Raw genomic sequence first — 138,970 nt, forward strand, 5'->3', positions numbered from 1 at the left:
GGAAAGGGCCATTCCCAAACAATGAAACAAGGTTCCTCTGAGTCATCGTCTGAATTCCTAGATCGACTGAGGGCTGTGATGCGCTGCCATACACTGCTGGATCTTGGGTCAGAGGTAGGAATGCAACAGCTAGTTTCTTTGGTTCTGGGCCAGTCTAAAAGAAGAACAGTGAAGGAAGACTGACGGGGAGCTGGGGAATCCAGGGGAAGAGGAAAAGAAGGTAGAATTTTTAGTTGATACAGGGGCAACATAAACAGTTTTGAACCAAGCTTTGATGCCCCTAGGAAATGACTATGTCATGGTAAAAGAGGCAGCTGGCCAAAGTGAAAACGCGTATTTTTGTGAACCTCTAAGTTATAAACTGGGAAAATAATGGGGCATCCACAGATTCTTGTATATGCCCAACTCCCCGAACGCATTTTTGTGGAGAGACTTATTAGGACATTTGGGTGCAATAATTAAATTTGAAAAGGGAGAGATTACTCTGGAGGTAAATGACCAGCAGTGTATACAAATAATGAGTTTATCCCTAGCCAGGGTTCCCACAGAAAGAAAAAATCGGTGAAGAAATCACAAACCGGGTATACCCTGAGGTATGGGTCACCGATGTGCCTGGCACTTATGGGCTTTAAATAAAATAACTGAAGACCTCTACCCGGTGGTGGCAAATTCATATATCCTGTTGACTCTATTAATACCTGAACTAACCTGGTTTGCTGTTTTAGACCTGAAGGATGCCTGCTTTTGCCTCCCTCTCCATGAAGCCAGCCAGAAAATATTTGCATTTGAATGGGAAAACCCTAAAAGCGAGCACAGAACTCGACTCACCTGGGTATTTGGTAATTGACTTGCAAAGGATCTTGAGTCCTGGGAAGCCCCACCTGAGGAAGGGAGACTGTTGCAGTACGTAGGTAATATCCTGATTTCCACCAAGACAACGCTTGCATGACCTGGACGGTGGGTCTGTTAAACTTTTTGGGGCTCCAGGGATACCGGGTATCTAAACAGAATGCCCAGATAATGCAATGCGAGGTGATCTATCTGGGCTATGAAATCAGCGCTGGACAAAGAACTTTGGAGCAGACCCAAGAAGAGGCAATATGACAAACTCCGAGACCGCAAACAGTGAAGGGGTTGCGAACTTTCTTGGGGATGACTGGGTGGTGTCGGCTATGGATCTGTAACGATGGGCTGCTTGTTAAAGCTCTGTATGCACTAACCACTGCCAAAAAGAAATACATTCAATGGAGCAAAGAGGCTGTACAAGACTTGGAACAGCTGAAGAAAGCCCTGATGTGGGCCCTGGCCTTAGGACTCCCAGATGTGAGTAAGCCATTTTTCCTTTTCTCTGATGAGAAGCAAGAGATTGCCCGAGGGCCTGGTTGTTTAGGAGCGGTTGCAACCATAGTGCTAAACATCCAGGAGATGTGAAGATTGACCTTGGGCCAGAAAATGACTGTGTTAGTGTCCCATACAGCATCTGCAGTACTGGAAGTGAAAGGTGGGCACTGGCTTTCTCCACAAAGGTTCCTTACATACCAAGCTATACTGGTGGAACGTGATGATGTGGGAATTGTGGTCACTAACATCATCAAGCCAGCTTCTTTCCTCAGTGGAAATAGAGGAGAACCAGTGCACCGTGACTGCTTAAAGACCATCGCGGCCACATGCTCGAGCCGTTCAGACCTGAAAGACAGTCCCATGGAAGAGGCGGAGAGCTGGTTCACGGATGGGAGCAGCTATGTCTTAAGTGGAAAAAAGACATGCCGGGGCAAAAGCATCAAGCATGCAGAGGGATTCTGAGAGTGCCAGAAACAGTCCAGCTACCTGAGAAAGCAACAATCATGCCCATCCAGGTGCACCAGAAAATGAATTTGGAATTGGAAAGAGGAAATGAGCTGATGGACAGAGAGGCAAAACCGGCAGCCAAAGGTGAGGTAAAAACCGAAGGGGCTTTGGTCCCTGACGGGCGAATCTCCCTAGAAGGTAAGCCAGAATATACCAGGGAAGATCAGAAGCTTCTCACAGACCTGGAAGGGTCGTATTATAAAGAGGGGTGGGCCCCCCACCCCACAGGGGAAACTAATCATTCCCTCTTATTTAACATGGTCTTTGATAAGGGAGGAACACAGGAAGAGGCATTGGGGGGCAAAAGTCCTATATAAACTCCGAATTAAAGAGATTGCAGCTAGAAATTTATGCACCACTGTGAGACAAGTGACTGAGCAGTGTGACCTTTGTCTCCAGACTAATCCCAAAATTACCGCAAACCAGAAATGGGCCAAATTGGAAGAGTCAATGGGCCTGGGAACTGTGGCAGATTGATTTTTCGGAACTCCCAAGAAAAGGGGGGTATAGATACTTATTGGTAGTAACTGATATCTTCTCAGGTTGGCCGGAGGCATTCCCTACTAGAACAGCCAAGGCTCGAGAGGTAACCAGAACATTAATCCAGGAGACAATAGCACGCTTTGGGGTTCCAGCAACCATGTCTCCTGATAGGGGACCACATTTTATCTCAAAAGTAGTACAACAAATCAGTCACTATTTGGGTATGGATTGGCAGCTTCATACCCCATATTGCCCTCAGTTGAGTGGCTGAGTAGAGGAGATGAATCACTTGATTAAGCAGCAAATTGTGAAATTGGGACAGGAAACCAACCTGGCTTGGCTTCAGTCTCTTCCCCTGAGTCTCTTGCGCATATGAATCAGACCAAGGGTAAAAGAAGGACTGAGCCCTTTTGAAATCTTGTAAGGACGACCCTATGGAATAGAGAAAGGGATGTCCACACAAGCTGGGGATGAAATCATGACCTTCTACATGGTGGCATTGGGCAAACAACTTAGAAAAATTGGAAAACCTGGTTGGGACGCAAGGTAGGAGTTGGGATGGACCTGTGCATAGCATACGGCCCGGAAATTATGTATATGAAAAGTCTCTTGCAGAGAGGACTGTGGAACCACAGTGAGTTGACATCCCAAATTACTATCTCAACTACTCCTACAGATAAGAACACACAGACCTGTATTTCAAATGAATTAGACTGTTGGCATAATTTTACATTAGTACAGACCGTTAGGGTGGTTTGGGCCTACGCTACTAGTGGGCTCTCATTCAAATTTAAAATAGATGCCATAGCTGAGCCTGTTGCAACCTATGCCAGCACTCAAGCCCCAAACCAGATCACACAACCTACACCAGCACTCAAACCCAGAATTTATGAGATCGGTCCGTATATAATAAGGAACACGGGCCAACAGCAAATGCTGTTTAACCCGGAGGGGCCTCTTAAACAGGTTGAGTTGCTGATGCAAAACAGTGCCTCAGAAATTCAACCAGCGTGTTGAATTTAACGAACCTCTTACGAGGGATGGACCACCTGGCTATGTAAAAGGGCAACTTTTCAGAGACAACGAAGAGATCTGACAGGTGTTGTGGGAACAGGATTGGGGGTTCTGAATAGCATTGACTCAGAGGTACTAGGGAACAAATTGGCTATCACCACTACCAATTTGTCAATATTACAACAGCCTTTACGATCTTCTCTATTGGCTTTAGGAACTAATCAGTGGCTGTTACCAAAAGTGTTACCAGAGTAGGAAAAGGGGAGGAACAGAACAATGAATTGATAGTAAATGCACTCGGTGTGATCCAAGATAATGTTTCTTTGTCTCTCAGTTGTATACAAGGACAATTATGGATGCAGTCAGTGGCCGCCTTAACTATAAGAGAAGGTAGCGAAGGCACTTTCCCCACCGAAATTCAGAAAATTGTTTGGGACAGTGCCACTGACTTAGAAAGCAAGCTCCAATCTTGGTGGATTCTGGTAAATTTTACCTAGGAGCCAATCACTAATGTGGCCACAACCTTTGTGTTGACCATACATAACGCTTCAATATATGTCATCCACCCCATCGTTGCGTTAGGATTAAATCATGAAAGAATGGTGCTCTGTCCTTCCAAACATAGGGCAGGGGCACAAATGGTGAACGAGAGTTGGCAAACTGTAAATTTGCAGTCTTGTATTACACGAGAACAACAAGGGTTTCTTTGCGAAAGTAATCCTATCGATGCCCAAGACATCTGCCTTGACCCTGAACAAGGCATTTGTCACTTTGAAATCCATCCAGACACTAATCAAAAGACCATACTTCTATATATTGGTCAGGGTTGTGTGTGTTTGAGAACTGCCTGTACCTCTGTAACAATAGACAAGATGATTACAGATAGCAAGAATCAGTCTAATTCCTGTGTTTGTAATTTTGTTAAGATTGTCGGGTGTGACTTTTCTTACTTAGCACCAGTTGTATCCCACCAGTTGATAGAATCCAGTTATACGCTGTTTTACACATTATCACCTGTACCTACTGGGATGAATCTTACATTGGGAAAACAATTACTGAAACATGAGGATTGGATCAAAATTTTGAAGGAGGCCCAAGGAAATGGGAGAAAAACCCTGATAACAATCCATCAAGACACAGGGGAAATAAATAGGGTCCTGAAAAGGGTGAAAGAAGATGCAAGCCAAGACTTGGTGGGATGTACTTTTTGGATGGTCACCTGCTGCGACTGACATTCTAAATAAGTTGAGTCACACCATTGTCATTCTTTTAATACTAGTTTTAGTCAGCCTTGCTTTGTCTGTTATACTGTTTGTTTGGAATGGGAAAATGTTACAGCGAGTGACAGTTCTAACTTGTATGTCTACTGCGCTTAAGAATGCATTGAGGGGAAAATTTCAAGCAAAGTATTATCCCATTCCCTTCGAGAAACAGATCATGTATAACGCAAACAACTTTGCCTAGCATTAAAGACAGGGCGGAATTGATAGGCAAACATATAAGATATAGGGAAAGAAACTTCGAAGCATCTTAGTTTATTGTAAACCGCACCATATAAGGGAAAAGCTTAGTTCATTGCAATTCACACTGCCTGTTAGTAGGGTCCTTGAAAGCTCTCACCTCAGCTTCTCCAGATTGTTATCTATGACACTTGTCTGTCCCTGAAAATGGAAAAACACTGTGTTTGAGCATCCCCTGCCAGAGCCACTGGGGCTTCCCAGGAGAGGCTCCCCTAGGAAGAGCCGGCAAAAGCTGCTGCTTTGGGCCACCCTGCGTGGCAGCTCAAGAGCCTCAGCTGGACCCAGCCCCCGGCAGCAGCGCTCCCTCGCAGGACGTGCCGGCCCCACCACAGTCCCCCACCTCTGTCTTTCTCTGTGTTCCTGATGTGCACCAGGTCCAGCCAAAAACAATAGCTGCAGCAGAACCAAGAGGCATTGATTGGAGCGGGGTGGCCAGCGATCCCGGCAGGTGCAGTCTCCTGGCCGTTCCAGGGGTGGAGGGGACCAGGCTGGGTCCCAGGCGTGCTCGGTGCCCCGCAGCCCTGCCCCGTTCCCCCTCAGTGCTTCAGGGAGCACCCAGACCAGGCTCCACGGGCTGGGAGGCACCTCTCCATCGCTCCCCCTGCACGGCTCTCCCCTCCGGCAATCCCCAGTTGAGGCTTGGGAATAGCTGCGCTCATCTCCCGCCGACGGAGCGAGCCACTTGCTCCCATGGCTGGAGTATCACCTCGGCCAGGACGCTGCTGGTCTGACTGGGAGGCCAAAAGCCAGTGCCGGGCATGGCTGTGCTCAGGAAGCGCTTGGGCCACGTCCTGGCCCCAAAGGAAAGCTGGAAGCTGGCATGCAGCACAGCTGGGCTGTCGCCTTCCCAGGTTTGCTCAGGAAAACTCACTGAGAAATAACACAAATGCCACAAGCAGGATTTTCGAGAGCTGCTCTCGCTGCAGCACTGTCTCTTTTCTGGAAAAGAGGGAGTCCGGTGGCTGTCAAGGGCCCAAGTCTCGGGTAAAGCCTTTCCAGGTGCATTTCCCTCCCGGGGCTGAAAAACTGCTGCTGGCAGTGAGGTGACAGAGCAGCATCCAGGAGGAACGGGATTTCTCTCCACGCCGTTCAACACTGCCAGTAGCTCTTCCCCAAAGGAAGGGCTTCAGGAGCACTGTCCAAAAGGAAAGGAAAACAATCCGGGGAAGTGAAGAGGTGGAGAAAATGAAGCTTGCTTTGCCACAGCCTCTCCGGTGTGGCCCTTTCTCTCTCTTTGTCTGGGAAGCAGGTCTGTTCTCCCTTGATGTCACACAGATCTTGTGTGGCAGTGCGTCTGCTGAGGGGCTTTTGCTCTTCGCTCTGCCTGGAAGCAGCCCCAGCACGAGCCGTGCCCGAGCTTCGGCACCAGAGTGGGAGCCCTTTGGCTGCTAGGTGGAGAGCACCCTCTGCTCTCCCCTGGGCTTGCATTAACCCTCAGACATCCCCATTCTCACCAGCCCACAGCAGGAATGGGTCATGCATACACGGCAAAGAAGCTGTTCCTCAGGCGGCTCATGAGGGAGGTGAGGGCACGGGCCACTTGGTCCTCGATGCTGCAGGCTGGCCCTGGGCAAGGAAACCAGAGCAAAGTGAGTCCCATCTCCAGCGAGCCCGGCTGGCAGCACAGCCCCAGCCCCTCCCAAGGGGGACTTGGCCACCCCAGGCCTTTGCTCCACAACCCCGCCGGACGCTTCTGCGATGCTCCGCATCCCACAGAGCGGCTTCGGCCACAGCCCTGCTCCCAAACCAAGCCCACACCCCGGGCAGGAGCTCCCTGCTTCCTACCCATTGCGGTTCCTGCTCCGCAGGGCATAAGGGCATTGCCCCTGGGACCTGCTCTGAGGAGCCTTTCTCCTTGCCATTGTGTCAAGGTTGGGCTCCCTGAACACACAGTGTGGCTCTGGGAAGGCACAGTCGGATAGAAAAGCCAGCGAGATCCAGTGCACGCTGCACGTCTGCCCTGGGCAACAGTGCCACGGCAGTGTGAGGGCTGCTGCCCCGCGCATCCAAAGGTGATGGGCGGCCAGCTGGGACATTGCAGTGGTGATTGTAACATCACATGGGAAGAGCCTATTTGCTCCCCCGGGGGAGCAGAGCTGCACTGGGAGCCCCTGCCCGTGGGACCCTTGAACCCAGCCCCGCTCCCGTTCCGGCTCTGCCTGTGTTGAGAGCTTCTAAAGACAGACTTTGCGGCACGAAATCCCCATTTCACATGACCAGAATCAAAGCCTTCCATTCATATACTCTGAGTGATGGGTGATAGGAGACGAGGGGAACAGCCTCAAGCTGTGCCAGGGCAAGCTCAGATTGGACATTAGCAACAAATTTTTCACCGGCAGGGTCACCAGGAACCGGCAGAGGCTGCCCAGGGAGATGGTGGAGTCCCCATCCCTGGAGGGGTTGAACACATGGGTGGATGAAGTGCTCAGGGATCTGGGTAAGAAGTGGACAGGTACGCTTGGAGTTGATGATCTCCAAGGTCTTTTCCAACCTAATGATTCTATGATTTCTTCCTCTGACCCTGGACATTCCCCCCATATTATTACAATAGAGGAAGACAGGAAAGTCAGCTCCCAATTTCCATATTAACTCCCTCCCTGCAGGTCCCTGCAAGGAGAGGAAACAGATGTACAGCAACTCCATTTGCTTGTGGCCTTCCTGGGAGCAGGCAAAGTTCTGGCAGGTCCAGCAGGCAGCTTGCTAGGCTTGTGCGGAGCTTCGTCAACCTTTGGATTTGGGATAAAGCTCCAGCAAGTCAACGCTTATTGCCAGGGAACGGCAAGCAGGATCCCAGCCGATTGGTGACCCTGTGTTTGTCCTGGACTTTACAAACTTGGACCCTCCTGAGGACTTTACAGCCAGCAGCAGGGCTGAGCTTACCTTTGTTGCCCTCAGTGGGGTTTTCCTGCTCTGATGGTGTTTGGAGATTTTCCAAGTGTGAGATCCATTTCCAAGGGAAGTTCTCTGGGGGAGGAAGCCCCGTAGCTTCGTCCCCACCAGTCCTTCCCATCCTGTCCCTTTGGCTTCCTTGGGATGGACCAGGAACCCTGCTGACTGTGCCGGAGAACACTCTCGGCACCCTGGGATGCCTGCTCTCAGCCCCATCTCTCAGGAGCTCTGAGGGAATGCTCCTGTGTCCCGGTTTATCCCCACCGTCCCGGTCATGTCAGCGGCAAAACCTGGGCAGCTTTTAGTCCCAAACACCCCCACCCCAGGAAAAGGGAAAGGAGAGAAAGGGAGCCTTGCAGGTTGGAAGCAACGTTAAGCCTGTTTTAGTGGGACGGAAAGGAAGCAAGCAGAATCACAAAAAGCTTTAGGTACAAGGTAAACCTAGCGATTCTATGGGCTGGGAGAGTGGTTCGTAGGGGTTCTATGATCCTATATTATATATTACGTTATTAAATATTATTCAAATAGCATAATTACACACTATACTTGTTAATATAATTATTAATAGTCTATAATTTATTATCGTAATTAATATAATTATTACTATACCATAACATTGAGGCCCGGGCCCTCACCTGCCCCGTCGCTGCGCTCGCACCGGAAGCGGCTCTGCCCCACCGCCCCTTCCGGCCCCGCCCCTCCCGGAGCACCTCCTTCCCCCGCCCGAAGTGCCCGGCCGGAAGCGGCCGCGGGGCGGATGCGAAGCAGTGGAGTGGTGCGCGCCGCCGCCCCGCTATGTCCCAATGTTGGAAAACTCTGGTTTGTCATACTAAAATATAGTCGAATAACTAATGGTTCTAACAATTCTATTAAATATAGGTAAAAAACTAACTACTCTGTTGAAATTTCGCTTGCTCCAGGGTATAGTCTCGAGGTATCCTTATTTGGGAAGGGATGCTGAAAACTCTTGCTGAGCTAGAAGAAATCTTATCCATGTTAACAGGACATAGAGTTAGTATCTTTATCTAATACAAGCAGTAAACTTGCAAAAAGCTAACAGTTTGCATAAAAATGTAAAGAATGCTGAAATCCAACCAGTCCTTCGGGAGGTTGATGATCTGCCAGAAGCCCAAAGGTGAAAAGGACAGTATGAGGAAGGTGAGTTACTTCATCCGAGGAAGAGTATTTTCTTCATCCCCACGACCACCGAAAGAGGGTGCGCCAGCGCAGTAAGGGTTAATGTTGCAAGACTGGCTGGAGCAATCTTGAAATGAATATGTAACAAGTTAGGCGGAGACCTTTTGAATATGTAACAGATTGAGCAACACTTTAAGGATAAATGGCGAACGCGATGTGACGGTCTTTGGAACCAGATTTGGGTGCGTACCCCTGGTTCCCGGGGCCTCGAAATAAAGCACCACATATAACCTTCTTCGTATGGTTATGTGTTTGTCTCTACGCTAACACCATGAAGAGGTTTGCTTTGACAGTTTTGCAGGCACCTCTCTGGGAAGGTGGAAAAACTGCAGGGGATTTGGAAAGAGTATTTTCCCCTCCAAGACCCAATGTGGGATCCAAACAGATCCAAATATATAGAAACATTACAGGCATATTGGGGTGGATTTCAAAGAGAATGGAAAGGGCCATTCCCAAACAATGAAACAAGGTTCCTCTGAGTCATCATCTGAATTCCTAGATCGACTGAGGGCTGTGATGCGCTGCCATACACTGCTGGATCCTGGGTCAGAGGTAGGAATGCAACAGCTAGTTTCTTTGGTTCTGGGCCAGTCTAAAAGAAGAACAGTGAAGGAAGACTGACGGGGAGCTGGGGAATCCAGGGGAAGAGGAAAAGAAGGTAGAATTTTTAGTTGATACAGGGGCAACATAAACAGTTTTGAACCAAGCTTTGATGCCCCTAGGAAATGACTATGTCATGGTAAAAGAGGCAGCTGGCCAAAGTGAAAACGCGTATTTTTGTGAACCTCTAAGTTATAAACTGGGAAAATAATGGGGCATCCACAGATTCTTGTATATGCCCAACTCCCCGAACGCATTTTTGGGGAGAGACTTATTAGGACATTTGGGTGCAATAATTAAATTTGAAAAGGGAGAGATTACTCTGGAGGTAAATGACCAGCAGTGTATACAAATAATGAGTTTATCCCTAGCCAGGGTTCCCACAGAAAGAAAAAATCAGTGAAGAAATCACAAACCGGGTATACCCTGAGGTATGGGCCACCGATGTGCCTGGCACTTATGGGCTTTAAATAAAATAACTGAAGACCTCTACCCGGTGGTGGCAAATTCATATATCCTGTTGACTCTATTAATACCTGAACTAACCTGGTTTGCTGTTTTAGACCTGAAGGATGCCTGCTTTTGCCTCCCTCTCCATGAAGCCAGCCAGAAAATATTTGCATTTGAATGGGAAAACCCTAAAAGTGAGCACAGAACTCGACTCACCTGGGTATTTGGTAATTGACTTGCAAAGGATCTTGAGTCCTGGGAAGCCCCACCTGAGGAAGGGAGACTGTTGCAGTACGTAGGTAATATCCTGATTTCCACCAAGACAACACTTGCATGACCTGGACGGTGGGTCTGTTAAACTTTTTGGGGCTCCAGGGATACCGGGTATCTAAACAGAATGCCCAGATAATGCAATGCGAGGTGATCTATCTGGGCTATGAAATCAGCGCTGGACAAAGAACTTTGGAGCAGACCCAAGAAGAGGCAATATGACAAACTCCGAGACCGCAAACAGTGAGGGAGTTGCGAACTTTCTTGGGGATGACTGGGTGGTGTCGGCTATGGATCTGTAACGATGGGCTGCTTGTTAAAGCTCTGTATGCACTAACCACTGCCAAAAAGAAATACCTTCAATGGAGCAAAGAGGCTGTACAAGACTTGGAACAGCTGAAGAAAGCCCTGATGTGGGCCCTGGCCTTAGGACTCCCAGATGTGAGTAAGCCATTTTTCCTTTTCTCTGATGAGAAGCAAGAGATTGCCCGAGGGCCTGGTTGTTTAGGAGCGGTTGCGGCCGTAGTGCTAAACATCCAGGAGATGTGAAGATTGACCTTGGGCCAGAAAATGACTGTGTTAGTGTCCCATACAGCATCTGCAGTACTGGAAGCGAAAGGTGGGCACTGGCTTTCTCCACAAAGGTTCCTTAAATACCAAGCTATACTGGTGGAACGTGATGATGTGGGAATTGTGGTCACTAACATCATCAAGCCAGCTTCTTTCCTCAGTGGAAATAGAGGAGAACCAGTGCACCGTGACTGCTTAAAGACCATTGCGGCCACATGCTCGAGCCGTTCAGACCTGAAAGACAGTCCCATGGAAGAGGCGGAGAGCTGGTTCACGGATGGGAGCAGCTATGTCTTAAGTGGAAAAAAGACATGCCGGGGCAAAAGCATCAAGCATGCAGAGGGATTCTGAGAGTGCCAGAAACAGTCCAGCTACCTGAGAAAGCATAATTTTACATTAGTACAGACCGTTAGGGTGGTTTGGGCCTACGCTACTAGTGGGCTCTCATTCAAATTTAAAATAGATGCCATAGCTGAGCCTGTTGCAACCTATGCCAGCACTCAAGCCCCAAACCAGATCACACAACCTACACCAGCACTCAAACCCAGAATTTATGAGATCGGTCCGTATATAATAAGGAACACGGGCCAACAGCAAATGCTGTTTAACCCGGAGGGGCCTCTTAAACAGGTTGAGTTGCTGATGCAAAACAGTGCCTCAGAAATTCAACCAGCGTGTTGAATTTAACGAACCTCTTACGAGGGATGGACCACCTGGCTATGTAAAAGGGCAACTTTTCAGAGACAACGAAGAGATCTGACAGGTGTTGTGGGAACAGGATTGGGGGTTCTGAATAGCATTGACTCAGAGGTACTAGGGAACAAATTGGCTATCACCACTACCAATTTGTCAATATTACAACAGCCTTTACGATCTTCTCTATTGGCTTTAGGAACTAATCAGTGGCTGTTACCAAAAGTGTTACCAGAGTAGGAAAAGGGGAGGAACAGAACAATGAATTGATAGTAAATGCACTCGGTGTGATCCAAGATAATGTTTCTTTGTCTCTCAGTTGTATACAAGGACAATTATGGATGCAGTCAGTGGCCGCCTTAACTATAAGAGAAGGTAGCGAAGGCACTTTCCCCACTGAAATTCAGAAAATTGTTTGGGACAGTGCCACTGTCTTAGAAAGCAAGCTCCAATCTTGGTGGATTCTGGTAAATTTTACCTAGGAGCCAATCACTAATGTGGCCACAACCTTTGTGTTGACCATACATAACGCTTCAATATATGTCATCCACCCCATCGTTGCGTTAGGATTAAATCATGAAAGAATGGTGCTCTGTCCTTCCAAACATAGGGCAGGGGCACAAATGGTGAACGAGAGTTGGCAAACTGTAAATTTGCAGTCTTGTATTACACGAGAACAACAAGGGTTTATTTACGAAAGTAATCCTATCGATGCCCAAGATATCTGCCTTGACTCTGAACAAGGCATTTGTCACTTTGAAATCCATCCAGACGCTAATCAAAAGACCATACTTCTATATATTGGTCAGGGTAGTGTGTGTTTGAGAACTGCCTGTACCTCTGTAACAATAGACAAGATAATTACAGATAGCAAGAATCAGTCTAATTCCTGTGTTTGTAATTTTGTTAAGATTGTCGGGTGTGACTTTTCTTACTTAGCACCAGTCGTATCCCACCAGTTGATAGAATCCAGTTATACGCTGTTTTACACATTATCACCTGTACCTACTGGGATGAATCTTACATTGGGAAAACAATTACTGAAACATGAGGATTGGATCAAAATTTTGAAGGAGGCCCAAGGAAATGGGAGAAAAACCCTGATAAGAATCCATCAAGACACAGAGGAAATAAATAGGGTCCTGAAAAGGGTGAAAGAAGATGCAAGCCAAGACTTGGTGGGATGTACTTCTTGGATGGTCACCTGCTGCGACTGACATTCTAAATAAGTTGAGTCACACCATTGTCATTCTTTTAATACTAGTTTTAGTCAGCCTTGCTTTGTCTGTTATACTGTTTGTTTGGAATGGGAAAATGTTACAGCGAGTGACAGTTCTAACTTGTATGTCTACTGCGCTTAAGAATGCATTGAGGGGAAAATTTCAAGCAAAGTATTATCCCATTCCCTTCGAGAAACAGATCATGTATAACGCAAACGACTTTGCCTAGCATTAAAGACAGGGCGGAATTGATAGGCAAACATATAAGATATAGGGAAAGAAACTTCGAAGCATCTTAGTTTATTGTAAACCGCACCATATAAGGGAAAAGCTTAGTTCATTGCAATTCACACTGCCTGTTAGTAGGGTCCTTGAAAGCTCTCACCTCAGCTTCTCCAGATTGTTATCTAAGACACTTGTCTGTCCCTGAAAATGGAAAAACACTGTGTTTGAGCATCCCCTGCCAGAGCCACTGGGGCTTCCCAGGAGAGGCTCCCCTAGGAAGAGCCGGCAAAAGCTGCTGCTTTGGGCCACCCTGCGTGGCAGCTCAAGAGCCTCAGCTGGACCCAGCCCCCGGCAGCAGCGCTCTCTCGCAGGACGTGCCGGCCCCACCACAGTCCCCCACCTCTGTCTTTCTCTGTGTTCCTGATGTGCACCAGGTCCAGCCAAAAACAATAGCTGCAGCAGAACCAAGAGGCATTGATTGGAGCGGGGTGGCCAGCGATCCCGGCAGGTGCAGTCTCCTGGCCGTTCCAGGGATGGAGGGGACCAGGCTGGGTCCCAGGCGTGCTCGGTGCCCCGCAGCCCTGCCCTGTTCCCCCTCAGTGCTTCAGGGAGCACCCAGACCAGGCTCCACGGGCTGGGAGGCACCTCTCCATCACTCCCCCTGCACGGCTCTCCCCTCCGGCAATCCCCAGTTGAGGCTTGGGAATAGCTGCGCTCATCTCCCGCCGACGGAGCGAGCCACTTGCTCCCATGGCTGGAGTATCACCTCGGCCAGGACGCTGCTGGTCTGACTGGGAGGCCAAAAGCCAGTGCCGGGCATGGCCGTGCTCAGGAAGCGCTTGGGCCACATCCTGGCCCCAAAGGAAAGCTGGAAGCTGGCATGCAGCACAGCTGGGCTGTCGCCTTCCCAGGTTTGCTCAGGAAAACTCACTGAGAAATAACACAAATGCCACAAGCAGGATTTTCAAGAGCTGCTCTCGCTGCAGCACTGTCTCTTTTCTGGAAAAGAGGGAGTCCGGTGGCTGTCAAGGGCCCAAGTCTCAGGTAAAGCCTTTCCAGGTGCATTTCCCTCCCGGGGCTGAAAAACTGCTGCTGGCAGTGAGGTGACAGAGCAGCATCCAGGAGGAACGGGATTCCTCTCCATGCCGTTCAACACTGCCAGCAGCTCTTCCCCAAAGGAAGGGCTTCAGGAGCACTGTCCAAAAGGAAAGGAAAACAATCCGGGGAAGTGAAGAGGTGGAGAAAATGAAGCTTGCTTTGCCACAGCCTCTCCGGTGTGGCCCTTTCTCTCTCTTTGGCTGGGAAGCAGGTCTGTTCTCCTTTGATGTCACACAGATCTTGTGTGGCAGTGCGTCTGCTGAGGGGCTTTTGCTCTTCGCTCTGCTGGGAAGCAGCCCCAGCATGAGCCGTGCCCGAGCTTCGGCACCAGAGTGGGAGCCCTTTGGCTGCTAGGTGGAGAGCACCCTCTGCTCTGCCCTGGGCTTGCATTAGCCCTCAGACATCCCCATTCTCACCAGCCCACAGCAGGAATGGGTCATGCATACACGGCAAAGAAGCTGTTCCTCAGGCGGCTCATGAGGGAGGTGAGGGCACGGGCCACTTGGTCCTCGATGCTGCAGGCTGGCCCTGGGCAAGGAAACCAGAGCAAAGTGAGTCCCATCTCCAGCGAGCCCGGCTGGCAGCACAGCCCCAGCCCCTCCCAAGGGGGACTTGGCCACCCCAGGCCTTTGCTCCACAACCCCGCCGGACGCTTCTGCGATGCTCCGCATCCCACAGAGCGGCTTCGGCCACAGCCCTGCTCCCAAACCAAGCCCACACCCCGGGCACGAGCTCCCTGCTTCCTACCCATTGCGGTTCCTGCTCCGCAGGGCATAAGGGCATTGCCCCTGGGCCCTGCTCTGAGGAGCCTTTCTCCTTGCCATTGTGTCAAGGTTGGGCTCCCTGAACACACAGTGTGGCTCTGGGAAGGCACAGTCGGATAGAAAAGCCAGCGAGATCCAGTGCACGCTGCACGTCTGCCCTGGGCAACAGTGCCACGGCAGTGTCAGGGTGGCTGCCCCGCGCATCCAAAGGTGATGGGCGGCCAGCTGGGACATCGCAGTGGTGATTGTAACATCACATGGGAAGAGCCTATTTGCTCCCCGGGGGGAGCAGAGCTGCACTGGGAGCCCCTGCCCGTGGGACCCTTGAACCCAGCCCCGCTCCCGTTCTGGCTCTGCCTGTGTTGCACCAGCAAGGGAAACCCAGAGAGCTTCTAAAGACAGACTTTGCGGCACGAAATCCCCATTTCACATGACCAGAATCAAAGCCTTCCATTCATATACTCTGAGTGACGGGTGATAGGAGACGAGGGGAACAGCCTCAAGCTGTGCCAGGGCAGGCTCAGATTGGACATTAGCAACAAATTTTTCACCGGCAGGGTCACCAGGAACCGGCAGAGGCTGCCCAGGGAGGTGGTGGAGTCCCCATCCCTGGAGGGGTTGAACACATGGATGGATGAAGTGCTCAGGGATCTGGGTAAGAAGTGGACAGGACCGGTTGGAGTTGATGATCTCCAAGGTCTTTTCCAACTTAATGATCCTATGATTCTATATGAAAAAGTCAATCTTCTGTGATTTCTTGGCTTAATAAAAGAGAAGTTGGAAGGAGTGTGATCTGTCTCCTCCTGAAACTGTGCCTAGGTATTAATTACTTTAAGCAGTTGAATAGGAATGAATTTTCATCAAGTTCACCGTGTAGAAGGCTCTTCACAGAGGAGCTGATTGTTTCCCTGACTTTTACCCTGATCTGAGTCCCAGAAACCCTTCAGCACAGCGCGTGGGCTCACCTCGGGACAGATGTTGAAAAACAGGGGAATGAAGCAAGCCCCGAGCCTGGGAAGAGTGGGAAGCTTTTCCCAGCAAGCTCCAACCTGAAGCCTGCAAGGACAGCGAGAAGCACATCAGCGGGAAGCAGATGTCAACACCATTCCTTACAGGAGGTGGAGGTGCTCGTTTCCCAAGGATGCCCGGCAGCTGCGGGGAAGCAAACAGGCCTGTAAGGGTCCATCAAAGGATCAATTTCTGTCTCAACATTTCCCATCAGGTGCTGAACCACAGGTGCAGGCCTCACAGTAACGGCCGAAGCTAGTATGACTTGTACCTGTCTAAGTTGGTACAGGATGAATGCTTTGTACCTGTCTCTAAATCTCTACTATTGTGAAAGATCCACGATGCACGGCAACACTACAGACCCAAAGGCTCCCTGATAATCATTATCGTGAGAGGTCTGTGAAGTGAAGCAGGAAAATTAACGCTGGGACTTAGCACAGACACATACCCCAACACAGCGTGTGCAAGGACAAGTTCATCCAAAGTGCAAGGTGATGATGACTACTAGCCTTCATCAGGGACCCCAAATCGACCACTGCCGCCAGGGGGATCTCGTGAGCAAGGGGAGAAGACCTGCCTCCTAAGCCGACCACGCCTCAGACACTCCTCTCCTGGCATGTGTGACCTGTCAGGTGGAGTTTGGCATATCTCCACAGGACTGAGGCGGAACAATGGCGGGTTGCAAGGAGGAACCAGGTGTATGGACTAGAATAAAAGACAGCTCTGGAGCAGCTGAGTTTTGAAGATCTTCCCCTCCGTGAGATCACATCAATTGAAGACAGAAGCAGAGGAATGCCTTCTGGACCAGGACCCCAGAGACGTCTGCAGACCCGTGGTGACAGCTATAAACCCCTTTTTCCTTCCCTTTTCTCCCCATCCTTTTCCTTACTCTCTCTCTCTTTCTATCGCAAGCCGCTTTACACGCACAATTAATAAAGTTCCTGTTGGGATTGAAATTTAACTCCCCTGACTTGTTGAATTATTGCCTTGCTTTCTACTGCAGTCCAAGATCATAGCTGAAAAGAACCATCACGCGCCCGCTTATGAGTGGACCGTGACAAGGCCTGAGCAGCTTCCTGTGCTGTCAGTCCCCAGCCGACATCATTGGCTCCGAAACCAGCCCGGGGGAAACGGGACAAGTTTCCAAGATTACTTAAGTATTACAAGGAGCATCCGAGGGACCTGGGCTTGTTTAGCCTGGAGAAGAGGAGGCTGAGGGAAGGCCTCGTTGCTGTCCTAAAGTAGGTTGTGGAGAGGTGGGCGTTGGTCTCTTCTCCCAAGTGACAGGCGACAGGAGAGAGGCAATGGCCTCGGGCTGCACCAGGGCAGGTTCAGATTGGACATCAGGAAAAATGTCTTCACCAAAATGGTTCTCCAGGAACCGGCAGAGGCTGCCCAGGGAGATGGTGGAGTTCCCATCCCTGGAGGGGTTGAACACATGGGTGGATGAAGTGCTCAGGGATCTGGGTAAGAAGTGGACAGGTACGCTTGGAGTTGATGATCTCCAAGGTCTTTTCCAACCTAATGATTCTATGATTTCTTCCTCTGACCCTGGCCATTCCCCCCATATTATTACAATAGCGGAAGACTGGAAAGTCAGCTCCCAATTTCCATATTAACTCCCTCCCTGCAGGTCCCTGCAAGGAGAGGAAACAGATATGCAGCAACTCCATTTGCCTGTGGCCTTCCTGGGAGCAGGCAAAGTTCTGGCAGGTCCAGCAGGCAGCTTGCTAGGCTTGTGCGGAGCTTCGTCAACCTTTGGATTTGGGATAAAGCTCCAGCAAGTCAACGCTTATTGCCAGGGAACGGCAAGCAGGATCCCAGCCGATTGGTGACCCTGTGTTTGTCCTGGACTCTATGAACTTGGACCCTCCTGAGGACTTTACAGCCAGCAGCAGGGCTGAGCTTCCTTTTGTTGCCCTCAGTGGGGTTTTCCTGCTCTGATGGTGTTTGGAGATTTTCCAAGTGTGAGATCCATTTCCAAGGGAAGTTTTCTGGGGGAGGAAGCCCCGTAGCTTCGTCCCCACTAGTCCTTCCCATCCTGTCCCTTTAGCTTCTTTGGGATGGACCAGGAACCCTGCTGACTGTGCCGGAGAACACTCTCGGCACCCTGGGATGCCTGCTCTCAGCCCCATCTCTCAGGAGCTCTGAGGGAATGCTCCTGTGTCCCGGTTTATCCCCACCGTCCCGGTCATGTCAGCGGCAAAACCTGGGCAGCTTTTAGTCCCAAACACCCCCACCCCAGGAAAAGGGAAAGGAGAGAAAGGGAGGCTTGCAGGTTGGAAGCAACGTTAAGCCTGTTTTAGTGGGACGGAAAGGAAGCAAGCAGAATCACAAAAAGCTTTAGGTACAAGGTAAACCTAGCGATTCTATGGGCTGGGAGAGTGGTTCGTAGGGGTTCGATGATCCTATATTACATATTACGTTATTAAATATTATTCAAATAGCATAATTACACACTATACTTGTTACTATAATTATTAATAGTCTATAATTTATTATCGTAATTAATATAATTATTACTATACCATAACATTGAGGCCCGGGCCCTCACCTGCCCCGTCGCTGCGCTCGCACCGGAAGCGGCTCTGCCCCACCGCCCCTTCCGGCCCCGCCCCTCCCGGAGCACCTCCTTCCCCCGCCGGAAGTGCCCGGCCGGAAGCGGCCGCGGGGCGGATGCGAAGCAGTGGAGTGGTGCGCGGCGGCCGCCCCCGGGCACCTCGCGCGCCGCCGCCCCGCTATGTCCCGCCGCGCCCCGCGGAGCCGAGAGGAGCGGCCGCGCCGCGCCGCGCAGTTGTGAGTAGGGGCCGGGGCGGAGCGCGCCCCCTCCCGGCGGCGGGACCGGCCGGGGCTCGGGGCCGCCGCCCCGTGGCCGCCCCTCGCCCGGACGGCCCGGCGGCGCCCGGCGCGGCCGCGCAGGGACGGACCCGCAGGTACGGTCCCGCAGCGCCTCGGGCTCGGCGGGAGCGGCGCTGACTCGCCGTCAACCCCGTCCCCGCTGTCGCCATCCCCGTCCCCGCTGTCACCTCCGACCCCGCCGCCGCCTCCATCCTTAGCACCGCCGTTGCCTCCAGAACCACCATCACTCCTCTCCCCGGCGCCGCGGTCGCTCCGGGAACCACCGTCGTCCCCTTCTCCGTTACCACCGTCGCCTTCATCCCTGGTCCTGGCGTCAACCCCAGTCCCGCCGTTGTCGCGATCCCCGGTCCCACTGTCGCCCCAGTCCGTGGCCCCACTGCCCCCCCCCTCTCTGCGCCGCCATTACCCCCTTCCCACTGTCGCCCCCAGAACTGCCATCACCCCCATCTCTGGTCCTGCCCGTGCTCCTGGCCCCACCATCTTCCCTGCCTTTGCCCCGACGGCCACCGTCGTCCCTGGCCCGGCCGTTGTCCCCATCCCTGGCCGTGCCATCACCCCCCTCTCCCAGGGTGCGGTGCTCTGGACTGGGGAGGCATCGCCCTGAATTGCTGGGCCCTGAGAGCGGCGGGGAATGGAGTTCAATGCAGTTGGAGGCCGGGCACAAGCAGTGTCCCCAGGGTTCAGAGCTGGGGACAGTTTTGTTCAATATCTCTACGCGTGATCTGGATGAGGGGATCGAGTGTTCGCTCAGTCAGTTTGTGGGTGACACTAAGCTGGGCAGGAGTGTTGGTCTGCTGAAGGGTAGAGAGGCTCTACGAAAGGATCTGGATGGGCTGGATTGGTGGGCTGAGACCTAATGGGATGAGGTTCAACAAGGCCAAGTGCCGAGTCCTGCACTTGAGACACAACAACCCCATGCAGCTTCAGGTTTGGGTTCAGTTTTGGATCCTTCACTCCAAGAAGGACATTGAGGGGCTGCAGCACATCCGGAGAAGGGGAACAGAGCTGGTGAACACACCTTATGAGAGGCGGCTGAGGGACCTGTTTAGCCTGGAGAAAAGGAGGCTGAGGGGAGACCTCGTTGCTGTCTACATCTGCCAAAAAGGAGGTTGTGGAGAGGTGGGCATTGGTCTCTTCTCCCAAGTGACAGGCGACAGGAGAGAGGGAATGGCCTCAAGTTGTGCCGGGCAGGTTCAGATTGGAAATCAGGAAAAGTTTCTTCACTGAAATGGTTCTCAGGCACTGGCAGAGGCTGTCCAGGGAGGTGGTGGAGTCCCTATCCCTGGAGGGGTTTAAAAGACGTGTGCATGAGGTGCTCAGGGATCTGATTTAGTAGTGAACAGGTATGGATGGAATCGATGACCTCAAAGGTTTTTTTCAACCAAGTGATTCAATGATTCCCACCTGGAGTGGGACAGGAATGGGCAGGGAAGGGGCCAAACACGCAGCCCAGCTACTCCTCCCGCTATGCCCCTGCCCCTTAATGCCAACGTCTGGCCCGTGGTGTACGCTCCCTGCGTGGTGGTACCCACTCCTTTGCCATCAGGGGTTTGTGTTTGCTGGAGGTGAGAGAGGTCTCGGTGCTGTTAGAGCTGTGCTGGGGCTACCAGAAATCTGGGAAGAGGAAGAGGGATGTGAGATACAGGGATCTGACCTTTTACAGGAGTAGAACAGCTTTGTACCAGGCTGTAAATCAACTACAATGTGAACATGTAGCCATAGACCCAGTGTAAGCTGGAGGGTTGGAGCTGGATGATCTTTAAGATCCTTTCCAACATATTCCATGATTCTATGATTTTTTAGGCTGTCTAAGGCTCTGGTTTTACATTCTTGCTTCAAACTAGAAGGACCTTAGCGGTTGTATTTTGGCTCCTGCAGTGTTTTGGAATTCTTCGGTTGACGTTTCTGTTTGATGAGGGGTTTTGGGTGAGCTCATTCGAGCTACGGGGCTGTGGTGGCTGTAAGAGGCAGCTTTGACACTGCTGGTGTTCTCTGCGATTCTGCCAAAGGTTTTAGAGCTAAAGGAGATCCTGGCCATTGATCAGTAGAGCTGATAATGCACAGGGACTGTTTCCCAGGAAGTAGCACATCCTAGAACAATTATCTGAGTGTCAAGGAATATTCCCCAATGGGTGAAAGTGTTTCCATGCAAAATCAATGTCAAACAGAAAGTGTTTCTTCTGCTGTTGCTGAAAGCTCCTGGATTATGATAAACCCCAAGCCATTAGGCATTGGAACCTGAATTCCAGGCAGGATTCCCAGTTTTGTGTGCAAACTCAACATAGTTTTCCAGATTTCCTTCAGGTAACAATCATAGACTTGTAGAATAGTTTGGGTTGGAAGGGACCTTAAAGATCATCTAGTGCCAACCACCCTGCTGTGAGCAGGGACACCTCCCACTGGCTCAGGCTGCCCAAAGCCCATCCAACCTGGCCTTGAACACCTCCAGGGATGGGGCAGCCACAACTTCCCTGGGCAACCTGGGCCAGTGTCTCACCACTCTCAGAGTGAAGAAATTCCTCCTTATGTCTGGTCTAAATATGCCTCTCTCCGGTTTGTACCCGTTCCCCCTCATCCTGTCACCACAAGCCTTTGTGAACAGCCCCTCTCCAGCTTTCTTATAGCTCCTTTCAGGTACTGGAAGGTCACTATAAGGTCTCCTCAGAGCCGTCTCTTCTCCAGGCTGAACAAACCCAACTCTCCCAGCCTGTCCTCAGGAGAGGTGCTCCAGCCCTCCGATGATCTTTGTAGCCCTCCTCTCGACCCATTCCAACAGTTCTATCTCTTTCTTATGTTGAGGATTCCAGAACTGGATAGAAAACTCCAGATGAGGTCTCACAAGAGAGGGATAGAGGGGCAGAATCACTTCCCTCGACCTGCTGGCCACGCTGCTTTTGATGCAGCCCAGGACACGGTTGGTGTTCTGGGCTGCGAGCGCACATTGCCGGCTCACGTTGAGTTTCTCATCAACCAGCACCCCAGATCTCCACAATGCTGCTCTCAATCACATCATCCCCGTTCCTGTACTGAAAATGGGGATTGTCTTGACCCAGGTGTAGGACTTTGCACTTGGCCTTGTTGAACCTCATGAGGTTCTCACAGCCCCACTTCTCCAGCCTGTCTAGGTCCCTCTGGATGACATCCTGTCCTTACACTGTGGCAGGATGTAACACCACTCAGCTTGGTGTTATCTGCAAACTTGCTGAGAGTGTACTCAATCTCACTGTCAATATAATTGATGAAGATATTGAACAGCACTGATCCCAATACGGACCCTGAGGGACACCACCACTTGTCACACACCTCCATCTGGACTTTGAGCCATTGACCACTACGCTTTGAATACAACCATCCAACAGCTTCTTATCCACCATATCGTCCACCCATCAAATCTATATCTCTCCAAATTAGAGAGGAGGATGTTGTAGGGGACCATGTCAAAGGCTTTATAGAAGTCCAGATAGATCACATCCGCTGGTTTTCCCGTCCACTGCTGTTGTTACCCCATCATAGAAAGCCACCAAGTTGGTCATACAGGATTTGCCCCTGGTGAAGCCGTGCTGGCTGCCACTAATCACCTCCCTGTCCTCTGTGTGCTTTAGCATAGCTTCTAGGAGGATCTGCTCCGTGATCTTCCCAGGCACAGAGGTGAGGCTGACAGGTTGGTAGTTCCCAGGGTCGTCTTTTCTACCCTTTTTAAAAATGGGCACAATGTTCCCCTTCTTCCAGTCACCAGGGACTTCTCCTGACTGCCAGGACTTTTCAAATATCATGGAGAGCGGCTTGGCAACCACATCTGCCAATTGCCTCAGGACTCTGGGATGCATCTCATCAGGTCCCATAGACTTAGATATGTTCACGTTCCTCAGGTGGTCACAAACCTGATCCTCCTCTGCTGTGGGAGGAGGTTTACCCTGCTGGTCACCATCTTACTCTCCCATGACCAGGAGAGGTGAGGAGAGTGGTTATCAGTGAAGGCAAAAAAAGTTGTTAAGTACCTCAACCAAATAACAATGACAAAAAATGTTTTATTACACTATTCAGTGACTACACAGATGAGATGTGACTATGTAAAATAGACTACAATCAGCTAGTTTTGCTTTGTCCTTCGGTGTGTGCTTCCAAATTGTAATAAATGTTATTTGCCTCCTCCTGGATTCAAATTAACCCATTAAAATAGTGAAATTGGTTCTCTGGGGTTTGTAGTGTTGCGTAGTCCCAGGTTTTTGTGTTCGTATGCATGAAAGATGAAGGTTGTCTCTAAAGTGATAGCTGGGAGTAAGGGCTGACTAAAAAGCTGCTCGCTTCTACTTGAGAGGGAATGCTCTGGTGACGGCTTTGAGGTGTAGCTGATGTTTAAGAAAGTCTTTCCGGCTTTTGTGTCACTACTGATGCGTTTTTTTTGGATGGCATGACCATGATTTCTGTTGCAGTAGCGTGTTGGGTTGTACTGTATCTGGCAGATGGGTTTATTGATGGAAAATACTGTAAGTGTGATTGTGTTAATTCAAAAATTGCGGAGGGAAAGTAGGTTTTACAATATTTGGTATTTGATTATCTGAGCTTGGTGCTTCGTAAGAGTGGTAAACAACACGGGATGAGAATTTTTTACAATGAAATTGATGTAAGGAAAGAGAAGGGGAATTCTGTTTCAGCTGAGGGAAATGTAGGCGAATCTTTTAATTTTTCTAGCCTGATAGAAGTAATAATCAATAAGTCTTGCCGTTCCTTTCTGTTACCTGTGCTGCCACAACTTACTCAATACCATTCCCATTGTTTACTAGGAAGTTTTCAGTATTGCCCTGCAGACTGCTCACCTGAAGAAATAATGACCTTTTTTTGGTCAACAAAAATGTCCTCTGATTTGCGGTTCCCTCTGTGAATGCCACAGGTTTATTTGTTTATTTGGTTTAAAGAAAGCCAACTGCCTGAATGTGACAGTTTCTGTGGTGACATTAGATCAGGTTTCTACCACTCCGCTGCTTTTTTTTGTCTTCCATGAGCTTCCTGTCCTCAGATCCTGTGCAAGGATCTGTCTCGTGTTCAGATGCTAAAGGATCATAACAACAGGAGTATTTCTAAGTATTAATAATATAAAATTTTATAGTTGTGGGGTAGGGAAGTGAAGGAGGATGAAGACAAGAAAGAAAACTCTACTGCAGTAATTATAGGAAAAGCCCCAAGTACAGCTTGGCACAGGGCTGGAACTGGATGAGCTTTAAAGTCCCTTCCAACCCAAACCCTTCTATGATTCTATGATGTATAGAATTTTTGTTAGTAGTGTTAGGAAAAGAAATTGGCCTATTTCTTCAACTAAATTAATCTGATGGTCTTAAAGGGGGACACGGATGGAAAGATTTTTTTTTTCACTTTGCTTAAGGAGTTCTTAAAATATATTTTTCAAAGAAACAGTGACTGCAGGGTGAAGTCAAATGGCTTCCAGCTCTCCTCTTCAGCACCCCGTAATGTGTGAAAGCTGAAATGTTTCATTTATTTTGGTAAGGAGAAATGCCAGTGCTGGTTATTTCTTTGTGTCACTTGGAAAAGTCTTCAGAGATTTGAGATGGGTACTTGAAGTGTCAGGGCCTGATCAACTGGCCTAAAACAACATAGGTGACCTGTGGGTGATTCGTATTGCGTTGCTGTGTGCACTGTTTAACCTGTAACAACACATTGCTGTGTTCAGTAGAATCAGATTGTGCTGTTTTTAATACATAGAATGTGAGAAGATGCATCATAATTGCATTATCAGTAGTGTTGGGCTTTGCTACATTAATTATAGCTTCTCCAGTACAGGAGGTGAAAAAGAGCTACAATCCCTGGGCCATCAACACCCTGGCTGATCAATAAACGCGGTGTGAAAGGAGAAGAGCTGTGCAGGAATGTTGCACCTCAACAACCCCGTTAGTTCAAAGATAAGAGAGATCTGGCTGTCTCCTTATCTCCTTTCTTAAGCTTTGGCCAAAGCTCCAAGAATGGGGGCAGTGGGACTGCTGAGACCAGGGATTACACGTTTTTAGATTACACGTTTTTAAGTTGTTTATTTAACGATATAAAAGCTGGATGCTTTTGTAGCAACTTTGGAGACCTCACCTATGCACTGCATCCTCACAATTGTCCGGGAAGGCAAATCCTCGCTGCAGTAGGGGCTCCCCAGCAACTGTGGATCCGGATGATGATAACAGGGCCATTGGTGCTGGAACTTTCTTAATTTCTATACTTATTCTCCTGTAGTAATGATTAAACGCATTACCTTTGAAGGTTTTACTGTTAATTTGTTAATCACTACTAATCATTTGTTACTTTACTTGTTTTAATAAGTTAAGTAAAATTTGATCTCGTATCGTATTTGTGAGTTTGGGCTTTTTATGGTGATCACGCTCCGTGCTTTGCGCTCTGTGGTAAAACAACATGGCAAAGTGTTTTCAGCTTCTCTCTGAAATAGCAAATGTGTCTACAAGCTGTGACAGTGAAGTCTCCTTCCTCTTGCAGAGATATCTGAGTAAATCTGTCTGATTTACTCTTCTCAGTATCTCATTTCATTCCCTTTCTGTCTTTCTCACCTAACATTTTGCTTTTGGTGATTCTGCAATCCTCTAAACATCTGCTCTTTGTTTCAAGCAAGAGAAAGTAATTTTCTAGGAAATGGTAATTTTTTTGAATGGTAATTTTTTTAATGGTAACTTTGCTGCTCTTTGCATGGAGCATGGAGATAAAAAGCCGTCGATTGGGTGGTCATGAAAAAAGCAGAACGATCTGGAGTTGAGATTCACTGGGTTTTGTAGAGGAGGTTCCTTCCTCAGCTCACTTAACAGATCCCATCTGGTTCAAAACCTGCGTTGTAATCCCATGGAAAGGGCAGTGAACAGTGACCCCAGGCAGGAATGAGAGGAATGGTGGTAGCACGGAGAACTGGCATTGCTGCTGGAGAATATGTTCACGCAAATGCACCTTCTCTCTCTGTTTTGCTTGCTTCCTCCCTCTCAGATCCACTCCCTCTTCTCTTCCCCAGCAGTTAGAGGTGTCCCTTTGTTTGACAGGAAGAAGAGCATCCCTCTTCAGAGATCTTCTCTGCCCTCTGACGCCCGTTTGCAGAGCTGGTTAGTTGGAGTCCAGGTAACTGTCTGTTTGCTTTCTAAAAGCTGTTTGATGCAGCAGTTCCACTCTGTGGAACTTGCTGAAAATTCCCTTCTGAATTTGCCTTCAGAATGTTAATTTTTATAGATGGAAGAGAATTCAAGGCTGTAGATGATGCTATTATTGAAGAAGCGGTGAGAGATTTGAAGCGTACAACAGATAGAGATGCAAAAAGCTGTCTGGGAGCTTAGTGCTCACTGTCTTCGTTCTCCATTATCAGTAGTGCTGTGAAGTGACTCCAAAAATGAGTCTTTTCTGCTTTAATTAAGTTCAAACAAATATTTCTAGTCGCTCTTTGCTTAAGCAAAACTATTTCTGTAAGATCATTCCCCTTCAGTGCTAGTCCTTCTCAGCTGTCATTTCTGATTCCAAAACTTCCATCTCCTTTTACTACTCAGCACTTTGGTGGCGGCTTCTACCAGGAACCATGTGGATCATTGTCCATTTTTTTTTCATTTGCAGTTTGTTATTTTTAAAACAGAAGTATTGTGGAATTTTCTGCCCACTGTGCTGACGAATCACGTAAATGTCTGCTTTTCCACCCAGTATGCCTAAAAATGTGGCATTGCACCAAAACACTGGATGTAGGAGTTAATTCTAAGGTTACAGCGAGGGGAGATCTACATGTCTAAAGCCTTTATGGCTTAGACGAACAATAGTGTGGTTATTTATGTCGACCACGGAGGGGAACATCGCCCTCCTGCTGTATCACAAACTGTCCAGCTCTGGAAGTGAAGAGCATCTGTGTGACTTCTCACTGGATGGGAAAAGGCAATATCTTGACCGGCTTCTTGAGCAGATGCAACGGTGGGACACACGAATGGTATCTCCTGGTCACTCTGTTCCAGGCTGAGTTGGAAGCCCAAACTATAACGCTTCACTGCCAGAAAAAATGCTGGTGTTTCCAAACTACTTGAGAGCAAACAGAACACAATACTGCTGTCATCTGGACTGGGAATAATCTCACGTCCATGTTCCCAATGCATTATTGATGTAGAAAGTCAATGGGACAGAGCTGGAATAATCATGGAGTCTGAAAGTGGAGTTGGGGAGCTTTGCCTTGTGATCATTCTGGAGCTGACGTCAAGACCACGAAACCTACTTCTAATTCATTTGGTCTTCTCTGTACTGGTGAAGGAAACTCTGATTTGATCACGCATGTCTCAGCATGCCCTGCTGCTTCTGCAGTGCTTTGGGCATTAAATTGATCTTCTGAGAGTCCAAGAGTTCCTTGGGGAAGATGCCTGCATGCAGGCGAACTCAGTTGAAGTGGGAAAGATTCTCTGTCTTGCAGTGGACTGGAAAAGTCTTGATGTTTGAAGCAGTCACAGCTTCCTTCTGGTTTGATGAGGCTCTGTCTGTCTGCTGTTTGGAGTTCCTGTCTTCAAGGGCAAATCATCTGCATTTATTCTTCCGATTACACTGGTGCTGTTTTCATGTGCTCCTCCTCATTCTGAAACCAATCCTTCTTTGACTTAGATTTCTGTCCTCATTGATGTTTGTACCTTGAGAGCATTTGAGGGGTTTTTTCCATCTCTTTAAAGATGATCACCTTTGTAGTCTGTACCCACCTAGAGAATGAGCGGGCAGGAGAGATGTAGGACACGTGTTGGTCATCAAGATCCTGTTCCACAAAATAAATGTAATCTGCATCTTAATTCTTTTCGTGTATGTATCTGTCTGAAGAAATTCCCTCTTCCATCTTGCTGTGTGACTAATCTGCCTGTGTTTTCCTGAAACTTTCCTGAAATCCATACTTCATAGCATTGAGTAGGGATATTAATAGTAACAGGGAGATGGGAACGCGAAAAGTCTGGCTTCTCTGTGGAAATCTGGAGATAACATTTTTCTTTTTCAGAATGATGGGCCCTGTATATAGAGGAGGAGGATAATATAAGGTGTTTTTTAGGTCTTTTAACTTATTTTTTTGCTCAAAAAGGATGCCATATCTTGCTGTGGTGTAAAGGTTGGGCATTGTTTTCAGGCAGTTTGTGGTTTTCTGAAATGCTAAGAAAGTGGATCGGGATGATTTTTGCCACTGAGGTTCCTGAAGATGAGATCTGGCATTTTTCAGTTGTTAATCTGTTCCAAGATGTAGCAGCATTGGATATGCAGTTCAGCGATGCACATTATTTGAAATATCTGTGCCATTTTCACTTGTGCTCTCTTTCATTGTTCTTTTTCTTCTCTCTTTTCTTTGTTTTGTTAAGCATTGCAGGCTGTATGTACCGAGTAGTTCAGACGACGGGACCAGACGGAAAAAACCTTCTGAAATTAATTCCAATTTCTAAACCTACTGGAAGTTTTGTGCCAATAGTTCAGTCTTCAGCCACACCAAACAATTCTAAAGCGAATATTTCTAGTCCGGTCCATCTTACAGTTGAGACGCAGCTTGCCAATACTACTGCGCCTTCGTCTGTTAAGATACCCATTTTTCCATCTCCTAATTCTGGAAAGATCATTCTTACAAAGACATTAGACACACAGGAAAGTGTTAGGGCAGGTTCTGAAAAGGAAAGCTTGGTTCCAAAGTCAGCTGCTGACAGCCAGAGTAGCTGTGTGTCCATGGATAGACTGTCTGTGCAGAGCATGGCTGTAACAAGTTCCTCCGACCAGCATCGCACTGCGTACATGTTGGTGAACTCAAAAAGCCTTCCCATTCCTGCGAAGTCTCCGGTGCTGCCCTCTGGCCACCACCTCCAGATACCGGCTGAAGCAGAGGTAAAATCTGTCCCAGCTTCTTTGTTACCGCCTGCAATACAGCAAAAAATACTCTCAGCTCCTGCAACAGATGTGTCTGGAGAAGCTGACAGTACAAAACCACCAACTGTTATTTATGTGTCGCCAGTGAACACAGTGAAAACAGTGTTTCCCAAGCGTTTTAAAGCCATTCGCCCCAAACCTGCCACGGAAACTTCAAACCCAGTAATGACAGCTACGCAAAGGGGGAATGGTTCTCCTGAGGCAGCAACCTCTGATGGTCAGCAGTGCCCGCAAACTGCGATGACATGGGTTGTGCAAGAAAACACACAGCCATCAGCATCTTGCCTGATTCCTGTGAAGTCATCGAATAATATGGTTTCCAAGATCCTGAAAACACTGTCAGACACGAAGAATGTAGAAGTTAACTCGACAAATATTTTGCCGCTCAGTTCTAGTGGTTCTGGTGGAAGCCAAACAAAAATCACACCTATTAAAGACAACGCTCTCGTCATGTACAACGGGAAAGTCTATTTGCTGACCAAAAGAGGCTTGGATGTTCCAACAACCCAGGCTGACAAACAAGCACATTCCTTTTCTGATACTTCACTTAAGAAGGGGTCATCCAAGCTCATTGATTCTGCTGCAGTCAATAAAATAGCCAATAAAGTAGTGAATCTGGTACTGTCAAGAAACGAAGGAGCGATGGTGTCTCAGAAAGATCCAAACCCAGGTACAAACTCTAACAGTTCTTCCCAAGCTGGCTTAAGAAATGAATTAAAATCTGCACCTGCGACTCTGGTAACCCCAAGTGCTAATCAGCAGGATTCAGGTGTGAACCAGGAAAGGAGTTTGCCCTTCACCAAGAGCATTTCAAGTGGAGTGACCCATGCAGTAGGGACACAGGAAAACGGGTGCCAAAATGGCGAGGAAAAGATCCGTTCCCCCAGAGCAGCAAGGGCTCTTTTACCTCAGCTTGAGCAAGAGTGTGCTTCCAGTGAAGACAGGCAAAAGGTAACTGTCCAATAACCATGCCCATCACAGTCTCTGCTGAATCATTATAGGATCTTGGTTCTATTTGAGTGAAATGACTGCTGCTGAGCTCCTAGATTTTTGTAGTCGGGTATCCTGTCGCTGGAAATGGTGGTCTGAACTGGGATTCTGATCAGTCAATGATCTTTCTTTTTCAATGAAGTTGCACTGTGCAAGTGAGAAAATACAGAAAGAACAGAAAGGGGAAGGGAAAAGATGGCTTTTTATTTCCACAGATGGCTTTTTATTTCCATCATTAGTAACAACTGAAATTGTAGGAAAGTTGTTTGTTAACCTCTGAGAGTTCTTTACTTCCTTGTGTTGTTGATGCCACATTCTCAGAGCATGGCCATTGGCTGTGTTGTGGGTGGGACGTAAGGTAGAGAAGTTTGCAGCTACACAAGAGAAAAACAGGGTGGAAGAGCAGGGTTTGTTATCCAGAGAGAAACTGAGTCGCGCTATGTCGGCTCCAGCCTCTGCTAGCTCAGGCAGCCAAAGGCGCGAGCTGACATTCCTTCCTTTTGTGCTGTCATTGGGAGGGATCCACTTATGATTTCATGGCAGGCAGAAGAAACTGGAGATCTTTAACATCTTTCCCCCTTCAGCCTTGGCCTACCTATTCTTTTAAGATCTTAACGGCAAATTTGTAAAACGTCTATAGTCTCAAATCCCATGAGCTCTACCTGTGAGGGATTGTAGGTCAATATTTCAGTTGCTCAAGAGGGCAGAACAAATTTGCCTGCCATTAAACTGGTTTCAGACTGAATTTTTTATACTTCCTTGTGGTGACCAGACTGAAGAGAAATGTCAGCTAGGTGTATTTGTGCAAGTTTTAGACATTTAATAATTGCAGCAACTGTGGGGCCTAAGTTTTGATTGTTCCTCACCTGAAAAATGCTTAAAATAGCCTTTTTGTTGTTGTTGTTTCAGTGCTGTGTGATGCCAAGCATTAGCCTTCTTGTTTGCTTTAACCTCCGTTGGAGTAGCGTATTGAATGTTTGCTGCTTTTAGGCTGTGGGTTTGCAAGTCCACGGATTGCCAGACGTACTGATGTGAGATTGAACCTGGAGATCAGAAAGAGCTCAGGTTATGATGAGGCTGGATACAAGAGACGGCTGATGGCGCTTGGTTGTTGTCTGCAGCGCAAACGTGGAATGCATTCAGCAGTCTGGAAGTTGTGCTGCGAAGACACTGTTTCATCTTCCCCTGTTACTTTGAAGTGTTAGAACAGGCAATTCCCCTGTTGCTTTTTACTTCTGTGGTTTACGAGTTGGACTGTGCATTTTTGGGACGTTCCACAGTGTCTTTGGGGGTTTAGATAACTACAAGAGTGTCAGACCTGTGATAATATATCTATAATTGGTTTATGCATGTTAAATATATGTGAGAATGGCAGGCAACACAATCGTTTACCTGTCTTTCTGGAAAAGAGTTTTTAGTTTGTGTGTGTGGGGAGACAAAGAGAGAGAGACTGTGACTGATGGTGCTGTCACTCTCTGTATTTCAGATCCAATGTGACAAGATGGATTCACCAGTAAAGGTTATTCAAATTGAACACCAGGAGAAGCCGCATTGGAAACAATACTTGGAACTAAGGAAAAAATTTGGTCTCTCTAAGGAGGAGAGAGTGTACCTTAAGAGAATACCTTTGAGGACCTCCTGTAAGAAACCAGAAGAAAGGGTTGGTTCCAGTAACAGCTTGGAAAGGAGAAATGATTCTTGCAGTTCATCATTATTAGATGTGGAAATAAAACAGCATCGGGAATGTGTTAATGAGGAAAAGGTATCGTGACATTTTTCATTGCTAAAATGTGTACTGTAGAATGGAGTGTTAGGAATGGTTGGACTCGATGATCCAGTGGGTCCTTTCCAACCTGGTGATTCTATGATTCTATGTGCAGGAAGCAGCATGTGTAGTCAGTACAGAGCCACATGTTTGTTTGGATGCTCCCACCTCTGGGCTCATCAGGGCAAGTCAGGAATTGTTACGGTCTAGAACTTTCTAGAACTTCTTTGTGTACCACAACAGAGCCGAGTTAGTTCACTACAACTTGAGAACCATCTAAGAATTTTTATCCTCTTCTCTGGGTACCTCTAGAGGAAAATTGAAGAACAAATGCTTTGAGGAAGACTGGATGCTCTAGTGGTGGCAGAACAGTCAAAGGGAGAATCTTTATTGGAATAGAAACCATACCCCTGCTCTGGTGTATACTATAGGCCTCTCTCAAGGAGAGACAACCGATGAAGTCTTCTTCCTCCAGCTACAGAAGGCTTCGCACTCGCAAGCTCTTATCCTGCTTGGGGACTTCAACCACCCCGATGTATGCTGGAAAAGTAGCACTGCAGCTGTAGGCAATCCAGGAGACTCCTGGAGTGATTGGGGATAATTTCTTAGTCCAACTGATAGAGACCCCCACCCGAGGAGATGCAATACTGGACTTTATGGTCACCAATACAAGCGAACTCACTAATGACATTAGGATTGGAGGCAGCCTGGGCTGCAGTGATCATGCACTGGTGGAGTTCAAGGTCCAGAGGGATATGGGACAGGTGAGGACACTAGTAGTCAGGACACTGAATTTCAGGAAAGCAGACTTCCTGCTCTTCAAGGAATTACTCAGTAGGACCCCCTGGGACGTGGTTCTCTGAGACAGGGGAGCAGAACAGAGCTGGAAGGTGTTTAAGGAAGCTTTCCAGAGAGCGCAAGAGTGCAGTCCCCGTATGCAGAAAATCAGGCAGGAAAGGGAAGAGAGCAGCATTGCTGAGTCGAAACCTGCTGCTTAAACTGAAGAAGAAGGAACCGCACAGGCAGTGCAAGCAGAGACAGGGAACCTGGGACATGTATAGAGACGCTGCCCAGTTGTGCAGGGATGAGGTCAGGAAGGCCAAGGCACAGCTGGAGCTGAACTTGGCAAGGGGAGTAAAGACTAACAAGAAGGGCTTTTACAGGTGCGTCAGTCAAAAGATGAAGGTCAAAGAGAATATCCCCCCACTGATGGTTGGAAATGGGGATCATGTATCAACAGATGAGGAGAAGGCTGAGGTATTTAACTCTTTTGCCTCAGTCTTCACCAATAACCGCTCTCCTTGCCCCTCCTGGGACATGGGACAGCAAGATGGTGACCAGGGGAGTCGACCCCCTCCCTCTATAGAGGAGGATCAATTTGGTGACCACCTGAGGAACGTGAACATATCTAAGTCTATGGGACCTGATGAGATGCATCCCAGAGTCCTGAGGCAATTGGCAGATGTGGTTGCCAAGCCGCTCTCCATGATATTTGAAAATTCATGGCAATCAGGAGAAGTCCCTGGTGACTGGAAGAAGGCGAACATTGTGCCCATTTTTAAAAAGGGTAGAGACGACCTTGGGAGATACCGACCTGTCAGCCTCACCTCTGTGCCTGGGAAGATCATGGAACAGATCCTCCTAGAAGCTATGCTAAAGCACACAGAGGACAAGGGAGGTGATTAGTGGCAGCCAGCATCGCTTCACCAGGGGCAAATCCTGTATGACCAACTTAGTGGCTTTCTATGATGGGATGACAACAGCAGTGGACATGAGTAAACCTATGGATGTGATCTATCTGGACTTCTGTAAAGCCTTTGACATGGTCCCCTACAACATCCTCCTCTCTAAATTGGAGAGATATAGATTTGATGGGTGGACGATATGGTGGATAAGAAGCTGTTGGATGGTCGTATTCAAAGCGTAGTGGTCAATGGCTCAAAGTCCAGATGGAGGTATGTGACAAGTGGTGGTGTTTCTCAGGGTCCATGCTGGGACCAGTGCTGTTCAATATCTTTATCAGTGATATTGACATGAGATTGAGTGCACCCTCAGCGAGTTTGTGGATAACACCAAGCTGAGTGGTGTTACATCCTGCCACAGTGTAAGGACGGGATGTCATCCAGAGGGACCTGGACAGACTAGAGAAGTGAGGCTGTGAGAACGTCATGAGGTTCAACAAGGCCAAGTGCAAGGTCCTACACCTGGGTTGGGGCAATCCCTGATTTCAATACAGGATCGGGGATGATGTGATTGAGAGCAGCATTGTGGAGATCTGGAGTGCTGGTTGATGAGAAACTCAACGTGAGCTGGCAATGTGTGCTCACAGCCCAAAAGGCCGTGTCCTGGGCTGCATCAAAAGCAGCGTGGCCAGCAGGTCGAGGGAAGTGACTCTGCCGCTCTATCCCTCTCTTGTGAGACCTCATCTGGAGTATTGTATCCAGTTCTGGAATCCTCAACATAAGAAGGAGATAGAACTGTTGGAATGGGTTGAGAGGAGGGCAACAAAGATGATCAGAGGGCTGGAGCACCTCTCCTGAGGACAGGCTGAGAGAATTGGTTTTGTTCAGCCTGGAGAAGAGAAGGCTCCGAGGAGACCTTATAGTGACCTTCCAGTACCTGAAAGGAGCTATAAGAAAGCTGGAGAGGGGCTGTTCACAAAGGCTTGTGGTGATAGGACGAGGGGGAACGGGTGCAAACTGGAGAGGGGCAGATTTAGACTGAACATTAGGAAGAATTTCTTCACTGTGAGAGTGGTGAGGCCCTGGCCCAGGTTGCCCAGGGAAGTTGTGGCTGCCCCATGCTTGGGGGATGCCGCAAGGGTAGTTTAGATGGTTTAGGGAGTGTTAGGAATGGTTGGACTCGATGATCCAGTGGGTCCTTTCCAACCTGGTGATTCTGTGTGATTCTGTGATCTAATGGGACGTGTCTCTGCCCATCGCAGCAACGTTGGAACTACATGATCTTTAAGGTCCCTTCCAACCCAAACTATTCTATGATTCAATGATCCTGATACATAGTTAGAATCATAGAATCATGGAATAGTTTGAGTTGGAAGGGACCTTAAAGAGCATCTAATTCCAGCCCACCTATCATGGGCAGGGACGCTTCCCACTGGATCAGGTTGCTCCAAGCCCCATCTAACCTGACCCATCACTTCTAGGGATGGGGCATCCACAACTTCTTTGGGCAACCTGGGTCAGGGCCTCCCGACCCCCACTGTGAAGAATTTCTTCCTTATGTCTAGTCTAACTCTTCCCCTCTCCTATTTAAGGCCATTTTCCCATGTCCTATCACTACAAGCCTTTGTAAAACTTCCCTCCCCAGCTTTCCTGTAGGTCCCCTTCAGGCACCGGAAGGTCGCTCTAAGATCTCCTTGGAGCCTTCTCCAGGCTGAACAACCCCCACTCTCTCAGCCTGTCCTCGTATGGGAGGTGCTCCAGCCTTCCGTGAGCAATTGTGTTTATGTGGTAGTGCGATGGATAGAAGCAGAACAATAGAAGAATAGTTTCTTGTGATGCTTTGCCCTTGAGTTTGGAATCAGTCAAGTCCTGTCATTTCAAGGCACTTCAGTGGCTCAGATGAGTAGGTGTGGCTGGTTGCAGAGGAAGGCATCTACTTAGTAGTGTGGGGGTTTGTGGGAAGAAGTGTATCCATGTCTAATCTTTGGTGTTATTAGTTTCTTTATAAACTTAGTCCTTGTCATTGGCTAGGAACTCCCTTGGGTCCTTCTGGAAGAGTTCCCTTGGTGCAAGGACTCCCATCTGAATGTAACGGAATGATTTTATCCATCCAGAGTAGTTCTGTTCAGCCATAGGGCTTTGAATTTCCTTTTGTGTGATTCTATGCCACCCAGTCAAAAGCTTTCTCAGGTTTTAACAGTTCTGTGTTGAGAGCCCTGGTTTGAGCAGATCTGTGGGTGAAACACGTTAACATTTTAATACCAGACCAGCTGGCAGCAATGCAGTCTGATAATGGATGTTGCACTGGGTGCGCTTTTTGGAAACGTAGGCCTAGGAATTCTACATTTTGAATTTTCTCATCAAGTTAGATAGAAAGCTTTTGTCTTACGCTGAGGTTAAGGAATGCAAGGAGCCACAGGAGCTGGTAGGTGCACATAGGGAAGGCAGAAATGCACTGGGAATTGTTAACTGGGAATCTTTGCTAAAAAAAACTATTTGCATAGGTTTTAAAGAAGAAAACTGCCAAGTTTTGATTGCGTTTTGTTTCATGTAGTTTCACATCAAGTCTGCTTTATTATTACTTGGAGGCTGCAGGAATGTTCCCTGGCATATTACTTCCTATTGTAATTTAATTCTCATGGTGCTTAGAGCACTTTACACATTTATATGCAGCATATCATACATAATCATTAAAATTGCCTTTTATCTTTTATTAACATTTATATTTGCTACAAACACTGGAAAGTAACTAAAAAATGAAAAGTAACAAGTCTTTTAAAAGGCAGAGTTGTAGTTGACAGGTTAGACTTAAAATTGGCATTTTTAATGCAACTGTGTTCTGTTCCAGTACGATGACTACTTAGACTAACGCTGCAATCTTTATTTGTTTGGTCATTGAATTTTATTAGTGTACTCAGTAGTACTAAGATCTGAGCTAAACTGTTCTGTATTTATTACACCAACATGGTTTTGGAAATGTTTCTGATGTTTTTCTAGTGCTTTCACTGCACTGAAGTGTAGTGTATAAAAGCAATGAACAAGATACTCGCTGAAATAATTACAGGAGTCTCCAACAATGCTGTCAGAAAATCAAAGCAAGAGTCTTATTTGAGTTTGTGTCCCCCTTATTGGTAAATGGGCAAAGGGCAAAGCAAAAAAGCAGAGAGGCTGATTTAGACTAGACATAAGGAGGAATTTCTTCGCAGTGAGGGTGGGGAGGCGCTGGAAGGGATTGCCAAGGGAAATACAGAAGTATGTTTGCTGAAATTGTTGAAAGAGACGTCTCCCATGTAGTAATTCTGAGATGCTTCTAACTTGTAATGTGTGCTTAGGGAATTGTGATATTGCCACGGAGATGCTCAGTTCAATAGTACATTTTGTGTGTTCCTTGATTCTACAGATAATTGTGGATCTGGAAGACAATTTGACTAAGAAAAGAAAATTAAAATCCTCACCACTGTCAAACAGCGGAAAGAGAAGGAAAGCTTCTGTCACATCAACCACAAATCTGAATTCAGAAGGCACCAGCTCCGATTCTGTTGTAGTTACCAGCACTGCTTCATGTACCTCGGTCTCGTCACAGCAGGTTGTGCCCACAGACTTTGTGTTATCATCTCCAGGGAGTGACTCTGAGCAAAGCCCGTATGCTCAATACAGCGATGTTACAGACTCAAGTGTTCCAGTCATAGTGTCTTGTGAAGGTAGTACTTCGGTTCTGGAAGGTTCTTTCAGAGATGATGCTTTCCTTTTGACTCCCCCAGACCTGGATGAAACGATACGGGATGAAAGAATAAACCGGCTGAAACAGCTGTTAAAAGAAAGGGAAGCAGCGCTTGAGGAGATGCGTAGAAAAATGCAGCAAAGCTGAGATGCTGAAGCTGGTGATCTGGAACATGTTCGTCTTCATTTTTAGGACTTCAAGAAGAAATTCCATGTTTAAATTAACATGAATATTTCTCGTAGATGGAAGATCATAGTGAGATTTACAGTGTGTGTGTATTTAGAAAAGTATAGGTGTCTTGTTGAACACCAGAAAGAAAAGATTTGGACCGTCAAATTCTGCTTCTGAGACATTCTGTGTATCAAAGAATGCAGAAGACAGGCATTTTAATTAGTGTATTCTCTATATTTTGAATTGAGGAATTTCTGTATTAGTCTTAGCAAATGAATTTTCCCACTTAAGAATTCCATGGCCTCCCTTGGAAACGGAATGTAAATTGCAAACCCCACTTATGCAAAAGTTTTTGTTTTCCTACTGTTTTCTAGTGCATGACAACTTTTGTGAACTGTCAGTTGTCGTAAAAGGTCAATGGTCGGTGTTTAATAAGATCTATTTAAGTGATTTGGGAATTAGACTTTGGGTAGTGATGATGCAGATATTTATAGGAACCCTTATGGATGTGAATCCGAAGCAGTAGGAGCCCCAATGACAGTGACCTGGATCCTTGTAAGCCTTTGCGAGGCCTCTGCCAGCAGTGCTGTGTGGGAGCTGCTTTGTGGGTTAATTTTGGGGGAAAGAGTATTTTTTCTAAACGGAAATCTGTTGAAAAATAACTTATTGAAGCAAAAAAAAGGCATATTTCTATATCCGGGGGCGGCAGCTTTAGTAATTCTTGAGTATCTTTTCAATTGATTTGTTCAGTTGTTGTTTGAACGCGTCTCTTGTTGCCTTCACCTGGTGTTACTGTAGTTTTTCGTTGCAGGAGAGAACGTGCACTCAAACTGTCTCTGCTGTTGGTGTTTTCTAGATCTTGGTAGTGCATTCCCTTACCACATTCCGTCATGTCTTGTATGGACACCTTTAACTCCTCTCTGTTGTACATGTCATTGAATCTTAAACAGCCATAAAGAATTGTTTTGCCGACAGAATTCGCCGCTGGTTTTTTTTATGCCCATTTGTGGTTGGATGCGGCATCACTGATCCCTGCAGATTTCCATTGCTGATTTCTGTGCATGGGAGACTGTTGCTACTCTTCTTGTTTTCTGTATTTTAATCAAATTTTCATTCACAAGGTTTTTCTTGGTTATCATATGTGTATGCAGGGCTTAGGCAAAGGATGCTGCTTTGGAGATCTCTCTTTGGAGAACCTCATGGGCCGTATCAGTTCTGTGTTCCCCTAGTAGTAATACACACCTCGGCAGCGTGACAACCTCAAGTGGATTAGGGAGACACAACAGTCTTAACAAGGGAAGAAAAGATGGTCCGTGCTTTGAAGAGTTTGAGCTAGAGCCAGCGTAGGAGAAGATGATCTCCAAACGTACCGTGGTGGGTGAAGAAGGAAGGTATGGAATGGAACTGCACTCCAATGAGAGAGATTGCTGTATGAAGCAGCTGCCTGTGACGGAGCCAGCAGGGATGACATCCTCATGGGCGCCCGTGGGTTCACTCTGCGTGGGGTGAGTGCCTGGGGTAGAAGTCCCATCATTTAGCATAGTGAAGGAGAAGGCAATGAGGGACTGGTGCACAGCTGGGAGCGTGGGCAAGACAGCCGAGTGCCTGGTTAGAGCTGCGCCGTGCAGCCTGGCAGCGAGGCCGAGCCGCTTCTGGAGCGGCTGTGCATGGATGTTGTGTCCCCCTTATTGGTAAATGGGCAAAGGGCAAAGCAAAAAAGCAGAGAGGCTGATTTAGACTAGACATAAGGAGGAATTTCTTCACAATGAGGGTGAGGAGGCGCTGGAACGGATTGCCAAGGGAAGTTGTGACTGCCCCATCCCTGCAGGTGTTCAAGGCCAGGTTGGATGGGGCTTGGACAGCCTGATCTAATGGGAGGTATCCCTGCCCATCGGGGGGGGGTTGCAATTGGATGATCTTTAAGGCCCCTTCCACCTCAAACCATTCTGTGGTTCTGTGATAGGAGATGACTTTTTTGAGAAGCTGATGGTTCCGGCGAGAAGGGTGTCTGTGCAGTCTCATCTGTGCTTATTCCAGAAAGTGTGGAAGAAGCATAAGTTTGGACAAGCCTCCTTGTCAAATATAAGCAATGATGAGGAGGGAACGGTTTTGTGTGAGCAGCGGGAATACTCCCTGTGTGTACGTGAGTGTGATGAGCTGACCTTGGCCAACTGCTATGCACCCACCCAGTTGCTTGCTTGCTCCCCACTCCTGCAGAATGGGGACAAAATAGGAGGCAGACAAGCCCTGAGAACTGAGATGAAGACGATTTAACAGGTGAGTAAAAGCTGGATGCAGGCAAAGCAAAATAAAGAACTTAATTACCATGTTCTATCAGCAGGCAGAGGTTGAGTCATTTCCTGGGTCACGGCATGCATAATGCCTGCATGAAGACAAATCCTCTAACCACAAATGTCTCTGCATCCTCCTGTGATTAAGGTTTTGTTTGCAGAGTGTGACATCATAGAATCATAGAACCATAGAGTGGTTTGGGGTGAAAGGGACTTTAACGTGGTATGGAATATCCCTTTGATCAGTCTGGGGCAATAGTCCTGGCTGTGTCTGTTCCCATATTCTTGTCCACCCTCAGCTTACTTGCTGGAAGGGATGCAGAGTGAGAAAGGGAAAAGCCTTGATGTCATCAAGCGCTGTTTAGCAGTGGCCAAACTCCAAAGTGTTATCAACACCATCTCTCTCGCAAATCCAAACCACAGCAGTGGATGGGCTTCTATGAAGACAATGAACTCCATCCCATCCAGACCCAGTGTGATGGGACGGCAATCGTAATGGAGATAGAAGCATCTCCATGTCTCGTATCTGATGCTGCATAACCTGCTGCGGTGCTCATTAACAGACTTTGCTTACCCACCATAACTGTCTTCTCATAAAATTCTTTTCTCTGTTTTTCCAACCATCTCCAAAGAAATCGGTGAAGCTGGGTTCACTCTTTTCCTTGGGAAGATTACAGGTTTGACATTCCATGACATACCACCTTCTTTCTTCCAGAACCTCCTTACCCTGGCAAAGTGGTGCATTAGCCTCAGTTGTCTCTAGAGACAATGATAAGATATCGAAAGTCTGGCAAATAATACTCACTGCAAGGTTCTGAAGAACTGTGATCAGTAGGATTTGGTGGAAGAAAGTGATTAGGCCATTTCCTGGTGATCTGGTCATGGAAAACCCTTGGTGCAGGTCTGAAAGGCAAAGCCAAGCCATCTATGGAAGAGCTGGGCAGAAGTGTGGAGGGTAGAGAAGGCTCTAGAGCAGGATCTGGATGGGCTGGATCCATGGGCTGAGACCCGGTGGGATGAGGTTCAACAAGGCCGAGTGCCAAGTCCTGCACTTGGGACACAACAACCTCATGCAGCTCCAGGCTGAACATGAGCCAGCAGTGACTCATGTGGCCATGAAGGCCAGCATCATCCTGGCTTGGATCAACCATGGGGTGGCCAGCAGGAGCAGGGCAGGGAGCGTCCCCGTGGTCTTGGAATTGGTGAGGTTGCACCTCGAATCCTGGGTTCAGTTTTGGGTCCTTCGCTCCAAGAAGGACATTGAGGGGCTGGAGTGCGTCCAGAGGTGAACAACAGAGCTGACGAAGGAGCTGGAGGATAAGTGTTATGAGAACTGGCTGAGTTGCCAAAGTCAGAACAGTCCAGGAGATGTGAGGAGGATCTGGAAGCTGGTGTCATCCTCCATGTCACAGCAAGCAACACTGGATAAGCCACCTGGATAATAGGGTATCTTGGCACTGAGCTACTGGCCAGACCATGTAGACATCTACTTTGATACCTGCCCGTGATCCAGGGCTTGGGAGAGGGGTTGAATCTAAGTAAAATCACCTTCTCCAATAAGATCTCCCATTGACTGCATTGTTCTGCAATGTCAGTGTTCTACACAGTCTGGCATGGCTGTTCCAGTATTCTATCATAATTTCTACCTATTTTATTGGGATGGACAGGAAAGTGAGACTCTTATGGCTCCCCAGAGAGCTCTGGGAAGGCTTCAGAAAGCTGGGGTTGTGTTTGCCCCTCTCCTGCCCTCCAGCACCAAAGCAGTGTCTAATGAAAACTTGTTTCAGCTGTTTCATTCAGCTGGTTTTATCCTATAGGGTTCTTGTTTGAGCCTGAGGATTTAACCCTGATCATTTGTAAACTCACTGCTGTTCATTAGTTTGTTTGGAAACTTCTCACCCACAGCTCAGCCAGATCCATCAGTTCTCTGGGATGAAAGGATGGGAACATTTCTGGGCTCTTCTGTCGTGATTACGGATGCCAACGTCAAGAGTGTAGATGTAATTCATGCCAGAAAGCGCAGAGTAATGCCCGTTGGTGCACAACCTGCAAAATAGCGTTACAGAAGATAGGGAAAAAGGCCTGCTGGAATGATTTGGAGCCTGAGTAAGGGTCAGGACCTCCTAGGGAGGCATATACAATATGAACAATAGCAGGAGACTTTGCGGATTAACTTGATAACGACCTGAAAGACACTGTTGTGCAGGAAACTGAGCTCAAAATGCAGAAGTGATGATAAGGAAGAAGAAAAGGAAAGAAAATCGCCTTAAAAGGAGCTAACAAACCTGAAAACGGCTTAAACAGATGAGAACTGAGAAGGATTCAAGGCTCTGTGGTTGAACTGTGCAACTGTAAATGAGCAAGAAACCCAATGAGGGGTGCTGGGCAGGCGAGGAGCGGAAGGGTGGTTGTGAGGCTGAGGGGTTTAACTGGAAGCTTGGGAATGTGCTGTTTAAGGTAGAACTTGGAGTCTCCCCAGAGTTCAGGCTCCCGGTTGCTCGTGGTTGGTCTCTCTTGGCTGAGTTGTAGAGAGCTGCTGCGACAGAGCAATCCAGGGCTGTCTGGATCAGGAATTAGCACGGGACAGGCTGGCTATGCCTGGGCTCGGGATGAGCTCTCTGTGCCTGATGGGGATCTATGGGAGGGAGGTGAAGGGAAGGTGGTGCCAGGCACCCAGGGGAGGGAGAGGAGAGCCCTGTGAGGCAGCCGGGTCCTTCCTGAGAAGCTATGGGAGGGAGGGAGGGAATGACTGAGGGTTGTTTCTCTCCCTCCCTTATGGGGCAAAGGGCTCTCTTCCTCCTTCCCAGCAGGGATCCAGGCTCTGCGGACCCAAGGCAGTATCTCCTGGGTAAATAATTTTCCTTAAATGAGGCAATGATTTCTGCTGGCTGACAGCCCGTGTTTTTTTTGCATCGTAGCGGTTCACCAGGAACAGGGTTGACACTTTGCCCCTTCAGAAAGGGCGCAGCCAAGTGCACAACACTCCAGGAGGCTTTGACCCCCAGGGATTTGTCAGCAGCTAAAATGTAATCGCTGGGGAGAACTTCCCTGAGCTGCAGAGCCCTTGGGGTCTTTATGGCTCCACATTAATTAAATCCACTTCTTCTCCTCTGCTGGCTGCAGTAGTTTGGCAGAATTTTTGGCTCCAGGGTTTGTTTTCACCCCATGAACTGTCAGAGCTCTGGGCTGACCCAAGCTGCAAGAGCGAGTAAAGCCCAACCATGATGGAGAGATCCCAGTTTAATCTGGGAGAAAGAAGTTGCCTAGGGCAGCTGCTGGGATTTCCAGGAGGCCTCCAGCTTAAATCCCTCTCCTGATCCTTTATCTGCCCCTCCACGGGAGGGAAACTGCCAGCATGAAGCTTAAGAAGCTGTAGGGCTGAGCAATGATTTAAGGAGGAGGCCAAACTGTTCCTGGTGAACAGGACTTCGAGGCAGCTGTTGGTAATGTGCTCTGTAGGTCTGTGTGCAAAGATCAAATGGCTCAGCTCTGCTTTGATAGAACTGGAGCAGATGTGGATTTGGAAGGCTTTTGGCTCTGTCTGGACATGACTGCTGTGTGTGGGATGTGGTCCCTGTGGGGATAAACACCATGGGATAACCACCATGGCACACAGCTGGAGCATCTGGCCCTGAGAGCCTCGTGGATCTCAGCCTCTGAGCATCTTGGGCAGCACGATCCAGTGGGAGGTGTCCCTGCCCATAGAAGGAGGTTGGAACTGGATGGTCTTTTAACCCAAACCATTCTATGACTCTCTGAAGCACCCTGAGGGGCTGCAGGATCAGGTCAGGGCTGGCAGCACCATGGGACAGCTTTGGGAAGCAGCCATGTGGATGAGCAGCTGGCCCTGGGGCTGGAGATTGTCTTGGGGAGCACTGGGACATCGAGGCTACAGGGACGTGTTTCAGTTAGTGCTTCCCCTCAAGTGAGTACGATATGGGCTGTGTACACTGGCTCCTCTGGGACTTGTGCAGCAGCGACACTGCACGAGGGCTTTTAGATCAGTCTTGCTCGAACAACTGCCAGGAAGAGGGTGGGAAAGAAGAAATTCAGAGTAAAGCGATCTGGCCTTGCAGCAGCCTGCACCGATTCTTGCTGCTGCTCCTTGTGACTCCTCTCCAGCAGCAAATGCACGGCTCCCACAAGAGGGGCTGCCCAAGCCCTCAGCTGTCTCCTGTCCTCTGGAGGAAGCTCGGGTGGAAAGAGGGATTTCCTTGTGGGTTGCTCAAAGGATGAGGGGGCTTTGGGGTCCTTCCACCCTGGCACAGTGTGCAGGGCTGCCCACCGAGAGAGCTGCAGGCGTGGAAGGATGAGGCTGGAGCCCAGCTTGAGCCTGGGGGCTCTGTGTATCCAAAAGGACTTGGCCTGAGGAATGCTGGAAAGAGGAGGTCAGGGGGCTGAGGGAGGTAACTGGGTGGGGTGGAAGTGATGAGGAGACACAACCCTTCAACAACCTTCATTTAATTCATCTGTGACATTGGCACGTGCAGAAATGTTCCAGACCTGTTTACAATACTGATAGCACTTGCATTGCTGTGGGGTTAATAGCAAAGCCCTCTCTGTCAAGTTTGATACAATCACTTCATAGTCTTTATATATAAAATAAATGCTTAGAAATATAAATGTATTGCTATTAAATTCCTGAGTTATGCTAAGAATGTATTCTCTTTCCCTTCATTAGATGCTCCCTGCTATCAGCAGTGCCTGCTCCTCACTCCCCCCGCTCTGCGGCGTGTTGTACAGGGTTCGTCCGTGCAAGCTGACAACTGCACGCAGCGAGATTTTCTATAGAGGGAAAAGGAAAGAAAAGCTAAGTTAGCAGGTGTGTCACTGCCGCAGCACAGGCAGCTTGAAGAGGCAGATTAAACGTCAAAACGCAGATTGGCTCCAGATCTGTAAGCCTGGCTCCCAAGCTGTTCACCTGGACTGACTCCTGTGTTTGCAATCCTAGAGCAAACATCCCCTGCGCTCTGGACAATCTCACGAGGCAGAGGGCTGTGTTAACACGGCAGGGTCAGTCCTGCCAGGTTGTGCTGTTCATGCTTCACACCTTCAGCCTCAATGACTGATGAGGTACAGCAGCCACTCCGGCTCATTAGGGCTGAGCGAAGCAGAGCACTGACTCTTAACTTCATTTTACCTGGAAGTCACGGATATAGGTGAAGAAAAAGCTGAGGAAGGAGAACGCCAGTGACCACTCTGAGATGGTGCTGATGATGTGAGCTGTGTAGCCCTGTGAGAGGGGAAAAAAAAACTGTGAGAAACTCCTTTTGAATCTCCAGTGGCACAAAGCAAGCTTGCACATACAGCACCTCCCACCCAAAACCATTCCCTTTCATAGAATCATAGAATCACCAGGTCGGAAAGGACCCACTGGATCATCGAGTCCAACCATTCCTAACACTCCTTAAACCATGTCCCTCAGCACTTCATCCACCCGTTCCTTAAACACCTCCAGGGAAGGCGACTCGACCACCTCCCTGGGCAGCTGTTCCAGTGCCCGATGACTCTTACTGTGAAGAATTTTTTCCTGATATCCAACCTGAACTTCCCCTGGCGGAGCTTCAGGCCATTCCCTCTTGTCCTGTCCCCTGTCACTTGGGAGAAGAGCCCAGCTCCCTCCTCTCCACAACCTCCTTTCAGGTAGTTGTAGAGAGCAATGTGGTCTCCCCTCAGCCTCCTCTTCTCAAGGCTCTCTCAGCCGCTCCTCGTCAGTCTTGTTCTCCAGCCCCTCACCAGCTTCGTTGCTCTTCTCTGGACACGCTCTAGAGCCTCAACATCCTTCTTGTGGTGAGGGGCCCAGAACTGAACACAGGATTTGAGGTGTGGTCTCATCAGTGCCGAGTACAGAGGGAGAATAACCTCCCTGGACCTGCTGGTCACACCAGTTGCTCTTTGGAGAGCAACATTTCTTAGCATATCTGGAGTCTCTAAAAATGAAGTATTGAAGAGGGAGAATGACTAGGAAAATGCCTGCTGCATACAGCTGGGGTGACCCCACTGGGAATTTAATGCCTACCTGCAAAACCTGGGGCTCAGTGAAGAGCTTGGCACAACTAACAGCAAAGCCTCCTTACAAAAGTAAGGTTTGAGGCCCCCCTCTGGATGTAAGCAGACTTCCGAGAGCCTCCTTATGCTTTAAATAAAGGGAGGAGTAGGAAAAGCCCTCAAACTCAGCCTGGATAATGTCTCCTCTAGTAAGTGCCCACACCCCAGCAGAGCCTGGAGAGGATGGGGAGGGCCAGGGAGGCAGGCAGAGCTGTAAGACTTACACACCCTTTCTCTATGACATTTGGGATCCTTCAATGTCCATTGTCTCCCTGACAGCATTACTGGCTGGATCCTTTGGTGCTGTTTTCCTCCCGAATCACTCAACACTCATCCGGCAGCAGCCAGGAACTTGGCTTTGTTGGAACCAGCTGGCACCTGAGCTGCATCACCAAGAGTGGCCACGTAAAGGTGAGAGGGAAGCACCGACCACACAGACTGGACGGGCTGCCAGCCCGACACTTGGTTGAGGCACTGCAATTACTGCCCATGAGCGATTAGTTTAAAATAACACTTTAAACAACTGTTTGAGCAGCAAGTGGCTGCACACTGGCTCAACTGGTAATCACAGAATCACACAGAATCACAGAATCACAAGGTTGGAAAGGACCCATTGGATCATCGAGTCCAACCATTCCTAACACTCCCTAAACCATGTCCCTAAGCACTTCATCCACCCGTTCCTTAAACACCTCCAGGGAAGGCGACTCGACCACCTCCCTGGGCAGCTGTTCCAGTGCCCAATGACTCTTACTGTGAAGAATTTTTTTCTGATATCCAACCTGAACTTCCCCTGGCGGAGCTTCAGGCTGTTCCCTCTTGTCCTGTCCCCTGTCACTGGGGAGAAGAGCCCAGCTCCCTCCTCTCCACAACCTCCTTTCAGGTAGTTGTAGAGAGCAATGTGGTCTCCCCTCAGCCTCCTCTTCTCAAGGCTCTCTCAGCCGCTCCTCGTCAGTCTTGTTCTCCAGCCCCTCACCAGCTTTGTTGCTCTTCTCTGGACACGCTCCAGAGCCTCAACATCCTTCTTGTGGTGAGGGGCCCAGAACTGAACACAGTATTCAAGGTGCGGTCTCACCAGTGCTGAGTACAGAGGGAGAATCCCCTCCCTGGACCTGCTGGTGACCCCATTTCTGATACAAGCCAAGATGCCATTGGCCTTCTTGGCCACCTGGGCCACCGCTGGCTCATGTTCAGTCGGCTGTCAACCATAATAGTTGACATAATAATAGAGGAGCATAATAGTCACTTATGCTCCTCCATCCCAAGTGTGTGCACATGACTGACACTTGGTGGCACTCGGGGACATGGTTTAGCAGGCATGGTGGTGTTGGGGTGGCACTTGGACTGGATGAGCTTGGAAGTCTTTTCAAACCTTAATGATTCCACAATTCTGTGGCTGCTGTCAGATGCATTTGTCACTGTGCACGTCGCTGGGGTTTGATCTGTGTTCTCTGTTCAAGCACTTACCTTTTCCTGTGGGTTCCAGTGCAACTTCTGCACCAGATTCATTCCGTACAAGCCGCTGTATAAGACAACTGAGGAAACAAACACTGTAAAGTAATACGTTAAGGAAGATTCAAGATCAAGAATGAGCAACTTGGAAATTTCACACTCGGCTCTGTATTGCATTGAGTTGAGGCTGTAAGGAGATCCTTGTGGGTTTGCCACAAGTTCTCCCCAGCAGAATGAACAGCGATGGTGACATAGATTGCATCACACGCAGGTTGTTCCAGTTGACCAGTTACTGTCACATGAAAAGGTTCGTTCTAATCTGAGTGGATTCTCTTCATTCTCTGTATGCTGCATCTTGTACCTCTGCCACCAAAGAGAGCATTCCGGGTGAAAAAAGCATTTGGACTGTGATCGAATGTGAACACTCAACAGCTTGAATTTTGTTTCAGTGGTATTTTTTGGGCTCACAGTGCCTGGACCTCTTTCTCTGATTGCTTTTCAACATCCCAGCCACCTTGACCTCTTGCTGTGTGGGTTCCAGGCTGGAACACTGCATCATTTGCAGCGCACAGGGCTATTGGCTGTTTTGTTCCCCTCTTGGCTCCCTCAGGGATTGATAACTGCTTTGGTGCAGCAGCTGAGGAAAAACCCCTCGTGGCAATGACTCCTCCTTTGATTAGAGACCATGGCTCTTCCTGGAGTGATTGAGATATTGCTTTTTCAACATCCTGCAGAAGGAACATCCACTTCATCAGTGCTACTGCCCTTATAAATGAAACCGGGAGCTTTAAGTTATAAAAGACCTGATTTTCCCAGGATTAAAATATTAACTTCTTTAATCATAAATAAGATTAAACATCAAGAGCCTCCTGATGCGAAAGGTTAATTTTGGTGGTGAACAAGGCTGAACTTACTGGCACAAATATGTTTGTGAAAATCCAGACTTCCAAAAGGATGTGAGTGCTCCAAGCACCAAAAGTAACTGATCTGAGTGGGAGATACCCAGTTCTCTGCTAATTAAGTGTACAGTGTTAGTAGCTGTTACTTAACCTGACCGAGTTACTACTGCAATGGAAAGAATTTAATCATCATGGTACAAAAATAACTGGCTGCCATCCTCCCCTCATTACAGAATGGGTAATTAAACGCTTTGCTCTTTCTGTATTGGCAATTCTGTTTCACTCCAGTGGAGGATCAACAGCCACTCTGGTTTCTTTCTGTCCTTCAGTACCAGTTAACAACCATTTCACCCATGGCCACGGACCTCGGCCTTTCCCTTATTGCATTACGAGATGTTAATAATTAAGAAAATGCCCTGACATTTCCCTTTCCCTCCCCTTCCACACAGATGTGTGTGTGTATGTGTCAGTATTTCTGCAGCTGTCTTTATTTCTCTCCGAATCGTGTTAGACCACGCTGGCTTAATCTCTCTACATTTGGGTTTTATGGGGTTTTGGCATCTGTAAAAGGTTCCTAACAGGCAGCAGATTTTGTTGTTCCATTTTAGTTTTCCCCAATTCCATTTGGCTCCTAGCTGTCCTAAGCTGACAATCTGGTTCTTTGCTAGCATCAACATTTCTGACAGGGCTGGGAATTCTCTCCATCTCAGATGAACTCTGTGTTCCGTCTCGAGCCTCTGCAGCAGGGAAGGGTCCTTCTCGCTGCTTTATAGACAACCAGGCTGTGCCACAGCTATCGCTTCTTGTCTGACTGGTATGGACCGCATCAATGCAGCAGCAGGAGCGGGAGCTCAGCAAGATGCTCTATCATTGGAAATAGGGCGTATGGTTTAGTGTTGGTTTTGGCTGCCAGCCTGGAAATAAGTGGATTTAGTGGGGATTAAATTGGTGGCCTTGATTCAGCTGCAGAAGGGACTTAAGCAATGATTTTTGCACTTGCCCTTGAAATGTAAATTCGAAAGCTTTAGTGTTGCAGTCCTGTTTGACACAAAACTGAGTTAAGTTTTCAAATTACAAAGTCCAGGTTGATTAGGGTGAGCAGAGGAACAGCTGGAGTTCCTTTTCTCGATGACTAAATGACTCTGGGCAGGAAAAAGGCCCCTCTTTCTGGAAGGGTTTGCCCATATCTCTGTAAAACCCATGGCTGCTCCCAGCACTTGGAATCCAAAGTTAAGGGAGATGACGGATTCCAGAGCTGAGAGGTGGCTGTAGGGAATTCTGGTCGGAATGGCTTGCCTTTTGAACTGTAGGAGGGGCAGGGGAGGAGAGCAGAAGGCAAATGTCTCTTCTGACGCAGCCTTGGCATTACGCCCTGGCAAACACCAGCACTTCAGAGCAGCTCCAGGAGCAGCTGGCACAGCGCAGCCCCGATTCAGTGATGTTTTCTCTTGTGCTGTGTCTGTACTTCTCTTTCAGTTGTATCCTAACTATAAAACTTGCTGCACCATTCCTATCAGCGAGGAACAGACGCTTCTATCTCTTATCTGCCCATCTCTTAAGTGCACTTCCCTTTCTCCCTGTCCTTCACAATCTACAATCAGAGTCTCTGCGCCCTCATATTTTGTTGTGTCCAGTCTCTGGTGTGCAGAAAGAAAGGAGAAAGGGGGGCAACCATTCCTCTTACCTTTCTTTTTCTAATTAGCCAGTGAGTCACTACTGGTTCCCATTTTCCTAAAGCTCCCAGGTTGCAACATGGAGTAAGAATGGATAGCCCGACACAAGCTCTACATGTGAGGATGACAGGTCTTCTGTGGCACAGCCCTTCACGCTGGTGAGTTAAATTAATGTAAATGCAAATGCTGTCACTCCTGACAGCTGTTTGGATTTGTGGTGACTCTGCACAGCAAAAGGATACTGCTTACAATGCTGGAACAACACCAGAGGAACACGGTCAGGCGGATCCAGAAGATGTCTTTGCTGTGAAGTTCTGGCTGCATCAGGTAGGACAGGACAGTCTGAACCAGCAGATAAATGGCCCCGACTCCGAACGTCAGGCAGGCTCCAACCACGTGTATGTAGTACAGAATGCATTTCTAGAGAAAGAAAGCAATGCTCTTACAGAACTTGGTTTCATTTTAAACTCTGAGAACAACTTTCTCCTGTACACCTTTGGCACTCTACTCAACTACTTTCCCGCATCCCAGGCTAAGCAGTTCTGGAACATGCCAGCACTTCAGAGGTTTGTCTTGGAAGACCCATATGGATGTAGCTGGAAGCCAGCACCTGGCAGCCCTCTGTACTGCTGCTTTTGTGAAGTTCTTGTGGCTGTTACAGGTCACAGCTCTCTCTTAATTACGGAATTTGTAAGACTTGTTCTCATCAGCCGCAATGGACAGCAACATAGAAACGGGATGAAGGGATCCCTGCAGCCGGGCAGGTATTGAGAGTGACATCAGGCTATTTACTGAGCACTGCTATCCCTGGAATTGGTACTCCTATGACAGAGAATGCAATACAGGATAAACATAACACAGCTCTAGTCCCTAAACTGGGACTAAAAATAAGGTGTAGTGCTTCTCTGAATTACTCTAGTCTGAATAAGCCTCATTTGTCAAATCACTATCTTTGAATACTCAGAGGGACTGAGGTTGAACAAAGCAGTAATACTTCTTATCTTAATAAACACTATAGGAGAATCAACTATCAAATAATAAAAATCATCAAAACTATCAATAATTCCAAGAAAAACAACCCAACTTAAATTCATAGCCTGAAAAATCATGTTGCGTTCAGTCCATTTGTCTCATCCCTGGTAAAGCACAGAACCCAATGAACAGAAACTAAGAATTGTTTAAAAATAAATCCCCATTTTAAAAGTAAATCCCCATTTTATCAGATGTCTCCGTAACCAAACAAACACAACTGGGCAGCTTCAGGGCATCATGAGCAAAGCACAAACCTGGAAATTTGCAATAATGCAGAGTCCAAAGCAGCTCATCAATCCGAGCGTAAGGGCAATCTTATTCAGCTTGATGATCTTGGGTTTTTCTGGATTCAAAGCATAAACTTGTTTATAGCGGACATACATGGTAGCCATACCTGTTAACAAAGAACCCATTTGCAATCAGATTTTCAGCTGACGAGTAGTCTGTCCTTCTGTAATCAGGAAGATGTCGAGTGATAGGGGCCACTATTTAAAATACCAGAACTGTCTGATCGGACACTGGCATGGAAGTCAAACTGAAATAACAGCGTAAACAAGTGAACTTACTAGATCTTTCTGATCTCTTTCACCCAAAAGACATAGTGGGCTGTTTTTCCCTTCTGTAATCGCAGCACAAGTAAAGTGACTGCCTTGAATTCACATTCCTGTTTCTCTTACTCGCCTGGTGGGGCTTTTTTAAACACATTTTTGGCCTTCTGAGATCTGCAACAGTCGTGCTGGCTTTGTGGATAAAACTGCCATGCACTTTTCTCTGAAAAGGAGGTTGTAGAAAGGTGGGTGCTGGGCTCTTCTCCCAAGTGACAGGCGACAGGACAAGGGGGAACAGCCTCAACTTGCACCAGGGCAGGTTCAGATTGGACATCAGGAAAAAGGTCTTCCCCAAAAGGGTTCTCGGGCACTGGCAGAGGCTGCGCAGGGAGGTGGTGGAGTCCCCATCCCTGGAGGGATTTAAAATACGGGTGGATGAGGTGCTCAGGGATCTGGTTTAATAGTAGACAGCTACAGTTGGACTTGGTGATCTCAAAGGTCTTTTCCAACCAAGTGATTCTTTGATTCTATGAATTGCTTAAGATAATTAAGATTGATTGCTTAGAATTTGGTTGTTTACTGAGAATTATGGGCTGTCTAATGATCTGAAAAAGGAAATAAAGTTCTTTAAAACTGCACACTCCAGAATCGCCTGAGGTTCGCCAAGGACAGCTTTCTATACTCACCCAAGAAGGCTGAAATATTTAACATGATCCCAAATAAGCATCTTTCAGGAGGTATTGTCCCTGTATCACTGGAAGAGATAAACAGGGTGATATGTATTTAGCTATACTAAAAATACTTGCAACACAACTTTACTTATTTCAGTATACAAAGGAACCATAAGAAACAGATTTGTACAACCCCCACCAATGTGTTTCACCGCATTTCTTGTTACTGTGTTGGGTTTAGAGCTGTAAAAATAAGCCTGATAAAACCATGCTATCCTTAGAACAAGGAATGACGTACTTGGTAGAACTATTCCTTTTTTATTGATCTTGGTTCCACAAAAGGTAAACAGAGTAATAAAGCTGCGGAAGTGAAGAACCTGGAAAACTGAAAGATCAAACTAAGGTCATAGGTACAGCCTTGGTGCAATGCAGGTGAGAGAACAGGTCGCAGAACAGATTTACTGGTGCAACCACACCCCGTAAGAGCAAGACACTTTACTTTGAACAGAGGTGTAGAGATGCACTTCCAGTTTTCCTGTTCATCATCACTTTAGCGATACGATCACACAGCCAGAGCTTAAAGGTTAGACTTTTGCATAAAACCAGACAGCTTTAGAGTCACACACAAATAACCAGCTGGGAACTTTGGAGCTGGTAAGGAAGAACTGTTGCTTGGAGTTTGGAGTTGGGGAACAGTTCACAGGAGCAAGAGGCCAATTCCATACCATGGTACGGTTCGCGGGGCAGCTGTGTGAACGCTACTGACCTGATGTACGGCACCAAGGGGTCGACGTGGTGTAGGACGATTGCAGTGATGTAGGAAAACACAAAAGATGCCGCTGACCAAACCACCAAAGCCGCAGGCAAGAAAGAGAGGCCTTGCTGAAACCACCACATTTCAGTGCTGACTTCTAACTCCAAACACTGTGAGGAACCAAATACAAAGGTTTGCTAAGATTTTTCAAAGGTTTTGCTTTTCCTGAGGCAATTGCCTCAGATGTAGCAATTTGATATTGCTCTCAGCCATCCTGCAAACCCATTTTACTTCACGGCACAGAAGCAATCACACATCAGCAGAAACAACATCTGGAAATGGCAATGCTGAAATTCTTAGAAGATAGTGAGAAAAGAGACCAATAGTGTCTCTTACTACGTGTCTCAGCATTTGTTGCTGCCAGAATTAGGTCAGGTGGGTCACTGTGAATAATAGACTCTATTTTCTTCTTACCTTTGTGTCATAACACCAGGTCAGAATTAGTGCAGCTGACTGAAAGCGTGTCCCAGCAGTGACAGCTTAACTGACAGTGGCTGTTGTGGAGCTTCCAACTTCAATTAACAATCAACTGGGTGACATGGAGGAGATGACAACGAATTACTTTACTATCTGCACTCATTTACTACCTGTCATGCTGTGTGACTCAACATCTGTTACAAACATCCCTTAAATATGCTCACAGGTACCTCTGAGCAATAGCTGACTCCTACGAGCCACAGCCGTCAAACTCAAGGGCTCCTCTTGCCTGGTGGCAGTAAGCAGCTACCACGTTTTAACAGGTGGGAGGAATAGGCTCACTCTGTGCTCAGCTCCCCACGTGCCTGACAGCAAATCCTCGCCTCTACCTCAGCTCTCTAAGAGCAATTATGTGCAGCTCTGTCACCCTGGTGAGCTCCCGCAGAAAGAACCGTGACTCCTCTCCACTCTTGATGCCAGAGAAGTAGTTTTCTACTGGCTTCAAATAAAAAGCTGAGCAGTGCTGATTTCAGAATCTCAGGATGGCTGAGGTGGAAAGGAACCTTAGGAAGTCCTCTTGTCCAGCCTCCTGCTAGAGCAGGACCACTCAGAGCCAGGTGTGCTGTGTGGCTTTTGGATACAACTAAAGATGGAGATCTACAGCCTCTCTGGGCAGCCCACACCAGTGCTCCGTCAGCCTCACACTGAAAGGATGCTTCCTGATGTTCAGAGGGAACCTCCCATGTTTTGGTTTACACCCAGTGCCCCTTGTACTGGCACTGGCTTCATCCTCTTTGCAGCCTCCCTGCAGGTATCAGCACACTGCTGGGATCCCCCCTGAGCTATGGCATTTTGTGCCATTTTACGGATGCCACCCCCTTACACTGGTGAGAAGAGCACAGAAAGTGTCTGAGCACAGATGAAACTGGAGACTGTAAACGGAATATGAGCCAGGAAAATAGTGAAGAGGAAATAATAAAGAACACAGATTCAAGGGCATCCAGGCAAAGATCGAACAGCACGTGAGAAAATCAAAATAACGCTGAGGCAAAATAGAGAGGAGTGCAGTGCTGAGAGGCTTCAGGAGGTGGGCACCACCTAGAGTGTGAGATAGAAAGAAAGGAAAAAGAGAAAAGGAGGAAAGAGATAGGAAGCACCAAGACTAGAGAGGAGGAAAAAAGATGTTGAACCAAAAGCGGGTGAATCCTGCAAGAGCCCAGAGCTGACCAGCTCCCCTGTGTCTCCCTTAGGAGGCCTCAGCACTTCGCTGATGTGCGTTTACTGCAGCCAACAGGCATTTGATCCAGACAGACCTTTGTCACTCCACGGTACAGCTTTCTGCTAACCCTCGCCAGCAGCATGCGTGTCAAGGAGCACTTGTGGAAAGCCAGGTCGATAGATTCACCACATGATGCGTAATGAGAACCACTCACTTACCAGAAACCAGCCACTGCCCTGTGTCTGTGCTGCCTTCCAGCCTAGAACATTATCGGCTCAAGTAAGAACAAAGGAGCTCTGGTGTGCTTCTGGGAGGTAACCAAAGCCAACTCTGACTGACAACCCTTGAAAAGAATGTGCAATCAGATCCCTGTACAATTACAGGTTCAGCTGCTCCTAAGGAAGACGCTGGGTAGCAGGCAGAGCTGTCTAATAGAAGATGGAGTGAGTAAGAACAGAACGATAGAATTAACGTTGCTCCCTTACCCTTAAGCTTTCATTTTTAAGCTAAGTATAACACTTGCCCTCTAATGTTGACTTTCATTTTAAGACTGTAATGCAGTAAAAATAGTAGTGAACATGCCTCCACAGTCCCGTCTCTTGTATGGGTAAACTAGGAATTTGTTTGAGAGAGGAACGCACATTTCACATTGTGTTCTCTGTTCGAGATATATTACCTGCCTGGGCCTGTAATTCAAAACTTCCAGCAGTCAGTCTGGCACTTAGATTGTATTTTGCCTTTAGCATTCAAATGTTAACAGCGCTCTAGCTTAATTTCTAAGCTCTGGATGAAAACAAACGAACCAACCAATATGCCACATACCTGAGGACATGGGGCGTCAAAAGGAGCATTGCCTCATGGGGAATCCAAAGGCATCTTCCTGGTGAAGCTCCACATCCACCTCATTTTCTTTCTAAACCTTTGAGATACAAAGGAAAATAATCAAGATGTGAGGTACTTCTATAGCTCTTACTCTACAGAATTTACTCTCCTATTAGTCATTGCTGCTGACTGGACCTTGGATCTGCTGGCCCGACGCAACGTGTTTTTCCTGTGTTCCAAGTGGTTTGAGTGAAGGATGTGCATGGCAGGATGGTAGAAAGGCAGAAAAACAGGTGCTTTGAGACTTTTTGATGTACAGGAGTTGTCTACACAAAGATTTGACTTGAAATGAGATGTTTTCAAGAACAAAAATAGAATGCAACTGTTTTGGATTGGCATCCCAACATGATACTGGTGCTACGCTAAATATGTGGTAGGATAGGTGCTGAAGTAGCCTGAATATGAACAGACACTCTACAAAGCCTGTCTTCTCTTTTGTATCAGCACCTGCCATTTCCATTTCTCCTGCCATGCTGGAGAACCTGTCAGAAAGAAGACATTGTGCTGCCTCACCACCAGCTCTGCAATGTTTGGGTGTGGTGAGAGGAAGTGCTGGGGTCCTGCTGCCACATGGGTGCAGGCAAGGTCGGTAAAACAGAACAGCTTTATTCCCCTACTGGACATTGCTCTTGTCCCATAATAAATGTGTGCATGCAGGCAGCTCAGCAGCACCACCAGCAGAAGAGCCCTCAACCCATCCAAGACTGGGCATCTTTGCTACCTGTGCCGTTGCTTCACCTGGAGCAAAGGCATGGGCACACATTGTGCTCGTTTCCATGCGGTCAGGCATTAAGAACAGTGTGGAAGCTTCAGTCGCAACCTGAGAGCTCTGGTAGGCACAACTTCTTCCTTGACAATAGCTGCGGGCTGGTACATCCCAACAGCATGGGGATGAGAGCTCTGCCAGACAACTGCGCCTCTGGCCCTCTGACTTCCACAGACATAAACCCTGGCAAAATCCTGTTACACTCACAACGGTTTTGTAATGTTTTCCCCACTAATCCTCTTCTTTAGCTCTGTCAAGATCTTCTCTGACTTCATAGAATCATGGAATGGTTTGGGTTGGAAGGGACCTCAAAGCCCATCCAATTCCAGCCCCTGCCATGGGCAGGGACACCTCCCACTGGATCAGGGGCTCCAAGCCCCATCCAACCTGGCCTGGAACCCCTCCAGGGATGGGGCAGCCACCACTGCTCTGGGCACCCTGGGCCAGGGCCTCCCCACCCTCGTTGTGAAGAATTTATTCGTAATCTCTAATCTAAATCTTCCCCCCTCCAATAAAAAGACATTCCCCCTCATCCCATCACTCCATGCCCTTGTTCCAAATCCAGCCCCAACTTTCCTGGAGCTCCTTTCAGTACTGGAAGCTGCTCTAAGGTCTCCCCGGAGCCTTCTCTTCTCCAGGCTGAACAACCCCACTCTTCCAGCCTGTCCTCCTAGCAGAGGACAATTCTTAGCACCTGCCTTCATCTTCCTTCCTGTTTAAAGCTTTCCTGCTGTTCCACAGGCAAACTACACACATCAAACACAGGTTTGTCCCCTGCAAAGCATTCTGTGTGTTTATGACCCCTCTACTTGTGCTCGTCCCAACTCCAGGCTGCTGCAGATTCCCCAAGTCACAGCCCGCTCCCGCGGCTCACACAGCGTCTGGGCAAGCACAGGCGTGTAACGAGGCATCGCAGATCCCTTTGAGGCAGGAAGGAATTGCCTCACAATTTGCCAGCTGGAAGTTCCCGAAATAAATTAACACGTCATCCTGTCTTACTGTTTGCAACAGTGCTCAACCTCATTTTTTCGTAAGGCCCTTTGCCAACCGATGATCTAATGGCCATGTCCAGCCTCGCTTTCCAACAGCACCACGATTTTCTTAAGCATTTATCCTGATCTCTAGGCACTTCCCTCTCCTAAGGGTTTTTTAAGCTGCAGATTGAGAAGCTAGATCTTTTCTGCGATAGCCCTTATCAAATCAACATCAAGACCAAGTCCAGGAAGCATTTCAAAAGCAAAGAGGACTTTAACCACCCCTGAGGGCTTTCCATAAAGGCAGGAAGTACATATTCTGTACCCGTTGAGCGTGGGGAATTGAAACCGCAAGTGAAAATGAAAGGTGGCCAAGACCACTAATGGCAGAAAGTTAACATTATCTAGAATGGCAACGCTGAAAAGATAACTCAAAAGGATGTGTGGAAAAGGGAAATGTCTAAATTAATGCTGATACCCTGAGTATCAACCTGCCTTTTGCCTGCCCTTCCAGCAAGACATGCAGAGACAAAGCTGTGCTGAGCAATCCTCCTTTTTCCTTCCAAAACACTCCAGCAGATACTGTACTGAAGAAAGAAAGACAAAGCAATTGTCCACGTGCACTCCTAAGTGAACACAAAGGTTGGATAGAGGTGAGTCAGGAAGGGATTGACCGACCACTTGTGCTTCTAAGAGAATGTGAAGGGTGAGTCAGGAAGGGATTGACCGTGTTCATCTGCACAACTCCCTGATAACAAGGGTTAGAGGTTGCCAATCCTCAAAGGACTGGAAGTAAGAAAGAAGGAGATGTGTCACCTTTGCTGTTGTCCCTGCAGGATAATGACAGATGACTCTTTTTGAGTGTTTTCACGATGTGTTTTTGAGTGTTTTGGAGAACAAGTCTTATGAGGAGGGGCTGAGAGAGCTGGGGTTCTTGGCATCTTGGCTTGTATCAGAAATGGGGTCACCAGCAGGTCCAGGGAGGTTATTCTCCCTCTGTACTCAGCACTGGTGAGACCGCACCTCGAATACTGTGTTCAGTTCTGGACCCCTCACCACAAGAAGGATGTTGAGGCTCTGGAGTGTGTCCAGAGAAGAGCAACAAAGCTGGTGAGGGGCTGGAGAACGTCTGACGAGGAGCGGCTGAGAGAGCCTTGAGAAGAGGAGGCTGAGGGGAGACCTTATTACTCTCTACAACTACCTGAAAGGAGGTTGTGGAGAGGAGGGAGCTGGGCTCTTCTCCCCAGTGACAGGGGACAGGACAAGGGGGAATGGTCTGAAGCTCTGCCAGGGGAGGTTCAGGTTGGATATCAGAAAAAAAATCTTCACGGAAAGAGTCAATGGGCACTGGAACAGCTGCCCAGGGAGGGGGTGGAGTCGCCTTCCCTGGAGGTGTTTAAGGAACGGGTGGATGAAGTGCTGAGGGACATGGTTTAAGGAGTGTTAGGAATGGTTGGACTCGATGATCCAGTGGGTCCTTTCCAACCTGGTGATTCTATGATTCTATATGATATAGGCATCAAAAAGTTGCTATTATATCATTTCGATATGGGGGTCAGCTTCTCAAGGGTTGAGGTGAGGATCTTTATGCCCTTGCTAACCCAGCTGGGGAAAGAGCAGGACGGCACAGTGCCATACTAAACAGAGCGAGGCAGAGGATACCGCCACAGGAGGATGTTCCAACACCTGTTTTACAAACCCCAGTACCCACCTGTCGCCCCAGCTGACTGTGGAGCTCCATGTCCGGGGTGAATGGATGCTACCTGTCAGCCTGACCTATCTAACCAGAGAAAAGCAGCTAAAAGTATGTGAGTAGTCAAAGCAGAGCACGGAGACGGGTTCCTACCTTCCAACTGGGGAACTGAAGCCACAGCAAGGTCACCAAGAGGGACTGGAGGTGCCCAGGGAACCTCTGGGAGAGAGGGAAAAGGGCCCAGGATGGAGGGAAAGTTTAGGAGAGCAGCTGGGCAGGAAGGATGAGGAGATGGAGTGTGGAAAGGGGGGCCTGAGGGCAGAGGGGAGAAAGCATAGAAAGGCTTGATGGGGTCCCAGGGCCGCAGGGACACTGGGAGTACCGGGGCCCACAGGGAACAGTGGTTGGGAGCAGTGTGGCAGCAGGGAGAGGGCTGGGGTGGCGAGGGCTGAGGGGGGGATACAAGGGGTGACAGGAGGTCTGTTAGGGGCAGGACTGGGTCACCCAAGGTGATGGGTGTCTGTTAGGGGTGGGAGGAGGGACACCCGAGGTAACGGGGGTCTCTCAGGGTGCTGGGGCTCCCAGGGTGGCCACTGCGTCAGTAGGAGCCGTCGGTCAGGGCTGACAGGGGGTCACGAAGGGAGAGACAGAGATGACAGAGGGGTGTCCTGAGGGGGGGGAGAGTATGGGACAGAGGGTAACAGGGAGCTCAGAGGGCACTCAGAGGGGGACGGGGGTGACACAAGGGGACAAGAGGGACAACAGTGGATGACAGGGAGTCCAGAGGTCACTGAGGGAGTGATGGGGGGGTGACACAAGGTGACGGGGGGGGGGGGGGTGTGTGTGACAGGAGGCAGACAGAGGATGACAGGGAGTCCAGAGGGCACTTAGGGGGTGATGGGGGATGACAGGAGGTGACACAAGTTGATGAGAGGGATGACAGGGGATGACGGGGAGACCAGAGGTGACTGAGGGGGTGATGGGGGGGTGACACAAGGTGACGGGGGGTGACAAGAAGAGGACAGGGGATGACAGGGAGTCCAGAGGGCACTTAGGTGGTGATGGGGGGGTGACACAAGCTGACGGCGAGGGGGACAAGGGGTGACAGGGTGGAACACGGGGTGACACGGGGTGACAGGGGGAGGAAATAGGGCGTGGCAAGGAGGCTGGAAGGCACTGAGGGGGGTGACACGGGGTGATGGGGGTGAGGGGGAGTCCGTAGGGCACAGAGGGGGCGATGGGGAGATGACACGGGAAGATACAGGCGGAGGGGGGCAGTGAGGGGCGAGCAGCCCGTGCTAGTGGGAACCCCCGACCTCCCCCTTTACCTCTGCCGCTCCCGCGCCGTCCCCGCTCCCTCCGCCCTCCCTTAGCCCCGCCCACACCGAGTCCAAGGTCGTTAGCCCCGCCCCTCCGTGCCCCGCCCCACCATAAGCCCCGCATAACACCCCCCAGCCCCGCCCTGCTGCCACCTCCTCCCCGCCCCGCCCTGCTGCCACCTCCTCCTCGCCCCGCCCCCGCAGCACTCTCCCCGCCCCGCCCCCGCAGCACTCTCCTCGCCCCCAGCTCCACCCCCGCCCTCCCTCCTCCACACTCCCGCCCGCCCCGCCCCTCCTCACTCGCCCCTCGGCCACCGCCCTCTTTGCCCAATCGCCCACTTCGCCCCGCCCCTTAGCTCCGCCCCAAAGCCCTCCTCCTCCCGCCCTCTCCCGCCTCCTTTGCGGCCGTCGCAAAAGGGGCGTAAAGCGTTGCCCGGTGTGGGGAGGTTGAGGTAAATGCCGGGCGGGAGGCGAGGGTCGGGGCGGTTTCTTGGCTCCGCAGGGGTGGGACGGGGCCCTGGGGCCTCGGGCTCCGGCCGGGGGCCTCGTGGCTTGTGGGGGGCCCTCTCTGCCCTGCCCGGTGCCGGGCCCGGTGAAGGCCCGCGGGAGCCGGGCGGGCGGGGTTGTTTGTTCTGGAGCCACCTCTGCTGTGAGGCCAAGCTGAGAGAGATTGTGTTGTTCAGCCTGGAGAAGAGAAGACTCTGTGAGCAGCTTCCAGAGACTAAGCTGTGAGACTTAGAGCAGCTTCCAGAACTGAGAAGGACTCCAGGAAAGCTGGGGAGGGGCTTTTTACAAGGGCATGGAGTGACAGGAACAAGAGGGAATGGCTTTAAATTGGAGGAGGGAAGATTTAGATTAGACGTTAGGAAGAAATTCTTCACGCTGAGGGTGGGAAGGCCCTGGCCCAGGTTGCCCAAAGACGTGGTGGCTGCCCCATCCCTGGAGGTGTTCAAGGCCAGGTTGGGTGGGGCTTGGAGCAGCCGTATCCAGTGGGAGGTGTCCCTGCCCATGGCAGGGGCTGGAACTGGATGGGCTTTGATGCCCTTTCCAACCCAGTTTGTGATTCTGTGAGGTGGTCTCTGGTTGTTTTCTGTCCTTGCAGCAGCAGCCCAGTGTAGGAGAGGAAATGTGTATTGCTTTCTGTTTTGGAACTGGTTTTCTGGTCATCCAGGACAACGCCCACAGGGACCTTCTAGGTGACTCAGTCTGATCTGATACATGAGCAGGTGTGAGTCTGCCTGTCCTGGACTTATCAAGGCCCTGTTTGCTTACGTTCTCCTCGCCTCCCATTGACAGGACTCTTTGAGGCTGGCCTTTCTCTGTCAGGAGTTGCCTTAATTCAGCTGTGAAGAGTGGAAATGAGAGCGCTTGCTGTTGTGCCAGTAGTGACCTTTGATTTGTGTAATTTGTCTCCATGGCTGGTCTGTGCGTTGCTGATGGCTTTGGAAAGAGCTGTCATGTCCCCTTCTCAGGCTTCAATGCTGGACTTTACAGCCAGCAATTTTTCTCTTTTACCTGTCTCTTTTAGATAAATACTAAACTTTTCTCTTTGGTCCTCTTTCTCTACTGTTTTCTCCCATTGTTTGTATGGAGAGCTGCGTGTTCCTGGTCACCTGCCTTCCTGGGACGTCATGAGGGTCCCTGTTTGCACAGGAAATGCTGTTCCTGAAGTTTTCTTTTTTTGACTGCCTCATGCTGGTCTCTGTAGGCTGTCTCTGACCAGCTATAGTTCTCTGGTTCCTATGTGTTTCTTGCTTATCTTAAAAGTTGAATAGGCAGTGAGCTTTCACCTGAAATTTGGAGAAGAAAAAAGCCATGGTGAAACTAAAATAAGGAACAACGATCTGAAAAAACAGTGCTTATAACTGCCTTTATATAGTTGTTCAGCCTCACCAAAGAGCAAAGCTGCTGCAAACCATTTCAACTAAAACTGCTACAAGTACAGAGAAACCATTGCTGTTGTCAGTTGACAGCTGAAGTGGTGTGGTGTGTTGAGAACAGCCGACTCTCTTACAGGAGAGATGTGAGGGCCCTGACTGTGCCTCAGTCTGTGACATCAGCCAGCGGCATAGTGTCAGATTCTGCTGCTGCTGAGGTTCAGGCTGGTGACTGCAGGCAGGATCTTTGCTTCATTCGGCAGCAAAGAAAGTAAACAAGTGCAACCTAGCAGTTTCTAACTGCATTGGGGACAGTCTTTCCCTCAACAATTCTTCAAGTATAGAATCTTGGAATGGTTTGAGTTAGAAAGGACCTCAAAGCCCATCCAGTTCCATCCCCTACCACAGGCAGGGACACCTCCCACTGGATCAGGGTGCTCAAAGCCCCATCCAACTTGGCCTTGAACACCTCCAGGGATGGGGCAGCTACGACTTCCCTGGGCAACCTGTTCTTTCCTAAGGGAGGCCTTGGGCAGCCTGATCTAATGGAATGTCCCTGCCCATGGCAGGGGGTTGGAATTAAATGATCTTTAAGGTACCTTCCGACCCAAACTCTTCTATGATTCTATGAAATCTTATAAAATCTTCTTGGTTTGCTGATGGCAAATGAAATGCTCATGAGAGCAGTTCCTAGAAACTTATTAAATTCTCAGTTGTCTTTGCACCTTCATTGTGTCTCATCCCTTTATGTTGCAGGATCTTATGGTTCTCCATTAACAGCTGCTACCTGCCACGCAAATCCTGAGGCAGCCCAATCCATGAGTGGGCATCGGAACATAAAGAGGCGATGTGGGGAGTCGTACTTGGAATCCCCCGTGGGCTGCGGCCACGGTCCTGCTGCTGGATGCATGTTAAGCAAACTGGTTCAGTTGCCTACACCACCCTTATCAAAGCACCAGCTGAAACGGTTAGAAGAACACAAATACCAGAGTGCTGGACGGTCCCTGCTTGAACCCATGATGCAAGGTTACTGGGAATGGTTAGTTGGAAGAGTTCCTGCCTGGATTGCTCCAAATCTGATCACCATAATTGGACTATTAATAAATATATTTACAACTCTACTGTTAGTTTATTACTGCCCCACAGCTACAGAACAGGTAAGTTATGAACTCTGACAATCTTTGTTTGTGTTTACTGTCTCCTGATAGCAGCAGGCACCATTTTCTGGTGGGTTCTTGTCTTGGGAGAACAGTTTCTTATTGGTCAGTTTTCGTACATTTAAGCTGACCTCTATGAATATTTGTAATGTGGTATCTCTGTGTGAGCATCTGCATGCGAAAAAGGGCACGTGTGGATGCTGGGGGTCAGCATGCTGCTTGCTGAGTGAAACGGCAGTTCCTCTGACCAGTGTGCACTGTATGAAATGGGGTCCAGTGCCAAAATAACTGTTCGGTTGCAGCTGCGAAGGACCTGCTGCATGAAAGCTGCAGCCCTGTGAGGCTTGGGTGCATGTGCAGACAGTTAAACGGATTCACAGCTGCCATGCGTGGCACATGGAGTTTTGCCTGTTTACTTTCTTTGCTGGTACCTGGGTTAGTCACCTTCAGCTTTCTGATCGAGTTGCCACATGACAAGAGGTACAAGGTGACTCGCTTGGCAGCGAGCTGGCTCTGCCCACGAGCCCAGCTAGGGTTGCAACACAGTGAGGAACTCTAGCTCAGACCAGGGGCTGAGCTCCAAAGTGGTGTGGCCTGAGAGATCCGGCCGGCCACTTCCTCTGTGGTTGTGTGACTAAACCCAGCTTACTGTGATAAAGGAACACCTTCCTTCATCTGCCACGGGCCCTGGCAGCTCCGATCAGGCCCTCCATACAGTCTATGATGAGCTGTGGGAACACAAAGATGTGCTCCTGAGCAACTCTGCTGTGCGAAGGCTGGATCAAAGTCAGTGGTTTTATTTTTTGTTCTGAATGCACTAAAAGCTCCTGACCTGTCCTCTGGAGAACTGTCTTAACTGCCTGTAATTTGTGGTTTCAGGGAATGAAAGACTTTACAAGGCATTTCAAGTTACCAGTTTCAAAGACTCCTCTCTCACTGCAGTTGCCTCGTAAGGCACTTGCAAGACTTTCATTTTAGTGCACTAGAAAAGTTTTGTCACTTCAATGTTGAATCCTAAAAGCTGTTCATATCTGTGTGCACTTAGAAACGGAATAATTTGGTGCACAGAATGTGTTACATGCCAAACAGCTGGATAGTCTTTTGTAAGTCCTTGCTTTTAATGTATCTGAGCTCCTTCATAACCAAGTCTGCCAGCTGATGGTAGAATGCTTCATAGTCAAGTGGCCTCTCTTTGTTTTTACCCAGACTAAAAAATCCCGGTGGGATGGTACATTCCATGCTCTGCGTCCATGTCTACATCAGACATAACAAAGGGATGTTTGCCTCCTGTAGAGTTCTGTTAGAATAGATGATTTCCCAATAACTGGTAGAGTTCGACAGGTATAAGATGAAAAGTGAGAATTAGCAGTGAAGACTCGGAGCAGCTCCTTCCTTTTTCAGGTGGTGGCATTGTTGTGTGGCTTGGTTTTCACTTGCTCCCCTAGTAGCTTTACATGGAGACCAGGACTGAGAAATCCAATTTGATAGAGAGACTTCAACCCATCTCTGTTTTGGCAACTTAGTAGCTGGTGTAGGCCACTGAACCAGAGCATAATTTAACATTTAGAGTACGGTTGTGCTTTGGTGGGTCATTAAACTTCTGAAGAACATGCTAAGATAGACTTGGGGTGTCAGAAAGCTGTGCTGTTCATTGTCCTTTGCTGTGTTCAAATGCTGTTTCATGTTTAACGATGTGAGAGTTACTTTGTGCTAGGGAATGAGGTTGCTGTACAGTTCAGCTGAAGAATAGCTTTCTGCTGCTGTAGCTTTCAGCCTGCTCTGATTTACCATGTGGCACCGCAGCCCCGTGTGCTGGCATGGCAGGAAGAGTGGTGTCTCCCGCGTGGTGGAGCTGTGAGCTTGTGCTACTTGAGTATCGGGCAGCTGTCTGGGAAGAAAATGGGGCTTTGAAATTCCAGAAACAGAAGTTTTTCTGAAAGCACCATTCCTTTCAGATGTAAATTGTCTCTTCTGTGTAGCTCAGTCTTAGTTCCACTTTTTCCAAAAGCAACTTGTCTCTCCCTGCTGAGGAAAGGTGTAGCCAGGGGAACACAGCTACCACTTGCAAGCTTCAGGGGCAGCCAAAAGAACATGACATACAAATGATCCTGCTGCTGGCCCAGTTGTGGGAACCCAAGCTGGCAAAGCACTGGGCAATGGAAGGGTACCCGGCTATTTGTGGTTTTAAAGAAGGGAAGAAGATTTGGATAAGAGAAGGAGCTGTGAAATCTTATGAAGATACAAATAACATGTGAACATTTTTCTACAGGCAAGGTGCGGAGGGGCTCTTTGCCAGGGACTGCAGGGACAGGACAAAGGGGAAGGATTTTCAACTGGAAGAGGGGAGCTAGAGATGAGATCTTAGGAAGACATGTTTTCCTGAGGCACTGGCTCAGGTTGCCCAGAGCTGTGGTGGCTGCCCCATCCCTGGAGGTGTTCAAGGCCAGGTTGGATGGCGCTTTGAGCCCCTGATCCAGTGGGAGATGAGTGTCCCTGCCTGTGGGAGGAGTTGGAACTGGACGGGCTTTGAGGTCTCTTCCTGCCCAAACCATTCCATGGTTCTATGTTTAAATGGAAACCCTGCACTGGTGGTGAAAAGAGCATTTCAGAAGGAAGAGCTAGCAGCCTGGTTGGTTGGTTTGTTTGTTTTTAAAGTTTACATGGAATAATTGCATGGCCCTAAAGTGAACTTAAACATTGCATATAAATCTATAATGAGAAATAGAAATTCAATTGTGGCATCCAAGCCTTGTGGAAGCCATTTAGATGTGGCACCATGCTGTTAGGTGACTAATTTCCCCCTTGCCTCTCTTCTCCTGCTGGTTGGTACAGACACGATGCTAAAAGCAGAGCATGATGCCAGCTCTTGGGGCAGAAGGAACTGATTTAGTCAAATGCAGTTGAAAGAACAATGCAAGCTGTAGAAGGAAATCTATTTAATACATAGTTGATGGACAACAAATGAGTCATGGCTGTGTAGACCAAAAGGTGCTTGGAGGGGCCAGTCGGCTTGATTGAGCTACTGAGCTGTACTGGGCCTTTATTGGCATGGTCTGTAAAACAGTGCTGCTTGTAAATGCTTGCTTTATAGTGTGTTGAATACAAAGCTTGCAAAATACCCAATAATACCTGTTTTATGGTTGTGTAAACTGTGACAGTAATGGGAACCCCCTGGCTTTTGTGGTCACAGTGGGTTTATGTTTCAAATACTGAAAAAAGCTTGAATTGCAGTCTTTGGTCTAGCAGGGACTCGGTATTGTTTGTGTTTCTGTAGAAATAAAATTGCTATGCAGGACATGAATATGAAGGGTTATTAACAGAGATTTGGCAAAGCTGCTGTTACTCAGTAACAGAAAAACTGGTTGGTGGTGGAGCTTTCCAGGTCTTGGAAAACGTAATAACCAAATGTGCACTGTGGAAGCGTGGGCACTTTGGGGTGTGACAGTTCCCCAGTGCTGCTGTAGGCCAGCAGTGCCCTGTGCTCAGCAGGGATTCAGTACGTGCCGCCTCACTGGGGGCTGTGCAGACGAGCTCAGGGTTTGTGACACAGTGGCACAGTTTGGGGACTAAAAATTTTCTGGTTTCTTAATTGCTTGGACAACTTACACATGCCCCTCCAGAAGAGAGAAGCAAGAGAGGAGGTTGATCGCGTAGCGCTGAGAGAGTACTGAGGCGATACTGAATCTTTTTCAGAGGTGCAGTGGAGCTTCCTGCTGTACAAGCTGTGCTGTACCTGTCAATCTGGACTGGTAGTTCTGTCGCTGCTTTAGTTAAACTTAATGTTGGTGACCCCCAATGGCTGTCCCTGCAGGACCAGCAACTGGGCTACTACAGGGTCTGTGCATGTGGTGAGGAATGTGCACAAATGAAAAAACACTGTGATATAGTGTAAGGGTTCAACTGAAGGCTTTTTGTTTTCAAGTTTAAAGAAATCTTTTACTGTCATTGCCTGTTTCTCTCTCAGGCACCTCCCTGGGCGTACATTGCTTGTGCATGTGGCCTTTTCATCTACCAATCTCTGGATGCCATAGATGGAAAACAAGCAAGAAGGACAAATAGCAGTACGCCATTAGGAGAGCTTTTTGATCACGGCTGTGATTCACTTTCCACAGGTATTGTCATTTTTAATTGAAGTATGAGGGTTAAATGACTCTATTTCAGGGATCAAGTCTGGAACACAAGAAAGTGTTTCTGTGCTGAAGAAGATGACAACTGATATTGCTGAATGTGTAGCTTTTCAGTCAGCTTTCTTTCCATAGACAGTACCCTTGATCAACTGTGTGTCTTCTCCTGTATTACGCTGACAAAAAATTAAACATTTGGCTAATTTGATCTGACCCAGCAAGGTCTGTCTGCTTTATCAGTCATGGGTCTAAAAAATGATCTGTAAGAAATCGTCAGGAGATGCTTCTGTATTATCTTAGATTGAATCTCTACAGAACAATCGCAAGACAGATAGGAAGCCTAAACACTAGGACAGCAGAAGTCCAAGTTCCTAGGTAGATCAAGATCACTGAAGCAGCCTGAAGTTTAATCCTGTTGCAAAGGAGTGATCAGGTGCTTTTGGTTACTTAAATTCTAAAGCTCTCATGTTTTTAAGTTTTTAGGAATGTTTTGATAAAGTCACGTATTTAAAGGTGAAGGAAGCAGAAATCTTGAATGACAGACCTTGGATTTTCTTAACAGCATAATAAAAATTCAGAAAATGGGGAAAAATGATGTCTGGTTAAACTTGTATACATGAGGACCCTGGACCTCCCGCTATGGGCTGCAACTGCATAAATCACTCCACTCTTTTGCTGTCTGGTACCATTAAGTACAATAAAAATGTAGGAGACTAAGAAGCCCTCAATACTGGGGACTTCTGATAATGGATATGAATTTAAATATTCATTTTCCAGTCTGTACTTTTTAAGATGGATTGTTAATCTCTTATGTCTGTGAAATAAAACACATCAGGATGCCTTCTCAATATCTCTTCTTCTCTGGATCCCTTTTAGATGTTTTGGGTAAGGATTGTCACACATACACACTTCATCTTTTTACTATGTGACTGATTTTCTTCTGCAGTCTTTGTGGTTTTGGGAACTTGTGTTGCTGTGCAGCTGGGAACGAACCCTGACTGGATGTTCTTTTGTTGTTTTGCTGGAACGTTCATGTTTTACTGCGCGCATTGGCAGACTTACGTCTCTGGAACGTTGCGATTTGGCATGTAAGTACCTTGGCTGAAATAAAATTGAAAGTTAGGCTGCTTTCCTGTCTAGTTGCACATTACGTGATTTTAGTTCAGAACCTTAGAGCAGTATGAAATTGTTTGTACTCGTATGTTTGTACTTAGCGCTTGTGGCAGCCGTTACCTGTGGGATCTGCAATTAATATTGAAACTTTATTTTAGCTTGTTTTAGGAGGGGTAAAATATCCTTTTGTCATATTAATAAATTAGGAATTTATGATATGATTTGAACCTAAATAAGTAAGAGGAAGTACCTGGTATTCCATTGCCAGGAACAGATGCTGTTGTCAGATGGTGGCAGTCTGGCTTCAGCATTCAGTTAACTCTTTATCTGGCTTGCCTTGTGATGGTGGGTAGCTGATCTTTGCTATTCACTGTAACACTTAAAATATAGTGTAATAATTGATGTTATGCCTACAATTTAAAGTTCTGAGTCCCTTTTAGTTAATATAGGCCCTGATTCTGTCAATACTAGGATTAAAATCACAATGCCAAGAACGTTGACACCTAAAGTCCTGTTTGCTGCTTGGTGAGGGCAGGTGGGGATCGGAGCACGAGGACCGGTGAGCTGTGGGATTCAGCAGCCTTTGTGTGGAAATGAGTATTTGTTCTGTTTGTCCATACATAGATCTTGCGGTCTTGCATTCTAACAAATCTATTTCAAGTAAATATACTACGGAATGGTTTTCTGGAAACCTCTGAAATTTATCCTTAGTTTATGGGATTTTGAATATACTGTTTATTAACAGTCTGTTATTGTTGTGTAGATATTCAGGTACTGCTAAAACAGTGCAATTCTGGACCTCTTGTCTGTAACAGCTTTTATTGACAGAATACTAATGCAAATTCTCTTGAGAAACTGCTGTTTCTGCTCAAATACGTAAGACAACAAAGCGGTTTTCAATGTCTTTTGGAGGAAGAAAACTAGTCTCCTATTCTAATCCTGACCACACCAAAGCAGATGGAATTGTTTGTCCATTCTCATGAGACTTAGATCTTTACAATAATGGGTCTGTCTCAAATCTTATACTGTTTTAGGCTTCTTGCTTTTGTGCTGTACTGCAAATCTCAATACTGAATGTTTTTAGCTCCCTTTGAACTTTACAGGGCCCTGATAATTAACGTTTTCCTGTTATCAATTGGGGAACGCACCCCGCCTCCCCTGACTTTGGCATGTGCTTGACTTTACAGATGCAAGGATCAAACCAACCCAACTTGCCTTTGTGCTCCAGGCAAACTTGTGCTTCACCTTTGGTATTAACTGTGACTTTAACTTCTTGCTGTTGTGAGGAGTCTTTTGGAGACAGCATTTTGTGCCAGATGCTGTTGTTCTGCAAGGCCTTATGTTATGAGGATTTGATGATCCATCAATATGTAGCTAAATTAGAGAAGGCAATAAGCACACAAATGCATGTGTCTCTTAGATAAGAGAGCACAGTTGTAGTGCACACAATTGTGTCTTTATTTGCCCTGTGTCATAAGGTTTATAGATTGCCATAAGCTGATGTTCATTTCTCTGGCAAAAACTCAGATTATTTTTCCAGTTAACTGATTCTCCCTCTTTGATACTAGGGTTTTTTTCTGAAGCTTTCATTTCACCAATCATAAAACTGAAAAGAAGTCTGTATTTCATCTACCCTTTCAGAGTTAGTGGAGTGCACAGGCTTAGGTACTTTTACTCCTGAATAACTGGAATTTGAGACGGCTGGTAAAAGGAGCCAGGAAGGTCTCAGTGCACTGAAGCTTTTTCTTGTCTGTGTATCCTACAGTCACTCTGTTAAAAATACACTGAGGAGGCTGGGAAGAGTAGTGATGTTTTAGGAAAAAGGGCAGCATTTTTAACTTGCCTTCCATTCCAAAGAATCAGGAAAGAGCACATAGTTGGTTATCGCTTACTGTATTTCTGAGATGAGATTATGCCCAAGAAATTTCATTAGAGATCAACTCAATAAGCAAATTGGAAATGGCTCAGAAGAGCAGTAGACTGTCACAGGGCGAGATTAATAGTGTACTCCTTACACACAGCTCAGACTTGAACAATTAAATGCACAATCAACTTTGCTTGCTGAAAAAATCCATTGTCTTCATAAAACCAAGATAAATTAGTGTGTCAAATTGAGTGTCAGCTTGCAGAACAGAATGTCTGATGCGTGTATTGTCTCTGTCCCAGCTCTGAGAATCCACTGGGGCTGTGTCAGACTTGATCTGGAGAGCAGGAGTGTTCACCCTGAGGGAGAAGGAAATGGGATCGCTCCTGCTAAATTCCTACAGACCATTGCAGGTGGAGTAGGAGAACTATTAGTTTAATTGTTCCCTCATTACTGAATACATCACCTGTGCTGGTTCTTCTTCCCACTGACAACTGGGGAGCTGCCACACTGCTCTGGGACTGCAGGATGATCAGATGAGACAGTAGGGGTCTGGGATCTGTCTCCATCATTAAATGATCGTGAAATTTTATTAGATCTTGGCTTGGCAGCTGATGCAGAATTTTCAAAAAGCAACTCAGGTTGGTTAAACACCTCAAAAAAGATAGCTAGAGGTCAGTGTTGCTTAAGAATTCCTCATGAGGAAGCAGGAAGTGTCTCAAGGGGAGCTGGGTTGGCTACAGTGAAAGTCACTGTGAATAACATCAGAAGTGCAAAGGCAGCAGGGGCTGGCATGGGTAGGGTTGTTTTGTTTAAAAACAAACACCTAATCTGGGAGTGGGCTTATGACAGAGCAGGACACTTGAAGAAACAAAGGTGATTCTGAACTGCAGAACAACATTCAATGCTAAAGCAGTCCTGTACTTTGTTCTCCTGCTCTTGTTTCCAGCACAGTAACTGGTTTATCAAGACTGTGATATTGTGGTGCTGCAGTACAGAATGAGCTTTGTTTCTGGCTTCATCTTTATGGGTACAGCTGTGCCATAGCTGGGTTTCTTGTTTGAAACTCTGGGTTTTCCTCTGCATATCCTAAAAATCGGACCTGCAAGCTCCACTGGACCTCCACATGTCCATGTGGAAGCAGAGTTGGTATTTTAGGAACACTGTGCAGAAACTGGAGTCATTAGGGGATACGGTGCACAGACCCCGAAGGGAATTTGCCTCCCATTAGCTGGAGCCCAGAGGTAATTCCTAGATCTGGTTCTGCTGGATCCAAATTTATTCAACTTGGATTCAGTACTGCACTTGCTCACTGTTCTGGCTTCATGAAGGATCTTAAGAGATGTCTGTTCATGCAAGTTCGGGGCTGGATCCAACCTCTCAAGGTCAGTGCACAGCCAGTCTGGCTCTGCAGGAGCTGTCTCAAATCGGGGATAGCTCAAATGGAGCTGGAGCTGTCAGTCTGTGTCAAATCTGAGCTGGGTTCTGCATAGCAACTTGAGTGCAGTCTGCAGAATGCAGCACTGTGCGGGTGAAGACCTTGTGTGCTGGGCCGTGCAGCACTGGGGAGTACTAAGTCATACTTCAGAAACCCAGTGGAATCCCAGTTGGAGACATGAGGGTGCTGGTGCACTGCAGTCTGCAGCGTTTCTCCTATGAGTTACTGCATTGTCTGGTTTATTCCTCTGCTGTGAGGACAGGCTGAGAGAGTTGGGGTTGTTCAGCCTGGAGAAGAGAAGACTCTGTGAGACCTTAGAGCAGCTTCCAGAACTGAGAAGGACTCCAGGAAAGCTGGGGAGGGGCTTTTTACAAGGGTATGGAGTGACAGGAACAAGAGGGAATGGCTTTAAATTGGAGGAGGGAAGATTTAGATTGGACATTAGGAAGAAATTCTTCATGCTGAGGGTGGGGAGGCCCTGGCCCAGGTTGCCCAGAGCAGTGGTGGCTGCCCCATCCCTGGAGGGGTTCAAGGCAAGTTGGATGGGGCTTTGAGCCTCCTGATCCAGTGAGAGGTGTCCCTGCCCATGGCAGGGGGCTGGAACTGGATGGGCTTTAAGGTCCCTTCCAATCTGAACCATTCCATGATTCTATGATTCCTACCTTTCTGAATTGAAATATGGAAAGCTGGCATTAGTAGAAATTATAAAGGATGTGTATGTATATGTATGTATAGATCTGGATACCCACAGCATGGCAGAACTCAGTTTCTAAGGATGCTTCATGAAGGCCTGTCGGCAAACAGGGAGAGGAAGGATCAGTCCTTACCAGCTTTTATTGGAACTGAATAATTACAGATGTTCCTTCACTGCTTGAGTATTAGTCCCTAGAGAAAGCAAAAGCATTCGGGCTGTCTCACAAAACAGAGTTAGTGAGGAATGTTGTAGAATTTGGGTAAGCATTCTTGTTCAGTGACTTGTAGCAGTTGCACATAAGCTAGAGCCCACTTGGTAAAGGGCTGGTTTAGGAGGGAAGAGGGTAATTTGGTTAATCTAAGCCCTCTGGCCAGTACAGCCACTGAGGTATAAGGGAAAGGTTAGGAAATAAAGCTTTGTTTCAGAAAGCAGCTAAAATGGAGCCTTTCTCTGTAGCAGCTGGCAGAAGAGGAGTCCGTGTGGTGTCTTGGATAGACAATTCACAACAAATATCAGAACACAGAGATGGAAGCCTTCCAAGTCAAAGTTTAGCACAGCGAGTTCTTGCTCTTGGGAACAGCTCTGGGATCTCGTGACTGTGGTAGGAGATAAGGCAGTAATCTCTCTGATTAGACGGCTTAAATCTTCCCATTTTATGAGTTTTTCCAACACTTCTTGAAGCACTCTGACACCCTGGGTATTTGCAGAGGCAACTTTGAGGCTCAGTGGAGTCTCTTGGATGTCAGAGGGGGCTGAGTTTCTCTCTGCTTGCAGGAAGTGTATGTTGAAGCATTGGTGTGATGGGTGTTACATTTGCTGCCTGCAACCTGCTGCCTTCTGGGTTCTTTGGTTGCTCGTTGTCACCTGCCAGTATTTCTGTGATGCGTGCTGTGTGTCACATTGATATGTGTAAGTGCTTTACTACAGTGTAATACACACAGCTGACATTGCTGAGGGCTGAGGTGAGTGATGAGGGGTTTTTCCACATCTTCCTTATCTACCTTTCTATATCACAAGTTCCTTAGCAGTGTTTTAAACCAGGAACCAAGGAACCCTGTGCAGATATGCTGTTGCTGCTTTTTCTGCCTTTATCGTTGAAAGACCTTCTTGCTGCTCTGTGAAACTGAGCTTCAACATCATGGCCATGCGCTTCACCTCCTTATCTCCCTTGTGCGACCTTTAAACAATATTAGTGAGCAGCAAAAGATGGAATGTCTGTGTCATCTAAAGTGTGTTAACACAGGGAAAGGAGAAACACTTCTGGCTCATTTTTAATACTGTCTTTACTTCAACATGAATTTCCTGTAGTTGGAAATAGTTTTAATTAATATACTAATTTCTTTCTTCTGTACAGTTTGCTTTATTTATGCTGTTTGTGTTTCATTATGTCTGAGTGAAAATGCTGAGTTGGAATGAGTTAAGATTAAACTCCATAATAACTTTTAAAACTGAGCATTTGGACTTCCAGCATGTGATTCTTTTTCTTTCATGTTGTGATGATGAACATTCTCTTCTTGCTGCAGTGGCTCCCTTAAGAAAACAATCTTTTGTCTCATGCTTAGAGTTGTAGTTTTTTACCCAGCCTGAGTAATCCCACTTGTACGCTTGGTAGATACGACTGAGACAGATGGAGAAATCATCATTTCTCGGAGCAGAGCACTGCTGTGTGGAATATTAAATGGCAGATACAGCCCCTTGAGCCTCCCGGCCTTGCAACTTCTGTTTTCTGATGAGGCAAGAGCGTTTTTCTTGTCCGTTGTGTTTTGCCATGTGGAATCATTGCAATGAATTGTGTGCTGGGAGGGAGGAGCAGGAGGGTTGGTAAATGCCCCCACCTTTAGTTTCACACAATCTTAAAAAGAAGCTGTGCTAGATCAGCTTAATTGGCAGTGATGGATTTAGTTCAGAGCAATCTTCAGCGTAAGTGTCTGTTTCCTGTTGTTCTTGTTGACTTTCCCAGGAAATTTCTCCACTTTTTGAATACTTCGGTTCAACCGCTCTGGACCAGAGAAGAGTTGGCTGCAGCTCTTTGCGCTGACGCTTGGTTCCGTGGTGGCCCTTGTAAAGTGTAATGCCTTGTTTAATCCAGTGGTGCCTTTTAAAAATCACTCATGGAATATGCTTAATGAATTGGTACTGACAGGGGTGTATTCTGGGTGCATGACTAATGAATTGCCTGTGAATTGGCTCAAGATTCCTGCCAGCTTGACAAGAGAACTCAGCAGCAGGTAGCACACAAAATAAGGCTTGTCCCTGCCAGCATCCAAGTAGAGTTAAGCACATGCCGAGGTCGATAGCTCCTCATAAGCTTTCCTGGATAATGTTTGAAGTATGAATCCATGCCTGAATAATAAATATTGCTTACAGTGACAATGGAAAACAAGGAGAAACTGTAGCTGTCCAGAAGTGCCAAATTAGCAGTGGTATTTGGCCATGTGACTTCCTCTTCCTGTATTCCCTAAAATACCAAATGCCACCTTTCCCAGCTATATGCTGTGTTGTGTGCTATGCTAATTACACTGGAAAAGCTTATCTGATTGGACCTGAGTGCACGCTGTCAGCAGGTGTGGGGCTGCGCATCCGTACTGCACTTCTTAAGCTCTGTGAGTGCGAGCCTGATTGAAAAGGTTCATCAAGGAACCAACATTCATCGCCTGCCCTGTTACCGTGTGGCAGCCTGCACGCTTGTTCCAAGTGTACTTTGCTAAGTGCTGCAGTAAATGGGGTCTCTCTTATGGCTGAGTTTTACTACTCAATTATTTTTTTTAGATTAGATGTTTTGATGTAATTTTAATTTGGTCACACTTCAAAATATTTTGTTATCAAATGCTATAAATCTGTTTCACCGTAGCAGTAGTTATGACTCCATCACAAACTGTCACAAAATATACTACAGTGTATTTTTCTTCCCTTTCTGTCAGGGGTGAAAAAATGATGTATGCAGAATGGAGTTTGGTGTCCCCCGAGTAGGGATCCAGAGCTCACTCAGCATCTTCTGGCATTATTTGCCAAGGAGCTGGGTGCAGGGAGCTGTAACTTGGGTTTTCCCCTTGGAGGTGGCAAACTGAAGATGCAATCTGTGCTTCTGCTCGGCAGAAAATGGGCAGTAGCATCTTCAGATGAAGGATTATGAATTCAGTGCCATTTGGAGATTCGAGCATGGGACAGGGAGACAAGAGGTCCTGAATTGGGTTTGATGATGAATGTTATTTGCTGTGACTTAAAGTAAAGAATTTCACTTTGTTTCCTTGTGGACACACCAATGACTGTGTTTGTATGTGTGTTGGAGTGGTAAAACTGCACATTGGAGAAGCTCTGTATGGAGTTTGAATGTGTAAAATGTTATCTGGGTTACAATATAATACTCTCTTTTTGTGGTCATTAATTCCTTTCCTTTGACCTTTGAATTCTCTCACTGCTGTACAATAGCTCTCTGGATTTTGTTCTTTATGCCGTAACTGAAGCTCCATATAATGGTTCCCTGCAACTGAAGCGCTCGGGACAATGTTTTGAAATGTTTCTTTCCCTCGCGCGTAGATTTGATGTTACGGAGTCCATGCTCTGTACCATAGCGATCCAGCTCCTCACAGGAACTCTAGGGCCCTGGATCTGGAACTGCACGGTAAAACGAGTGTGAATTCTGTCTGTGAGCAATGGCATGGACTAAGCAGAGACAGCGCCTTTGTCATGCACAGAGTTAGTGGGACATCAGAAGCATCTTTCCAAGGGTGATTCACAGGTGTTTTAATCTGTGGGAAAAACTGTTTGTGAAATATGAATGAGCAGTAAAAATCTGACCCAACTGGAAACACTTTTACTTGAAAACAAAGCAAAAACCTGCGTGTTAAACCGAGGAGTTTGCTTCAAACGTTTACTTTTGGTCTTGTCACAGTTCTGGCTTCCCCTAAAGGAGACCCAGGGCTGTGGGAGCCGCGCTGTGCCGGGGCTGCAGTGATTCTGTTGGAACTGCTTTATACAGTTGCAGAAATTTTTTTGGTTGCTGCTGTTTAAATACCTTTTGACCAGAAAGAAAGAATTGCTTGGCTGTTTCAGGGATCCATACACTGTGCAAAAGACGAAAACATCACCAGTGAGGGGTTAGAAGTGCCTGTTTGGGGTACACCACTTACCTATATGGATTGATCACTTAGCTGGGCTTCTCGCTTCATTATTCTGTAACTTCATTTCCTGTTTGTCTTCATCTTCAAAATGCTTTTTCTTCTTTCTATGTTACATATACCCTTCTCCCCTCTGCTTGACTGCTCTTGAGAAAGGACTTTCTCATCCTTGATTCAGCTTTTACACATTGGTTATAGGTAGAGTTCCCTCCCAATAAAATTGGGAGGTATTAACAGTGAGTCGGTTGGGTTCCTTGCTGTTTCTCATAGTTGCCAAGAGTTTTTCTTCGATTGTTGAGGGTGTAAGGATAGTTTTTTGATAGCTGCCTTAGAACCGCATCAGTTGTAAATAGAACTGACGTGTATTTTTCTGGTGGCTTGGTTGTGCACTGTTCATTAAACTTGCATTGATGCAAATTATGCCTTTTTTTTTTTTTCATGTAATGGGTTCGGCGATTTCTGCTTTCACGATGCTGTTAGTCTTTAGTTACCAGTGCTCCTATTGATCTGACAATATCAGCACTTTGGTAAATCACTGTGTGTGTCATCCACTGCCTCCATCTGGCACCGTGAGCCAAGTGCCAGCTTGGTGTACTCGTAACTTCTAAATACTCAGAGAGGCTGGAAGTGCTCCATGTCAGGAAATGGTTGTGTAACAAGCAGTGACTTGAGGGAAGGAAGCGTTCCATCAAGGTTTTTGCCTGGTGTGATCTGTCCAAAGAGAGTAAGGGCAGGAAATACCTACCTTTAGTGTAGGAAAATAAAAACAAATCCCATAGTACCAAACACTTAAAGACTGCCACAGCCACCCAGGGGTATGAAGGTGATGTCAGAGGAAGCAACTCGAGTTCTATAATGGAAGCGAGCTGTTTAGACTGGACAAGGACAAATTGCCGTCTTGTGAAGGAGAGAGGGAAGAGTTTGGATCCTCTACGCAAGTGAGTGGGAGCTGATGGAGTTGTTGGTGTGTGGAGCCCACCAATGCTCTCGGCTCGTGGAAAGGATGGTGATACAGCTGCCAGGTGAGAAGGAATTTGTTTTGCTAATGAATGCAGTAGGATTGGGGGGGGTGTGGGTTGAGCCAGACAGAGTGCTTTGGCACTTCTGCTGCTATACCAGAACACTGAGGATTTGCCTGGGACAAGTCACCTCGTGCATGCTAATCTTAACCAGTTCTCATGAGACCCCACCTGGAGTATTGTGTACAATTCTGGAATTCCCAACATAAGGAGGACATAGAACTGTTTTAACGAGTCCAGAAGAGGCTACAAAGATGAGCTCAGGGCTGAAGCACATCCCGTATGAGGACAGGATGAGGGAGTTGGGATTGTGGTCAGCCTGGAGAGGAGAAGGCTCAAGGGAGACCTTAGAGCAGCCTGTAGTACCTAAAGGGGCTCCAGGAAAGCTGCGGAGGGACTTTTTAACGAGGGCCTGGGGTGGTGGGTCAAGGGGGAACATCTTTAAATTGGAAGGGGGAAGATTTAGTTTAGACATTAGGAGGAAATCCTTCACTGTGAGAGTGGGGAGGCTCTGGCCCAGGTTGCCCAGAGCAGTGGTGGCTGCCCCATCCCTGGAGGTGTTCAAGGTGAGTTGGATGGGGCTTTGAGCCCCCTGATCCAGTGGGAGGTGTCCCTGCCTATGGCAGGGGCTGGAACTGGATGGGTTTTAAGGTCCGTTCCAAACCAGTTCCATGATGCTATGATACTAAATTACAGAACAGACTTAATTACCTTCTTAAATTCTTCCATATGTTTCAGATGTCTTCTAGTATCTTTATTTCTAGTCGTAACTAATAAATACGGGTGCTGCTGCTGCTGAGTCCTTTACTCGGAACACCCAGCATCACGTGTACTTTACTCTATTTGGAGTCAGGAGTTGTAGGGCTTGATTTCAGTGCTGCACCATCTGATAACTGTTTCACACCACAAACACTTGCAGTGAGAAAGTATAATGGTACACCCCTGTCTGGGAAATACTGCATGACTTGGTCAAACATGGAGTGCCTCCATTGCAGGGCTTGAAGCACCAAAACTCTGCCCTGTGCTGGACAGTGAGGCTGCTCAGTTACTGAGGAGGAGAGAAAGCCTTGAATGGCTGGAGAAAGCTGGAGTTTGCTTATACCTTCCTGTGGAGGAATTATTTAAAACCATGAGAGCTGGAAACAATGGAAAACAAAAATATGTTGGGAATTAGGTTAGGATAAAATTTTACTCTAAATTGCAGAATCCTACAGGGCTTCGGCCCTGCCTCTCTTCCCGCTGCGCTGCAATGTCAGCTTGCAGTGCTTGTGCTGTTGGAATGGGACCTTGCCTGGTCATGCTGTCAGCTCATGCTTTGGGGGTTTGTCAAAAACTGGGCAGTTTGAGCACGGTTCAGCCACCCACACAGGAATTGCAAATGAAAGTGTTGAAGGGTCTGTAAAATAGTCAGACTTCTATAAGAAACAAAATGTTAAAATAATACTGCTCCTAATTATCTATGTCCAGAAATAGAAGTTTGAGAACTAGAAGGTAATCTGCATTCATTCATCTGCAGGCACGACGAGGGTGGAGAGATGAGGAGTAAAAGGTGGGTGCAGTCGAACACCTTGCGGTCTCGCAGACTGGGAGGAGGCCTTGCAGCTCTGTGTGTGTTCTACTGTCCTGTGCTTTTAGATAGACAGGGAGTGAGGGGCAAAACGTGCATTTAAAACCTCATATCTCATATGCTTTATCTGAATTAAAATGCTCAGATATCCTTGCTTACAGCCTTTAATTCACCAAGGCGGCTGTTGCAGTGGTGGTGACATTATCTTTTCTAGTCCCGCCTTGCCACCTTCAGCTCTGCAGAGTTGCTGTTACTCCTCCCTAACATTAGTTTGCTGCAGGCAGTTTGTTTCAGGGTCATTTTGGTGTTCTTCTCAGCCTCACAACAAGATATTTTGTCTTGGCTTTTTTGGTTTGTTAAACTATTGAGTCAAGGTTCTTCGTTGCTTTGTCTTCAGTGTTTGATCTTTGTTTCCTGGTTCTTTGCTTGGCTGTTCCTCGTGACCTTAAAAACTTGATTCAGGGTCTTCTGTTTATTTTCTAAAAGATGAAAAAGCCCCTGTTTTTTTTGAAGAAGTGGTCGTTGGAACTCGGCTGCTGTGTGTCTTTTGAGGAACTGTGATGATAACTTTACACCTATCTATTGTAGCAGGGATGCGTCTTGGGGGAAGCAATTTGTTTCATTTTCTTCATTTCATAGGAATAGTGGATCCATCATGCGTTGTGCCCTGTGTTTCTGCATCATCCTAGCAACACAAATGGTTTGGGCAATGCTGACATGACTCAATTTGTCAGGAAGCATCAGGCAGAAAAACTGTCAGGTCAGGGGAAGTGTGGCGCTAGCGATTGCTGAAAATATTACAGCTGAGAGGCTTTAAGAAACTCTGGAGTTGAGCTGCAGAATTCATGCTGCTTACTCTTTCTACTTTTTTTTTTTTCTTAGGATGTGCACTGTAGCATTTAAATGCATAAATAAATACAAACACTAGGAGGAAATAGAACCAACCAGACTTAGAACTGGCAGATTCCCTTCTTGCTTGGAAATGTTTGTACTTTTGTACCAGGCTCCTGGCTGTGTGCGGTAATTAAAGAGGGAGTCCTGCAGCATCAAAGGCCTTTCCCGCTTTTGATTTCTCAATGCTGTGAAGTTTTCTTCCTCGAGGAACACGTGTTTGTGCATTGAAGCTAAAAATGCTTCTCTGTCAGTTGATAACCGATCCACTACTCCAGTTTTTCTGCTTTCCTTATCATAGGAAGAGGCGCTCCAATGTGCAGTGGAACACCCATAGTGCTCTTAATGTACTGTTTAAGCAGGAATGTTATCACCCTGCTTTGCAAATCATTTCCGTAGCCACTAAAGTGAGCTATCTGTATTTTCCCTCAAGAGGCCAGCAGAGGTAGTACAGAGGCTTTAGTTGGTCTCCATCCGCACTGAGCATCCGCTTTCCCTGCAGCCCCTCTTTTCTCCTAGTTCTAACAGAGTTCAGAAACTCTGTGGTGAGAGGCAGTTTATGGGTCTCTGTTAGTGGCCCATTTTATCTTGGAACAATTCATAACCATGAGTTAATCATTACAGCATAGAAAGGAATGTCCTCTAGGCTGCCTGATGTGTTGGCATTTTCCAGGTAGTGCCATATATTACCTTTGCTCAGTACTTTTCTTGATAAAACCATTGCTGCTTTGCTTTCTCATTGCAATCTTTCACTTCCACTGTGTTCTGTTTTAAGGGCTGTTCAGGGCTTATGAATGCTGGGAGTGGTTCACTTGTGTCGCAGTAGGAAGCTTGAACTTGCTCCCATTTATTCCTCCTTTTACTCCTCTGTCATCTAGGTCTGTAGCTGCACCGTCACTTTGACTCAGCACTGTTCAGGTGCCAAGAAAGGCAGTGCTGACCTTCCTCTGCTCTCTCCTTTGCGCTTGCATCTTCACGAGGCCATGTAACATGGAGAAGGAAAGCTGTTATGCTGGAAATTGGGACAGGAACTTTTATTTTTGCTTCTTCTTAGATAAGGCTGTTTTAGCTAAGCTGATTTTTCAATCAAGTTGACAGTGTGAGGCTCTAGTGCTGGCATAAGGGAGAGAGTGGGCTTTGGGGGAGAATGTGGTTGGGCTTTAGAGAAGCCAGGACGACTGCTCCTTTTAGCAGCAGCATGGCTTTATTCCAGCTCATGCTGTAGTTGCACGGTCATCTTGAATTCAAGTTAAATGAATAGAGGAAGAGCATGCCTCCTTTCCCTTTCACCCAGCTTCTGTTTCCAAATGCTGTTCCCTTTTGTGGTCTAGCCTCTAGGAGCTGCTCTCTGGACCCTGTATTCCTAGATTTCTGAGTTTTGGCCATTTGACACTGCAGAAAAAAAAAATGCACTGGGTAATTCCAGCACCAGGCATGTGCTCTGCTGGTGTCGAGCATGTCATCCAGCTGTGATTTTAATAAACAATAGGATGTTCCCAATCCTTCTTCATCCTTGGCCTTAGGAACTTATACTTAACTTTAGGTGCTAGTTTAGGCGTTTAGTTTCTCCTCAATTCATTTTGTCTTTGTCTTCTCTCTCAAGAGCCCTTTAGTGTTAAAATCTTCTCTTTGTGTAGATTCAAAGTTAGGACTCATATTTGCTCTGCAATAAGAGATTCTTCTAACAAGTTAGGGAGGAGTTTTTAACCAAATACACTTGCAGTTCATTGCTGAACCCTTTCCAGCTGCCTGATGCTGTTTTTAGTTGAGATGGGGAGTGCGAAACTACAAGCTGTGGAGCAAAGATTGTACCTTGGCAGAAGGAAGCTCATGCCTTCTCCCTAACCTGAATCCAGGCACGGCATCCATGGGTTTGGTTTGGCTCCTGGTTTTGTGTAGGGTTTATCTTTCAGAATACCTTGTCTTTAATGAGCTGAAACTTTTTTGAAGTATGACCTTCCTCCATTTTGCATTAAGATTGCTGCTGCCTGAGGAAACCTGTTTAACTGCCCAATGAGAGCTGTGAACTTGAGTTATCCCATTAGTTCTTAGTCAACGTTTCCATGAGCTTTCTCAGTTGTTTTATGCTCTTTGAGGTCACTGACAGCAGTGGTGAAATAGGCTGAATTCATTCCTGTTTAACCTGTGTGGATTCACCAAACTCTTTCAGCCTTTTCTCAGTTGGACACACTGAGAATACATTTCCGTGCTGACTCCAAAGTGAGGAGGAAACAATTTGCATTTAATCAGATATTTTCTATAGCTCTTCTCTTGCAACTGCTCTTTCTGAGCAGTTTTACTTTTTCTTGCAGAGTGGCTCAATGGCTTAATTTGTGTGAGGGCTGAAAATGTGGATTTTTAGAACATGCTTTCCTCCTTGCGGAAATTAATTTTTCCCCTAGCTGGTTCTGATTGCCTTACAGGGTTATTGAACAGATCAAATATAGGAGAACCCCTGAGGATATTTCACATGTGTCTTGTATCTCTGTGCTTGCTGTGGTGAAAAGAAAATTTACAAAGCAAAGACATCTAGAGGAAACTGTCTTTTATTGGAACCTTCTCTAGATTTCCCCCAACAGCTTTGGCTGAACTTCCCCATTGTATGCTGAGAGTTGGGTTTAGTTCCTGACTATCCCTGCTTTCCCATCTGCTTTATCCTCTGTGCTCCCCTCTGCTGCTGTTGCTTGTTTGTGTGTGACTTTGGGAGTGAGCAGTGGTGGTTTCCATCGGTGATAGCCAGGGGCTGAGTCCCTCATACGCTGCTTGTCTGCTGTCAGCAGTGCCACCACATGCAGATTCTACTGTTCCATAGGATGGTTTGGCTTGGAAGGGACCTTGGAGATCATCCAGTTCTAACCCCGATGCCATGGGCAGCTCCATGGGTGTTCTACTCTTGGAGTTGTTCAGAAAGTCTCCTGGCTGATGGAATGGTGATGTACATGCAGTTGGAGATGGATGCAGTGTTTTTACAGCAGCCACCACTTGGTGAATGCATATTAGGATAAGAGACTGCATGGAATACCACATACTGGTGCCCTTCTGCTTTCTTATGCTTTGGGGAATCTTCCCTGGGAGCTGAGTGCAGCCTCATGAGGATCCCTCGTGCATATGGACCTGCTGCCTAAACACAACTGTGTTTTGTTCAGACTGGAGATGCTCTGATGAGAGGATCCACTCCAAAACTGGAACAAAGGCTGTGGAAGAAAACTTGGTGGCAGACTGATCAGATACTAAACTTCATTAAACCCTACCCTTACACTCACCTAAGGCACACAGGCGAAATAACCTCCTGGAACCGTTATTCCCTGAAGCCTGTGCAGGTGCTATCCACAATGTTTTTGTAAGAGCAGAGCTTGTGTTTTCAATAAGTGATTTAAGTCTTTTTAGGTAGAACTGTGCTATTAGAGATTAGGAATATGCCATAAATGTTTCAAACTGTCTCACAGAGCCTCCACAGAACACAGTGGTGTGGTAAGACCGGAGGTGGCCTGTCTGCGTGCTGGAGACTGAACTGTGTCAGCTTCAGCGCTGCAGCTGCCTGCACCACTTACATTTACATAAACTTCAGGGATTCATGCTTTTTTTAAAGTTTGATGCTATTCGTAGGGAGCATGAAAAAATAGGGTAGCGGATATAATGGGAAATAAAACCAGCTTTCCTGCATTTTTTTCATTTGAAATAAATTCTTACTTTGGTGAGCAAGGTTAAAACTGAATATCTATTTCTGCAGCTGGTGGCCAATGAAGAGTTCCAACTGTTTCTTCTGGCAAAATGGGTTTTTATGGCACTGTGAAATAAAACATAGAGCACGACACGGCTCTTAATTGTAGCAATAAAACTAAAATATATTTTTGCTTTCCAAATTACTTAGAAATTTTGCCTGATTTTGACACTGTGCATGACAGAGGAGAGCTGCCGAGCTTGCAAATAACGGACTGGGAATTGCTTTCAATAACTGTGCTTTTCTTTGGCTTTTTGTACCTAATCAGAATTGATGTGACTGAAGTACAAATCTTCATAATACTCATGCACTTACTGGCAGTGATCGGAGGACCTCCTTTTTGGCAATCTCTGGTAACTTTGTTCATGTTCTTTTTTTACCCTTTTTGATGCTCTCATACACAGGAAGAGCTGCCTGCATGCAGCAGCACGGCTGAATTTGTGCGGGGAAGGGCTCGTTCCTCCTCATGAATGGAAATACCCTTCCTAAGCACTGGTCCCATGGCAGTGACTGCGTTCTGGTTCTACCAGAATTCTTGAACAAGCAGTTACTGTCTCCTGTGTTTACAGGTAGAACGTTATCAAACACTGCACAAACTGACTTGTGCCTTCCCTGCAGACCATCCTCCTTGGAGAGAGCTGGCCCAAATGGGAACAAATTCCATGCACGAGCCAGACCAGCAGCAGGAGTCCTGAACTGGTCTGGGGATACCAGGCAGATGCTTGGAGAGCAGTTGGTAACCATCAAGAGATAATTTGGCCTGAATGTGGCTGACAGCTCTTAGTTGTGTGAGGAGGGGGGAAAAAAATCGTGTGTTTTTATTCTGGTTTAGTTTAGTTTTTTTCCCCCTTTTTTATTTTTTTTTATAGTGGTAAGCATCCTAATTGGGAAAGTTGGCTGTCCCAGGCTGGTGCGTGAGGATCCTGGATGTGTTACGTAGGCTCACCAAGCCCTGTCGGCTGGCAGCTTATAGGCTCTGTTTGCATTCCTGAAGCCACGCTGGGCTGTCGAAATAGCATTGCCCAGAGAAAAGCATATCTGTGCATATGGAAATAGAGCAAATTCCTGTAAATGCCATCTACAGCGTGGATTTCCTGGAGGCTTCTCTTTCCTGAGCATTGATCTTGTCTGTGGACTTGATAAATCCTCCTCTTGAGGAGGATAAAGAAATCTTGATTTGCACTGAAACCAAGAGATGGTCAAAAATTACTGAAATGTCCGCCCAAATTGATGAATTTCTAATCTGCTTCCTGTAACTGGAGAAATGAACCCGCTAACACCGATGAGAACATCTGGAAAAAGGCACTAACCTTGGCTACCCCAGTTTTGCTATGTGTGCTCTCAGGCTTAAAAACCTAGCTCCCCCCAGTGAATTGTGTAAACTCTGCAGAAATATGAGTGCAGAGAGAACACGTTCTAAAAAAGAGGCTACAAGGCAGCATTTTGGAGCCACACTCTTGCAGAGGTTTGTGTGGTCAACACCTCTGTGCAGTCATTGCTCTGCATAACAAATCAGGTTTTTCTCAACCCATGACATTAGTTTCCTTTTTCCCTTTATGAAAAAAAGAGGGGGAAATGCTGCCAGGCAGCCTTTGGCACAGTTCAGCGCAAGGGGATGTTGATGGGAGCTTAGAAATTGTTCTCTTGTGTATTTAATAACTTAAATAACCCTGTAAAATAAGCTATTAAATCACCCTTTTCAGCAAAATCTTGAACGCTCGCAGAGGTTCTGGGCTGCTGCAGTGTTTGGCCAAGTCAGCTCCCAGAGGATTGAACTATTTGAACCCCGGTGTTGGATGGATCAAGACATTTCTCCAGAGAACAATCTTGATTGGGTTTCTCATGCAAATCGGGAATTTGTCATTCAACTTTTGGGATTTTGGGTCTGTTTTGAGATAATTGTTATTTACTACTGTCAGAGCCAAGTAGCTCACACAACCCTTCTTTACCCTGCTAATCCTTTCATGATTTATATGATGGCAAAATTGGTGGTTTGGCATTTTCAGTTTGTTTCTGTTTGAGTGGAAGAAATAACAGAATACAATGTGGTTGTGTGCTCAAACATTCCACTTTCTGACGCTAATGTGTGAGAAGCAAAACAATCTGAAAGGGCTAAATGCAGAATTGCGTATTTTGTCAATTATTGCTTTTATTAGCTGTCTTTCTTTCCACAAAACGGTGTGTACCTGTGCTGGCTTCCTCCTCTCTGTTGGTGTGGAGTCTCTTTAGAGAATGTTAAATGCTGTTCTGGGAGCTTGGTAGGTTCTGGTGAATGGGGAACACGACTGCAGCTGGCAACCGCATTTGGAAAGTTTGAGTAAAGTGAGGAAGCTGAGGTACAGCTTTTTTGATACATCGATTGTAAGACAGGCGTTTTTCTCTTTGAGGTGAGAAAAGTTTTGCAAGTGCCAGAGTTTTGTTCCACAACATAATCTCTAAAAGCATAAACGCTTCATAACTATGAAGCAGCTTTGGTTTTGTCCTGCTATGAGTTGTTATTCCTCTTGCACACGTGACTAACATGTGCGTGTGTACAGCTCTGAACTGAGGGGAAACCTTACCACTGTCTACAACTGCCTGAAAGGAGACTGTAGACAGATGGGTGTTGGTCTCTTCTGCTAAGTGACAGATGACAGGATGAGAGAGAATGGCCTCAAGTTGCACCAGGGCAGGTTCAAATTGGACATCAGGAAAAATTTCTTCATGGGAAGGATTCTCGGGCACTGGCAGAGGCTGCCGGGGGAGGTGGTGGAGTCCCCATCCCTGGAGGGGTTTAAAAGATGAGTGGATGAGGTGCTCAGGTATACGATTTAGTAGTGGACAGGTACTGTTGGGCTTGATGATCTCAAAGGTCTTTTCCAACCTAGTGATTCTATGAACTACAGCTGGAGCTGCCTTGTGAGGAGGGCTAAAGAACGCAGAGTCTTGGAATTTGTGGCTAGGAGCTGGCCCAGGAGCGGCTCTGGAGGGAGTGCCTCTGCCTAATTGAGTAATGGGACAGCGGGAAGTGTACTCAGATCTCTTCCTACAAAATGGCATCACAGCCAGGGTCGTGTTGTCTCATACAACCTTCACTGCTGCTTCCCTTAGCCCTTAACTGTGTGCTTTTCCTGACTGTTTCCTAATTAAATGTTTTTTTTCCATCCTAATTCTTGCTGCTCAAAGCTCTGATGGCATCCAGTCTGGAGGCTTGATGTTCATTTTCTTGTAAATGATTGTAGACTTGCTTTAACTTCAGCTCTGGCCAGCGCTTGTTAATCCATTCTGTGCCTGCTGCCACTTGTTTTTAGTAATATAGAATCAAAGAATGATTTGGATTGGAAGGCAGCTCAAAGCCCATCCAATTCCATCCCCTGCCCTGGGCAGGGGCATCTCCCACTGGCTCAGGGGCTCCGAGCCCCATCCAGCCTGGCCTTGAACACCTCCAGGGATGGGACAGCTACCGCTTCTCTCATCAGTATGCATGTTCTTTCCCAGAAAAAAATTGGAATGCACCCTTTACCAGGATCTATCCATAGTCAGAAGCTTTCTGCACAGTGCAGCCTTTCTTTTATAATCACCTTCAAAGGGTTGAACAGAACAGAATTTACCTGCTAGAGATCTGGCCTGTGGTACTTCTCTGCAGTATTGCCGTGGTCTTGTGAAGCTCTGTGTACATCTGAGTGCTGGTGGGACCCATGCGATTGCCGGCAAGGTCAGAACAATTGCATGGGCTGTAGTGATATGTGGAATGCCGCACAAAATCTGTGACTTGCCTTGTAGCATCCTCATATTTATAAAATCAGGGCTGCAGTGTAGGAAGATGTTGGAGTACAGCTCCCTCTCTCCCTTTGCTCAGATGTTTTTCCTTTTCTCTCAGTGCTATTTGCTTGCCTTTGCTACATCCAACTTTTGGCCTTGCTGCTTTCATTTTCTATGCAAAGCAATTTAGCAGGTGCTGTACTTTTATACCTCTTCTTTGGCTTTTCTCTAACAACTTCTTCATGTAGCTTTGTTTCCCAATAATTATTTCTGCCAGATAAGTGCGATTTGATACCTGTTACTGAAACAGCTGTCATTGGGAGCAAAAAAGAGCGTCTTAAAGCATAAATGTAGCCAAACTGGATGTTACTACAGTGCGGTCTCATCCTTCTGCCTCTCCTGAGCATTGGTCTCAGCTGTGTTGGTGGTAGCTTGGAGTTCAGGGTGGATTTTCCTAGCAAACTCCCCTTAGCTTTGGGAAATGTTAAGCTTAACGTTTTTTGACTTCTTTTTGAAGCTTGCCAGTGTTTTCTTCTTTCTATAGAAGAGCAAATTCACCCCGTTCTTTCAGTACCAAAGTGTTGTTCGTGAAGCAGAGGGCAGCACAGGTACCTTTGTTTTTGACACTGAGGAGAGACTGTCAGAAGTCCTGTGCCTCGTAACAGTAATGAGTGGTTACTCTTGAGAAAGTTGAGAGTGGTTGAGAGTGGTTACTGAAGAGTTGGCTCTCCAGTCTGTGGCAATATCTGCCTTTGGTTCACTTGCCATTGTTCTTTCTTTACTATCTTTCATACAGTGTTTTTTGACGTAGCAGTGCAGCCTCAGCAATGGAGAGATCTGTTTCAGTGTTGTGGAACTGTGGCAGCTGACCAGAAGCCTGCAGGGCAGTGATATGGAGCGGTGGAGGGCTTCCTAAGAGCAGCGCACTAAGAGTTAATGCTGTCTCTGCCTGTTACTTGCACCCTGAGAAGATCAATAGGTTGTGTTATTGAATGTGATAGAAAATAATCATCTTTACCTGTTGAAAGCTACGCTGAGAGTGTAACTGAAGTAAGATAGAAACTGCTTGACCTCATTTGAGCCTCTGTTTGGAGCTGGACTCCATGCTGTTGGAGAGCCAAGTGTGTTTGTGCAGCTGAGCGCTTTGACTGCGATTCCAGAATTAAGAGCCCATCACGTGGATATGTTGTATGGATAAAGTTGGAAGGCCTAGGCAGTTCTCCCTAGATCCTTGCTTCCACAACGCATTTGTTGTGGTTTATTTAGAACTTTCTTCACTTCTAGTTTCTCCTGTTCTGCTTGAAACACTGCTGTTAGAGAGCAGAGCTGCCTGTGCTCATTTGTCGCTTCTTTAGCACCTGCCACACTGACTCTGAGATGACTTGTCTGGTCTCAGTTTGCTTCCTGTGTCTTGCCCATAAGGTAGCGTCCAGCCCCTTCAAGGGCTTTGTTTCACCATCTCCAGTGGCTCTTGCTTTGCCCAGTTTGATCTCAGGCTACAGCTGTGAGTTTCACAACCAGTGCAGAAAAGGGAACTGGCACCTTTTGCTTCCATGTGATAGCTGGGTGACTTAGCTTGCGAGTTCTTGGTTTCTGTCCACTTCTCTGCTTTTGATGGCTTTTTTTCAGGTAACTGGAGATAACGTCTGGCTTTGTGGAAAGCTTGATGGAAGGATTATTGGAAAAATACATGCTATTCTCTGCCTCATAGAAATTTAATACTCTGTATAGCAGAGAAAGAAGAGGAAACGTTGGAAAGTGGAGTGTTTGAGTGTACCACAAGTATTAAGCCCGATTATCATTTGCTTGTGCATATTTTAACTTCTTGTCTCTCTTTCGTTAAGATTCCAATACTGAATATTCAGGTGAAAATACTCCCGGCTCTCTGTACTGTCGCGGGAACCATATTCTCCTGTACAAACTACTTTGGTGTGATCTTCACAGGTGGAGTTGGCAAAAATGGATCCACTATAGCAGTGAGTACTCTGTTCTGCTGGTTCCTCTCCAGCAATCTGTGGCTTTTCAGCCGTGCCTTTAGTTTTTGTTTAACATAATGCTTCCTGCATGTGAAATCTTTTCCTTCCAGTTTCTTGCTGTCTTGGGATAAGTAAGTAATATTGTCTGTGTAAGAACAGTAGCTTTAGGAGTCAGGGGTTTTAACATTTTTGAATGATGAAAGGTGTTTATAGTTTGACATCTGCTTTTGAATTAATCATATAAAACAGGTTATACAAATATGCACTTCCCACCACCCCCGAAGTTCACAGAAAAGCCCAGTGCAAAAATCCATTCAGAAGGAAAGCTGTCAAGAAGATTGGTTACGCTTTTTAGGCTTTTGGGCCTTTTAAAAGCTCTCCATTGTTCATATTGCCAGGGAAAAGTGCAGGTGGGGGCATCTGCACAAGTGCCTTCTGTTTCTGTGAAGATGAGGATTGATTCTGTAGCCCCGGAAGCTTTCCAAAAAGCAATTCTATACCGACCTAATAATTATTTGTAGTGTAGAAGGCTGCTTTAGTTACTTTCTAGCTGAGAAAAAGCGATACAAGTATTGTCTCCTGTCCCTTGCTAACAGGGTAGCCACTGCCGGTGTGACGAGTGTCAGAGCTGTGCACTTCCTGCTGCCTAAAACCTCAGCATGAGAGAGGTTCAACCATGTTCTCAGCTAGTGTTCGCTCAGGTTTCACCACACCGTGTTCCTGTCAGTGCCAATGTTCAGAAAGGCAGGTTTTTAGTGTGATTCTAATTAGAAACCACCCATCGCAAACCATGCGAGTGTTTGGCTTATTGGGATTTCTTTGCAATGTGCACATTTTGTTAACCTAATGCTTTAACTTTAATCTCACTGCAGGGAACGAGTGTTCTTTCACCTTTTCTTCATATTGGGTCAGTGATCGCATTGGCTGCAATGATCTACAAGAAATCTGCTGTTCAGCTCTTTGAAAGGCACCCCTGCTTATATATACTGACTTTTGGGTTTGTGTCTGCCAAGATAACAAATAAACTAGTGGTAAGTGTGCCAGGACCTTTGAGTTTCTTGTTACAGCAGTAAAACTTTTTGCAGGTTTTAAAGTTCTCTGGTGGTTCCAATGACTGACCTGTGTGTTTGTACTGAAGTGGTACACGTGCTTTAGTTATTTTCGGTATCCTGGAGGTGGAGCAAAGCCTTTCTCCTGTCTGAAAAGGGAGTAGTAGACCTTATGCTAATGCTGCGGTTACATAGTCAGCACCAGCACAGCTCATGGTTGCCAGAGTTCTGTTTCTCCTCCTTTCTTAGTGGTTTCTTTACACTTTTGCAGTGTATTTGCACGTGTGTTATAAGCTGGGTTGGAACAGAGCAGTCAGAAGCCCTCAAGTGCAGGTGAGGAAAGTTTATGAGAAGGTGATAAAGGTGTAAGATCTGGAGCAGTTGCTCAGGGCTTGGCTTAAACGATGGGGGAAAGAGAGTAATTAAAATTACAAACAGGTTTGTACTTGTGAATGCTGTCGGGAGACGAGTTCCTGTGGAACAGAGTGAACAGGGGGGTTAAACAGCCACTGCCCCACACCATCTCAGTTCTGCAGGCACGACCAGAGTTGCACATAACTCACCATGGAAAGCAAGTTTATTCCTTACCAAGACCAGTTTACAACACAGTCAGATCCAGTTGTGGTGGATATAGTGTAGGACAACTTCTGTGTAGGTGTGGAGGCTGAGAAGGCCACACTTGGACACAAAAAGGCCAGATCATCCAGCTGTGACCAGGGAGAGGTCACAGGAATAAATAGGTGGATGGAGTGAGAAACATGAAGTGTCTCTGGCTTTTAAAGTTCTGGCAGCTGTGAGTTCTTGTTTCCAAGCTCAACTAGACTTTAAAATTCACCAGTATACTTCCATTTTACTGTTTCATTTCTGGTAGGAGGAAGAGTTTGTGGGCTGGAAAGCGTTAGGTTTTTTTCCTGTAGCTGCTTTCTTTGTTCTGAAAAGATACTTCCCTGCAAAGCTCATATCTCATATACCTGTAGGCTCTCAAGGTTAAAACCATATTGCTGCTGTGCCTTAATGACTCCGTATATCTTACAGTAACGTGGCTTGGCTGTAACTTCTGTCTGTGTGTGTTCTGAGATCACTCTGCTTTGGCTGGTGGACGGTTATTTCTGAAACTTCTTTTTTTTTTTAAATGCAGGTTGCACACATGACCAAAAGCGAAATGCACCTGCACGACACAGCATTCATAGGCCCAGCGCTATTGTTTCTGGACCAGTATTTTAACAGCTTTATTGATGAGTATATTGTACTCTGGATTGCCCTGGTAAGTGTGGGCTCCCTTCGCTTGTCTGTAGTTATTGCAGGCAGCGTGCTCGCTCATAAATACCATTTGCGTTGGCTGAGCCTTGCTGACTCACCCAGAGGCTGGTGGGACTGGGAACCTGCCTTAACGAGTTGATTTTAAATAGAGCTTGTGCAAACAGAAGTAAACGTGGTTCGCTTGGTGTATGGTTTGAACAGTTTTAAAGCAATGTAGCAAATATTCAAAGCTGAGAATAGACTGTTTTGAAGATTTGTGTTGGTGCCTTGTTAGCAAGGGGATGTATTATTAACAGTGCACGTGTGGTATGACTGTGCCTTAAGCTCTTGAAAGCATGGCTGTTACTGCCAGAGCACCCAGGAGGAAAAATATCTGAAGTTAAATTCTTAGGTGCTTATCGAGCACTGAAGTGTTATCTACCAAAATGCTGTGTTAACCTTTTAATAAAATTGATTTTTTTTTTTCCTGTCCATTCCTATCACCATTTCAGAGTTAATGGGGCATTTCATGTAGAGCTGCTGTAACTGTGTTCCCCTCTCTGACTCTGGAATTAAGAGTCTATTCTCACAAAGCTGGAAGAAAGCCCAGCAGCCTAGAAACCTTCTTCACTGAGTGATTATTTCTGCAGAGCTGGAGATTTCGTTTGTGAGAAGGCCCTAGTCTTCCAGGTCTAGGGATCGAGGGGAAGGTGTCCCTGCCCATGGCAGGAGGGTGGAACTGGATGGGCTTTAAGATCCTTCCCAACCCAAACCATTTTGTGATTCAATGACCCCAGTGCTTTTCTTCTGAAGTGTGAAGGGTGTGCTGTACTGCTGTGTTACCCTGTATGGAAACGTAGTTCTGAATGTGTGTGATGTTTTTCTCTTGGCAGATCTTTTCTCTCTTTGATTTGCTCCGATACTGTGTCAGTGTGTGCAATCAAATCGCTGCCCATCTGCACATCCACGTATTCCGAATCAACTCCTCAACGCATTCGAATCATCATTAGTAAATGGGGAGTCGCCATAAGGAGAAATTAGAGTTCATTTTCTATATGAACGGATGTGAAGATATGTAGGAGACTGAGGCAAAAAGCAGATAAGAACAAAGTAATTTATAATAATGAATGTTGTATAACTTTTATTCTTTGTTATCGGTAACACTCCTTAACTAGTCTCCTGCCTGAGAGAGTGAATTCCAAGTCCACCCTAGTCAACTCTACATGTAGTCAACTCTGTGGGTTCAAAGCCTGGGAAAGCATGCAGGGAGTAATGCTCTGTCTTTGTAATTACCTTGATTACAAAATAATCTATATATGGTGAATGGATCCCCAACAACTGAAGTTTCTAATGTAGTATAATTACAGCTGCAATACGACTTGCTTTTAAATTTAATATTTCATCATCTTAGTGAAATACTTGTTTAGTGTCCACTCAAAATTTATTTACTAAAGACCTGAGCTGGTAAGAACAAAGATATCGCGCTGGCTTGTGTAGCTGAAGCAGCTGTTGAGGTTTGAGTTCAGACTGATGTGGTTCTTTTGCTTATGCGTTGCTAATAAAGCGGTTTCTTGTTAAAGAACAATGCGTTGAGCAGGGTTCTGCAAGCAGAAGGGGTGACCGGCACGTGTGGTATCTTTTTCAATTAATTTTATTTTTTTAAATAAACATTATCTAAAGAGACAACTTATTTCTCAATTTTCTTCAGCGGAAAGATTATAAAAAGAAAATTTTAATGTTTACATTTTTATGTCTAAAACTTAAGCAGAATTTCCTTTCTTCTCTTAATAAATAAGAATTCTGAGAGCAGCAGTTGTCGTCAGGTGTGTCTGTTGCTCTGGCCGTACAACACTGCCCACGATTCAGAAAGCAGTTTTCTGACACTTCATGCAGATAGTGGTGTCGTTCCAGGATCTGAAAGAACTTTCTCTGCTGCATGGTTTTCACAATTTAGCCCTGGCCGAGCCAATTTTAGCAGCTGAAACTGAGCAGTTGGACTCCCAATTCCCTCCCCTCCAGCCCTCAGGGAAAGGAGAAAGGGAAATGAGAGGAAAAGACTTGCAGGTTGGAATCTAAAACTACAGTTTTATTGAAATAATAATAATAACAATGGTGATGAGAATAATTAGAAAGGATTCAAATATATAAAAATCTATGAGATTACCCCCCACCCCTCGATGACTGCATCCCCACAGACGCTGCAGAGCAGACACAAGGGAAAGGGTCCAAGGCTGAGAGGGAGCCGAGCTCAGGAACTGCTTTCAGGAGTCTGGGGTTGGGGGCAAATGGGCAGACAAGGTCCTCACTGGACATTGGCCATCAAAGAAGAGAGCAAGACCCTAATTGTCTGTTTTACACTGAGTGTGACGTGTATGGGATGGAATCCTCTGTTGGTCAGTTTGGGGTCACCTCTCCTGTCCACCCCTCCCTGCAGATTTGACCTTTTTCACCGCTTTGACTTATGGCTCCACTGGCTCGAGGATGGCCCTGGTTACTGTAGGAATAAGTGTAAGCGTTTTTCTGCATCCTGTGGAATTGCTGCTAGGGAGAAAAACTGAAAAACCTGCAGTTAACTTTCAGAAAATGAAGTTACTTAGATGAGACTTCACTGAAGTTCGAAATCGATTCTACTTTAACTCGAACTGTAACAGTGGTGCAGTAAGCGTGGGGTGGGTTTGGTTGTTGTTTTAACATCATTTTTCACTGTGGTGAACTGCCTCAGGGAGGCTGCATTGAAGGTAGTGGAGGGTTTAATCACGCAGTAGTGTGGTGCTGCGGTGTGTGCCACAACCCTGGCGCTCAGGGGAACTTCAACCCTGAACAAATTGCCCAGGCTTATTGTATGGGCAGGGGAGCATGTCAAGAGCAGGATGTCCCCCGGCTATTGTGCTTCTTGGGATGAGCAATGCGGATGGCTGAAATCCTGGTCTTCTGCCCATGAAGTATCTTGCTCAAGGTGGTAGGAAAATGCCTCCCTACTGAGATGCAGCGGTACCTGAGCACAGCTGCATGTGTCTCCTCGTTGATGGGACTAAACACAGTCACTTTAAAAACATAAAATGAAAAAACCCCAAGAGCAACAAATCAAACCTCTCTTGGCTTTGCAAGTGGCGAGTTGTATTTCCTGCGATGCCCTGGCTGGGGAAGTGGAGAGAAAAGTCAGTTCCTTCAGCAATCAGAGTTTTTGCACCCCTTCTTCCTCTCCCTGGTACAGTACCCACCATGGGGCTGTCCTGGACAGAGACGTCCCTCCCGGCACAGACACAGGACTGCTGGAGCTGGAGAGAGAACATGAACAGGGCTCCAGTCCCGTTGTGGAGCATTTGTCTCTGCAAGGGAAGAGCTGGCCCCTGTTTGAGATGGGGCAGGAACCGGAACTGCAGTGCTGACTTCTCCAGTCAAGCATTCAGCATGTGGATATGCTCTGTCTTGGATCTTCTCTGCTTGGAAGAGTTTTGGTTCCTTCATGTGGGGTGATACCATTTCAGCAAGTGAGTCGGAGGTCGTGCCTTGGGATTAGGACACAGGGAGGAGGAACACCTTTGGGATGAGGAGGAATTGATGTAAGCTTCCCCACTTCAGCCTTGAATTTCCAGGCTTTTATGTGCCTGTCAGCAGTTATTTTATGGCAAGTGCAGCTGGGAGCTCTTTGGGGACCTGGCCTGGTGGGTTTGTTCTGGGGGTTCCTTGCCAGACTGAAGCCTGAGGGGGAGTTAGATCCCTGCATCCTGACCACATACCTGGTGCACAGCTCTCAAGTGTTCTGGAGGTGTTATGGTCCAAGTGCCTTTACTGGGAGTGTCTCCAGTGTGTGAGGTGGCAGCTGTCTCCTTAGCATCATGGTTTTAGGCACAACTGGAATTTGGATATTTTGCTTTAGCTGTGCTCCACTGGGCGATGGTTTGGTCTAAATGGTCTGCCCTCTGCCACTGCCCTTCACATGGGGAGTGGGACACAGTCTGGAAGGGTCCAAAGTTGTGGAGAGCTTATCTCCCCTTTCGCAAACCGTGTTTCTTTCCATCTGCAGAAGTGGGTGCAAACCTCAGTCACTTGGGAAGTCCCTGGAGTGTCAGTGGTTTTCTAGAGGTGCAGATAAGGAGAATCACGCTTTCAATCTTCGAGGGTTTCAGATTAAACTGTTGCAAACAATTTGTCACTGATACTTGAGACTAGTGAGGAACTGAAGGCTTTTAAAGGGTTGTGTAGGATCAAACTTTCACTTATGAGACACGTCTGAGCCTGTTCTTGTTAAGAAAATGCAACGTGGCACCTTGTCCTGAGATCTCCTGGAAGAGCTTCTCCCGCTTGGAAGTTTGGATGCCCTCTCTGTTCAGCCAGCCAAGAAGAATTCCCATTTCTATCCTGATAAATTAACAGTGTTATCAGGGAATGGTTGCTGTGGGTAATTGAAGCCCTATAAAGTGTTGCTACGGCTGTAGGCATTGTGCCTGCAATAAATACTGGAATAAATTAACTTCAGCGCTCGCACAGTGCTGCCCTCTGTGCTCCTCGGTTAATTAGGTTGAGCGAGAGCTGCTCAGGGAGCTGGGAAGGGGGACAGAAACCGCGTGGGCTCCGCGTGGGCTCCGCCTGATCTCGTGAGGTGCTTTATCACTTGCTGTTGCATTCAGAGGATGCTTAGAAGGAAGAGCTTTTGCAAGAGCAGCGTGTTGGGCTTTCCGGAACACCCGTGGCTGAGCACACTCCCCTCAACACAAACAAAAACTGTTCTCTGAGAAGCAAGTTTTCCTGGACAACTCTAAAGGCAAGCTGAAAATTCCCACTTGCTGTCGGAGTGTTGCCTCTTCTCAGAACTAGTAAAGGAGTTCCATTGCTTTGGCAAGGGATTTAACACAGGGAAAAAGACAGGTCAGGACACCTCAGGGCCTATTTCTGTTTCATCTGAGTGTCAGGTTTCACACCAGTGTTTTTCTCTTCTTTCCTTCCTCCCCTGCATGCGCGAGCTGCATCCAGCACTGCGCTGTGCCCGGTCTCTGGACTTGGGATGGAGCTGCAGAGGAGTTTAATCCCTTCCAGAGAGCAGGAGGTGAAAGCTTCAGCACTGGCCCAGGTTGCCCAGAGCCGTGGTGGCTGCCCCATCCCTGGAGGGGTTCCAGGCCAGGTTGGATGGGGCTTGGAGCCCCTGATCCAGCGGGAGGTGTCCCTGCCCAGGGCAGGGGGTGGAACTGGATGGGCTTTGAGGTCCCTTCCAGCCCAAACTGTTCCATGATTTTCAGAGGTTATAGCCAAGTGGGAAGTGACATGAGGTAGGAGCTGTGTCTGTTGTTGTACTGGACTGATCCGAAAGCACTTGGCAATGATGACTGTGTTGGCTCTGGTAGTGGAATATGCCCAGGACTATTTGCTGGCACCCAGGCCAGCCGGCACCGAGTGACACATGCCTGAACACAAACCTTATCTTCTATGCAGGGCAGCTGCATAGCAGGAATTGAACCGCAGCTCAGGAGCAGTTCCTGAGCTGACTCCCAGACCAGATCCTGCCTAGGAGATATTTGTATGGGTAACGCCGTGCCTGGAACTGCGTTAACCATTTCACACAAATAAATAAGCCCTTTCTGGTTCAGGGACAACATTTCTTGGCACTGTTCTGTTTACTGTTGTAGACTTAGATCAAATATTAAATCTCGAGCAGGAAGAAGGATTTAAAAATACAGTGAGTTTTGTTGGGCGACCTGAGCCCAGCTGGATGCGTCTGTGCTCCTGGCAAACAGCAGCTGAATTTACCCATGTCTCCAGCAGCAAACACTGTGCCTGCATCTGCAAGCAGGTGGGTAAGAGAGGCGGATGGAGTTTAAAGCAATAAATAGGGTATTTTATTCAGCATTTGCCCTTTCAGCACAGTGTCTTCTTTCTTCACTGACCTTTATTGATCACAAGGATGTGCAATCTTGTTGCAATGTGCAACCTGTTGGCCTCTGGCTGTTAACAGGGAGGGGATTTCAGCTCTCACCAGACTGCACCAGTCAGGTGAGTAAGCAAACAAGGTGATAGAGCATCATAACATCATAGAATGGTTTAGGTTGAAAGGGACCTCAAAGCCCATCCAGTTCCAACCCCTGCCATGGGCAGGGACACCTCCCACTGGATCCAACCTGGCCTTGAACGCCTCCAGGGGTGGGAGGAGCCACCACTTTGCTAAGCAGCCTGGACCAGGGCGTCCCCACCCTCATTGTGAAGAATTTCTTCCTAATGTCTAATCTAGATCTTCCCCCTTCCAATTCAAAGCCATTTCCCCTCATCCTATCACTCCATGTCCTTGCAAAAAGTCCCTCCCCAGCTTTCCTGGACCCCCTTTCAGTTCTGGAAGCTGCTCTAAGGTCTCCCCAGAGCCTTCTCTTCTCCAGACTGAACAACCCCAACTCTCTCAGCCTGTCCTCACAGCAGTGAGGCTCCAGCCGTCAGATCATCTCCATGGCCTCCTTTGGATCCATTCCAACAGTTCCATATCCATATCAAGCTGCTTCTCAATGTTCAGGCCAACCCAACTCAAGAAACCCTTAAAACTTCTGATCAGCAATGACATCAGTCACACAGGCTTAGGAAACAAGAACAGAGCTGTCAGGTAAAGGAACAGCACAGTGAAAGGGAAAGGGTGTGAGAAGAGTGTGGGGCAGATTATGTCCCTGGAATATCCACCACTTGTATGTCTGAAGCTGCTGCTGCATCGTGGTAAGAGAAGTAGGTGCCAGAAAAGTGCCTGCTTACTCCTGTTCCTCTATAGCTCTTCCTTTTGTCTTCCTGCAGCGACTGAAAAGCTGAGCTGGGAGCTGTTGTGCTCTCTCCCCTAAAGGGTGCATTTCTGGACTGGTCACTGGGAATGGATCCCTTTTCCCATAACAGTACTAAAAGGAGGAGCGCTTTAAGTGACTTAAGATGATATTTCAACCCATTCTTTGCTCAGAAGTTGCACAAGGTGGCAGCAACCCTTCTGACTCCCTGTAGTTAACTCTCGCTGATCTCTGAAGCACTGCCTTAAACATTTAAAGGTCACGTTTTGTGTATCTCTCTTCCTTTCAGCAGCTGAGGAATAATCTTCTTTATCTGGCAGGGATTATGCAACCACAGACTCCCTTATGTGATTTCTAATTCTTCTTTTCTAAAGAGCCACTGCCAAACTCAGGACTACTGCCCCCTTTTTCTCGACAAAAGGATGTTAATGCTTCACAGCCAACAAGGCTGGCATCTTCACACAATGGTGATGGAGTCAGGGAGGCAGGTGGGCCTGAAACCAACAGTTCTTGTTGGGTGTCCTTGATTTCCCACCCACACAATATTCAGCCGGCCAGGGAACTTTTTTAAATGAAAAATAAACCACAGAAAAATACCACTAGCCTTTAATTTCCTGTAGTTAACCTCTAGCACTCTCTCTACCCATGAGAGGGAATTTGTAGAGCCAGAGAAGATCCCCATAGTGCCAAAAAAAACCCCTCTTTTCATGGAATCATAGGATGGTTTGGGCTGGAAGGGACCTCAAAGCCCATCCAGTCCCACCCCCTGCCATGGGCAGGGACACCTCCCACTGGATCAGGGGCTCCAAGCCCCATCCAACCTGGCCTTGAACCCCTCCAGGGATGGGGCAGCCACCACTGCTCTGGGCACCCTGGGCCAGGGCCTCCCCACCCTCAGCATGAAGAATTTCTTCCTAATGTTTAATCTAAATCTTCCCCTCTCCAATTTAAAGTCATTCCCTCTTGTCCTATCAGCCCAGGCCCTTGGAAAAATCCCCTCCCCAGCTTTCCTGAAACCCCTTTCTGTATTGGAAGCTCCTCTAAGGTCTCCCCAGAGTCTTCTCTTCTCCAGGCTGAGCAATCCCAACTTTTCCAACCTGTCCTCATAGCAGAGGTACTGCAGCCCTCGGATCATCTTTGTGGCCTCCTCTGGACCCATTCCAACAGTTTCAGGTCCTTTTTATGTTGGGATTTCATAACTCAACACCGGACTCCAGGTGGGTCTCACCAGAGCGGAACAGAGGGGCAGAATCCCCTCCCTCGCCCTGCTGGTCCCACTGCTCTGGATGCAGCCTGGGACACGCTGGCCTTCTGTATTTCATAAGAAATAATTCTTGTTCCCTCCTCAAAGACACGTGGGGCTGGACAAAACTCAGCCCATTTCTCTCAGCGGAGCTGTAGTTTCACCGCTGTTCAGTCTGTGCCCTCTGCCCAACTGTGCTGCTGCCGCCTATGTTTGTGCCTGACTGCACAAATCGTTACTTCTAAAATAAATGCCCTTTACATCTGTCTTGTTTTCTTTAGATGCTCAAAAGCTCTGAAAGCAAACGCTGTCTGGCAGCCAGCCTGCTTATGCACCAGTGTTTATGTAAAATCTCTCACTGTCGCATTCAATACCACCGCAAAAGTTGTATAAACTATGCTTTTGGTAACACATCTCTAGTGGGTCCTGAGTGATACAGCAGCTTGGCTAGAACGTCCCAGAGAATCATAGAATCACTTGGTTGGAAAAGACCTTTGAGATCATCAAGTTCAACCATCCCTGTCCACTATTAAACCAGATCCCTGAGCACCTCATCCACCTGTCTTTTAAACCCCTCCAGGGATGGGGACTCCACCACCTCCCTGCGCAGCCTCTGCCAGTGCCTGAGAACCTTTCGGTGAAGACATTTTTTCTGATGTCCAATCTGAATCTGCCCTGGTGCAACTTGAGGCCATTCCCTCTCGTCCTATTGCCTGTCACTTGGGAGAATCACAGAATGGTTTGGGTTGAAAGGGACCTTTACAGGTCACCCAGTCCAACCCCTTGCAGGAACAGGGACATCTTTAACCAGATCAGGGGCTCCAAGCCCCATCCAGCCTGGCCTTGAACCCCTCCAGGGATGGAGCAGCCACCACTGCTCTGGGCAACCTGGGCCAGGGCCTCCCCACCCTCACAGGAGAAGATGCAAGGCTTCAAAAGAAAGATCACATCATAAATGAAGAGGATGTCGACATATTTTACTACTGAATTTAACAAATACTTCCTCCCTACCCAAAGCTGTTGATACTCCGTTTCCCTCTCCCACAAAACACAGCCCTGTGGCCTTCACAGTTTGCTTACAGCACGAATAAATAACCTGCTGGAAAAGAATGTTTTTGTTTCTTTAAAGAGCTAAACTGAGCTGTCAGTGTCACCGACGGACGAAGCAAACAGCTGCTAGAGAGGAAACCACTAAAACCCACCACAACTGTTCCTGCTGGTATTTAACAATGAGCAAAACAATGAGAAAACGCAGCGAAAGAGCTGCTAATAATAGAAACCTCAGAAAGTTATTCAATAGGACGTTACCTATTTGCAAAACCTAGGTTTGTTTTAATTAGAAACAATGCTATTTCCTACTCATCCTTATTTTTTTCCCCCCTTCTAACAATGATTCTACAACCTGCAGCCAGCTCCCCGCCTTCCCTCCCAAGCTGCGTGAGGTCCTGACGGGGCCAAGGACTGAGTTGCCGTTTGTCCCCTGTTGCTCGCACGGTGGGAAAAGAAATCACAGCCACCTTGCTAGTTTTGTGCAAAAGAGTTTTCCAGTGCAATGATGCCCTGAGGCAAAAAGAAAGGGTAGAAACTGGTGTTCAGTGCTGCCCACGTGTCTCAGGAGTCACAAAACGGACAGGAACAGAGCCAGCAGAGTCCGGTGTGCTCTGCACTGAGTCCGCGCAGCGTTGGTGCCGCTGGTAAGGGCTGCTTGGTGCCAACCTGTGTGTGCCCAGGCTGGACTTCAAGAGTCTCTTCGGTGCTTCTTCTGTTCGTGGTACTCTGCTATCTTCTGTTGGAAATATGCTGTGGGTGAGAAAAGGTAGTTAGTGAAACGGAAGTATTTGGGCTGGGAAGGATGCAGGGCTGCCCGAGCCCCTGGGAGTGTGCAAGGACCACGGGAGCCAAATCCCGCTGGGTTATGGACAACTGCTCCCTGGTGAGGACTGAGGTGAAACTGGTGTTGCTGCACCCAATCATAGAATGGAATCATGAGATGGTTTGGGTTGGAAGAGACCTCAAAGCCCATCCAGTTCCATCCCCTGCCATGGGCAGGGACACCTCCCACTGGCTCAGGGGCTCCAAGCCCCATCCAACCTGGCCTGGAACCCCTCCAGGGATGGGGCAGCCACCACTGCTCTGGGCAACCTGGCCAGGGCATCCCCACCCTCACACCAAAACATTTCTTCCTAAAATCTCATCTCAATCTCCCCTCTTTCAACTGAAAACTCATCCTATCCCTGCACTCCCTGATCCAGAGCCCCTCCCCAGCTTTTCTGGAGCCCCTTTCAGTACTGGAAGGTCGCTATAAGATCTCCTTGGAGCCTTCTCTTCTCCAGGCTGAAAAAGCCCAACTCTCTCAGCCTGTCCTTGGACAGGACGTGCTCCAGACTTCAGATTGCTTTGGTGGTCAGAATTCCACCCATCCCTCTCACTTTCCCCAAATGGGCTTCGTTATGTTGGGTTAGTCCGAGTTTTTAACCCATGCATTCACTCCTGTTTAGTTTTTGTGTTTCCAACAAGGAAGGATGAGAGAAAGTGTGAGACCTTGGCAAGGCAAAGAGCCAAAAAGGTGATGTAGACTGGGAATATAATGATAAAGCTGGAATTGTGCCATCTCTCACTCCTAAATCCTGCAGACCCAGGCCCATGTCTGCCCTATAAAGCCTGACCTCACATGGTAGAGAACGCAGCAACCGAGGCAGTGCCAGCTCTGAGCTCTGAGCCAGGCTGTGGGTGGGCTAGAGAAGCACCCACCACAGGCACCATCTGCTCCTCAGCATCTCAGGGGATGATTGCTTTGCTCCAGCAGTCGCTGATAGAGTGCAACCATTGCCCTCTCTGGCACTCTCCGAGTGCAGCGAGACCTCAGGGGTGGCAAGTCCTGGGCCAGGATGTCTCTGGCCAGCAGAGATGTTTTAGGCAGTATCCTCAACTTCTATCTCCCTGTTTGTCCTTGTCCTGGGCGGGAAGGAGGCTCAGCTCCATCCAATGTTCTGTAATTCCCCAAGGGGAAAGGACCATCCCTGCTGCCACAGGGAGCTGGTGGTGGAGCTGAATCAGGGCTCACAGGCGGTGCAGCCAGGAGCCAGGTCTCCTCTCCTGCCTGCATCCAAGCCAAATATTTGTGCTGCTCCAAGACTGAGCTCTCAGTAAGCCTGTCCCATCCCCAGTCAAGCAACAAGATCTAAAAGGAGCCCAGGGATTTTGTTTGAGTGCTTGACAGGGATGGAGAAATGCAGCTGCGGAGAGCAAATGGGGGCCACTCGCTGCCCTGAGCATCCTCAGCCCTGAGCTGCATCCCTCTCTGAGAACTGGGCATCTCCTTTCCTTTAACCAAGCAGCCAGGAGTCTGCAGAGCTCATCTGACTGAAGAAGGAAGAAGGGATGGGGCCATTTACCTTCCTGTGGCATTCGCCTCTTTTCTGCTTCCTCAATAAAGAGGGAAAACATGTTTGTCTTCACAAACTTCTTCACAAACTTGCGGCTGGTCTTGGAGGCGATAGCTTTGCAGAAGGCTCGCTCCTGGAAGGTGCCTGAGCCATTTTTACTCCACTTGATGTGCGAGGTGTAGTGGCCAACCGTTCGGACAAAGAAGTGCACGAAGGCTTCGGAGACAAGTGTGTTCACCTGCTCAGATGCTGGAAGAGGACATGGAGCATGAGAGGTGGGGATGGGAACTGTGAGGAGAGGATGGACCTGTTCTAACCTGCCTGGTTCGCAGTCTCTGTTTGCACCCTGAGAAATCATTTGCTTAAAACCTCCCTCTGTGAGTAAATGAAGATCAGACTAATTTTGCTGAGGGAGCCCTGGCTGTGTTTGCTTTCCAGGGTGGTGGCATCTTTGAGGCCAAATATCAGCAAAACTTCATTACTTCAGCAGAATTTATTGAATCATAGAATCCCTTGGTTGGAAAACACCTATGAGATCATCAAGTCCCAGTACCTGTCCACTACTAAATCAGATGCCTAAGCACCTCATCCACCAGTCTTTCCAACCCCTCCAGGGATGGGGGCTCCACCACCTCCCTGGACAGCCCCTGCCAGTGCCTGAGAACCCCTTCCAGGAAGAATTTTTTTCTAATGCCCAATCTGAACCTGCCCTGATGCAACTTGAGGCCATTCCCCCTTGTCCTATCACCTGTCACTTGGGAGAAGAGCCCAGCACCCACCTCACCACAGTCTCCTCTCAGGCAGTTGTAGACAGTGATGAGGTCTCCCCTCAGCCTCCTCTTCTCCAGGCTAAACAACCCCAGGTACCTCAGCCGCTCCTCGTAAGACTTGTTCTCCAACCCCTTTCCCAGCTCTGTTCCCTTCTCTGGATGCGCTCCAGCCCCTCAAGGTCCTTCTTGGGGTGAGTGGCCCCAAAATGAACCCAGGTTGAGTCCAGGGGCACAATCCCTTCCCTGCTCCTGCTGGCCACGCTGTTTCTGATACAGGCAAAGATGCCATTGGCCTTCTTGGCCACTTGTTTTGCAGGACAGGGGAAAGGCCGAGGGATTTCTCTCCTGTGGCTGCATTTTATAGCAAATCAAGGCAGAAAAATCCCAGGCCAGGTGTCTCTAGGGCGATCATTTCACTGAGGACTCTGCCCATTGATGGAAGGCAGCCCACACACGTTTTGCGATATATAAAGAGAGGCCCTTACTGTGTACGTTGTTGTTGTTGTTGTGTCTGTTTAAAGATGTCAGTATCTCATTCTGCAGCTTGGTAGGCAAGATCTCCTCCTCATCGCCGACCTGGAAGGCAACGAGACTGTGAAGCACCTGGCAGGAGAGGGAATATCTCAGATGGCCCTGGGCAACGATTAGTGGAGCTCCTAAGTGGGGCTTCCTGCAGAGCTCATTAATAATTAATTATCACTGCAGAGATGCTGGGAGCAAGATGTGCAAGACACGGACCCTGCTGCTCCAGCTCACAACGAGGGAGATACAAAGGATGGAGACATTCCTTTGTCTCTGCATGGGTGACACTGAGGCGTCTCTACCCCCGAAATGTGAAAGCTGGAATTAAGAGTAGAAAGGGACCCATCCCAGCTACACCCCGGCCAGGAGAGCCAACCCCCATGCCCTGCACCTACCGCCCGTAGGATCTTCCCTTCACAGAGGTCAACTATCAGAGCCTGAAAGAGCAGAGAGCAAACAGGTCAACCCGACCAAGGCAGCCAGGCTTCCTCCCACCCATCTTATGGTCAAATCTGTGTCTGCAGCCCATGAGGGTGGCAGGGGATGGATTGGTCCCTCTGTGCTGGAGAAACCTGGGGAGAGGGACCAGGGCATCTCCACAGGGACCATGTTTGCCCCAGGCTCGGTGGCTTGTCCCAATGCAGCCTTTCTCCACTTCTGCAAGGATGGGATGATGCCAACAGCCAGCCTGGCCCACAGCAGCAACCTGAGGCACCCTCTCAGGGCTGCGGGTCCTCGGGCGGCCGCCAACACCTAAGGGGACGTGGAGATGTTGCTCCAGGTGCCAGCATAGAAGGACATGCAAGAAGTCCCAATTTCCAGCCTCCCTGGATGGGAAAAGGGCACAATCAGAGCCTTCAGCCCTGGTGCCAACACAAACCCACGGTCACCACCCAACCAAAGGCTCCCTCCAGAAGCTGTCCCCAGCCCGGGTGAAATACCTCTTCCATCGGCTGGTCCAGGACCCGCTCCAGGTGCCGCCTCTGGATGCCAACCATGAAGGGCGTGGGGCAGCAGACAGTGTCGAGCAGGCACTCGGGGACCACGGGGATGTAGGTGTGAGCCCAGGTGAAGGGATAAAGGAGAGCAGCCACTGCGTGGATGCACTGTGAGAGGATGCTGTGGGACAAGGAGCCATCGTGGTGGCATTGAATGAGGAAAGGGGATTTCACTGCTTGGAGGGAATCACAGAATCATGGAATGGTTCGGGTTGGAAGGGACCTCAAAGCCCATCCAGTCCCACGCCTTGCCATGGGCAGGGACACCTCCCACTGGATCAGGGGCTCAAAGCCCCATCTTCTCTGCCAAGACTTCTCTGAGCAAATATCCCACCCTGAGCTCAGCTGTGTCCCGCACTCCTTCAAGGGTGTTGTGTTTTTTTTTTTAAATAAAGAGATGAGGACTCACCTCAGCTCCTCTGCCAGGAAAATGAGACGTCTCTCCAACACAGCAGAGGCGAAGATGTGCAGGATGAGGTGGGGACTGAGCCGCTGGAGCAGAGCCTGAAACTCCACATGCTCCAGGTGGGCATCCACAGGCCGTGTGAGCTCAATGAGCTGCCAAGGGAGACCCATCAAGGCTGGTTAAGAAGGTGCAATGCTTCCCCTACACCACCCTGGCTCCCCGAGAAGGTGATTTGGGATCAATTAATGACCCAGAGTTTGCAGCCTCTGCATCACGTCCTTCTGCAAGGGACAAACCTGCTTGGAGATCCGGGCTGTGCAGCACTGAGGATGCAGGGGAAGCCAACAGCACTGTGCACTGTGGGATTTATTTATTCGGGCACTGGATTTTTAACCAAAATGCCTCTTTCCTCAAGTGTTCTCCACAAGCCTCTGGCAGGCGATGGGTAGTGATGTGTCCCCATCTCAGTGTCTGACAGCTCAGCTGTGAACAGCAGCTTCCAGGACAGGGAGGAGGGATGAGAGCCTGATTTTTGCTATAAAAAGCTCCCTCAAAAGCCTCTCTGGCAGGGCCAGCAACCCCCTTCCAGCACAAAGCCTGCGTAATTCCCAGCTCCCAGCCCTTGCAGCACCCAGAATTTATTGTCACCCCTTTTCCTGTTTCCTCACTGATCTCCTTGCCTTGCTCCACCCCTATCCAGCTCTTTCGAAGAACAAGAACGACCTCGCACACCCTCCCCGCAGCCTGGCCCAGGGCCAGCGCATTGAGCAATGTGCAAAGCCCTTGCACAAGCCTTCCTGGATGAAGAAATCTCCTGCAGTTTGATAGCCAGCTGCTAAACTAGCCTCAAGTTGCACCAGGGCAGGTTCAGATTGGACACCAGGAAAAATGTCTTCACCAAAAGGGTTCTCAGGCACTGGCAGAGGCTGCCCAGGGAGGTGGTGGAGACCCCATCCCTGGAGGGGTTTAAAAGACGGGTGGATGAGGTGCTCAGGAATCTCGTTCAGTAGTAGACAGGTATGGTTGGACTTAATCTCAAAGGTCTTTTCCAACCTAATAATTCTATGATTCTAAATTGTGCTAGAAAGGAGGGATCTTGCTCTCAGACAAGATACGCTATCCTGCCACTCTGGCAGGATACATCCCTGAGATACTCAGCACTGAGGTTATTTTCACAGAATCATGGAACCACTAAGGTTGGAAAAGACTTCTAAGTTCATCCAACCAACCATCAGCCCAACCCCACTGTGTCCACTAAACCATGTTCCCAAGTGCCATGACCACACGGTTTTGAACCTCTCCAGGGGTGGGGACTCCACCATCTCCCCAGGCAGTGGTTCAGTACCCGAGAACCCTTTCTGTGAAGAATTTTTTTTCTAATATCCAATCTAAACCTCCCCTCGTTCAACTTGGGGCCATTTCCTCGCATCCTATCACTTGGCACTGAGGAGAAGAACACCAAGCTCACCACAACCTCCTTTCCAGGAGCTGTGGAGAGCAATAAGGTCTCCCCTCAGCCTCCTCCAGGCTAAACAGCCCCAGGTCCCTCAGTCGCTCCCCGTAAGTCTTGTTCTTCAGCCCTTTTTGCTCTGTGCCAAGGCAGATCCTCCCCCTTTTCCCACCCCGGCTTTGCCATAAAAGAAAGAAAAAGCAAAAGCCAAGGCTCTGCCTGTGCGAGCCGGGGCTGTGCGTGGGCAGGCGAGCCCGTGGGCACCATGCCCATGTCAGATCTCCTTCCCACAGGTTAGGTCCAGACCTGCCACACGCCTGCGCTGCGGCGGCTGCCTGCCCTGTGATGCTGAACCGGGGCGGGTGTTGAGGCTGAGAGCCGAGCGTCACCGTGCAGAGGGGCAGCTGCAGCCCACCACAGCCCTAGCACCACCACGCACCCCAAGACCCCTGCCTGCTGCACCCAGAGTACAGCCGACCCTGCTCCATGTCCCCTGGCAGGATGCACCGCTCTGACATAAAGGCTCGGTTAGCATCCATATATCAGGAAATGTCATCCCGGGAGGTTTAGTGCTGGCAGCTCCGGCTCAGGGGGTGATGGAGATGCAAAGATACTGCTTTGCAAGGATGCAAAGATGGAGCAGTGTCACCTGTGGATGGACTCCATCCTCATCCTCACTGCTTGCTGCTCTTCTCCTGAGCCTGGTGGCACCCATTTACCCAGGGCACAAGGTCCCCAGCAACCCAACACACCAACGCTGCTCCAGGGAACACCCATGGGTGCTGCAGGCGTGGAGGATGCTCATGGAGATCGCCTGGGCTCCATGTGTTGGAGCAGCCCAGAGGGTGCCACTGAGTCCCCCCACCAACCTCTGTGCCCGACTCAGGGATGAAGCTTTTAATGGTGACGGTTTTCCCTGGAGCTGGGAAGGAGGATTCCCGAAGGCCCTGCATGAAGGGGTAAATCACTGCCATGGAGATCTGGCGCCTCTTCTCCACCTCATCTAGGATCTAAGGGAGGAAAAAGTGAGCTGTGACACCCCGGAAGGCAACAGGATGGCTGCCTGGGCACCACTGTGCGGGATGGAGCCACCACATCCCTACCTTGGAGAAAAGCCCAAAGCAGCCCAGGCAGCTGATGATGCAGAAGACCTCAGGGAGGCGGACACCACGGCCGGATGGCTGGAAGAAAATGGGAAAAGGGTTTGCGCATCTCCCAGCCCCACTGCACCAGCTCCCTGCTCTCCCCAGAGATTCCCCTGGCCTCATTTTCCCCTCAACATCACCCACTGAGGGGTTTTCAGAGCTCAGGCTCAGCCCAAGGACACCGTTGATGCTGTAAAATCAGAGGGTGCCCAGGACTAGAGAAGACAATTCAGATGCCAAAGCTGTCTATCAGTTTTGTGCTAAGCCCTCTGGCACATTCCCAAACTTTCTTCCACCCCAGATACACATCCTTCAAAACCTCCTGCCCCGCTATCCTCAGGGCTAATCCTGCCTCCTACTGAAATAGGAACCAGTGGGGTGAGGGCCCAGGCTGTTTTTCTCTTTCCAACTGGATTATCCTGGGTCACTTTGCACTTTCAGCCCTCAGAGATCCAGTTCAAACAGCCAAAGCTAAACCCTGGATGATGGAGTAGGCAAGTTTGCCAGGGAATGAAAGGATGCTGAGATCCATCAAGGCACTGAGCTGTGACGTATGGCCCCATGGCTTTATGTCCCTGTTTAAACGGGTTGAGCGTAAATCAGCAGCCAAGGAAGACCTTCATCATGTCACACAGCCCCCAAGCTGGCTGAATCCATGAGCTGAGAAAGGCAGCCACTGCCATCTTTGGAGTCAGGGCTGAGGGCACCTGGATGGGTGCACTCGCATCCCCATCCTGATTCTGAGGGGGATTTGCACTGTGGCCAAGGGAAAGGAGACAGAGAAGCTGTGGGAGCGACAACCAGTACAGGGAATGGCACTTCCTAATCATCACATCTCCTGGTTGCATTTCAGGCCAGCCTTGGACTCCAGCAAATGCTGCTTTCCTCCATCCAGCGCCCAACTGATGCCCCAGCAGAAGAAAGCTCAAAAAAAATCCCTTTGGGCACCCCCTTGCTGCTTGTCAACCTCTTTGTCAAGTGGCCTTTGTCAAGGCACGCCACCAAAAGCTGTACTTTGGGCATGGCATCGTGTTCCACCATGGGGATGGGGTGGCATGGCCACCACCAACCCAGTGGTGGGTGCACAGCGGTGGGATGCTCACCAGCAGCCGCCTGCAGTAACCGATCTTCCTGCTGCCGTCCACGTTGGTCAGGACGAAAGAAAAGGTTTCACTGCAAGGAGACACAACACATGGGGATGGGATGGCTCTTCCAGCCCCTAGGGATGCAAGAGCACACATTGGGACACCGCGGCCAAGCCCCGCAGTGGGGCAGGTACCTGGTGAACTCAGTGACCGGGGCCCAGTTGTTGCCATCGGGGAAGCAGAAGAGGGGGATCGCTTGCAAGAGACGTTCCTCCTCCTCCTTCTGGCCCTTCAGCAAGTTCTCACGCTGGAACAAAGTGATGACAAGAGTCAGGGGGATGGAGAGTCCCCACAGCTCCAGGGGATGGGGTGCAATGGGATGGAATGGGGTGGAATGAGGTGTGTCCCAAGGCAACCCCCAGCTCAGACTGAAGCAGAGGCTGCCTGCACATCCCTGCACAAGCATCTCCCAAAAACCCAACTTCTTACTCTTTGGCCTCAAGGACAGTGGAGCAAAGCAGGGGCTGCAGGCAGTGGCCCCCTCCCTGTGCCACCTCCCCGTGGTGTGATTTCACTGCCATGGGCTCCCCTTTTGGCACAAGACACCAGGGACCATCCTGGGGTTTTCCTCCTGGCGTTTGTGGCCCTGGGCTGGGACCACAAGGAGGGACAAATGGTTACAGCAACCCCAACCTGTGAATGGCAAAGCCCTGGTGTGTGGGTGTGCGATGCCAGGACACAGGGCATTTTCCTCTTCTCCTCCCCCAGCTCTAGTGGTGGAGCAGAAGCAACACAGAATCATAGAATGGTTTGGGTTGGAAGGGACCTCAAAGCCCAGTTCCAACCCCCTGCCACGAGCAGAGACACCTCCCACTGGATCAGGGGCTCCAAGCCCCATCCAACCTGGTCTTGAACACCTCCAGGGATGGGGCAGCCACAACCTCCCTGGGTGACCTGGGCCAGGACCTTCCCACCCTCAGCGTGAAGAATTTCTTCCTCATGTCTAATCTAAATGTTCCCCCCTTACAGTCTAAAGCCATTCCCCCTCATCCTGTCACTCCAGGCCCTTGTAAAAAGTCCCTCCCCAGCTTTTCTGGAGCCTATTTCCATACTGGAAGCTGCTCTAGGGTCACCCCGGAGCCTTCTCTTCTTCAGGCTGAACAACCCCAACTCTCTCAGCCCGTTCTCATAGCAGAGGACATCCTCTTTAAGTTTGGAAAACTCATCTTCCCAGAAACACAGCACTAAATACCTTCGGGAATTGATAGGTTATCTTGGGTTCATAACGTCCATCTGGCATCTTCTTCAGTGATACCACCACCAGGTACTCAAAGAAAAACTGCCCAGCGGAATAGAAGACAGAGCTCCGCTCTCCTGGCTTCCCCTGTGACACCCGTGAAGGGTTGTTCTCCGCAGCAGGAGCCTCCTGTTTCTCTTCTGTAGCCAAAACAAAAACCCGAAACAAGCAAAGCAGAGTGAAATGAAAGGGCAGGAGATGTTCTGGTGGCAGGAGAGGAGATGCAGAGCCATGAACCAGCCATGGCTGGAGGGAACCAGGACCTACTGCACAGGGCACTTTGGTCTCTAACAGTGAACAGCTGGGGACATGGAAAGGAAAGAGCAACAGCTCTGACGAGGCTTCTGGGGGGAATCAAAGTGCATCAGACACCTCCAGCCCCCCTTTGCCCCATCAGAGTGAGGGCAGAGGGACACTCGGAGCGAAGCCAGCACGTGGGATGGCGGCGAGCAGAGTCTCTGCAGCAAACATCTGTGAAGAAGGTGTGGGAATGCTTTTAGAGCAGTTAATTTATTTTCCCCAGGGGGAAAACACCCCACAAACAGCACAGATCTTGTTTGAGCACCTCCAAAACCTCCAGTATAATGAATCCCAACCACTCCCTGCGAGATAGCCTCAGTCCTGGGAAGTGCTGATTGCAAATGAGATACTCAAGGGTTTCCCCTAAACCACGGCTCCCAAAGCAAAGCAATTCCAAGATTACATCCCATTTCTTTTTCAGCCAGTTGTGTAGGACAGCTGAGGGGCGTCAATTGTGACAACCCAACAAACTAGGAATAAGAGTCTGAAGAGCCCTAGCCTCCATCTCTAAGAGCCCTGGGATGGAGGGATCCGAGGGCTGGGAAGGAAAGGAGTTAAATGCCAGCAGGAGGCTGCAGCCAGACCATGCCACAGCTCTCCCCTCTCGCAGCAGCCGTTTACAACTCTCTAAATCCCCAGTTCCTGGCACTGAAACTGTCCTAGGCTTGGCTTTGGCTCTGACCATGGCAGGGAGCTGGAACAGAAATGCTTGAGCTGCTCCTAGGAATGACAGGCAGGAGAATAAATGCACGGCTGGATGAAATGCTTCCCTTCATCCTGGAGTTTGGCCCAGGGCTCTTTCGGTTGTGCTGCAGCTGAGCAGTGCCAGGGATGGCCATGGCTGGCTGCTCTCGGCATCCCTCTCCCTTGTGTGCAACATCCTCCTCCAAAAGCAGAGCAGGTGGACACCCTAACCCCCGTATCCCTCTGGCTCCATATCCGCCTCCTTTGGTCTGGAAACACCTTTCTATTCTCCAGGTCATTGGGAGCCAACAGAAACAGAAAGCTCATCTGAGGAGGTGACACAGTCCCAACACAGGATGTTCCTTCCCAAGGAACAGAAGCACCTTTCCCAGTCTGGGGTGGGGAGATGCACAAAGCTGCCCCCGCGCGCACCCCGAGGCTGCCCCACCGCCGCATGCAAAGTCGGCAAGATGAAATACATCCCAGAAGGTCCCTTCACAGCAGCGGGAAGCCCAGGAGCACCCTGAGGATGAGACCCAGGTGCAGACACCTCTGGTTTGTCCTCAGTGGGAATCACCTATGTGACAGCCCAGGAAGGCGCCCCAGCCAGGGAAAACAGTTGAATAGGTCCGCTTTGCTTCTCCTGCTCCTCCTTGGGATGCTCCAGTGGTCCAACCTCACCTATGGGGCCAGGGCAGGAGGTTGTGCTGGGGGGACCGCAGGGACGAGGGCTGTGCAGCGGGGACGGCTACTGGTGTCCCCCACCCTCACTGGACACTGGTGTCACTTGTGATCCCATTGCAGATTGCCAGGGTAAGGTGAAAGCCCAGTTAAATCCCGCCTCTCCAGACCCACTCTGCATGTCAGAGAATAGAAGGCGCGCTCTCAAGCAAGGGCTGGATTTGCATCATGGCCGCGGTGTTTCAAAGCAACCAAGAACATCCCAACCCACGGCTCCCAGGAAGCTGGTGGTGCTGTGCTGCAGGTCCACCTCTCACAGATGGACCCATGGACCCATGTGACCCGAAAGGGTGGCGTCACCCAGCAGTGCTCCCCTCTGCCAGGTCTGATTGCAGAGCCCTCACAGGCAGAGCCTAAATCCCACTGGGACCACAATCCCCCATCCCTGGGCTGGAAGACAAGCTCTGGAGACGTACGGGGCTGTGCACCATCGTGCTGCGTTGGATGGGTTTAATGGGAGGCCCTGGCCCAGGTTGCCCAGAGCAGTGGTGCTGCCCCATCCCTGGAGGGGTTCCAGGCCAGGTTGGATGGGGCTTGGAGCCCCTGATCCAGTGGGAGGTGTCCCTGCCCATGGCAGGGGTGGAACCAGATGGGCTTTAAGGTCCCTTCCAACCCAACATATTCTATGATTCTATGTTACTATGAATGTGGCATCAGAGGTCCCAGCACTCCCCAAATCCGGCAGGACGTGCAGTCCCTCTTGTGTCCTGGAGACGCAAGCGTCCTTTGGCCAAGGACTCTCCTGTAGCCCAAGCAGGGAAGATATGGAGAGGAGCCCCCAACCTCTCAGCAGGAGAAGCATCCCCTGCAAAGAGGGAAATGACCCAGGCACCCAGAGGGACGCACACAGCTCCGGGGTGGAAAGCAGCTGCCGGTGCTGCGCATTTTCACCCCTCCCTCGCCGGGCACGGAGGGAGCAAAGGCTGCCGTGCTGCACCCTGGCCCACACGGAAATGGCACCGGCACTGCCGGTGTTCAAAGAAAAAGACATTTGGCTGCACAACAGCTTTCCCAACAAGCGTGGCGGTTTCTTATCTGCCCAGGGCTGCGCTCAGACCCACGCTGCGATGTGGTACAACCTGTTTCTTTCCTCCTGGAAAACTCCCAGGTTGTGGCGTGCCAAAATCCCCTGGTCTGGCACGAGGGTTTGCAGGGAGCTCTGCTCCCCACGCTGTGCAGCCGCCCACCTGCCCCAGCAGAGAGGAAACGGCTTTTCCTTTATCGAACCTTTTCTGCTAAGCTTGGAAAAACATCTCTCTCAGCCAGAGCGAGGGGCAACCAGGACAAACGAGAGCTGGGGGGACTTGCACTCAGCCCCCCAAACCTGCTCCAATCTGCTGTGCTGTGCCTTGAGGCAGGGCAAGCCAGGAACCCCCAACGATCCAGCTCGGAAAAACTCACAAATCATAGAATCATAGAATCATTAAGGTTGGAGAAGACCTCGAAGCTCATCCAGTCCAAACGTCAGCCCAACCCCACGGTACTCACTTAATCCTGTCCCCAAATGCCACTGCCACACAGTTTTTGAACCCCATCCAGAGATGGAGATTCCACCACTTTCCTGGGCAGCCTCTGCCAGGGCTTCACCACTCTGTCAGGGAAGAAATGTTTCCCAATATCCAATCTAAACCTTCCCTGGTGCAACTTGAGGCCGTTTCCTCTTGTCTCACCCCTTGTCACTTGGGAGAAGAGCCCAACATCCACCTCTCCACAACCTCCTTCCCAGGAGCTGCAGAGAGCGATGGAGTGTCCCCTCAGCCTCCTCTTCTCCACGCTAAGCAGCCGCGGGGCCCTCAGCCGCTCCCTCTCACGCTTGTTCTCCAGCCCCTTCCCAGCTCTGGTGCCCTAAATCCCAAAGGATCGATTTCCGCCCCATCCTCTATTGGCTTGTCCAGGATGCCCTTCCCAGGGGGATGTGTCCCCATGGATGCCCCCAGTGCCACCCTCCTGAGACGCTGGTGTTGGTGGGCAAAGGGGTGGGGAAGCTGGTGGGGATGTGGTCTGTCCCTGGGATGGGGGCAGAGCCTCGATGGGCCAAACCCTGGGATGGGACAGACCCTGGGATGGGGGCAAAGCCTCGGATGGGACAGACCCTGGAGTGGGGGCAAACCCTGGGATGGGGCAGACCCTGGGATGGGCCAAACCCTGGGATGGGGGCAAAGCCTGGGATGGGGCCAAACCCTGGGATAGGTGCAAACCTGGGATGGGGGCAAAGCCTGGGATGGGGCCAAACCCTGGGATGGGGCCAAACCCTGGGATAGGTGCAAACCTGGGATGGGGGCAAAGCCTGGGATGGGGCCAAACCCTGGGATAGGTGCAAACCTGGGATGGGGCCAAACCCTGGGATAGGTGCAAACCTGGGATGGGGGCAAAGCCTGGGATGGGGCCAAACCCTGGGATAGGTGCAAACCTGGGATGGGGCCAAACCCTGGGATAGGTGCAAACCTGGGATGGGGGCAAACTGTGGGATGAGGCAAACGTTGGGATGGGGCAGACCCTGGGATGGGGCAGCCTATCCGGGACGGGTGGGCTCCCAGGGGATCCCGGGGGACGCAGAGCAACTCCGGGCTGGGGTGAACCCCCGGGATGCAGAGCAGCTCCTGGGAGATGGGTGCGCGGGGCTGAGGCGGCGCCGGGAGCCCCGGCCGGAGCTGGAGGGACCGGGATGGGGACGGAGCCCTCGGTCCCACCTGGCGCTGCCCGGGAGCCCCCGGGATGGCACCGGCACCGGCACCGGGACAGGGACCGGGACAGGGATCGGGACCGGGACAGACACTGGGAAAGGGATCGCGACTGGGATCGGGACAGGGACCGGGATCGGGACAGGCACCGGGACAGGGATCGGGACAGACACCGGCACAGACACTGGGACCTTGACAGACATCGGGACCGGGACTCGGAGCGGGACCGGGACCGGGATAGGAACCGGGATCGGGATCGGGACCGGGACAGACACTGGGAAAGGGATCGGGACAGACACCGGGACCGGGACTGGGACAGACACCAGAACAGACACCGGCACAGACACCGGCACCGGCACGGGCACGAGCATCCACACCAGCACCGGCACCGGCACTGGGTCTCGCTCCCGTGCTGACACCGGCACCGACACCGGTACCGGCGGTGACACCGGCACAGACCCCCCCGGCATCCGCAGCCGCCCCGGCCCCGCCCCGGCCCCGCTCACCGCCGCGCGCCGCCCGCCGCAGGCTCCGCCGCAAGAAGCCGCCGATGGAGGCCATGTCACCCCCGCTTCCGCCGCAGCCCTCGCCTCCCCGGGGAGGAGGGACGGGACGGGGCGGGGGCAGCACCTGCACCGGGAACCGCCCCGGGGAACGGGGAGGGTACCTGGGGACAGGAGAGCCGGGAGAACCGGGAGCACCGGGAGTGGGGCAGCTGGGAGAACTGGGAGAACTGGGGATGGGGGAACTGGGAGAACTGGGGATGGGGGAACTGGGGAACTGGGGATGGGGGAACTGGGAGAACTGGGGATGGGGGAACTGGGAGAACTGGGAATGGGTGAACTGGGAGAACTGGGAATAGGGGAACTGGGAGAACTGGGAATGGAAGACCTGGGAGAACTGGGAATAGGGGAACTGGGAGAACTGGGAATGGAAGAGCTGGGAGAACTGGGAATGGGGGAACTGGGAGCACCAGAAATGGGGAGCTGGGAGAACTGGGAATAGGGGAACTGGGAGAATGGGGGATGGGGAACTGGGAGAACTGGGCATAGGGGAACTGGGAGAACTGGGAACGGAAGAGCTGGGAGAACTGGGAGAACTGGGAATAGGGGAACTGGGAGAACTGGGCATAGGGGAGCTGGGAGAACTGGAAATGGGTGAACTGGGAGAACTGGGAATGGGAGAACTGGGAATAAGGGAACTGGGAGAACTGGGAATGAGTGAACTGGGAGAACTGGGAATGGGGGAACTGGGAGAACTGGGAATGGGGAGCTGGGAGAACTGGGAATGGGGGAACTGGGAGAATTGGGGATGGGTGAACTGGGAGAACTGGGAATGGGGGAACTGGGGGGACTGGGAGAACTGGGGATGGGTGAACTGGGAGAACTGGGGATGAGGGAACTGGGGGGATTGGGAATGGGAGAGCTGGGAGAACTGGGAATGGGGGAACTGGGAGAACCGGGAATGGGGAGCTGGGAGAACTGGGAGTGGGGGAGCTGGTAGAACTGGGGATGGGATAGCTGGGAGAACTGGGCATAGGGGAGCTGGTAGAACTGGGGATGGGGGAGCTGGGAGAACTGGGAATGGGTGAACTGGGAGAACTGGGAATGGGGAGCTGGGAGAACTGGGAATAGGGGAGCTGGGAGAACTGGGAATGGGAGAGCTGGGAGAACTGGGAATAGGGGAACTGGGAGAACTGGGAGTGGGGAGCTCAGAGAACTGGGAATGGGTGAACTGGGAGAACTGGGAATGAGGGAGCTGGGAGAACTGGGAATGGGAGAACTGGGAATGGGAGACCTGGGAGAACTGGGGATGGGGGAGCTGGGAGAACTGGGAACAGGAGAGTCGCAAGCACCGGGAATGGGGGAGCTGGGAGAACTGGGAGTGGGGGAGCTGGGAGAACTGGGAATAGGAAAGCCAGGAGCACCTGGTGGGAGAAGAGCCCGGAGCACCGGGTGTGGGGGCCCCAGGAACACTGGGAATGGGGGAGCTGGGAGCACTGGGAAGGGGGGATCTAGGAGGACCTGATGGCAGAAGTGCTGGGAGAGCCGGGCATGGGGGTCCCGTGAGCACCGAGAGCAGCGAGCACGATGTTCCCGGGGACACTGGGCATGAGGGAGCTGGGAGCGCCCCTGGAAACGAGGATGCCAGGAGGAGCCGGGCATGGAGGAACCGGGAGAACCAGACATGGGGATACCGGGAGCACCGGGCACGGGGCAGCTGGGAGCAGCAAGCATGAGAGGTCCGTGAGGGACCTGGATACAGGGGTCCCAGGAGCTCACAGCATGGTGGGAGATAAGCAGAGGTGTCCCTGTGCATGGGACATCCCGATGGGGAGCCAGGGGTGAGCTGCCTGGGGGCGGCATAGGGGCACCCTGGGCAAGGGGTGACTGGGGATGGAGGCAGCCCAGCATCCCCCCTCTGGCACGCAGAGTTGGGTGGGAGTTGGAGCAGGGACCCCAGGGACAAGGGGTGGCTTTGTCCTACACCACAGGGGACAAAGCGCTCTGTGCCAGACCTCCAGCATCCCTGCCTGAGTCCTGCTCTGGCATCCCCACCTCTTCCAAGCCCTTTTCTTCCTGCCAAGCCATCAGGTGCTGGGAATAGTGCCCAGCACAGCTGCTGCGGCACTTGGGAATGGAGGATTTTAGGGTGTCCCATTCCGTAGCATGATGGGGAGTCAGCTGAGCTGCCCTGATGGTGCCACCGTGCTTTTGTTTCCATGGTCATCAGATGCAAACTTGTTCTGACTCCATTTGGGAACGCCGGCCGGGTTGTGCGTTCCTTCATCAGGCAGAGATTTATTCCCCCTTCGCAGAGTGACTCAGAGGCGCCTCGGCCAACTCTTGAGCTCGAGGCCGGTTGCCATCCGTCTTCGTTACAGGAAGGAGGTGCAGTTCATTAGTGCTGGGATACGGCAGTCGCCTCATCCCGGGCACACAGCCGGGATGCCTGCGGAGCTACTGGGTGGTTTTGCTGCTCTGAACCCCTCAACGAGCAAAATCTCTTTAAAACCAGTGATATCTTTAATTAAAGATTTCCCCTTTCCCATCCTTAGCCTGTCCACACCCCTAATATTTCCTCTGCAGCTCTTTTGCTGTAAACACACAGAAGGGGCTTTGGGCACAGCTATGGGTTATGAGGACTTAAGCTGTGATGAGCTGTGCACAGTTCTCAGCCCTGATGCTGGCACGTGGCTCTTTGCAGCTGTAGACGCGATTTCCTCCACCAGACCTCCTCCTTTCATATGTCGCAACAACTCCCATCCCCTCCTCTTCCCTACGTGTGGGCTGGAGCTTGAAGATGGGTTTGTAGCCAGGAGAAAGGGCCTTCGTGAGCTTGCAGAAATCGCAAACGCTTTCGAAACCTGGCCAGGATGCTGCTGCCTGTTGGGGTTATCAGGGTATTGCTGGTCCGGGGGCTTGTTTCTGGCTGAGATCAGTGGGTGAGTGGGTGGAAGAGCGCTTGTGCTTCCCGGAGGTGAGGGCAGCGTGTTTGTTTGCACACAGGGCTTGTTCCCAGGAGAAATTTCCTCTTGGCGTGAATGGAAAATAAAAAGTTAGGGGATTTCCCCCTTGATTTTGAAGGAAAATCCCTGCTTTCCTGGAAATGGGGCCACTTTGGAGAAACAGCTGCTGTCTTCAGCCAAAAGAAATCCCCATATTCTTTGGGTTTTTTTTCCCCTATACACACAGATCTTTCCTGCTTTCACTCTTTGAGGCAGATCTCTGCCTGTGATCCCACCTCGAGAACGCCTCGCCTGCGCTCAGGGAAGATAAGAGCCGTGTTCCCAAGCAGAAAACCTCCACGCTCCAGGGGAAACACTGTCTCTTTGTGCCTGTCGCGCAACCCGGCAAACCTTGCCCTACTGGAAGAGGTTGAACTTGTGAATATTCCCACTGAAAGCTCCTTTCTGTGGGAAGCCAGCCGCCCACCGGGACAACAAACGGGCACATTGTGGGAGCGCAGGGCTGCTGGCCACCGCGGATGCAACGCTTGCTGTCGTGCTGCTCTGTTATCGCTGCCAAAGTCATTTCGCTTCCCTGAACCAAGCCCAGGGAGTTTTGTATTTCATTTTATCCCTTCTTGCAGCCCCAGTGCTAATGAATACACGCTGGAATTTGGCTTTCTGCAAGCGGGGTGTGCTCAGACTGCAAATGTCCCCTGGCTGGGGAACACCGTTGTGAGCATCCCGTGGGGCTGCACCGCACCGGGACTGCAGTGTCGGTGCCGCTGGGACCCTGCTTGCACTGCAGCTCCTCACCGTCCTCATCCTCCTGAGGGAGGCTCAGCTGTCTGCTCCTTGCCTCATCCAGGTGCATCTTTACCCCTTCCCTACCCCTCGCTGGCTGCTGCGTTTGGGAGGTGCTGGGGCAGCTCAAGCATGTGGCGTGTGAGTGGGTTTTGGTTTGCCCATTGCAGCCAGGCTGGGGTAAGGGCTTGGGGATGGAGGCTCAGGTTTGGCCACAACTTCTCTGGCAGGGAAGCCCTGAGGGCAGCCCCAGTCCTCCGGGCTGGGGACCCCAAAGCCCTCATTTCCAGGCTTTCCCATGCCAAGAAGGTTCTCCCACTGGATGGCAGCATTAGAGCAAAGAAACATCTCTGAGAGACCTTAAGAGAGAGGGGAGCCTTCCTCCAGAAAGGTTTTTCTCTCCAGTTATCCAGCTCCAGAGAGATTTGCACAGCTCACTTGTCTTTGCACCATTCCTGCCACTGATACTTCACTCACTGCCCTGTTTGGTGTTTTGTGATCACTCCCAGCTCCCCAAAACTGGGTGCCCTGTAACACCCTCTACCTGCTCCCCCTCGCCCTGATGGTTGTGGAACCTGTGAGGACAGAGAGGGGTGAGAGCCAGCTGGGATGCTCCCACCCATAACCAGGAGCAGAGCAGACCCAGAACTGGGCAAAGAGAAGAGATGTCAATCCTTATGGTACACCAACATCATGGCTTCTTAGGAAAGTGCATCCCTTATCACCAAAGCCGTCCCTACTCCGACCACTGTGGTGCCAAAGAGCCCAAGTCCGAGTCACAGACTCCAAAGTCTGCACATTTTTGCATGAAGAAAAGCTTTAGGGACCGTTTCTTGCACGGTGGTTACAAAAGGGGCTGCGAAACTCCTAGTGGTTAGAAAATGAAACTAATCTGACCATTTTTCCTTCCACCTAATGGTCTTAATTGCAAGTATTTCAATCCACCTTTGGGGTTCTTGAAGGTGGTGTTTGCCAGAGGCTGTGCTGGGTGGGCAGGAAGAACTGGTGCTGGGCTGCAGCCCCCTTGCAAATATAGTGCGGGGGAACTGCTCCTTTCCAAAGCCATTTAATGGTCAGAAGGTGCAAAGACGTCTCAGCTTACAAGCTCCTGGCCAGGCTGGCATCGCTGTTTGCAAGCCGGCATCCATAGATGGAAAGGGTCAAACTGCAGAGCCCGGCCTCAGGTGTGGCACGCGATTTTCCCCAGTCCGTTCTGTACTGAGCCAGTCACTCGTCCTGGGTTAAAATGCCAATTCTGGGCCACTTTGGCCTTGGGAGCGTGTTTCAGGGGTTAATTTCCTGCAGCATGCAAAGTCTGTGGCTGATTTTCCATCTGGAAGCCCCTGGATTTGGCTCCCAGGTGCTTACTGCCCCTTTTTCTGCCTAATTCAAAGCCCTCGTCCCTCCTCTTTGTCCCCCAGGCAGGACCTTGGCGCAGAAGTAGCCCCCAGCTGAGCTTGGGAAACTTGTTTGGAGGAAGGTGGTGGCATTGAGGTCCAACATCCTGGGTGGCATTTGCAAAGTCCTGAATGTCCCCACCCTGAAGCATCATAATTCAGTGTCCTGCCAGGGGTGCTGGGCACATGGGGGACCGTGGGGCAGGTTGATGGTGCTGGGGTGATGATGTCTTGCCTCAGGGAGCGTGGAACAATGGTGGAGGGGCTGAGCAGCTGGTGGGGAGCTGGGTTTGCTACTGGATTAAAAAAAAGAGGAGGAAATTGGATTTTCCAAGCAAGGCAGGGACATCAAGGACAGTTCTGCTCCTTAGCAGCACGGGGTGGGCACCTGCATGTCCTGTAGCCCCACACCTGTGCTCACGCCAGACCTTGTCCCATCTCTTCCATAAAACGAGAGAGTTTTGCAGCTCGGTGCAATCCCCTGGGGCTGGGGGTGCTGAGAGACCCCCAGTTCCACTGGCACTGCTGCGGAACACGACCCCAAACCGAGCTTTAACCCAAGGAGCTCTGTAAGATTTGCTAATCTCAAAATATTGTTGGCATTCAGAACCGTGATTTACTGCGTGTTTTGCCACAGCAAGTACTTTCCAAAAGGCCATGCTAAGTTTACACCGGAGCTGCCAGGATCAGATAACGGGTCGCTGGCAGCTCCCTCCGTTGTCTGGCCCCCCCCTCCATCCCTCCTAGTTGCCGTGCCAGGGTGCAAAAGGGCATCAGCTTCTCTCATGCCCTGCAAGGAAGAGGTGACCACAGTCATGAGAAGCAGAAAAAAGGGACTGCCAAGGGCGTTTTCGCTTGTCCGAGTGGTGGGATGGGATGGGGGTTGTGGCCTGGCTTGCAGGAAGATGTGAACTCACGGAGAGCCCCAACACTTTGCTTTGCAAGTCACGTTGGCAGGGACAGAAAATAGCCAGCCCTGGTGTCCAGCGTGGCTGTGTTCACCTCCCCAAGGGCTTTGCAGGTTGTGAAATTTGATCAGCTTCTCACCTTCAGTGGCACTCAGGGCTGGGCAAGACCCCTGCACGTCGCTTCGCATTCCTGTGGTGTTCTACCACCCCATGGGATCCTCAAGGGCTTTACAGGTGCCCAGCAGGAATGACGCCTCTGGCTACCATTGCCTGGTGCGATCCTGGGGCACTTCCAGCCTGCGAAATGGGTGGGTTGTCTCATGGAGCTGGTGGTGGGTACAATACCTCCATCTGTCTTGCTGTTCGCTGGAGAAGTCTTCCTTCACCCTACGGGCCAACACGTGGGAGACACGCGACACCTCTCTCTCTCCCCGTTGTTGCCAGTTCCCTTGGGATCTTTGCCACCTCCTAACACCCAGGAGATCACATGCACTCATGGCAAAGCCACTGCCAGTCTCAGCCTTGACTCTCCTTGGTCATAGTAGGCTGGAGGTGGTGGCCTTCCCTGGCAAAAATACGAGTGTCCTTCCCGTGTTGACATGCACAGGGACAAGGAGGAGGACAGGGCATCCTTTTCCATGACTCTTTCCTTGCAGGAGATTGGGTCAGCAGATCAAAACCCATTTGCTCTCTGAAGCCCATGTCCTTGACCAGCTGCCCTGGAGCTGCTTTGGAGTGATGCTTCTCCAGGGAAGGCACAGGGCTGTCACACTGTGCTGTGTTGGGACAGCCAGAACGGGGCAGGGCAGCGAGAAGCGGCTCGGTGCCCCGGCCATGGCATCAGTCGCCTTGTGACGGGTCGAGCCTCTGCATCCAAGGCAGGACTGGGTCAAATCTGGCTGTGGGGACACAACGGACACTAAGAACCAGGCATGAAAGAAACAGCATCTTCCCAAAGCCTGGAACAGTATCTTGAGGGTTTCAGAGAGAGCTGGGCTGAGGACTGCCTGATTAAATGTCCCCATGTTGCTCCCTGGTGGCAGCAGGGAAGGGTGCAGCTGGGCCATGGTTGGACAGCCCCAAACTGGTTTGTATTCCCAGTTTGCTGGGTCCTGGAGGGAGTCACTGGGATTTGGGGATGGTCCAAGCCTCCCCTGATGCAGTGAATTTCCAGGGAGGGAAGCACAGCAGGGATGCTCCCAAACAAAGGTGCCTGCGTTAGAGAGGGACATGGGTTGGGTCATGACACCCCCTTAAGGGAGAAGATCTCTCTTGCTTCAGAGCACCCTGGGAAGGGACAGCCCTCCCCGAACCCCTCAGGTGTGGCAGAGTGTGGGAAGCCCTTACAGTGCCCACCACCACCAATCTGAACAGAACAAGAACAAGAGGAAATGAACAGAAGGAACAGAACAAGAGGAAATGGCCTCAAGTTGTACCTGGGTCGGTTTAGGTTGGATATTGGGAAAACAGTATTTACTGGAAGGGTTCTCAGGCACTGGAAGAGGTGGTGGTTGAGTCTCCAACCCTGGAAGGGTTAAAAAACCCATGTGGCTCTGGCATTTGGAGACGTGATTTAGTGGGCACGGTGGGATTGGGCTGATGGTTGGACTGGAAGATCTTAGAGGACATTTCCAAACGTAGTGATTCCACAGTTCTGTGACCTCCTTGGGTTATTGTCTGCCCCATCTGGAACATGGCTGCTCCCAGGGCCATCAGGGCAGGACGTTGTGCTGGTCCCCATCTGCTGTGCTGCTTTCAGCCAGGCAAGGGTTCGGCTGCTCCAGCTGTGGGGAGGTGGAGCACAGCTGTATCCTGCAGAGAGAGGTGAGGAGGGGTTGGAGAGTGAAGGTAGGAGAAGGGGACAGGAGAGCAGAGGACAGAGTGCAAGTGAAAGCATTTGAGGCAAGGAAAGGACAGGTGTGGGTTTGAGAAAATAAGGGAGGAGGTGGAAGGGGAATTGGAGGCACCAGTGTCCAGTGTTGGTCCTAAAGGAGGGACAGGAGAGGAGCAATGGCCTTGAGAACACTTAAGGTGGCCTTAATTCCTTGACAGAGGTAAGGGGCCCTGAGGGATGCTGAAAGTGAAGTAAGACCACAAGCGTGTGCCTGAGGTGTAGCTGGGCGATGGCACAGTGACCCTGGCAGGGTGTTCAGTGCCTTCAAGTCCTACATCAGGGCTAAACACCCTCCTGGGGACCAGCAGTTACCGGCACTGCCTGGGACTGTGGGCATGGAGATGGGCAAAGTAGGGCTCTGAGTAGCGATGTTGCCCTTGGGAAGCAAAGAGCCAACCCTTGAGCTCCCTGCTGATACATAATGATAGGGAAATTCGCCCTCAATGCCAGCGGAGCCGGGGACTGATCTGTGTCCTCCCCCTTCTCCTGCAGAGCCTCCCAGCCCCCTACTTGCTGCCACAGCTCAGGGACAGAAGCAGTCAGGCGGGTGGCTGTGTTGCCCAGGTGTGACCACCGTTTGTGCACGTCCTGGATGAAATAGCAAGGGTGGCTTGCAATGTTTTGGAAGTTTCTGAGCACGTGCCTTCTAACGCAGAAGGGAAAACCCAGGCTGCTGTTTGGAGCCTTCCCATGCCGCAGAGTGGGACCAGGCAGGGCAGGTGGTGACAGAGCCTTATTGGCGTCCCCAGCTGCTCTCCCCAACCCTCCGTAGAGGTGACCCCTGGCAGGCTGAGGACAGCAGGGATGGACTCAGCCCCTGCGGGCTCTCTGCCTGTCCTGGGCAAGTTCCTGCTGGCAGTCCCACAGGTAGGTCAGGACTGGAAAACAACCCACAAAGGCAGAGTAATGCCCTGGGTTTGACATTGCTTCTGGGCTCTGGAGGCACAGGAGGTACTGAGGCAGTGCCAAGGTACACAAGGGCTTCTGCCAGCCCATCACGTCCTGTCCTAGCTGGACCTGGGTGCAGATGATGGAGTTCCCCACGCCAATTTGGAGGGTGCTACCCACCTCACGTTGTGGCTGTGCGATGGCTGTGATCTCCTTGGCTCAGTTCCCAGTAAGGCACTGGGCAAAATCAGGGCATCCCCACATGGGTTTCTCTGTTTCTCTCCCCCTGACAGCTCAGAGGATAATTATCCCATCATAGCCCCAAATTACCACCCCCCCAGGAGGTGGTGCTGGGTGTTTGCAGCCACGGGTCCTGTGTGCATCGTGGGTTCCTGATCCCAGGGGACAGGCTGATGCTCCAGGCCCCCTCTGTGCTGCTCCGTGAGCCGGTGCTGGGGGAGCTGCTGGCGTGTGATCTCGTTGCTCATCCTGCCTGATCAGAGAATCGGAGAAACATTTAAGTTGGAAAAGACCCTGAAGATCATCAAGTTTAACCATCAACCTCACACTGTCAAGTCCACCACTAAACCGTGTCCCTAAGCAGCACATCCACATGGCTTTTAATTCCCTCCAGGGATGGGAACTCCACCACCTCCCTGGGCAGCCCCTGCCAGTGCCTGAGAACCCTTTTTACAAGAAAGACATTGAGGCCCTGGATCTCCTCTGGAGAAGGGAATGGAGCCGAGAAAGGGGCTGGAGAACGAGTCTTATGAGAAACAGCTAAAGGACCTGGGGTTGTTTAGCCTAGAAAAGAGGAGGCTGAGGGGAGACCTCATCACTGTCTATAACTGCCTGAGAGGAGGTTGTAGAAAGGTGAGTGTTCGTCTCTTCTGCCAAGTGACAGGCGACAGGAGAGAGGCAATGGCCTCGGGCTGCACCAGGGCAGATTCAGATTGGACATCAGGAAAAATGTCTTCCAGGGAGGTGGTGGAGTCCCCACCCCTGGAGGGGTTTAAAAGATGGGTGGATGAGGTGCTCAGGGATGTGGTTTTGTGGTGGACAGGTGCGGTTGGGCTTGATGATCTCGAAGGTCTTTTCCAGCCTAGTGATTCTATGATTCAATGTTTTGATGATTTAATTAATCAAACTGTAGCAATACCGAGTGCTGGTGGGGCTGATGTGCAACTACACAACAGGGATAACTCTGGAGTGTGCAGCTGGGCTGCATGAACTGCATTTCTCTGCCCAGCAAGGGATTCCCAGTGGGACCTCAGAGATACCCTGAATCACACCAACAATATCTCTTCATTGTCTGGATGGGTTTTCTAGACCAGAGAAGGACATTTTAAAGCAATATTTTCTTCAAACTCCTATCCCAGGGTGGCACTGCAACGAGCAATACCCCAGGGGGCTTTGGGAGAGGGGTGAAACCCACGTCCCGGCTCGGCCCCAGGAGCCCCTGCCTGCAGTCATGGCTTTGGGGTGAAGTAAGCGTCCGCTTGCGTGCGACACAGAGTGGAAAGCTTGTCTCCATCCCAGCCCACCTGCTGCCTGCCCCAGCTGCTTGACTCAGTGTGCTGTGAATATCACGGTGACACGGAGGCTGGAAATGCTGCTGGGAGCCGGCGAGATGTGACGTGGCGGGCAGGGTGCTGAGCAGACCTGAGCCTCAACCCTGCTGACATTTGTAGTGGGGCGCTCTGTTTTTTCCATATGACCTCCCTGGTTTTCTGGAGAACTGACTTAACCCCACCTGGGGAGGGGACAGGCGGAGGCAGGAGTAGTGTAAGGAGCTGAAAGGAGGAGACAGCCCCACACAGGACTCATTTCCAGCTGCTTCTATAACTGCAGCAATGTCCTCCCTGAGAGGTGTCTGGGCATCTCCTTTCTGCTCAAGTCCAGGGGGTGCTGAGTGTTTTTCCAGCCTTTTGTGGTGTCTCCCATGGACTCACAGCCCATGCAACATGTACATGGCTGGATGTGTCTGTAGGGTGGTGGGGATGGCCCCTGTTCTCTCCCACTGGATGGCTTTGAATAAATCCCCCTGGGGGGGTTGACAGTGGGGACCCTGTCAGTCCTGGGTGTCCCTTTCCCCACCTTGATACAGGCTATGGGTGACAGATCCCTTTTGGCACTCATGATACCACTCCTCGGAGCCTGGCTCCATTCTCTGCTCCAGTGAAGCATATGGCTTGTGCCAAGGACCTCATGATGCCATGCTGTGATGCCTCACGATGCCAATCAGTGGTGGCCCAGGTAACCGTGTGTGACACCTGCACTGCTGCTTTCACAGTCCTTCTGGGGCACATAGAGCCCACCTGGGCTCTCCAGAGGTGTCCATGAGGACACAGAATCACAGAATCACAGAATCACAAGGTTGGAAAGGACCCATTGGATCATTGAGTCCAACCATTCCTAACACTCCCTAAACCATGTCCCTCAGCACTTCATCCACCCGTTCCTTAAACACCTCCAGGGAAGGCGACTCCACCCCCTCCCTGGGCAGCTGTTCCAGTGCCCGATGACTCTTTCTGTGAAGAATTTTTTTCTGATATCCAACCTGAACTTCCCCTGACGGAGCTTCAGACCATTCCCCCTTGTCCTGTCCCCTGTCACTGGGGAGAAGAGCCCAGCTCCCTCCTCTCCACAACCTCCTTTCGGGCAGTTGTAGAGAGCAATAAGGTCTCCCCTCAGCCTCCTCTTCTCAAGGCTCTCTCAGCCGCTCCTCGTCAGTCTTGTTCTCCAGCCCCTCACCAGCTTCATTGCTCTTCTCTGGACACACTCCAGAGCCTCAACATCCTTCTTGTGGTGAGGGGCCCAGAACTGAACACAGTACTCGAGATGCGGTCTCACCAGTGCCGAGTACAGAGGGAGAATCCCCTCCCTGGATCTGCTGGTGACCCCATTTCTGATCCAAGCCAAGATTCCATTGGCCTTCTTGGCCACCTGGGCCACCGCTGGCTCATGTTCAGACAGAGGCAAAAGGAAATGAGCATGGAGGATGTTATGACTTCAACCCTTTCCACCTGGATGACACAAGGCCTGTCATTTACTCTGGGCCTTTGGCATCTCCACTTTGCTTTATGATGTGCAAGTGGGAAGGTCTCGCCACCTCCTGTCTAATCCTGGAGTCCCGTTTAGGGGCTGGTCCTAATCTCCAAAAGCCTCCAGGATTTCCCCCAGCTGTCAGAGGCATCTTCTGTATTCAGGAATACTGCACCAACACATCAGCTGTTGGGATGGGGAACAGAGCTGCCGAAACTTTTCCCCGTCCCACCTGGTGGGTCCTCAATGCTGTGATTTCCTAAACTGGCAAATCTGAGTGAATGGGTAGACCTGACGCTTTTGGGGTACAACCAGATTTATCTCTTTGCCATGGTATCCCATCAATAAATCCACTTGAAAGATGACCGTGCGGCATCTTTGAGGGACTTGAATTACAGTGGCCTGAGGAAGATCTGACCCTTTAAGGAAGAAATGACACTCTTGTTGGACCTATATTATACTTTGAAGAAAAGTAAAGCAACATAACTGGCACAGTGGGCTGGAAATATGGGTCAACCCCAATTTATAACATGTATCTGCTTCCTGGTGAGGAGAGATCTTTTCTCACTGGAAAGCATGAGTACTCTGTATTTCAGCTATATCCTGTGGAGTTTCAGGCAAAAATGTGTTGATAGTTAAATTATCACTGAAATTTTAATGTTCAACCCTCCCAGTTGCCTGCAGGAACAACCAGCACAGCCCACTCAATGTGCTTTTATTTTCCATGCTGAGGAGGAAGAGCTGCACTGGTCGGCATTTCCTTTTTTTTCTGGTGCCAGGTGTATTCCAGGTCCCTAAAGTCAGGGACTGAGGTCCCTCACTCCAGTCCTTGTTGGTGAGATGATTCCATGGATGCAATTTCTCCCTTCATGCTTTGCAAGTGAAGCTATTGCAGTGGGTAACGAAACCTTTGGCTCTCGAGTCTGGTCCCTACAGAAAACCTTTTGACTTTGGACTTTTGCAGCCCACCACGATGCCTCTGTCACCTGTAATAGGGAGCGTAGTGTTTCCATGCTTGAGTTTGCTCGACATACTGAGGTCTTGCAGGCAACGTGTGAATAAACGAGATGCCAATATACTACAGTAACGCGGCCCAGATAAGTCTGAGTGATAAACCACGTTGATTCATTTCTCTTAACCTATGAGTCATCCATGAGTCAACAGAGCAAAAGGCATCTAAACATCATTCAGCACAGTTGAAAAACTCAAGTTTTGATCAAATCAGGAACTTCAGGCAAAATAATTGCCTTGATATTCTTTTCCTGGGGAAAGTAATTTCCAACCGCACTCACCCGAATTGAAATAGGAGAGAAATCTGAGAGCTCATTTCCTTATGAGCTCGGGTTTGGATATTGATTTATTTTTTTTTCCAAGCTCTTTAAATTGCTTGGCTTAACGCAAAATCAAAAGAAACCCACTTTTTTGCAGAGTGTTTTGGCTTAGATTAGACATCATGAGTGCCTTTGTGAAAGACTTTGGAAGACTTCTGAGCAGAGCTGATGGTTGTGGGAGTCTGGAGGTGGCCACAAGTGAGCTGATAGAAGAAGACATCAAGGCTTGGTCTGTGTGAATGCTGGGCAGTCAAGGAGGTGCCAAGAACATCAGACAGGATGAAGTCCCTGTAGGCCAAGGTATGGAGGAACCAGTTTGTCTAATCTTCCCCTCTGGGTGCCAAAGATTCATGAAGGAGCCAAAGGTTGCTGGAGAAGGACAGATGGACAATCTCCTCCAGCCCTACTTTGCTGTGCTGGGGAGCGGGGCTGTAGAAGGCTTTGCTAGAGCAGCTGCAGAAAAGTTTCTGGTTCATGACCCACTTGGCAAGTTTGAGCCACTCTGAGCTGCTCTGGTGGCCAGCGGGAACAGCCAGCACCCATCCATGGCTTGCAGGCAGCAAAAACGGCTGGGAGCCCCATGTCACCCTCTCTTGCCTCAGGGATCTCATCCCTCAGGCATCCCAAAGGTATTTTGGGGAAGGAGGAGACTTTCTTGATCATATTCCTCCTCACTGGTGAAAGTAATCGAGGAATATCTGCGTTATCACATAGCTTTGGAGGAAACATGCCTTCCCTGCGATACTGATACTATCTCTTGGTGTCCTGTCTTCGTCCTGCTGCCAAACGCTGTTTCTGAAATAACCAAGGGGAAAAAAATATCTCTCCCTGGAGTCAGAGGGTTGTTCTGCTAGGCTGCAGCCTCTAGGCAGGATCGGAGACCATGGGGAACCAGGTTTGCACTCGTGTTACCTGATCCTCAGGTGACTTGAAAAGCTGGTGGCTGTGATGAACTTTCTCAGCTTACAGGAGGAACTGGGCTAGCAGGAAGTGTGGGGTCTCCTTTGTGCTCTTCCTAGGGGCTGGCAGTTGTCCTCTCCATGTCCTGATGTCTATGAGGAGCATCGTGTGCACAGGTCCTTGGGGTGATGTCTCCCTGCAACAATCAGTACTCGCCTGTTGCTGTCTTGAGACAGCAGGTGAGCCTGGTGTCTGGCCAAACCCGGCACCCCTGTGACACTCCAATGAGCTAAAGAGGCAGCATTGCTGCCCTGACCTCCTTCCTCCATCCCACCCAGTCCATGGGTCCTGCTCCAGCTGGGATGGAACCTTCAGAGCCCCGTGGCTCTTTTTTTTCGGATATCTCCATCCCTTCAAAGACCAGCCTAGCTAATGGGGTTTTGTTCTTTCTTCTCTCCCTCCCCTTCTTGGGTGAGCAGTGCACCCTCCACCTGGAAAACCACCCCTTTGTCAACAAGACTCAGATCATCTGGCCCTGTCAGAGGACATAGCTTCATGCTCCGCCTGCCTCAGAGGTGTCCCTTGGCCCTGATGTCCATATTTGAGGTGTTTTCTTGGGACCTTTGAACCAAAGCCCAGGTGATTTGGACATGCTTATGTCCTCTGTAGGAGCATCCTTGGAGGCAGGCAAATACCTGGGGAACAGGAGAAAACACTGTCAAGTGGGAGGGAGCTGGTGGCTTGGAGGGTCATCTAAGGAGGAGGATTGGGGTGGGGCAGTCTGGTGTTGATGGGGGCTAGGGGAAGGCATGGGGGTACAGGCTCTATGAGGAGGCTGGAGGAGGACCTGGGGGGACGGTGTATGGCTTGAGGAGGTGGCAGTGGGAGGCTGAGAAGCCCTTCGCTGTAGGGGTGTTGGTGCTGGGAGAAGAAGCCACGTCCCCAAAGAAAGGTGACCTGGTCCTGGCCTGCCTGGTCCTGTGTGAGCCCGGGGGGGGGCTGGTGGGGGAGCCCTGACCGAATGCTGCAGCCCCATAGGAGAGGGTAGGGGCGTGCTGCTGAATGTGCAGGTCCCCGCGGCTATTCCTGGCAGCCCCTGCCTGCGCAGGCAGATTGGTTTGCAGGGAGGTGACAAGTGCCAGATGAAGCCTATAAAAATCTCCCAACCCCTGTTCTGGCTCAGTGACCTGGTTCCCTCCTCCCAGCACAGCCGTCCCGAAGCAGAGCTCGTTCATCCAGAGTGGAGACGTCTGATCCAGAGCAGGGACCCCAGCTTCGGAGACAAGATTGCAGATCAGGAGGAGAGACCTTTGGTCTAGAGCAGAGACTCCAAAGCATCCTCTTCCTCACCCCCCAGTCTTTGCAGCGATGACTGGCAAAGCAGCACCTCCAGCCACAAGCCCAGCTCCAGCGGCTCCACAGAAAAAGCCGACGCCAACCCCGAAGGAAGAACCAGCACCAGCTCCAGCGCCAACCCCGAAGGAAGAACCAGCACAAGAACCGGCACCAGCTCCAGCTCCAGCCGCTGAAGAGCCCCCAGCCCCAGAGCATCCCCCTGCTGTGGAGCAGCCCCCAGCCCCTGCAGACGAGCCTGCTCCTGTCCCCACGCCAGAAGGAACTCCAGCCCCGGAGGAAGGTGTCCCAGCACCTCCAGCTGAACCCCAAGCCCCAGCTCCTGAACCTAAGCCTGAGAAACCAAAGGCAGGTGAGGATGGGACTGGACACTGAAGAGGGGAGATACACAAGGCTGGGAGGAGGCACGTGAGGGTGCTGGAGGGAAGGGACAGAGGGATGAAGTCACAAAGGATATTTTTGCAGGGAATAAGGGTGGGAGATTGGGAGGATGAGGGGCCTGAAGGCCAACATGGAGGTTGGGTAATTGTCCTTCAGCAGCCCCAGTACTTGAGAGCCTACCCTCACCACTGTGGGTTTGTTACAGAGCCACCCAGCTCCCCCTTGTCTTTGTCCGTGGAAGAAGTAAGCGAAAACTCAGTTACGCTGACCTGGAAAGCGCCGGAGCAGACAGGCCGGTCGGGCCTGGATGGATACATGGTGGAGATCTGCAAAGATGGAAGTAGGCTTGGGCTTTCCTGCCTTATAAGCATGGAGTGCTGGTGTGTTGCTGCAGAGACACGGGGCAGAGCTGGGCAGAACCTGGCAGCATATTTCCCAGGGCATCATTTCTCTTTCTGTGCTCAAATGGGTTCATTTTAAATGGTCATTTTTTTTCCATGGTGGAGAGGTTCTTTCCATTGGCTTCAGATAGTAGTGATGTCTTTAGTCGGGGGTTAGACAGGGTTCAATGTCGCTGTCATGTCCAGCTAGAGGGTGGAAGAGACGTTAGCATACTGAAAATGGTCTCTGATGAACTCCCGCTCTGCAGAGATGTGGTGGTGGGATGGTGATTCAAGACCTCAAGAGGAAGAAGATGCAGTTTTCCCATGTTTGCTCAAAATGAAATACAGAAGGAATGGGGATAAAATGGGAGGATGGAGAGGAGACCCTGGGCAGCATGAGGGGCTGGCATGCATCAGCAGGCAAGCCCTGCGCAAGTGAGATGGGGCACGAGATGCCTGCAGGAGGATGGCTGTAGTGGATAGAGGAGGGCTAGTGGGCGGCAACAGTTATCTCTGGTTCTCCAGTTGCTTTGCTGGTTTGTGGACCGGGGTAGGTGGATAAGACTTGTGTTTTGGGTGCTTTCTTGAAGCTCTGCTTGGCTTTGGTGTGAATGTGAATGACCTGTGTGGATGGGGGATCTGCAAGGGGAGGCTGGGGCTGGTGGACTGAGTGCTGCCTGAGGCTGGAGTGGTTTGGGAGACCCAGGTGATCCATGGCCCTTGGGGAACTTGATCTACTACGACTCTTGGCTGTTCAGCTTGTGGCAGGCACGATCAGCACATGCTTGGCTTTCATCATGGGAGGTTTTCATTATTGGGCTGGGGATTGGGGAGGTAACAACAGCTGGGTGGGATGCATGAGGAGGCCCTTGCGTGGGACAGAGAAAGATGAAGCCGTTCCTGGAGCGTGCTGGCCGACAGCCACCCAAAGGTCACAGTTTTGGATGCTCTCCTAGCTTGCTTTGAGCTTGGTTGTGTAACAGGTCAGCTCTACTCATTCAATGATAATCACATGGGCTCTATGATTATTCTGTTTTGGCTGCTGCAAGACCCTGATTGGCTAAAACATGATGAGATTTGAGTGAGGGCTGGTTGAGTAATGCCACTGGTGAAGGGAAAGAGGAGCTGGTGGGATTTGGCTGGTCTGATGGTACTGACAGGAAAGACTTCTTGGTTTGGAGGTGCACATATTGGCTTAACAAACCCTGGGACATGTGGATAGCTCTAGTTGTCTGCCTGGGACACTCAGCCCACCAGTGACTGGACCAGTCTGTTTTCTAACTGACAAATCTCTTAAGAGATTTGGCACATTGCAAGACTGATCTTGGAGACCTTCTATATCTTGGCTGTGGGGTGAGTTTGGCATGCACCTTCCAAGCAGGAAGAGCAGTTGAAGAGATCTGTCTGGCTGGTGGCAGGTGATGAGCAGACCTTGCTCCATGTGGAGGATGTACTGGGGAACATATTGAGCCCTGAGTTGTCCTGGGGCAGCAAGAGGAGCAGACTGGCTGGTAGGGTGGTCAAAGGATCTTAACTACTTCCAGAAATGCATCTGGAATGTCAGCAGGGACCATATTTGCTGACTTCATGTCTTGTCTTGCTTGCAAATAGCCTCCTGCTTAACAATTGACCTTCTGTCATCGTTTTGTAACCCCACTCCTTGGCAGTGTGCGGTGCCCAGCCTTCCCTCTAAGATACCTTTTGGGACTGGTGCCCCAAGTCATGCAGCCTTCGCAAAGAAGAGGTTCTTTGCCTCTGAGTTTCACCCTCAGATCCTGCTGTTTGTGGGGTGTGGCTGCCTGTCCATCGCACACCTGAAGTGCTCTGTTGGGTTCTTTGTAGGTACAGACTGGACCGGTGTGAACGAGGAGCCTTTTCTTTCCACACGATACACAATCCAAGACCTCAGCTCCGGTGACAAGATCCATGTACGGGTGAAGGCTGTCAGCGCCAGTGGTGCCAGTGTCCCAGCTACTTTGGAGCAGCCTGTCCTCATCAGAGAGATTCTCCGTAAGTTCTGCTCCCGCCGCGCATATTCCCATGTGCTTTGTCAGCAGCTCAAAGCAATCAGTCCATCTCTGCAGTCTGAGCAGCCTTTGCCCTCTCAAACACGACAGTCCAGCTTTTGACTGAGATGTTTTTCTCAATAACTGAGTTCAGTTCCCCTAGGGTGGGATGGAGAAGCTTCCTGACCTCAAGACACTGATCTTGCAGATGGTGAAGCTTTAATGGTGAAGGACTCAAAATGCAGAATAGCTGAGAGAGTTGGGGTTGTTCAGCCTGGAGAAGAGACAACTCTGGGGAGACCTTAGACCAGCTTCTAGTACTGGAAGAGGCTCCAGGAAAGCTGTGGATTGCAGGGACAGGGCAAGGGGAACAGTTTTCAGCCGAAAGAGGTGAGACTGAGGTGACATCTTGGGAGGAAATGTATTCCTGTAAGGGTGGGGAGGCCCTGGCCCAGGTTGCCCAGAGCAGTGGTGGCTGCCCCATCCCTGGAGGGGTTCCAGGCCAGGTTGGATGGGGCTTGGAGCCCGTGATCCACTGGGAGGTGTCCCTGCCCATGACCAGTGGAACTGGATGGGCTTTGAGGTCCCTTCCAATGAAACCCATTCCATAATTCTCTGATCATACGATTTTCCCATTTCGTTGCAAAAGCTCAGAAACAGTCTCACTGTCAGCATGTCTCTTTGGCCATGCGTCCATCTCTAATATGCCATCACACGCATGTTGGCCGGCTTTGTTTATTTAACCAAGGGAAGTCAGGAGCTGGTGTCTGGAGCATGGGAACTTTAATCATGCTGAACTCGCTAATGAAGGACTTGCTCTCATTCTTAGCAAGACTCGCATTCTTCCCGGGGTGCTACAAGTGTGCTGGGCTGATGGACGGTAGCAAGGCTGGTTTCCACTTATCAAACAGTGAATATAGATTTATTTACCCTTTACAAGGAATTATTAATGCACAAAGTTTTCTATTACTCAAAGAACATCTCAGATGTTTCAGCTACTTAAAAATGGTAATAACAATAAAGTTGTTCCAGAAACCATCACCTTTTATAGAAAAAGGCTTGGAGAAGGCTGTCAGCATCTGGAAAGGGTCCTGCAGGGTCTGTCCTCTCAGCCTGCTTGGAGGAAGTGGTTGGTGTCTGCTGTCATGGTCACCTCCAGCTCTCAAAGGCATCCCACCATGCCTGTGGAACTGGGGAAACTGGGGCAAGAGGTACTGGCATAAGATGCCAAATACACAGCTCATATTTCCCATTTCTAGTGTCACCCACCACCACCAGTTCAACCCCCCTGTCCAAGCCACCTGAGCTTTGTCCTCGCTATGGGTACTGGCTGAGGAATGTAAAACCCCCATTTTTGGATGTCTTTTTTGGAAGACCCCAAAAAACTTGCTCTTGCTCCACACTAGTGGGTTTTTTCCCCTTCTCTCTTTTATTTTTGCCAACTGAAAGTGTTCATCAGCAACAGGTTGGGTGGCTGTTAGGCACCCTGATCCAGTGGGAGGTGTCCCTGACCATGGCAGGGAGTTGGAACTGAATGATCCTTGAGATCCCTTCAACCCAAACCATTCTATGGTTCTGTGATCCCTCTGCCCACCCCAGAGGTGCTGTTTTGTGTTGGGTGAACGAATCTGCTTCTCTCTGCCCTATCTGTTACCTCTGGTCTTCACAATTCATTCGGGACCTCATTTTATACCTCTAAGCAGTTCATTTATAGCATCACAAAGGATTTTAAATAGCAGCAGTACAGACAGCAGAGAGTTTAAGAACAGGTGGGACGAGTGGGTTTGAGAAGTGGAGAGAGACCAGGAGAAGCCAGTTGAAGGTTTGATGTGGGAGTTGCATTTTTTTTTAGGGAGCTGGGGCAGAAAAAATGCCTTCCCACCCATGGCAGAGTGTCACCTGGGCCACCAGCCTCGGCCAGTCCTCTCCAGCTGAGAAAGGCAGGTGTTTGCTGGGGAAAACACCCATGAATTAACATTCCTCCATGGAGGTCAGGTTTCTCTGCCCTGCTGAGACTGATGAGCCCAAGTGGCAGGATCGATGTGTAGATCCCTGACTGAATAGCAGCATGAGCAGAGCAGAGACCATCTCAGCTGTTGGCGGGGCCACCTTGGACCGCCGAGCATCTCCCTGCCCTCCCCAGCCCACCGCCGGCATTTCATGCTCACAGCTGTTTCGCTGTCGCAAAGTCGTGCTTTAATTCTGGCCGTGCCCCCTCCCCAGCACTAAGCTCCAGCACGTTTAATCCAAGCAGAGACACACAGATCTTTTATGAGGGGCTCACGTAAACCCAATGCCTCTCCAGAAGGATCGACGAGTGGCACCAAGCCGGTAGGGTTACACAGCTGCTATTTTCACCCCGGGAAGGAGACACACGCTCCATCAGCATTCTCCAGTGGTTTTTTTGCTTATCTTTGTTATGTTCCCTTGGGGACGTTAGCCTTCGTTTTAAGCCTGGGGCTTTCACAGCTCTGCTGTGAGTAACGATGCACCACCTTGGTCTCCCAATGGCCTTGAGCGCACAGTGGAGGCGGAGGTTTGGTGAGTCTTGTTCTTGCTGGAAGGTGGGCTCTGTGCCTCTGGAAATTCTGCTTTCTGAGCTGAGGGAGAAATATTTCCAAACTGGGAGATGCTGTACTCTGCCTTGCTACCATGTAGGCTGTGCTGGTGGTCTCCAAGGCCTGGTTATAATGAAGAGGGGGAATGGTCCGTGCTGTTGGATTGGTGATCTGGTATCTCACGGATGGATATAACTTTGGGGTGCAGGCAATGGGGTGGGCTAGACACGTCCCTGCAGGGACGCAAGCACTGTCCAGGAAATGAGAGGGAAGAGGTGACTGTGATCTTGGGTGGGTGTTTTGATGGCCAAGCAGGGGGATGTGTGGGGTGGGTCAGACAATTTGCAGCTGTGATTTCCTTGGCTCCATGGTATGACTTTCTGGTCTGTAGAGCTCCCGAGGATCCGCATGCCACGTCACCTGAGGCAGACTTATGTCAGGCATGTTGGGGATGCCGTGAATGTGATGATCCCTTTCCAGGTAGGTGGGATATTTGGGATTTATTTCCCCAGCCCCAGGTTAGCTTTTGCAATGACTTCTTTAGCCACCATGACACGCCTGGGGCCAACCGTGAGCTGCCTTTTCCTGGTCCCTATGTCTCATGGGTGAAGGATGGGAGATGGTGTGGGAACCTCTCTCCCATTCCTGCCTAGCTCCCATTTTTCCCCTGTTGTCTTTATTGATGGTGTTGGCAATGAGACAACCTCAAACACACTAGGGCATGGGCCAGCTATTGCTGCTGTCTCAGCCTGTGAGCCCCATTCAGCTCATGCTCCTGGCTGAGCCTGGGAGGGATCTGGGCTGTTACCACAGGCACCACAGCACAACAGTGGGGATCCCCAAACGGCTTTTGAAGCAGGAAAGCCCCAAGACTGTGTGATGGGTGGAGTGATGCTAGCACTGGTGGGGCAAGCTGGAGGCCCTCTCCTCAGCTGATCTATTGCATGCAGTCTGCAGCATCAGCAAAGTATCTCCACCACTGTGTCTGGTGTGGAAAAAAACCCAGACCTGGCACATGCTGCTCAAGCAGGGGTAAGCAAGAGGCAGAAAGCTGCCCCTGAGAGGAGGCACACGTCCATGCTGTCTTGTAGGCAGTTGGGAGCCTGTGGTGGCCATGGTCCGGGCATGACTTGGGCTTGGATGCTAAATTCAGGTCCCTCCTGCAACAGGAGCACAGGTCTGCCTGCAATGCCCTGAGCAAGTAAAGCCGGGGTTGCTCTATGAGAACTTCAGGGGAGCAGCAGCATCACTGGAGCCTGGTGGCTTCCTGTCAGTGACGCTGGAAGGGATCGGCTGTGGTCTCTTCTGTGGAGACTGCTGGATGAGAGGCCATATCCAGGTCACTGCTGCCTGGACAAAGTGGGGTGGCTTTGCCCACCCATCCTTCTCAGCAGGACTCATTGGGACTGTGCACTTGAGTGGCTCCTAACCTGCCTGTGGGGGTTGCTCCAGGGAAAGCCGAAGCCTGAGGTGATCTGGACCAAGGGAAACCAGCCTCTGGATACCAGCCGCATCAACATCCGCAACACGGAGAAGGACACCATCTTCTACATCCGTCAGGCCCAGCGCAGTGACTCGGGCAACTACGAGCTCACTGTGCGGATCAATGGAGCAGAGGACAAGGCTACCCTGGACATCCGAGTAATTGGTAAGGCTGGGGATGAGACCTGTAGTTTTGCTCTGGGGGTCATTTCTGCCCCTTGGTTGGGGTTAGCTCTTGTTCTCGGTGGGATGGTACAGCACCAGCAACAAGACAAGGGACTCCGGAGACCCTATTCCAGTGGGATTTTCTCCAGGATTACAGAGGTGAACTCCTCTAGTCAGGGATGCAGGTTTTCTACCAGCACGTGCCCGTCACAGCTTCTCATCTTGTGTGCTGCAATGAGGTGGGAAGAGATTAGAATTGAGGTGCAAGAGATTGTGAAGGCACAGAATCTGAGGGGAACAAATAAGGATGCCACCCTGTGAGGGTTTGTATTTGCAGAGCCTCCTGGACCGCCACAGAACCTGAAGTTGGTGGACGCGTGGGGCTTTAATGTGGCCCTGGAGTGGACTCCCCCAGTGGACAATGGGAACTCTGAGATCAAGGGCTACGTGGTGCAGAAATCAGACAAGAAGAGTGGGGTGAGTATGGGCACTCCTGGGCTCCCTGTGCCCCGGTGCTGGGAATGCCCTGATGGGCCAAGGCGAGCTGCACACTCCTGTCTCCCCCTACACCTTCTCCATTCTTTGATCAACCTGCCTTTCCTCACACTCTCTATTTTTCCTCCCAGAAATGGTTCACGGCACTGGAGCGCTGCACCCGCACCAGCTGCACCATCTCCGACCTCATCATTGGCAACACCTACACATTCCGTGTGTTCGCAGAAAATGCCTGCGGGCTGAGCGAGAAAGCAGCCGTCACCTCCGGAGTGGCCCACATCGAGAAGACAAGTGAGGACGAGGCCCTGGCTAAGGGGTTGGGGGTGGTGGTGGACAAGAGGGATCCTATCACTAATGGCTTTAAATTGGAGGGGAAGATTTAGATTAGGCATTAGGAAGAAATTCCTCACGATGAGGGTGGGGAGGCCTTGGCCCGGGTTGCCGAGGGAAATTGTGGATGCCCCATCCCTAGAAATGTTCAAGGACAGGTTGGATGGGGCTTGAGCAGCCTGGTCTGGTGGGAGGTGTCCCATGGCACAGGGGTGGAACTGGATGACCTTTGAGGTCCCTTCCAACCCCAACCATTCCATGATTCTACGATTCTATCCCAATTGAAGCTAGCGGGGCTTCCTCAGTGTTATGGTGATGCTGCTTGGCTGGTCTCCAGGATGAACCCTGCAGGGTTGAAGCCACACATCCCCAGGGCAGAGGTCCAGATGTCCCCTGCCTTCCTGCTACACCTCCTTTCTTCTTTGGGTAAAGCTTGTGCCATGGTCAGTGTCCTGGGAGGGAACAAGACATGGTCATCGCTGGGGTGAGGTTGAAGCAGGGGCCAGGAGGGAGAGGAACAGC

The 138,970-nt window shown here is 49.3% G+C and overlaps 5 protein-coding genes and 1 long non-coding RNA gene across 20 annotated transcripts in view; 3 read left to right on the forward strand and 3 right to left on the reverse strand.

Moving 5' to 3' along the window:
- LOC128854398 (uncharacterized) overlaps window positions 1–8,331 on the reverse strand; it is a 13,941-nt gene extending 5,610 nt beyond the window's left edge. The window contains exons 1-2 of the long non-coding RNA XR_008453465.1: window positions 7,746–8,331; window positions 1–6,431 (exon numbers count right to left, since the gene is read on the reverse strand). The exon at window positions 1–6,431 is cut by the window's left edge and continues 1,026 nt beyond it. This is a non-coding gene — a long non-coding RNA (uncharacterized LOC128854398). The remainder of the gene's footprint in view (window positions 6,432–7,745) is intronic.
- A 10,177-nt stretch (window positions 8,332–18,508) lies between these two features.
- On the forward strand, window positions 18,509–41,907 carry LRIF1 (ligand dependent nuclear receptor interacting factor 1). 5 transcript variants are annotated; one of them, XM_054087377.1, is made up of 5 exons: window positions 18,509–18,645; window positions 25,749–25,824; window positions 28,056–29,559; window positions 31,085–31,360; window positions 36,446–41,907. In XM_054087377.1, the coding sequence occupies exons 3-5, from the start codon at window positions 28,069–28,071 to the stop codon at window positions 36,911–36,913; spliced, it is 2,235 nt and encodes a 744-aa protein (XP_053943352.1). In that variant the 5' UTR covers window positions 18,509–18,645; window positions 25,749–25,824; window positions 28,056–28,068; the 3' UTR covers window positions 36,914–41,907. The 5 variants fall into 5 exon arrangements, with proteins under 5 accessions (XP_053943352.1, XP_053943350.1, XP_053943354.1 ...); XM_054087376.1 differs by lacking the exon at window positions 18,509–18,645 and adding an exon at window positions 18,666–18,782; XM_054087375.1 differs by lacking the exon at window positions 25,749–25,824 and having other exon boundaries at window positions 18,519–18,645.
- A 1,764-nt stretch (window positions 41,908–43,671) lies between these two features.
- Window positions 43,672–59,701, reverse strand: DRAM2 (DNA damage regulated autophagy modulator 2). Of its 8 annotated transcripts, XM_054087396.1 has the most exons (12): window positions 59,645–59,701; window positions 58,470–58,535; window positions 54,824–54,920; window positions 54,220–54,344; window positions 52,780–52,894; window positions 52,318–52,475; window positions 51,567–51,634; window positions 50,587–50,726; window positions 49,543–49,720; window positions 46,744–46,826; window positions 44,369–44,461; window positions 43,672–44,013 (listed from the first exon to the last, which is right to left on the reverse strand). In XM_054087396.1, exons 6-12 carry the CDS (start codon window positions 52,446–52,448, stop codon window positions 43,906–43,908), a joined length of 801 nt encoding a protein of 266 aa, XP_053943371.1. In that variant the 5' UTR covers window positions 52,449–52,475; window positions 52,780–52,894; window positions 54,220–54,344; window positions 54,824–54,920; window positions 58,470–58,535; window positions 59,645–59,701; the 3' UTR covers window positions 43,672–43,905. The 8 variants fall into 8 exon arrangements, with proteins under 8 accessions (XP_053943371.1, XP_053943368.1, XP_053943372.1 ...); XM_054087393.1 differs by lacking the exon at window positions 54,220–54,344; XM_054087397.1 differs by lacking the exons at window positions 58,470–58,535; window positions 59,645–59,701 and adding an exon at window positions 58,335–58,395.
- A 248-nt stretch (window positions 59,702–59,949) lies between these two features.
- CEPT1 (choline/ethanolamine phosphotransferase 1) lies at window positions 59,950–93,010 on the forward strand. Of its 3 annotated transcripts, XM_054087480.1 has the most exons (9): window positions 59,950–60,087; window positions 62,269–62,669; window positions 66,634–66,781; window positions 67,740–67,881; window positions 75,332–75,524; window positions 88,804–88,935; window positions 89,808–89,966; window positions 91,123–91,248; window positions 92,117–93,010. In XM_054087480.1, exons 2-9 carry the CDS (start codon window positions 62,331–62,333, stop codon window positions 92,231–92,233), a joined length of 1,356 nt encoding a protein of 451 aa, XP_053943455.1. In that variant the 5' UTR covers window positions 59,950–60,087; window positions 62,269–62,330; the 3' UTR covers window positions 92,234–93,010. The 3 variants fall into 3 exon arrangements, with proteins under 3 accessions (XP_053943455.1, XP_053943456.1, XP_009558892.1); XM_054087481.1 differs by lacking the exon at window positions 59,950–60,087 and having other exon boundaries at window positions 75,440–75,524; window positions 92,117–93,009; XM_009560597.2 differs by lacking the exons at window positions 59,950–60,087; window positions 75,332–75,524 and adding an exon at window positions 83,487–83,571 and having other exon boundaries at window positions 92,117–93,008.
- A 3,924-nt stretch (window positions 93,011–96,934) lies between these two features.
- DENND2D (DENN domain containing 2D) lies at window positions 96,935–119,002 on the reverse strand. Its single transcript, XM_054088004.1, has 13 exons — window positions 118,892–119,002; window positions 117,964–118,066; window positions 115,187–115,347; window positions 109,172–109,284; window positions 108,996–109,065; window positions 107,851–107,928; window positions 107,617–107,757; window positions 105,301–105,449; window positions 104,835–105,012; window positions 104,289–104,330; window positions 103,857–103,947; window positions 102,611–102,850; window positions 96,935–101,015 (listed from the first exon to the last, which is right to left on the reverse strand). Exons 1-13 carry the CDS (start codon window positions 119,000–119,002, stop codon window positions 100,954–100,956), a joined length of 1,539 nt encoding a protein of 512 aa, XP_053943979.1. The 3' UTR covers window positions 96,935–100,953.
- Window positions 119,003–130,467: 11,465 nt separating this feature from the next.
- Window positions 130,468–138,970, forward strand: part of MYBPH (myosin binding protein H) — an 11,906-nt gene continuing 3,403 nt past the window's right edge. For both annotated transcript variants that reach the window (XM_054087337.1, XM_054087336.1), the window contains exons 1-7: window positions 130,468–131,000; window positions 131,235–131,369; window positions 133,255–133,422; window positions 136,368–136,456; window positions 137,429–137,624; window positions 137,961–138,100; window positions 138,250–138,409. In XM_054087337.1, the coding sequence (XP_053943312.1) occupies window positions 130,664–131,000; window positions 131,235–131,369; window positions 133,255–133,422; window positions 136,368–136,456; window positions 137,429–137,624; window positions 137,961–138,100; window positions 138,250–138,409 (1,225 nt within the window). In that variant the 5' untranslated portion in view covers window positions 130,468–130,663. The remainder of the gene's footprint in view (window positions 131,001–131,234; window positions 131,370–133,254; window positions 133,423–136,367; window positions 136,457–137,428; window positions 137,625–137,960; window positions 138,101–138,249; window positions 138,410–138,970) is intronic.

Source organism: Cuculus canorus, chromosome 24, assembly GCF_017976375.1.
Source record: "Cuculus canorus isolate bCucCan1 chromosome 24, bCucCan1.pri, whole genome shotgun sequence".
In the NCBI taxonomy this organism is placed as follows: domain Eukaryota; kingdom Metazoa; phylum Chordata; class Aves; order Cuculiformes; family Cuculidae; genus Cuculus; species Cuculus canorus.

Excerpts from the sequence above, each read along its gene's own strand:
- DENND2D (XM_054088004.1), bottom strand. The coding sequence starts at position 119,002 with ATGCACCTGGATGAGGCAAGGAGCAGACAGCTGAGCCTCCCTCAGGAG. Across the intron at positions 105,450-107,616 it reads TCCCTGAGTCGGGCACAGAG|CTCATTGAGCTCACACGGCC; the intron begins GTTGGTGGGGGG and ends CTCCCTTGGCAG. Across the intron at positions 102,851-103,856 it reads CAACAACAACAACGTACACA|CATCTGAGCAGGTGAACACA; the intron begins GTAAGGGCCTCT and ends GTCCTCTTCCAG.
- LRIF1 (XM_054087375.1), top strand. The coding sequence starts at position 18,590 with ATGTCCCGCCGCGCCCCGCGGAGCCGAGAGGAGCGGCCGCGCCGCGCC. Across the intron at positions 18,646-28,055 it reads CCGCGCCGCGCCGCGCAGTT|CATTGCAGGCTGTATGTACC; the intron begins GTGAGTAGGGGC and ends TGTTTTGTTAAG. Across the intron at positions 29,560-31,084 it reads CCAGTGAAGACAGGCAAAAG|ATCCAATGTGACAAGATGGA; the intron begins GTAACTGTCCAA and ends TCTGTATTTCAG.
- CEPT1 (XM_054087480.1), top strand. The coding sequence starts at position 62,331 with ATGAGTGGGCATCGGAACATAAAGAGGCGATGTGGGGAGTCGTACTTG. Across the intron at positions 66,782-67,739 it reads CTGTGATTCACTTTCCACAG|TCTTTGTGGTTTTGGGAACT; the intron begins GTATTGTCATTT and ends TTTCTTCTGCAG. Across the intron at positions 88,936-89,807 it reads AAAATGGATCCACTATAGCA|GGAACGAGTGTTCTTTCACC; the intron begins GTGAGTACTCTG and ends ATCTCACTGCAG.
- DRAM2 (XM_054087398.1), bottom strand. The coding sequence starts at position 52,448 with ATGTGGTGGTTTCAGCAAGGCCTCTCTTTCTTGCCTGCGGCTTTGGTG. Across the intron at positions 51,635-52,317 it reads CCCTTGGTGCCGTACATCAG|TGATACAGGGACAATACCTC; the intron begins GTCAGTAGCGTT and ends TATCTCTTCCAG. Across the intron at positions 44,462-46,743 it reads ACTGGAACCCACAGGAAAAG|GGCTACACAGCTCACATCAT; the intron begins GTAAGTGCTTGA and ends CCCCTCTCACAG.